The sequence below is a fragment of the Jaculus jaculus genome, chromosome 1, assembly GCF_020740685.1.
Source record: "Jaculus jaculus isolate mJacJac1 chromosome 1, mJacJac1.mat.Y.cur, whole genome shotgun sequence".
NCBI lineage: Eukaryota > Metazoa > Chordata > Mammalia > Rodentia > Dipodidae > Jaculus > Jaculus jaculus.
In genome coordinates this window covers 102,267,435-102,397,188 of record NC_059102.1, presented here as the reverse complement: position 1 = coordinate 102,397,188, position 129,754 = coordinate 102,267,435, and the positions used below count along the sequence as shown (strand labels likewise).

At 43.8% G+C, this 129,754-nt stretch overlaps 3 protein-coding genes and 3 pseudogenes across 3 annotated transcripts; 2 read left to right on the top strand and 4 right to left on the bottom strand.

Moving 5' to 3' along the window:
- Positions 1-19,324: 19,324 nt before the first annotated feature.
- On the bottom strand, positions 19,325-90,060 carry Nfx1 (nuclear transcription factor, X-box binding 1). Its single transcript, XM_004658378.3, has 24 exons — positions 89,979-90,060; positions 84,211-85,182; positions 80,484-80,642; positions 79,355-79,432; positions 76,685-76,790; positions 69,797-69,868; positions 61,703-61,842; positions 60,839-60,938; positions 60,542-60,759; positions 48,268-48,365; positions 45,244-45,274; positions 43,725-43,804; positions 42,166-42,274; positions 40,803-40,922; positions 37,786-37,865; positions 35,865-36,095; positions 34,592-34,665; positions 27,827-27,928; positions 26,931-26,972; positions 25,614-25,712; positions 25,037-25,103; positions 23,190-23,335; positions 21,204-21,308; positions 19,325-19,716 (listed from the first exon to the last, which is right to left on the bottom strand). Exons 1-24 carry the CDS (start codon positions 90,001-90,003, stop codon positions 19,644-19,646), a joined length of 3,327 nt encoding a protein of 1,108 aa, XP_004658435.1. The 5' UTR covers positions 90,004-90,060; the 3' UTR covers positions 19,325-19,643.
- Positions 33,365-34,536, top strand: LOC105944001 (annotated as a pseudogene).
- On the bottom strand, positions 61,953-62,070 carry LOC123458073 (annotated as a pseudogene).
- Positions 65,985-67,733, bottom strand: LOC123464086 (annotated as a pseudogene).
- Positions 90,061-97,625: 7,565 nt separating the features above from the next.
- Positions 97,626-112,011, bottom strand: Chmp5 (charged multivesicular body protein 5). Its single transcript, XM_045160047.1, has 9 exons — positions 111,869-112,011; positions 110,865-110,963; positions 109,870-109,974; positions 108,666-108,712; positions 105,158-105,251; positions 104,860-104,931; positions 103,791-103,899; positions 103,057-103,169; positions 97,626-98,294 (listed from the first exon to the last, which is right to left on the bottom strand). Exons 2-9 carry the CDS (start codon positions 110,931-110,933, stop codon positions 98,244-98,246), a joined length of 660 nt encoding a protein of 219 aa, XP_045015982.1. The 5' UTR covers positions 110,934-110,963; positions 111,869-112,011; the 3' UTR covers positions 97,626-98,243.
- Bag1 (BAG cochaperone 1) lies at positions 110,932-126,155 on the top strand. The gene is made up of 9 exons (XM_004658491.2): positions 110,932-111,026; positions 111,098-111,191; positions 111,284-111,869; positions 114,486-114,614; positions 116,965-117,047; positions 119,326-119,439; positions 123,148-123,255; positions 124,444-124,506; positions 125,200-126,155. Exons 1-9 carry the CDS (start codon positions 110,932-110,934, stop codon positions 125,287-125,289), a joined length of 1,362 nt encoding a protein of 453 aa, XP_004658548.2. The 3' UTR covers positions 125,290-126,155.
- The last annotated feature ends 3,599 nt before the right edge of the window (positions 126,156-129,754 follow it).

Here is a 129,754-nt window from a genome sequence, read left to right as displayed (position 1 = left end):
TATTTATTTTTTTTTATTTGAGAGAGACAGACAGAGAGAGAAAGGCAGAGAGAGAGAGAGACAGAACCAAGCCTCCAACCGGGGTCCTTAGGCTTCACAGGCAAGTGCTTAACCGCTAAGCCATCTCTCCAGCCCTGTTTTGATTTTTTGAGGTAGGGTCTCACTCTAGCCCAGGCTGACCTGGTATACACTGTGTAGTCTCAGGTTGGGCTCGAACTCACGGCGATCCTTCAGCCTCAGCTGAGTGCTGGGTGGCATTAGAGGTGTGCGCCATCATACATAGCTAAAATTTATTTTGTGTGTGTACATGCACACAATCGCCATGGCATGCGTGTGGAGGTCAGAGGGAAATTTCCAAGTGTGTGCGCTCCACCTACTGAAAGAGGTTCTCTTGCCACTACCGTTACAAGCTTTGGATTGCGTCTGGCTTTATATGAGTGCTTGGGAATTAAAATCTGGGTATCAAACTTTGCAATCAAGTGCTTTTAACCTCTGAGCCATCTCCCTGGCATTTATTTATTTATTTGCTTGCTTGTTTTTGAGGTAGAGTGTTACTTTAGCCAAGGCTGACCTGGTACTCTGTTGGCCTCAAATTCACAGTGATCCTCCTACTTCAGCCTCCTCAGTGTTGGCATTAATGGAGTATGCCACTATGCCTGGCAGGTTATGTAAACTTTTAGTGATTTCCTAGTTTGAGGAGTAAGTTTATGAGTGTGTTATATAATTACGTTTGGTTAAATATATGATATTCACCCATATGTATTTGCAAACATAAAGAAGACTGAGAGTTGAGAATGGTGGATGTGCATGTGTACTTTGCAGGCCTAGGCAGGAGAGCAAAAGTCCAAGGCCAGGGCTGGAGGGATGGCTTAGTGGTTAAGGTGTTTGCCTGCAAAGCTAAAGGACCCTGGTTCAATTCTCCAGGACCCATGTTAGCCAGATGCACAAGGTGGCACATGCATCTGGAGTTCATTTGCAGTGGCTGGAGGCCCTGGCATGCCCCTTCTTTTTCTTTCCCCCCTTTCTCTGTCAAAGAAATAACTAAATATAAAATATTTTAAAAGTCCAAGGCCAGCTTGAGCAACTTAGTGAGATCCTCTGTCTTAAAATGTGTTAGGCCAGGCATGGTGGCACACACCTTTAATCCTAGCACTGGGAGGCAGAAGTAGGAGGATCACCCTCAGTTTGAGGCCAGTCTGGAACTATGGTGAGTTCCAGGTCAGCCTGGATTAGAGTGAGACTCCATCTAGAAAACACCAAAATAAATAAATAAATAAATAAACCAACTCAAAATATGTAAAAGCTTGCAATGGCTCAGTGGGTAAAGCACTTGCTGCCAAGGGTAAGTACCTTTGTTTGCTCCCCAGTCCCCTCATAAAGCCAGACAGGGCAGCAGGCATCTATAGTCTCCATATGTCTGAGATGGGAACTGGAGACAGGACAATCTCCAGAAGCTTACAGGCCAGCTGGCCTGGTGCATGCAGTGGTGAACCACAGACCTGCCTAAGGGGAAGGTGATGAGCAACACCCAAGGTGTCTGTTCTCACATGAGCACGCACGCATACACGCATGTGCATGCTTATCACACCCCCTCCATAAACACACAGCAATTAAAAGAAGTAAGGGCTGGAGAGATGGCTTTGTGGTTAAGGTACTTGCTTATGAAGCCTAAGAACCCAGGTTTGAATCCCCAGTACCCACATAAACCAGATACACAAGGTGGCACATGCATCTGGAGTTTGTTTGCAGTGGCTGGAGATCCTGGTATGCTCATTCTTTCATCTCTCCCTGTCTTTCAAATAAATAAATTAATAAAATAAAATAAATAAATAAATAAGAGCCAGGCGTGCTGGCGCACACCTTTAACCCCAGCACTCGGGAGGCAGAGGTAGGAGGATTTTTGTGAGTTCAAGGCCACCCTGAGACTACATAGTGAATTCCAGGTCAGCCTGAGCTAGAGTGAGACCCTACCTTAAAAAACCAAAAAAAAAAAAAAAAAAAAAAATAAGAAATAGAGGGTTGGGAATGTGATTAAGAGGTAGAGTATTTGCCTGGCATATGTAAGACCTTACACTTAATCCCTAGTACCTTAAAAACAAGCAAACAGGGCTGGAGAGATGGCTCAGATGTTAAAGGCATTTGCTTGCAAAACCTGCCAACCTGGATTTGATTTCCCAGTACCCATGTAAAGCCAGATATACAAAGTGGTGCATGTATCTGGAGTTTGTTTGCAGTAGGAAAAGGCCTTGGTGTGTCCATTCATTCATTCTCTCCTTGCAAATAAATAAAACTATCTTTCTGCTTGCAAATAAATAAAAACCACAAAAACCAAGCAAGAAGACAGAAAACCATAAAGAATAAGGGTAGTAATCCGGGTGTGGTGGTGCATGCCTTTAATCCCAGCACTTGGGAGGCAGAGGTAGGATCGCTGTGAGTTCGAGGCCACCATGAGACTACATAGTGAATTCCAGGTCTGCCTGGGCTAGAGTGAGATCCTACCTTGAAAACAAAAACAACAAAAAAGAACAAGGGTAGTGTGAGAATGGTGCAGAGGCCGACTAATAGGAATCCTGCTGAGGTCCCAGGGAAGCCAGATGGGAGCAGGGTTGGGAGTGACCAGGGAAGGGCTGACAGCCATACAGGCTCCTCCTTTTTGACCTTGGGCAAGACCTTTCTACTCTTTCATCTCCCTTGGGCCTCTGAGCCAGAGGAGGTGACCTCTTTCATTCCTAGTACTCCAGAGCAACATGACCCTAATCTCTCACAGCTAAGAGGCATATGCAGGCCCCAGGGTTGTGGATCTATCTAGAGCCCCTACCTGCTGTTCCCAGTACCAACTAGCTCTTGGCCCCATTCCTCTGTGTGTGTGTGTGTGTGTGTGTGTTGAAATGGGTGTCTTTGTGTAGCCCAAGCTGACCTCAAACGAATGCTCTTCCTGCCTTGAGCTTGGATTATAAGTCTGTGCCACCATGCCAGGCTCCTGGTAACAAGTTGCAATTTCTGGTCCCCAAGTCAGGTTCACAAGAGCCTTGACCCCAGTCAAAGACAGGCTTTCAACTCTCTTGGATGACCTTGGTTGAGAATGTACAGTGTGATGGACACCATTCTAGGTTAGAGGCTATAGGCACAAAAAGAGAAAAGTCTTGGTGAGATACATAATGTGTTAGTGATGCTAGGAAGGGAAAACAGGAAGCGAGGTTCGGGAGTGGGGAAGTGGGAAAACAGAAGGCCTTGGTGAGAAGGAGACAAAAGAAAGATCTGGAGGGGTTAGGAATTGAGCCACATGGACGCTTGTGGAAGAACATGCCAGGCTGAAGGAAGACCCAGTGCCCGGCCCATGAAGCGGGAGGCTTAAGGGGCCATGGTGCCGGAGTGCAAAGGCGGAGAAGGGTGGGGACAAGATGAGACCAGCAGATGAAGGGTGGGCGGCGAAGGCCAGGACTAGGGAAGAGGTGAGGACAAGGGCAGGAGGAGCGGGAGAGGTCTCTGAATGAGAAAGGCAGCTCCCCATGCAGGAAGGAAGCAGCCAGGATGGGTGGGGTAAGCATTAGAGCTTTGTCTTGGCTTTGCTTGCATACACACACACACACACACACACACACACACACACACACACACACACACTCATTTTTCCCATCCCAGCAGAGAGTATGTGTTCTTCCCCACCTTGAGGCTTGTTTTCCCATCTGTTTGGGAGACTTGGATCTGTTGCTGTCTGGGGGCCTCCCAGTTTACTTCCTCCAGCATCTTGAAGCCTTGTGCTATGAGCATGCTCCACCCTGCCCCTCTCCAGCTGAAGCTTCCCTTGAGATGGGGGTAGGAACCAGACAGGAATAATTCCTGGTCGCAGACCAGACCTCACCAGGGCTTTGCAGACAAAAGTTGGGTCCTTGGCCTGGTGATCCTAGCTTTGGGATGAAACCTTCACTCCTATTCACTGCAGAGCTTCCAAGGGATACTAGCTGCACACATGTCTGGCAGATCTTACTGTCCCCTCCCCTTCAGATGGGGTCTTGTAGCCTAGGAAGAGGTGGGAGCGGCCACCCCAGGCTAGCCTTCATTCTGATGCCCTCCATGTAGAAAGGCTGTGCATACCTACCTCTGCCTTCACTTTAGAGTGGGAATGGTTGGTTATAGAAGGCATGATGGTTAATCTCGATAGTCAACTCGATGGGATTCATATCACTACAAAAACAAATCTCCAGGTCTTAAATTTTATTTATTTATTTATTTATTTGTTTATGAGAGAGAGAGGGAGGATGAGCACACCAGGACCTCTAGCCACTGCAGATGAACTCTGGACGCGTTGGCCACTATGTGCATCGGGCTTACGTGGATTCTGGGGAATTGAACCTGGTTCTTTAGGCTTTGCAGGCAAGTTCCTTAACTGCTAAGCCATCTCTCCAGCTGTCTGGGCTTTTCCAGGAGGGACTTTCTCAATTAGTTTAGTTGAGGTGAGAAGACCTACCCTAACTGTGGGAGTACCATTGCATAGCCTTGAGTCCTGGATTATATAAAAAGGAGAAAGTTTAGCCAGATGTGGTGGTGCACACCTTTAATGCCAGCACTCTAGGCAGAAGAAAGGCTACAGTAGAACTATGCAGTGGAGGTCGAGGTAGGAGGACTGCTGGGAGTTCGAGATCACCAAGACTAGATAGTGAATTCCAGGTTAGACGGCTAGAGCAAGAACCTACCTCAAAAACAAACAAACAAACCAACAACAAAAAAAAGAAAGCTGGGGTTGGAGAGATGACTTAGTGGTTAAAGCACTTGCCTGCAAAGCCAAAGGACCCAGGTTTGATTCGCCAGTACTCACATAAAGCCAGATGCACAAGGTGGTGCATGCATCTGGAGTTCCTTTGCAATGGCTAGTGGACCTAGTCTCTGTATGTGCCTCTTTCTCTCTGTTTCTCAAATAAATTATATATATGGATAAAGCGAGCTGGAGAGACAGCTCAGCCATTAAAGGCATTTGCTTGCAAAGCCTGATGGCCTGAGTGAAATTCCCCAGTACCAACATAAAGCCAGACTTATAAAGTGGTACATGCATCTGGAGTTCCTTGGCAGGGGCAGAGAACCTGGTATCCTTACTCTCTCCTCTCCTCTGTCCTTGCAAATAAATAATAAGCTTTGCAGGGCTGGGGAAATGTCTTAGCAGTTAAGGCATTTGCCTGCAAAGCCTAAGGACCCCAGTTCTATTCCCCAGGACCCAGGTAAACCAGATGCACAAGGGGGTGCATGCATCTGGAGTTCGTTTGCAGTGGCTAGAGGCCCTGGCACACCCATTCTCTTTCTCTCCCTGAATCTTCCTCTCTCTCTCTCACTCAAATAATAAGTAAAATATTAAAAAATAACAATAATAAACTTTGCAAACCAACTCCAGATGCATGCACCACTTTGTGCATCTGGCTTTATGTGGATACTGGGGAATCAAACACAGGTCATTAGGCTTTGCAGGCAAGTGCCTTAACCACTGAGCCATCTCTCCAGCCCAAATTAAAAAAAAAAACCAGAAGAAAGAGAAAGAGCCAGGTGTGGTGGCGCACGCCTTTAATCCCAGCACTTGGGAGGCAGTAGTAGGAGGATCTTCATGAGTGTGAGGCCACCCTGAGATGACATAGTGAATTCCAGATCAGCATGGGCCAGAGTGAGACCCTACCTCGAAAAACCAAAAAAAGAAAAGAAAAGAAAAATAAAAAGAAAGAGAGAGAAGGGGAGCTGAGCTGCAGCAGTCATTGCTCCCTGTGTCCTTGCGTCCTGACTGCAGATGTGCTGTGACCAGTTGCTTCATGCACCTGCCATCGTGCCCTCCCTGCCATCGTGCCCTCCCTGCCATCGTGCCCTCCCTGCCATCGTGCCCTCCCTGCCATCGTGCCCTCCCTGCCATCGTGCCCTCCCTGCCATCGTGCCCTCCCTGCCATAATGGACTGTACCATCAAACCCCCACCAAACCAAACCAAAACAACTCCTTCATTCCTTCCTTAAGTTGCTTTTGTCAGGATTTGTCACAGCAAAGAGACGAACAGTGATTCCAGCCACCCTGAATGCAGCAAACAGGGTCTCACACAGACATACTCAAAACACAAGGAAGCCAGCTGGCCTGGATCCAAATGCCTGCTTGGCTATCCACTAGCTGTGTGAGCTGAGGGGAGATAGAAGAAGAGCTCCCACCCCACAGAACTGCCGTGAGGACAGGGTTATTGCCTGGTATGTGGGCATTTATGTATTTGTTTTTATCCCTATATGCCCTCCCACGTGAACGGAAACAGGTCTATGTGCCTCTGAAGCCTGAGCATTAACGCAGTACCCAAGAGTGTGATCTTGCTAACTTTTGATTTGAAGTGTGAAGTCCATTCTGTAACAAGAGTGGCTGGGCGTGGTGGCGCACGCTCTTAGCCCCAGCACTCGGGAGGCAGAGGTAGGAAGATTGCCATGAGTTTGTGGCCACCTTGAAACTTACATAGGGAAACTTAGGTTAGCCTGGGCTAGAGTGAGACCCTACATTGAAAACAAACCAAAAAGAAAACAAGAGTGAATGTAACATACAGGTATAGTTAAAATAACAACATGAGCTGGAAAGATGGCTTAGCGATCAAGGCACTTGCCTGTGAAGCCTAAGGACTTCGGTTTAATTCCCCAGGACCCACTTAAGCCAGATGCACAAGGTGGTACATGCATCTGGAGTTTGTTTGCAATGGCTGGAGGCTTTGGTGCGCCCATTCTCTCTGTCTGTCTGTCTGTCTCTCTCTCTCAAATAAATAAATAAAAGAATAACACTCTTAAAAATAATAATAAGGGGGCTGGAGAAGTGGCTTAGTGGTTAAGCGCTTGCCTGTGAAGCCTAAGGACTCCAGTTCAAGGCTCAATTCCCCAGGACCCACATAAGCCAGATGTACAGGGTATCACATGCATCTGGAGTTTGTTTGCAGTGACTGGAGGCCCTGGCATACCCATTCTCTATTTACCTGCTTCTTTCTCTCCTGTTGTTCTTAAATAAATAAATAAATAAAACAAAACAAAAATACGAAACAATAAAACAAATGCTTAAAAAAAACATAGCTGGGTGTGGTGGAACATGCCTTTAGTCCCAGTATTCAAGGTAGGAGGATTGCCATGAGTTCCAGGCCACCCTGAGACTACATAGTGAAATCCAGGTCAGCCTGGGTTAGAGCCAGGCCCTACCTATAGTTCCAGCTATTTAGGAGGTTAAGGCAGGAAGATTGCTTGAGCTTAGAGGTTTGAAGCTGGCCAGGGCAACATAGGTATACTCAGTTTGAACACAAAATACCTCCCTTCATTCACAATGTCCATACTCAATAATCCACTAATGAACTTGGGGCAGGCTGCTTGGCCTCTCTGGGCTTCAGTCTGCTGTAAAACAAGGACAAGGCTCCAAGGAAGAGGTGTGTCAGGTTTCCCTTTGCCATCAGCCTCTCCATGTGCTGGAGCAAGGCTGAGTTGTGTGGGCAAGAGTTCATGGTCCCAAGATCCTCGCTCATGACCAGGAGTCATGGTGGGGGTGCTGGAGGGTGTGTGCAAGGGGATCCTGGAGAGACGGCTCTGGGCCAGTGGAAGGCCTGGGTGAGTGGAGGTTGGTAGCTTAGAGGGTGAGTCAGGGACTGAGAGAGAAGACACGCAGCTCAGGCCAGCTGTCCCCCACCCCCCCACCCCCACCATACATGGAATCACAAATCTTGGACAGAGTCTTTGAGACCTCCAGGGATCCAACTAAACCCTCATTGGTTGGTAAGGAGGATTTCTCAGATGGTGTTACGTCGAACAACTAGAGCAGCAGCCCTACTGTGGCCAAGAAAAGTGTTCCTGGAACTGGGGATGTATGTAGCTCAGTGGTAGAGCACTTGCCTAGAAGGCCCTGGGATAGAAATCCCTAGAACTGCAAATAATAATAATAATAATAATAATGATATAAAAATAAATAAAATAAAGGGCTGGAGAGATGGCTTAGCAGTTAAACCATTTGCCTGCAAAGCCAAAGGCTCCTGGTTTGACTTCCCAGGACCCATGTAAGCCAGATACACAAGGGGGTGCATGCATCTGGAGTTCATCTGCAGTTGCTGGAGGCCCTGGCATGCCCATTCTCTCTCTCTCTCTCTCTCTCTCTCTCTCTCTCTCTCTCTCCCTCTTTCTCAAATAAATAAATAAAATATATTTTAAAAAATAAATAAAATAAAAATAAAAAGGGAGTATAGTCATATGTCTGTCCCAACCTGACCTCCCTTCCTACCTGGCCTGAGCTCTGGCTAGGAGAATATTACAGTGTGGAGAGGTGGTGCACACCTGAGCTGATAAGAGGCCTAGTTTGTAGGAGAGGGAGGTGGAGGCATGTTGAAGGTGTCCTCCTGGGCCTGCTCAACCCGTGAGCCCTGCAGCAGTGTTTGCCTTGGAAGGAGACAGCTGATCTGGAGACCCTCCCCCCAGAGCCCCAGTAGAATGCCTTCCTCCACCTGCCCCAGCTCTCAGGGGGCCTCACACAGGCACAGGCCAGTGCCCTCTTCATCAGGGACAGGGGGTGCTGCGGCTAGATGGAACAGTAGCAGCAAAGGCTCAGGGCCGTGAAGGAGGAGGCACGGTAGAGAGGGGCTGGGGGCCCATTATCCGGCTTCCGCCCTCACCTTGTTGTTCCCGAGATGATGGAGTGCTCAGAACCTCTTCTCTTTCACCACCCTCCCAGCACGATCGCGCCAGCCTTTAAATACCATTATGTACCACAGCTCCCTAAATTAGATCCGTATATCCCAGTCCTGTCTCCAGACTTCAGATTCCCATGTACAGCCACCTACTGGGCAGATTTTCTTCCCCCAAACCTGCTCTTCCCACACTCTTTCCTATCTGAGTAAATGGCAAATCCAATCTTTCAGTTGCTCTGGCCAAAAAACTTTGAAGTCATCTTGACTCCTCTCTCTCTTCTTCACATCCCACATCCCAGCTGTCGGTAAATCCTGTAGGTACTGGCTGCAGAATGGATCCGGAACACAAGCACTTCTCACCACCCTACCACTGCGGCTGTGGTCCAAGTCACTGCTGCGCCTCTCTTGGAGGACAGCGGTTGCCCAGGTGACTTGGATGACTGGCTTCCCAGACTCTTGCTTGCCTCTGCTTACCCCTACTGTCTAGTCTTAATATGGGAGCTGGATCCTTTCTCAAAGTGAGCTAATCTTACTCCTTTGCCCAACGTTTACCAATAGCCAACGAGGCATAACACCATCAAATTCCCTGTGTTAGGATTATCCCTGCTACGCCCCCGTTCCTTACTCCCTACAGCCTGATGGGATTGCTGCTCTCTCACTGCGCATGGCACAGTTCCACTGTAGCCTTTCCTCTGCCTAGAGCGGTCTTCCTTAAGTGATTTGTATGCCATTCCCTATGCTCCCCAGTGCCTATACCATATTTAACAACAGCTAGAGAGAAAACAGTACCTAAAAACATATGAAGGGCTAGAGAGACGGCTTAGTGGTTAAGGACTTGCATGCAAAGCTTCTAAGAAGTTTAAAATAGACAGGGTATGGTGGCACATGCCTTTAGTCCCAGCACTTGGAGGCAGAGGTAGGAGGATCACTGAGTTCAAGGCCAGCCTGAGACTACACAGTGAATTCCAGGTCAGCCTGGGATAGAGTGAGACCTTACCTAGGAAAAGAAAAAAAGTTTTAAAATATTTGTTTATTTATTTATTAGAGAAAGAGGGAGAGAGAGAGAGATAGACAGAGAGAGAATGGGTGTGCCAGGGCAAACAAACTCCAGATGCATGAGACCCCCTTGTGCATCTGGCTTACTTACGTCCTGGGGAATCAGACTTGGGCCCTTTGGCTTTGCAGGTAAGCACCTAAACCACTAAGAAATCTCTCCAGCTCCAGCCCATCCCCCAGTTTAAAATAGGGCTGGAGAAATGGCTCAGCTGTTAAAGGAGCTTGATTGCAAAGCTCGTTGATCTGGGTTTAATTCCCAGTACTCATGTAAAGCCAGAGGCACAAAGTGGAACGTGCCTGTGGAGTTAATTTGCAATGGCAACAGAACCTGACATGCCAGATTTCCCCCCCCTCTCTCTGTGCCTCAAATAAATAAATATAAAATATTAAAAAGCATATATATATTTTTTAAAAAAGTGTTTGCCTGAAACAAAGTAAGCATTCTGTACCCTTTCTGGTTTGAGGATATATACTGCACCCTAGTGGCCAGCATAGAAAAATACTATTTCTGAGAGATTCTGCTTGGGGACTTGATGTAACCTTCATTCCTGCTTGACTTGCTGTGCCACTCTGCCCACAGGGAGGTCACGTGAGCTGCCCTGGTTCTATCTGTGGAGAAAATACAGCATCTAGTAAGTCAGGATTTGGGGCTTCAGGAGAGGTCTCCCAAACTTACAAATCCCAATTTTGGGTCCTTATCCTATTTAGCAAAGAATTGATAAAAAACAGATTCAAAAATGATAGATTATGAATTTTTGAGTTTATTTCGGGAGAAATAACAAGTCATGGGGTTTATTCAAGGGAAATTGGGGCCTAGGAAAAGTCTGGAGCAAGTCACAGCACGTGGAAGATAGGAAACACACACTCCCATGGAAGGCAGAGCATCATTTAAGAGAAATGGAGGTCTGGGGTTCGGCAAGATGGCTTAGCAGTTAATGTGCTTGCTGGCAAAGCCAAAAAACCCAGGTCCAATTCCCCAGTACCCATGTAAATCCAGATGCACAAGGAGGGCACATGCATCTGAAGTTCATTTGCAGTGGCTGGATGCTCTGGCATGCACATTCTTTCTCTATTTGCCTCTTTCTCTATCTCTCTCTAAATAAATACAATATTTTTTAAAAAGACTCTTAAAAAGATGAATGGAAGCCAGGCATGATTGTGCACACCTTTAATCCCAGCACTAGGGAGGCAGAGGTAGGAGGATCTCTGAGTTTGAGGTCAGCCTGGGACTACAGAGTAAGTGTTGGGTCAGCCTAGGCTGCAGTGAGACCCTATCCTGGACAAAGAGAGAGAGAGAGAAATGGAGGTCTGGGAAGAGGGTGGAGCAGAGCCGTAAACACGTGGAAGACAGTACCTGGGAACTTATGTAGGGAGATTTGGAAAAAACATGCATTTATGTGGGAAGCACAGCATCTGCCCTGAGCCTCCCCATGGAAGAAAGTTAAGAGTAAGTGGTGATTGTTTGAGAATAGGAGAGAGAGTACCAGGCAGTGAGAAATGGGTAGTAAAGAAAGCTGTATCTATGGTTGCCCTGAGTTTAGAGAAATTACCCAGGTAGCAGGCCCAGCGTTTAGAGGAAATACCCACGTGGTAGATCTAGAGCGTAAAGGAAATGCACACGTGGTAGACTCAGAGATCAGAGGAAAATCATACCTGTAAGTAAAGTGGAAGTTACCTCAAAGCATAAGGTGGAGGCAAGCAGAAAGTTATTCAAGCCAGGGCTGGAGAGATGGCTTAGCCATTAAAGTGCATGCCTGTGAAGCCTAAAAACTCATGTTCAAATCTCCAGGTCCCATGTAGCCAGATGCAGTCATGCAAGCACACAGCATCACACATGTGCCACAGGGGGGGGTGTTGCAGTCCGGTTCGCATTGCTGGTAGAAATCACCCAAACAAGAGCAGCTTCTGGGAAAAAGAGTTTTATTTTGGCTTACAGGCTCGAGGGGAAGCTCCACGATGGCAGGGGAAAACGATGGCATGAGCAGAGGGTGGACATCACCCCCTGGCCAACATAAGGTGGACCACAGCAACAGGACAGTGTGCCAAACACTGACATGGGGAAACTGGCTATAAAGCCCATAAGCCTGCCCCCAACAATACACTCCCTCCAGGAGGCATTAATTCCCCAAATCTCCATCAGCTGGGGAGCTAGCATTCAGAACACCTAAGTTTATGGGGGACACCTGAATCAAACCACCACATTCCAACCCTGGCCCCCATAAACTGATACCCATACATAATGTAAAATACAATGCATTCAGTCTGACTTTAAAAGTCCCCATAGTTTTTATCAATTCCAATGATGTTCATACATCCCCATAGTCTAAGATCTTTTAACTGAGCCATAATACCAAAAAAAAAAAAAAAAACCCTCAAAAAACCCATAATGGCACAGAATAAATATTCACACTGCAAAAGATGGCATTGGGCATAGCAAAGAAACATTCAACCAATACAAGATTTTAAACAACCAGGGCAAACATCAAACTGTAGCTTCAAGTCCAGCAACTCTAGCCAGTGACAAATCTCCAAGTCCGATAATTCTAACCAGCAACAAGTCTCTGGTATCCCAATTCCGCCCCTCCAGCTAGGCTACTCACAGTCCTGGAAATCTTCATCAGGGCCAGCAGCACTTCTTGGCAGCCATCTCATGGTCCCAGCATCTCCACTGGGTCTCCACTGCAAGCCACGGTTCATCCTCATGGCCCCATGGGTTCTATGCAGGCAACCAGCAAACCTGCTTCACACAGCTCATGGCCATTTCCAAAATACAAGACCGTGTTGCAAACTCAATGACCCTCTTTCCAGCATTTCTTATACTCCACGATACCAGGTAGGGTGCCAATTTGTTAATCCAGGGGGGAATAAAGCAGACTTTGAAGAACAGACACTCCTTGAGCACTCAGGCCCTTTCAAAAGAGTCTACAGGGCTGGAGAGATGGCTTAGCGGTTAAGCGCTTGCCTGTGAAGCCTAAGGACCCCGGTTCGAGGCTCGGTTCCCCAGGTCCCACGTTAGCCAGATGCACAAGGGGGCGCACGCGTCTGGAGTTTGTTTGCAGAGGCTGGAAGCCCTGGCACGCCCATTCTCTCTCTCCCTCTATCTGTCTTTCTCTCTGTGTCTGTCACTCTCAAATAAATAAATAAATAAATTATATATATAAAAAAAAAGAGGCTACATTCTTGTTGCCCCAGTGCAGGTCAGCTAGCCCAGTCTCAAAGGTTGTAATCTTTCAGTTGCAGCTGAACAGGCAATAGTTCACCCAAAGGTTTTTCTTTCTGTGCCATATCCCTCTGCTCATACCAGTTCATTCCTACACAAAGCAACCCTGCACAAGTTCTCAGGACATGGGCACAAGAGCAAGCTTCTCACACCAACTGCTAGCCCAGTCCAAGCAAAGCTCTTTCTCACCCTCATAAGCCAAACCTCACAGTCCATAGTTCTTATTGCATTCAGGTCTTGCAGCTCAGACCAGAATAGTCCATCAAGCTGTACTTACAGCACTGCAAGGCATCTCTTAGGCCAAGGTTTCAAATCCTCCCACAGTCCTCTTGAAAATCAGCTCCAAAAGGCCAAAGCCACACAGTCAGGTATCTAGCAGCAATCCCACTCCTTGGTACCACTTTATTGTTGCAGTCAGGTTCGCATTGCTGGTAGAAATCACCCAACCAAGAGCAGCTTCTGGGAAAAAGAGTTTTATTTTGGCTTACAGGCTCGAGGGGAAGCTCCACGATGGCAGGGGAAAATGATGACATGAGCAGAGGGTGGACATCACCCCCTGGCCAACATAAGGTGGACCATAGCAACAGGAGAGTGTGGCAAACATTGGCATGGGGAAACTGGCTATAAAGCCCATAAGCCCACCCCCAACAATACACTCCCTCCAGGAGGCATTAATTCCCAAATCTCCATCAGCTGGGGAGCTAGCATTCAGAACACCTAAGTTTATGGGGGACACCTGAATCAAACCACCACAGGGGGGTCATAAGCATCTGGAGTTCATTGGCAGCTGCTGAAGGTCCTGGTTTGCCCATTCTTTGCTCTTTTTCTCTGCCCCTCTCTCTTTCTCAAAATAAAAATAAAGAAAAAAGTTAGGGTGGAGAAATGACTTAGCACTTAAGTGCTTGCCTGTGAAGCCTAAGGAGCCTGGTTCGAGGCTCCATTCCCCAGGACCCACGTAAGCCAGATGCACAAGATGACACATGCATCTGAAGTTCGTTTGTAGTGGCTGGAGACTCTGGCACGACCATTCTCTCTCTGCCTCTTTCTCTGTTGCTCTCAAATAAATAAACAAAAATAAACAACAACAAAAATGTTACCCAGGCCTGTCTCCCCCTGCCATCCAGAGTTACATGGATCCAGGCAGAGGTCATAGGACAGAGAGAGATGGAAACAGCATGGACAAACCTTTATAGTCGATTGATAATATATTATTTTGTCAGACTCAGGTATGTAGGGGAAAGATCCGATTAGTTTGTAGATTCTAAGGGTTGACCCAAAGGCCAGACCACGTAGGTAGTATACGAGACCTGGAGGCAGCAGGGGTCCCCTTAGCTGTAGTGGATCCCATTCCTGCCAAGACTGGTGGCCTCTTCTGGCTCTCTTTGGGCTCCTGTCCCTAACGGAAACTGCCTGAAAGAAGCTAGCTTTCGGGCTGGAGAGATGGCTTAGCGGTTAACCGCTTGCCTGTGAAGCCTAAGGACCCCGGTTCGAGGCTCGGTTCCCCAGGTCCCACGTTAGGCAGATGCACAAGGGGGCGCACGCGTCTGGAGTTTGTTTGCAGAGGCTGGAAGCCCTGGCGTGCCCATTCTCTCTCTCTCCCTCTATCTGTCTTTCTCTCAAATAAATAAATCAATAAATAATTTTTTAAAAAAGAAGCTAGCTTTCTCCTGAGCCTCCTTCACTAGTAGAAGTTTCCGACTCCCTGGGTGCTCATGAGCCAGTGATCTAACTTCTGAAATCGTGCTTCCCACTGGTAAAGGGGTGGTGGTGGTCAAGGTACATATTTTCTGGGGCTTTAGGTTGTGTATGCTTGGTGCACACTAGGTGGCTAGCTCAGTAACTGCTATCTAATATTAGAAAACTCCTGGCAAAGTGTGGATAGATGGACTTCCAATCCCTTGTTCGTGTGTTGGACGCAGCAGGTGACGCGAGGTTACTGAACACCCCTGCTCTTTCCAGAGCAGCTCAACCACTAATCCATGAGCTGTTCTGGTCTGGGATCCAGAGTTGACCACGCTGATGCCCTGTGGCACCAGGAGACTCTTGTCCCTCACTATTACCCTCGTGATGGCTCAGGGCAGCATACATTCAGGTGAGCTGTTTATGGAGGCTGAAGGACACAGCTCATTTTTCCCTGAGGATCCAGCTTCCTCCTGGAAAGGGGCCCTTCTAAAACTGGGAAGCACAAGGTCTAGATGCCGTTCCTGATAGGGCCCATGCTGTGAGAACCACCCCAGAGAGCCAGCTACTTCTGGGTTAGGCCTTTGCAGGCTGAGGTGATGGCTCTAGAAGACCGTGGCATGGGGCCAGTGGGGCGAGGTTGTATGGGTTTGGGAGAAGTTTCTGTAGCTGTGGGCAACTAGTAACTCAGCAGATCTGTGATCATGGAGGTGCTGGCCTGGCCGGGTGGCGCATGCCTTTAATCCCAGCACTTGGGAGGCAGAGGTAGGAGGATCGCCGAGAGTTTGAGGCCACCCTGAGACTCCACAGTGAATTCCAGGTCAGCTTGGGGTAGAGTGAAACCCTACCTGGAAAAAAAAAAAAAAAAAAAAAAAAAAAAAGAGGAAACAGAGCCGAGCATGGCGGAGCATGCCTTTAATCTCTCAGCACTCAGGAGGCAGAGGTAGGAGAGCCACCCTGAGACTACATAGTGAATTGCAGGTCAGCCTGGGCTAAAGTGAGACCCTACTTCAAACAAACGTGCGGTTAGGTCTTCTTAGGAAGCAAGATTTCTAGGAATGACCTTAGAACTTTAGAAGGCCAGCAGCATGGGAAGGATCCTTGAATCTTAGATCTATAGGACCCACTGACCTGCCCCTCCCGACACTCCTTCCTCTGCTTGGCCAGGACAGTGTCCACAGACCTGCAACTGGGAGGGTCTGTGTTCACCGGCCCTGTACACGCCACCCTGCTGCACAGTAGGATGGCCACCTCTGAAAGGAACTGCAAGCTAGAGGGGCTTGTTTTTCAAGGTAGGGTTTAGCTCTAGCACAGACTGAGCTGGAAATTCATTATATAGCCTCAGGTTAGCCTCGAACTCATGGCCACCCTCCTATCTCTGCCTTTCGAGTGCTGGGATTAAAGGTGTGCAGTGCCACCATGCCCAGTGGAACTCCCCCCCTGCCCCAAGATAGGGTCTTATTCTAGCCCAGGCTGACCTGGAACTCACTCTGTAGACCCAGGCTGGCCTCAAACTCACAGTGATCCTCCTTCCTCTGTCTCCTTAGTGTTGGCCTGCACCACCACACCAGGCAGAGAATTCTAGATAAGCTCTGGCCCATGCAGGCACTCTTGCTAGGTCTAGAATGGAGACAGTGAGGAGTGATAGTGTGGACACTGGTACCCACAGGACCCCTTCATGTATGAGGCAGAGGTGGTGTGTGTCTTTCCCTCTAGCATGTAACATTGTGTTCAACACTACAGCTCAGTAAAGAACTCATCAGACCCATGAGAAGTAGCTTGCCCCAATGAGGTAGACTGGGGTCCCCTTGGGGATCAAAGCGGGACAACTCCAATACAACCCCTGGTGTCTGAGTGCCTTCCCTCAGGGCTGGGGAGTTGGCTCAGTGGTTAAAGACGCTTGCTGGAATTCCTTTCCTCTTTGCAAGGCCAACTCCCACCACCCTTTCACCTGGGTTACCCTCTCCCGACCCTCTCACACACTTCTGCTTGAGGACTGCTCTAGAACAGGGATGGCAAACTAAGTGCATTGTCAAATCATGCGTGTCTCTCTGGTCTCTCCTGAGCTCAGATGTAAAAAGAAATATTTTCCTTATTTGCAAGCAGAGAAAAGAGAGACAGAAAATGGGCGCACAATGGAGAAAGGGCCTTCAGCTACTGCAAACTCTAGATGCATATGGCACTTTGTACATCCAGCTTTGTGGGTACTGGGGAATCAAACCCAGGTCATTAGGTTTTGCAGCCTAAGTCATCTCTCCAGCCCCTCAGATTTTTTAAAAAGTATTTTTTATTTATTTGCAAGCAGAGAGAGAATGGGTGTGTTAGGGCCTCCAGTCACTGCAAACTCCAGATGCATGGGCCATTTTGTGCATCTGGCATTACATAGGTACGGGGAAATTGAACCTGGGTTGTTATGCTTTGCAGGTAAGCATCTTAACAGCTGAGCCATATCTCCAGGCCCCATTTTTTAAAATTTAAAAAATTTTATCTTTTTGAGAGACAAAGAAAGAATGGGCATGCCAGGGCCTTAGCCACTGTGAATGAACTCCAGATGTGCGTGCCCCCTTGTGTGCATTGCGACATTGCGTGCTTGCATCATGGTGAGTGTGGCTATGAGACATGGAGATTTGAACACGAATTCTTAGGCTTTGCAGGCAAAGCGCCTTAACTGCTAAGCCATCCCTCCAGCCCCCCATTTTTTCAACACTTGCATGTCGCTGGAAATAAAGTCAAAGAATATTTTGTCATGTAAGAATCATGAGATTTGGATTCTAGTGGCCATAGTTAGGTGTGATTATGCACTGTCTATAGCCAAATTCACATAATGGCAGAATTGGCTAGTTGTAACAGAACTTTAGGTCTCACAGAGTCTAAAACATTTAGTGACCTCTTACAAGAAACACTTGCTTACTCCTGCTCTAGATCATAAATCCAGCCACACTGCTTTTAGGGTTTGATGTAGTTCCTGTGATTCTTATGAGCTTAGCCAGGCCCACCTCACTAGCCTTATCACTGGTCCCTCTCTACCAACTCTGAGCATGCTGGCATAAGGCAGGCACGTAGACGTCCACCAGGAGAGGCCTGATTGGCATTACATCCTTTCCTTCGCCAGTGTCGTGGCGTAAGGATGCTTACATATTTCCAAACAACAAGTATTATTTTTATGGACTCTAAGCACTCTGAGGGATCAGGCACCTCTGTGAATGCTATTCCTTTAATCCTCATAACCTGGTGAAGCAGGCACAACATCCACTCTGCCAAGTGGCCGAGTAGAATCTGAAGTCAGACTTTTTGCCTCTGTTGTGAGAGCCCAAACACTCACCCACTGAGACCAGCGTGAATGAGGGGACACATGTGCACAGGCTTCCTGTTGGCTGTGAGGCCATATGACCTGCACCAAATGCACCCAGAGGGAGGTTCTATTGTTTGTTATCTCTTCTTTCTAGTCACTTGTTCCTGCTGCTGTACCTCAGGCCTTCCAAAGCAGGCTGAGTGAGACTGGAGGACTGCCCTGCTTTTCCTACAAAAACTCCATGTCTCAGAGCTGGGCCTGGAGGTGTAGGCCTGTAATCACAGCACTTGGGAGGCTAAGGTAGGAGGGTTACAAGTTCATGGACCATTTGGATTCCCTAAGATTTTTTTTGAGGCAAGGTCTCTCTCCAGCACAGGCTGACCTAGAACTCACTCTGTAGTCCCAGGTTGGTCTCAAAGTCATAGTGATTCTCCTACCTCTGCCTCTTCAGTGCTGGGATTAAAGGTGTGCACCACCACACCCAGACCTTTTTGTTTTTAAGTGCTGTGGGGTTTTTTGTTTGTTTGTTTGTTTGGTTGGTTGGTTGGTTTTTCGAGGTAGGGTTTCACTCTAGCTCTGTATTCTCAGGGTGGCCTTGACCTCATGGTGATCCTCCTACCTCTGCCTCCCGAGTGTTGGGATTAAAGGCGTGCGCCACCATGCCTGACGTTAAGTGCTGTGTTTTGTGATTCCTAGTCTTAAGTACCCTGTTGCTCTGGAGCTCAGGGTTTGTTTTGAAGCAAAGAGAAATTGCTTGAAGTACATATCTATGATAAAGAGGTGTCAATATAGAGAGCTAAACTAATGCAACCATTGATGTACCTGCCTTAAAGGAGCTGGAAGAATGCCTAGGATGGGTTGCTAGGTGCCCACATGCGTCTTTGAACATTCAAACAGAGGTGAGACACTCAGATACAGGGAGAGCTGGTACGGCTGCTGAAGGCCTGGGAAAAAGCAACAGGAAAGCTGTCTATGTGAGGGACTTTTATCAACCAGAAAGGAGTTTGGGCTACACTGGTCAGTTCACAGAGGCCACAGTGTGAACATGGCAGCATAAAGAGCTTTTTCTATGTTCCCTGCTAAACTGTCACTGGACAGGCCTACTGATGTGGTGAGAGAAGTGTCAGGGACTTGAGAAAATGAAATTCTGTGAGGTCACCTGACTCCTTCCTAGGTCTCTCAAACTGACAGTATTGGAAAATGCTGCAAATGTGGCTAGGCAGAACCAAGAGAGCTTTTAGCAAAAGACAAGTAAATCATGTGGGTTTGAGACAGCATGTGTCATCCCAGATGCAGGGTACCAATTCAACGGTGAGCACTTCACACTGACAGGTCTGTTTCCATCTCTGCACATAGAACATAGGCTCATCTGTTGGTCAGGCATTTTCAAGAGTATGAACAATATGAGTGTGTGCTACAACGCCAGTATGGGGTAAAAATTTTGGTTTATCCAAATAAAACCCAATATTCTCACAACCCTCAGAGCAATCACAGTGATAGTGTAAGGAACCTCTTCAAATAATGACTAAAAATCTAGAGCCTACAATCAGAGATCTGACCATAGTGAAATACTTTAGACAGGAAGAGACAAGGGAGTTTCTGACACTCATGCTTTGGATGTATCAGTACAAGGTGGCATGTGAGGCTGTGACTCTGCCAGGCAGTGAGGAACGAGCATGACAGATCTGCTGGCGAATGAGCTTCCACTACACTAGTCATTCCTTTTTCTCAGTACATCTGGATCTTCTCAGTCCTGGACGTCAAAGTAGTCAATCACGGGTTCCTTAGCTATCTTCTGTAAATTACTGCTCCCAGGATTCCTAAAAAAAACAAGCAAAGAAAGATCAATCTTTTATTTTCTTTCTTTCTTTTCACAATTTTTATTAGCATTTTCCATGATTATAAAAAATATCCCATGGTAATACCCCCCCCCCTTTATTTCTGAAATAGATGCAGGTCTTCAGAAAGTTACGAGTCAGTTGATTAAGCACTTGTGTGGCTTTGAGAAGAAATTTGGTAAAAGGCCTAGAGGCACCCATTATATTACTTTTTCTATCTAAAAAAATTTCACAGCTGGATGTAGTGGCATACACCTTTAATTCCAGCACTTGGGAGGCAAAGGTAGGAGAATCATTGTGAGCTCGAGGCCAGTGTGAGACTTCACAGTGAATTCCAGGTCACCATAGGCTAGAGTGAGACCCTACCTCAAGAAAAAAAAAAATTCCATATAAAATTTCATACAAAAATCAAGCAAGCATGCCGTGAGTGATGGTGTGTGCCTTTAATCCCAGCACTCAGGAGGCAGAGGTAGGAAGATCACCATGAGTTCCAGGCCATCCTGAGACTACATACTGAATTCCAAGTCAGCTTGAACCAGAGTGAGACTCTACCTCAAAAAACCAAAAGCAAACAAACAAATTACAAAACAAAACAAAAAAAGAAAGAGGTTGGGGGAGATGACTCAGTGGTTAAAAGTGTTTGCATATGTCTGGAGCTTGTTTACAGCAGCAAGAGCCCCTGGCATACCTGTATGCTCTTACAAAATTAATTAATTAATTTTTAAAAATTTTTTGAGGTAGGGCCTTGCTGTAGTCCAGGGTGATCTAAAACTCACTCTGTACTCCCAGGCTGGCCTCAAACTCACAGTGATCTTTCCTACCTCTGACTTCCAAGTGCTGGGATTAAAGGCGTGTGCCACCACTGCCTGGCCAAAAAAAAAAAAAAAAAAATATATATATATATATATATATTTTGTTGTTGTTGTTTATTTATTTGATAGTGACAGAGAGAGAAAGAGGCAAATATGGAGAGAAGAGAGAGAATGGGCACGCCAGGGCCTCCAGCCACTGCAAACAAACTCCAGATGCCGGTGCCCCCTTGTGCATCTGGCTAACGTGGGTCCTGGGGAACTGAGCCTCGAACCAGTGTCCTTAGGCTTCACAGGCAAGCACTTAACTGCTAAGCCATCTCTCCAGCCCCCAAAATATTTTATTTTTATTTATTTTTTTGTTTTGTTTTTCAAGGCAGGGTTTCACTCTAGCCCAGGTTGACCTAGAATTCACTATGCAGTCTCATGGTGGCCTCAAACTCACAGCGATCCTTCTACCTCTGTCTCCTAAGTGAGGACACCCTGAAACTACATACCACATTGGTGAATTCCAGGTTGGCCTGGGCTACAGAGAGACCCTACTTCAAAACCAAAATAAAACAAACACAAAACGTTTCATATTTGTATATGGGCTTGGGTGGACCCCTGCTGGCTTCTTTGACCATACGGTTCTTTGGAAAGTGGCCGGAGAATCCTTACTTGTCTGTCTGCTGTCTGTGATGAGGAATTGGTGGCGGAGGCCGTGTCTGCGTTTCCCTTTCAAGCACACTTGTCAGCGTGGAAGGAGGACAGATGGACTTCCCTCTGATAAGGAATCAAGACACAGAGTACAGAAAGGTGAGGCTCTTGTGTAGAAAGAGCAAAGATAGAGACCCAGCTTGCAACTGGCAATACACTGCTGCTCAGTGCTCCCTTAGTGTCTGTCTCCTCTCTGGTGTGGCCTCTTGCACTCAGCCACTGCCCCTTCCACAGCTCCCATGGGACCCACTGTCTGCTTCCTCCCATGCACACTTCACATCTTTTAAAAACAGAGGCAAATGTTGTAACCGCTAAGCCATTTCCCTAGCACTTCACATTTCTTTACAGTGAAGTTCTTTCACCAAGCTCAGGTTCAGATGGGGGCCCTAAGCTCACACGATTGCCTGTTTCCTCTCACAACTAAACATTGTTCATTGGGGATGGCTTGAGTCAAAGCCTGGCATTCCTTCTATTTCCATCATGGCAGAATTGCAAAGCTAGGGGAGGCAAGGAGGAAGAGGATGGGTGTGATGAGCAGGCATCCTGCTCGAGGCCCCTCTACCTGCAGGAGTGCCACCTCCAGTGTCTATGTAAGGGGGAACTAGTCAGGTAGCTTTTTCAGGTTGCCTGTTAGAGGGTCCAAAGAGGGAGGGAAGGGAACAGTATGCCTGCCCGCCTGCCTACATCAGCAGAACAGTTCAGCAATTGATGCAGCACATCCAATCAGCTCTCTCAGACTCACCTGAGCCTGAGTAGCCTGAGTGAGACCCTACCTTTAAAAAAAAAAAAAAAAAAGATTATAAATAGATCCTTACCAGGTAGGCCAGGCCTCTTTTTTGGCTATTCCTTTCTCCTGAACCTCTAGCTTCCTGCCCTGGCTGAGATGGGTGGGGGAACTTCTACCCCCACGTAGAAGAGGTTCTCTATCCCCTCTGCAGTCCACACAGAGCGCTCTGTACTTCTTTTTCCTCTTTTCTTCTTTTAGTCTAATAGTCTCTATAAGCATCACCCTCTGGCCTATGAATTTTTTTTTGTTGTTGTTGTTTTTTCAAGGTAGGGTCTCACTCTGGTCAAGGCTGACCTGGAATTCACTATGTAGTCTCAGTGTGGTCTTGAACTCACAGTAATCCTCCTACCTCTGCCTCCCAAGTGCTGGGATTAAAGGTGTGTGCCACCACACCTGGTTTGGTCTATGGACTTTAGTTCTTTAAATTCATAAGACAAGAATCCGGGGTACCCTAAGCTTATTGGTGCATTGTGTACTAGCAAGGAACCCCAAGATTCCCGTTAGATGTGGTAGATCAGGGCAGCTCTGAGACTTGAGTGCTTTGGGTATATCTGCCCCATGGAATAAGGCATGGCCTCTGCTGTCTGGCTCAAACCTTTAGAAAGTCACAATGTGACTGTCCCAGAAGTAGATTCCCTTCTATCCCTCTAAGAGGAAGAGGAAGGGTCTGGAGAGATGGCTTAGTGGTTAAGTGCTTGCCTGTGAAGCGTAAGGATCCCAGTTCAAGGCTCAATTCCTCAGTACCCATGTATCTCTGGCTGCCTCCAGGAAAAGAGGTCCATTCTCCTTAAGGAGCCTGTCTTTACCTCCAGTTATAACAGTCTATCTTTCCTCAAGGGTTTCTGCCCTGCCACTGGGGTAACAAAAAGAGTGTGGGGACTGGGAGATTGGCTCAGTGGGTAAAGTGTTTCCTACAACAGCCTAAGGACCTGCATTCAGGTCCCCAGGCACAAGGTGGCGTGTGTGTCTGGAGTTCGTTTGCAGGGGCTGGAGGCCCTGATGCGCCCATTCTCTCTCCCTCCCTCCCCTCTCTCTTTGTTGCTTTCAAACAAACAAAAAAACCAAGAAGAAGTAAGAAAAGCAAACAGTGACAGGCCCTGCTTTCTGGGGTGAATGTGTTCTGCTGAGGAGCTCCTCCTGGGACAGCAAGATCAACCCACCTGATGGCAGTGACCACGACATTGCGCTTTGGTTCACTGTCATAGCTCACACTCTCCAAGCCATAAACTTGGGCCAGGTCATGGATGATCCGGCGGTGGTCTCGGTTCATGGGAGGGAAGGAGTAGCTTTTCTTAGTGTTCTTTCCCTGTATGGAGGGAAGAGAGGGCTGGTTGGTATCAAGACCTTAAAAACAGAAAATGTTTACAACTTACCCTTACCACAAAAACAGCTTAGCCAATAGGGGTGACTGAATATTAGAGGGTTATAATGCATAGCATTTCATTACTTGTTGCACAAGCCCAGAGGAGTTGGAGAGGAAGGGGGCTGACACACTCCTGTGACTACACTGTGATGGGCAGATGGACAGGGTTAGAAACAGAGTAAGAAAACTGATTATACATACACTGGTGGAGATCTTAAGGGATCTTCCTGAAGGGCCCATAATTAGGGAGTGATAGTCTAAGGAATGTCCAAATAAACTGAAGATTTAAAAAACAAGATCTCACTTCCTATAAAAGTATGTTCTAGCCAGGCATGGTGGTGCACACCTTTAATTCCAGCGCTCAGGAGGCACACTGTTGTGAGTCTGAGGTCATCCTGGTCTAGAGCAAAATATTACTTCAGAAAAAAAAAAAAAAAAAACCACTAAAAGTATATTCTACACAGAGTCTTAAGTTTGTGACATCGACACTCAAGCTGAGAGTTACAACTCTTTAGGTATCCTCACCAGGAGAATGGCTGCATCCATGCTCTCCTTCAGGTTCGTAGTAAGGGAATGGGAAGAGGGTGAGGGGAGCAGTGAGAAGGAAAACCACCATTAAGATATGGAGCTAAAAAGCCATCCTGTCCTCACTCCCAGTCCCCACTGATGGAAGACGGAGGGAGTCAACACAGTGCTGGCTGCTCCTTACCTCTTTAATATCTCTGGCTGCCTCCAAGGAAAGAGGTCCATTCTCCTTAAGGAGCCTGTCTTTACCTCCAGTTATAACCGTCTATCTTTCCCCAAGGGTTTCTGCCCTGCCACTGGGGTAACAAAAAGAGTGTGGGGACTGGGAGATTGGCTCAGTGGGTAAAGTGTTTCCTATGAATTCATGTGTGTGCCTGTACTGAGACAGACAGACATACACACAAAGAAAGAATGTGCTCCTGTCACACACAGCCTTTCTGAGATCTTGTAGGACTTTCAACTCACAGTCATTCAACTACCACAACTCAATCCTCCTTAGCAAGTTTCTTCACTCTTCTCAATCTCTAAGCTAAAATTACTTTTTGTTTGTTTGTTTGTTTTTTGAAGTAGGGTCTCATTCTAGCTCAGGCTGACCTGGAGTTCACTATGTAGTCTCGGGGTGGCCTTGAAGTCATGTGATCCTCCTCCCTCTGCCTCCCCAGTGCTGGGATTAAAGGCAGGCACCACCACGCCTGGTGAATTATTACCATTTTTTAATTACATTTAATTTGGCTACAGCTATGTTTTCTTCTGCAATGACTGCAGCAGTCAGGCTTCCATGGATATTACAATGACTGTATTTTGGGAAAGACTGGGACCCTCAAAGCAGCTGTGACAGTTTCCTACTCCTCTAGGCTGACAGGGTTTCTGTGACTTTTTTTTTCTTTTTTTTAAGATTTATTTATTTGTACGTACAGAGATAGGACAGACTCCATTGCAAATGGAGTTCAGATGCATTAGCCACTTTGTGCATCTAGCTTTGTATGGGAATTGGGGACTCAAACTCTGGTTCTTAGGCTCTATAGGCAAGCACCTTAACTGCTGAGCCATCTCTCCAGCCCTTGTTTTTATATCATGCTGGCCCTAGAGAAATGTCAAGTTGGATATTTTGACTTTAACCTTATTCACAGCCTCCACGAGAATTTCCATTTCCTTTTCAATGTCACTGACAAACTTTAAGTCCTTCCTGAAATGAGAAACCATCAGTTAATGTCATTTGTTCCTGCCTTTCTGGAAATCTCATATACCCAGCCTCTGCCTATAAAGTGCACACAATGGACAATGTTGGCAGAAAATATTGCAGTGGTCAGGAGCTACAGATAACAAAGTAATGGAACAAAAGAAGAGAAAGCAAATATAAGAAGAAAAGAAGGAGAAGCATTCATCAGAAGGCAGGAGAGGGAAGAGAAAGAACTGCTACTGCTCCAAGCAAGGCCCATGGGACTTGGATCTGGGTAGAAAGAGATGAGGGTGGCTCAGAGATCCTTCAGTTCTGTCTGTCTACCTTTGATAGAACCAAATTTCCACCCTTAAAGTCATCCCCTCAACACCAAGTTCAGTTCTTCAAGGAAGCAGCTAAACAAGAGGCAATTTCTTACACTAGATAAATTAACTTTACATGGCTTAATCAGACGGAACATATTTGTTACATCTTAAAATTTTAAACCCTCTTAGAAATAGAAAACATGTTACATACCTGGCATCATCTTTCAAACTGTCACTGAATTTTGACCCAGAAGAGCGCACATTGAAAGGATCAGAATCGTCACTGATATCAAATGCCTCTGCTAACCTCCTGAAACGAGGGATATGCAAACACAAGGAGAGGAGACAGGAGAAACTGACTTACTCAGCAGTTCTTCCTATTTACAGGGGACTAAAATTATTAGTAGTACAATATCCAAAACATATGGGTCCCTCTCTCCCTTCCTTTCTTGTTTTTTCCTTTTCTTTTTCTTTTGAAGCAGGGTCTCACCCTAGACCAGAATGACCTGGAACTCACTCTGTAGCCTAGGCTGGCCACAAACTTGTGGCTATCCTCCTACCTTAGCCTCTCTAGTACTGGGATTAAAGGTGTGTACCACCAATAATGGTGGTTTTTTTTTTTTTTTTTTTTTTTTTTTTTCCTGAGGCAGGGTCTCACTCTGGTCCAGGCTGACCTGGAATTAACTATGTAGTCTCAGGGTGGCCTTGAACTCATTGTGATCCTCCTACCTCTGCCTCCCGAGTGGTGGGTTTAAAGGCGCCACCACGCCCGGCTGCTTTTTTTCTTTAACATATGCATATGACTATGATAAAGTTTTACTTATAAATTAGGCACAGTAATAGCTTGTCACAGACCCTAGCAACTGTTACATAAGTCAAGAATTGTCAACTTTCTCCCATAGAAAGCACTTTATTTATAGAGAGCGACAGAGAGACAGGAAGTGAGAATGGATGATCCGGGCCTCTAGCCATTGCAAACAAACTCCAGATGCATGCGCCATCTTGTGTGTGTGACTTTTTTTCTTTTTCTTTTTCTTTTTTCAATGTAGGGTCTCATACTCATACAGCTCAGGATGACCTGGAATTCACTATATAGTCTCAGGCTGGCCTCAAATTCACAGTGATCCTCCTACCTCTGCCTCCCTCATGCTAGGATTAAAGGTGTGCGCCACCACACCCATCTGTTTATTTTTTAAAAAAATGAAAGCATTTTTTATGCATGTGTGTTATGGGCATGCTAGGGCCTTCAGCCACTGTAAACTAACTCCAGATGCATGCGTCCCCTTGTGCCTCTGGCTTACATGAGTACTGGGGAATCAAATAGGAGTCCTTTGGTTTTGTAGGCAAATGCCTTAACCACCAAGCCATCCCTACAGCCCCAATTTTAACTCTTGATCTCTTTCCTTCTACTGATAGCAGCAAAGGAATCAGACAGAAGCTGAGTGAATGAAGGGTTACCTTCCTTCACTATTACAGAAGGAAGACGATGACACAGAGAAACAAATAACAAGCTGTTGAAATCACTTACTTTTTTCTTTCCAAGGCAGAACACTCCTCATCACACTCCAACCTAAAAAACACATGAATAAATAAATGAATAAATAAATAAAACCAGGGCACAGGCAATGCAGCTTCTATGGTGAGAAAATCTTAGAATACCTGAGAACAGAGCAGACTCTTGCCACAGACTTTTCCTTTAGGCCAGGAAGCAGCTATGAGGAGGTAGGGTCTCACTCTAGCCCAGACTGACCTGGAACTCACTCTGTAGTCCCAAGGTGGCCTTGGATTCACAGCAATCCTCTTATCTCTCCCTCCAGAGTGGTGGGATTAAAATTATGTGCCACCACTTCTAGCACAACACCAAATCTATTAAATTACACCTGTGTATGAGGCTCTACTGTGGGAGATTAAGATTAAATGTATTTTTGTAAAAGTTAAGTTGAGCTGGAGAAAGAAGACATATACATAAATGGCTGGAGAGATGGTTCAGTGGTTAAGGCATTTGACTGCAAAGCCTAACAACTTGAGTTCAACTCCCCAGTGTCCATATAAAGCCAGATGCACAAAGTGGTGAATGCATTTGGAGTTTCTTTGCAGTGACTGGAGGCCCTGGCACAACCATTTTCTCTCTCCCTCCCTCCCTCCATACAAATAAATAAATATTTTTTAAAAAGACACATTCATTTATTTATTCAAAATTATCTTGCTGGGCTGGAGAGATGGCTTAGCAGTTAAGGCATTTGTTTGCCTGTAAAGCCAAAGGATCCTGGTTCAATTCTCCAGGACCCACATAAACCAGATGCACAAGGTGGCACATGTATCTGGAGTTCGTTTGCAGTGGCTAGAAGTCCTGATGTGTCCACTCTATCTTGCTCTCAAATAATAATAATAATCACAATAATCATAATCATAACGAAAAATTACCTTGCTTGTTGAACTTCCTTCTTGGTAATTAACTTGCTGATTTCCACTGTATCTCCAAGCTGCATGTCTGTTATTTTAGAGGCCATAGAAATAGCAGCTACTCTGAAATATAAAAAGAAAGAGCATTGCAGTTTTACAAGAACCTCCTGTGCTGGGGATATAGAAGACCTCTTTCAAAGCCAGCCAACCAGTCAACAAAACCAGTGAACAAGACAGTTTGTCTATGGCATACGTCCTCAGAGTGTAAGCACCTCTACAGGAAATTAAATAAAGAGGGATCACAACTCCCCAGTCCACCCCAAAACAACCAGGTTAATGGCCAGTACTTTATTTAAATAACCAGTATGATGCCTGTATACTCTTCACACCACATCTAGTCACTGTTAAACATAACCCTAACACCTCTACCTCTGTATTCAGATCTCTGAGTTTCAAGACTTTAGGAGGCTATAAAGATACATTCCAGAACAATCAGAAACTTCTAAGCTAAGGAAGGGACACAAGACTTGGCCTTGGGTGGATAGGTCACCAACAAGAGGTAGAATATTAAAGAAATTAATTTATTTTTAGTTAAGTCAAGTTAAGGTCTTACTCTAGCTCAGGCTGGCCTCAAACTAACAGCAATCCTACCTCAGCTTTTAGTGCTAGGGCTAAGGGCATGTGCCACCACACCTGGCTATTAAAGTTATTAATATAACTTCAGGCCATCTGTCTTTCATAATTCATGGTATAGTAAGATGAAAAAGGAAAGGAGTGAGAGAGAAAGGAAGCAGCAGCAAAAGTTTCTCTTGAAAATTATAATGAAATGAAGAGAACAGTAGCATTGTTTTTTGCATGTGTAGGTGTGACATGCCTATGGGCTCATGTGTATGCAAGCACATGTGTGTGGGGCACAGGTTAGGGGCACCAGGTAATAGACCTCTCCCCCTCCAAGCCCAGGACACCTGGACATCCTGATAAGACTTAGGCTTTCCTCATGGTCCTGTGACCTCTGGCCAGCTGCTTAGGAAACTCCTTATATGGTATCAGCCAGCGGCCTTCACACAGCCCATCCCCCTGCGGCCCTCTTCCCGCCACTACGTAGATCACCTAACTCTCTCCCTACATGCTCGAATGAACATTCCTAGTCATTGGCAAGCAACCTTTGAACCCACCAATCCCCTTAGGACCCTCTTCCCACTCTCGCTTATAAAAATCTCAGTCCCAGCCAGGCATGGTGGCGCATGCCTTTAATCCCAGCACTTGGGAGGCAGAGGTAGGAGGATTGCTGAGAGTTTGAGGCCACCCTGAGACTTCATAGTGAATTCCAGGTCAGCCTGGGATAGTGTGAGAAAACCAAAAAAAAAACAAAAACAAAAACAAAAACAAAAAACTCAGTTCCCTTAAATAGGATGGTATTGTATACATGTAAGTAGAACAGATTAATGGGGGTGAAAAGGCCTAAGTGAGGTCAGGGGAAGAGATTGAGTAAGGAAAGGTGGATGGAGGGCTAATCAAAATCTAAGAGGATATAAATGAATCATATGGAAACCTACTTTTTGGACAATGTAACACTCAGGAGCCACAGATTGTTACTAGAAAATTTTCAGTGCCAGGGATGGGATACCTCCCAGTGAATTGCTGGCCAGGGAGTTCCCTGATGCCCCCGAAACGTTACAGGCCATTGCCAAGGCCCTTAGTTTCCCACCAGGAATAGATGGTAAGACCCTATTGCTGAAGACTCCACATACTTGGGCTTCAAAGCCACTGAAAAATTCTGCTGGAACTGAGCTGATAACCTCCTCCATGTAGACCAGCTAACAGAAAACTGGAAGAAGCCATTCTTCATGTAATTCAGTGGGAGAGAGAGAATCACCAGTGAAAATACTCAACAGTGGACACTGCAAGCCTTGTATTTGGCCACCCAGGCCAAATGAGCCAACAGGTGCAATAGTGGCATGTCTGTCATGGTGGAAACCAACTGCCCTCTAATTGGACTGGAGACCTGCTCCATGGGAGGGAATACATCCTTGATACTAAAAACCTACAACAGGGGTAGGCATGAGCCCTAGGGGTATAATGTTTGCTGATGTCTGGCTAAATGTATATACTATGCTCATCAAACTGCCCAGTAAGCACTTCTCTTAATGTTTATATTAATATATTAATGTTACTCTCACTTTTGGTAGAGAACCTTCTCTTTTCAGATGGCAGTGACCTTGGGATGACTCAGAAAGCATCATGGTGCTGGGAAGAAGTCACAGAGGAGTGCTCACTATTGAACCCTCCAAGGCTCAGGGTCCATTGTGGAAGAGGTGGCAGAAAAGAAAGAAAGAGCCAAAGGAAGGGTAGGACTCCTTACAACATGTTCCTCCAGACAAAAAATGGCCTGGATATTTATGACCTCATGGTGTCTGACACTACCTACACAAGACCATCATAACAGTAAGAAAAGATTATGACATCAAAATAAAAGAGAGACTAATTGAGAGGGGGAGGGGATACGGAGAATGGAGTTTCAAAGGGGAAAGGGGGGGGAGAGGGAGGGCATTACCATGGGATATTGTTTAATTATGGAAGTTGTTAAGAAAAGGTAAATAAATTAAAAAACAAAACACTCCTGTCCCTGACAAATAAACAAAGCTACTTTCTGAAGTCATCTCCCGGGTGTATTTCCCATTGCACTCACGGCCACTGAAGACCCTGCTCTCCACAGTTGCATGGATGCCTTGGGGAGCCACAACCCAGAGGACCCAAGGACCCACATGTGTGTGCATTCATGTGGAGCCCAGAGTTTTAAGAAGGGTGTCTTCCTCAATTGTTCACCTTATTCAGTTTTTGTTTTTCGAGGTAGGGTATCACTTTAGCCCAGGTTGATCTGGGATTCACTATGTAGTCTAGGGTGGTCCTGAAGTTAAGGCAATCCTCCTATCTCTACCTCCTCTGGAGTTAAAGATGTGTGCCACCACATCTGGCTACCTTATTCTTTGAGACAGGATTTCTTGCTGAACCTAGAGCTCACCAACTGAGCTAGTAGAGGCAGCCAGAAAGATATAAGGGTTCTCCCATCTCCAACTCCCCAGCACTGAGATTCAAAGTATGTGTCATTATGCTTCATATTATTTTACCTAGGTGTGGGGATGGGAAGTTAGGTCTTAAAAAAATTATTTATTTATTTGTGAGCAGAAAGAAAGAGGGAATAGGTGTACCAGGGCCTCTTGACATGGCAAATGAATTCCAGATTCATGCAACACACATTTGTGCACCTGAGTTCACATGGGTATTAGGGAATGGAACCCAGGCCTTCAGGCTTTGCAAACAAGAGCCTTTAAATGCTGAGCCAGCCCCGGAACTCAGGTCTTCACACTTATATAGCAAGGACTTTACTACTGAACCATCTCCCCAGCCCAAGCAGCAGTTTTTTTCTTTGAGTCAGATAAATCATATCATTTTTTTTTATTTGCAAGGAGAGAGAGAGAAATAGAGAGAGAAAGTAAGTATGGGTATACTAGGGCCTCCTACCACTGCAAATGAACTTCAGATGTATGCACCACATTGTACATCAGGATTTGCATGGGTACGGGAGAATCAAACATCGGCTGACAAATTTTGCAAGCATATACTTTCAGCCACCAAGCTATCTCCCCAGTCCTAAATTATGTTTTCTTTTCTTTCTTTCTTTCTTTCTTTCTTTTTTTTTTTGGTTTTTCAAGGCAGGGTCTCACTCTAGCCCAGGCTGACCTGGATTTCACTATGGAGTCTCAGGGTGGCCTCGAACTCACAGCAATCTTCCTACCTCAGCCTCCCAATGCTGGGATTAAAGGCATGCGACACCATGCCCGGCATATATTTTCTTTTAAATCAATTAATTTGTGTGTATGTACAGACACACCAGGCTTTCTTGCCACTGCAAAGGAATGCCCATCTCAGTTTACATGGGGTTGCTGGGTTGAATCTGGGCAGGCAAGCTTTGCAAACTAGTGTCTTTAACTGCTAAACTACCTCCCAGCCCCCTGAAATAAATAAACTTATTTATTTATTCTTTGCAAGGAAAGAGAGAGAAGAGAGGAAAATAGAGAATGGGCGCGCCAGGGCCTCCAGCCACTACAAATGAACTCCAGATTCATGTGTCTCTTGGGCATCTGGCTTATGTGGGTCCTGAGGAATCTAACCTGGGTCCTTTGGCTTCACAGGCAAGTGCCTTAACCATTAAGCCATCTCTCCAGCCCCGGTTTTTGGTTTTTCAAGGTAGGGTCTCACTCTAGCTCAGGCTGACCTGGAATTCACTATATAGTCACAGGGTGGCCTTGAACTCACAGTGATCCTCTTACCTCTGCCTCCTAAGTGCTGAGATTATAGATGTGCACCACCACACCTAGCCCCTAAATTTTATATATATATATATATTTTTTTTAAATAAGAATGTTTATTCTTTTTTCAAAACTATTTTATTTATTTATCTGAGAGAGAGAATGGGCACACCAGGGCGTTTAGCCACTGCAAACAAACTCCAGACAGATGCGCCCCCTTGTACATTTGGCCTATGTGGGTTCTGGGGAATCGAACTGGGGTCCTTAGGCTTCACAAGCAAATGCCTTAAGACATCTCTCCAGCCTTAAATTATATTTTTAAACATTAAAAAAAAAAAAAAAAACTGCTGCTGGACATGGTGGTTGTGGTGGTTTGATTCAGGTGTCCCCCATAAACCTAGTTGTTCTGAATGCTAGGTTCCCAGCTGATGGATATTTGGGAATTAATGCCTCCTGGAGGGAGTGTATTGTTGGGGGCGGGCTTATGGGCTTTATAGCCAGTTTCCCCATGCCAGTGTTTGGCACACCCTCCTGTTGCTGTGGTCCATCTTATGTTGGCCAGGGGGTGATGTCCACCTTCTGCTTATGCCATCGTTTTCCCCTGCCATCGTGAAGCTTCCCCTCGAGCCTGTAAGCCAAAATAAAACTCTTTTTCCCAGAAGCTGCTCTTGGTTGGGTGATTCTACCAGCAATGCGAACCGGACTGCAACAGTGGTGCACCCCTTGAATACCAGCACTTGGGAGGCAGTGGTAGCAGTATCGCTGTGAGTTTAAGGCCACCCTGAGACTAAACTGTGAATTCCAGGTCAGCCTGAGCTAAAGTGAGACCCTACCTTGGGGAAAACAAAACAAAACAAAAATTAGTGGACATGATGTGGTGGTGCATGCCTTTAATCCCAGCTCTCAGGAGGCAGAGGTAGGAGGATTGCCGTGACTGCGAGGCCACCCTGAAAATACAGAGTGAATTCTAGATCAGCCTGAGCTAGACTAAGACTCTACCTCAGAAAGAAAGAAACAAACAAAAAACCCCTGCTGTGTGCAGCAGCTGGAGGTCCTGGTGCATCCATTTTTTCTGTCTGTCTTTGTTCCCTCCCTCCCTCCCTCTGTGAATAAACCAACAACAAAAATTTCCAAGACTAGGGATAGAGCTCAGTGGTAGAGCATTTGCCTAGCATGTGCAGAGTCTTGGGTTCAATCCCTAGCATTATGAACAAACAAAAACCAATACACACTTCCTGTTAGTGTGAAAATGGTTCACTACTCTCTCAACCCAGAAAACTCCACAAAATCATGCAAGTCAAGGGGTTCAAATCTTCGTGTTCACTTTAAGAACACCTATGAAACTGCTCAGGCCATCAAGGGTATGCATATCTGAAAAGCCACTAAGTATCTGAAAGATGTCACTTTAAAGAAGCAGTGTGTGCCATTCTGGCCATACAATGGTGCAGTTGGTAGGTGTGCCTAGGCTAAACAGTACAGGTGGACACAGGGTCAGTGGCCCAAAAAGAATGCTGAATTTCTGCTGCACATGCTTAAAAACACAGAGGGTACTGCTGAACTTAAGGGTTTAGATGTGGATTCTCTGGTCACTGAACATATTCAAGTGAACAAAGCACCCAAGATGTGCTGCCGCCATGCTTACAGAGCTCATGGTGGGATTAACTCTTACATGAGCTCTCCCTGCCACATGGAGATGAGCCTCGCTGAAAAGGAACACACTATTTCTTGGGCTGGAGAGATGGCTTAGCGGTTAAGCGCTCGCCTGTGAAGCCTAAGGACCCCGGTTCGAGGCTCGGTTCCCCAGGTCCCACGTTAGCCAGATGCACAAGGGGGCGCACGCGTCTGGAGTTCGTTTGCAGAGGCTGGAAGCCCTGGCGCGCCCATTCTCTCTCTCTCTCTCTATCTGTCCTTCTCTCTGTGTCTGTCGCTCTCAAATAAATAAATAAGCAACAAAAAAAAAAAACCTCATCTAAAAGGAACACACTATTCCTAAACCAGAAGAGGAGGTTGCACAGAAGAAAAAGATATCTCAGAGAAAACAGAAGAAACAAAAACTTATGGCACAGAATTTTCAGCATGAAAATAAATGGAAACAAAAGGAAAAAAAAATACACAATCAACCCCATCCCCACCATCAAAAAAAGCTTGCAATTTTTTTTTCCCCCCCAATGAGAGAGACAGAGAGAGAATGAATTGGCATGTCTGGGTCTCCAGCCACTGTAATCAAACTCCAGATGTGCACACCACCTTGTGCACATATGTGACCTTGTACATGTGTCACCTTGTATGTCTGGCCTACATGGGATCTGGGGAGTTAAACACGGGTCCTTAGGCTTCGCAAGCAAGCACCTTAACTGCAAAGCCATCTCTCCAGGCCAAGCCTGCAATTTTTAGAAAAAAGTCTCAAGGACCTTACAATAAACAGGAATCCCTTTCACCCGGACACGCCCATTGTTACCATGTCTGTAGCACTAACCTTTGATAAGTACTGGCAGCTTCAGAGCAAATCACCATCTCCTTTCTTCGTCCACATTCACACTGTAGTTCTACCTGAAATGAGAATCATATGAGAAATAAGCAGGCTTCATTTTTAAAGCGTCTCCCAAATCAAATCGTGGCTGAGGACAAAGTGAGGGATCAGTGACTCTCCAAGACTGAAGAGGCTCACCACACATGCTAACAGACAACGTGGTACTAACATGCTAGGAAAAATGTCTAGTTCATCATGCCCCCTTTTAGAAACTATTTCTGTTCTTACTCCCAGTTGAAGGGGCAGACTTAGAATGAAGTTTATATCCCTAAATCAGAGATGGACATTTGACCCAGGTCTACCTCAGGCCTAGCCAACACCAGACAATTCCCGTTACCATCTCTTCAAGGTGGGTATGGTGGTTTAAATGTAAATGGCCCCAACAGCTTCAGGTATTTTATTTAGAGTAAGCTTCCTACTTAAGTCTCCAGTAGCCTGATGGTAGAGTGTGTCACTGGGAGCAGATCTTGAGTCCAGCCCTTGAGCTCTGACTGTCCATGCTTGGCTGTTCTCTCTCTGCTGTGGATATATGAAGTGAGCCAGCTTCCTCTGCCACGATGAAGCTTCTCCTGGAATCTGCAAGCCTAAAATAAACCCTTTCCTCCCATAAGCTGCTTCTGGTGGGGTGTTTGTCCAGAAAAGAGAAGGTAACTGCAGTAGTGGGCTTGCATGACCCCTCAGACCAGGCTAAGTCTCTCATTTACTGTTTATGTGGGTGTAACCACTCCTCTAGGGTACTATTGTCATTGTATAAGTGGAGCAGAAAATCAGAATTCCTTGGGAATGTGATTAAGGGAGATAAGAGATTGGTTAGGTGGCAGTGGGGACCTACTGAACTAAAAGGCTATATCAGATGGGTAGACAGAAATTGGTATGTTTGGGTAGGTGTGGTGGTGCACTCCTTTAATCCCAGCACTTGGGAGGCAGAGGTAGGAGGACCACTGTGAGTTCCAGGCAAGCCTGAGACTACATAGTGAATTCCAGGTCAGCCTAGGCTAGAGCAAGACCTTCCCTTAAAAAACAAAACAAAAATAAATACATTAAAAGAAAACAAAAGAAATTGGTATGATTTATAACACCCTCTTTTGTTACCCTGACTTGTAGTTTCTTGCAACTAATTGATTCTAGATGAAGAGGCATGCTCAGGGGCCATAGCAGTCAGTTTTGGATTCACTAGCAGTCCAGAATGAATGCTCCACGTAGAGTCAGGAATACTCACCTTGGATTTACAAGCTGTCACAGGACAGGGTGAATTGGGGTGGCAGGGTGCCATACATGGGTGACCACAGTCAGCTCTGGGTGTAGTGCAGGGCTGCTTGCAGGACTCATCCACAAGACATTCTCCTTTGTGACAGAGTCTCTGACACTTGTGCATCCCACAGGGTAGCATGGCACTGCAGGGTAATCCGCAAGAGATATCAACCAGATGACAGGGGATGTTGCTTCGTAACTAGAAGAGACAGAAGTAGCCAGATTCTCATCTCTGTGTAGGTCCTGGGTGACTTTTCACTTGCTTATAACATTCCTGAATTTGTTGTTATTTTATTTTCTTAGTTTTTCGAGGTAGGGACTTGTTCTAGCCCAGGTTGACTTGAAATTCACTATGTAGTCTCAGAGTGGTCTCAAATTCACAGCAACCCTCCTACCTTTGCCTCCAAAGTGCTGGAATTAAAAGTGTGTACCACCATACCAGGCAGACAATGAAAGGGCCAGGGCCTCTAGCCACTGGAAACGAACTCTAGATGCATGTGCCACTCTGTGCATCTAGCTTTACATGGATACTGGGGACTCGAACTCAGGTCATTAGGCTTTGCAGGCAAGCGCCTTAACTGCTCAGCCATCTTTCTAGCTTTCATGTTTTTTTTAAAAATGAGATTTGCCAGGCGTGGTGGTGCACACCTTTAATCCCAGTACTTGGGAGGCAGAGGTAGAAAGATCACCATGAGTTCAAGGCCATTCTGAGACTACAGAGTGAATTCCAGGTCAGCCTGGACTATAGCGAGACCCTGTCTCCCCCTCTCTCCCTCCCTTTCTCTCTCTCTCTCTCTCACACAAAGAAATTGGATGTTGCTTTTTTTTTTTTTTTTTTTTTTTTGAGACAGGGTCTCATGTATCCCAGCATCACCCTGAACTCACTATGTAGTTGATGGTGACCTTAAACTCCTGACCTTCCTTCCTGAGCTCTGAAATTACATGCATGAGCTAACAAGTCCAGTTTACATGAATTTTTAGGCCAAGAACAGTGGCACATGCCTTTAATTCCAGCACTTGGGAGGTAGAGGTAGGAGGATTGCTGTGAGTTCAAGGCCACTCTGAGACTACATAGTGAATTCCAGGTCAGCCTGAGCTACAATGAGATCCTACCTCAAAAATACAAAATAAGCCAGCCATGGTAGCAGACACCTTTAATCTCACCACTCAGGAGGCAGAGGTGGGAGTATAGCCATGAGTTCAAGGCCACCCTGAGACTACGTAGTGAATTCCAGGTCTGCCTGAGCTAGAGTGAGACCTTACCTCGAAAAAACAACAACAAAAAACCCCAAACAAACAAACAAATAAAATATATAAATAAATAAGGGACATTACAAATCTTATGTTTTGAGCGGGGCATTGTGGCTTACACCTATAGTCATAGCACTTGGGAGGCTGAGATAGGAGGATTGCTGTGAATTTGAGGCCAAACTGGGCTACGGAGTGAGTTCCAGGTCAGACTCCTAGACTAGAGTGAGATCTTGCCTCAAAAAATAAAAATAGGAGCTAGACGTGGTAGTGTACATCTTTAATCCTAGCACTTGGGAGGCAGAGGTAGGAAAAGAGCTATGAGTTTGAGGCCACCCTGAGAATACATAGTGAATTCCAGGTCAGCCTGGGCTAGAGCAAGGCCCTACCTCAAAAATCAAACAAACAAACAAAAAAGGGCCAGGCAGGGCAGTATACATCGTTTATCCCAGCAGTCTAGATGCCAAGGGATGAGTATGGCTGCGAGTTGAGGACAGCCTGAGACTACAGAGTGAGTTCCAGTTCAGCCTGGGCTAGAGCAAGATCCTACCTCACAAAAACCAATAAAATAAAAATTTTAAAGGTTACTACAAGAAGAAGAAAACTTCTGCAACAATGAATACCTAGGAGAGAAAACTTACCTCATGCTTGCCCATGCACCACTTCTGAGTTAGGAAGGTACAAGGGGGACACTTTTCCTCACTATGACAAGAATGATAAACTGCAAAGACAGGAAGGGGCAGAAGTAATTTCTAAGTGAAGCCACATAAACTATAAACATGTTATACATAGCATTGACATAGATCTTTCAAATTTCAGAGCTAGATTGTCTCCTGAAAGTAAAAGTATTAGGTTTTATCTTCAAGACTTGGAAGATGAACACACAAAGGAAAAAGAAAGCCAGTGGAGATGGTAAGAGACATGCTAACCCCCAGAAACAGAGGCAACCATTCTCACCCCCCCACACACAGGTTGACACTGGTCTTCCCATTCTGCTGGGTCCATCTCCTTGCCACCGTCCCCCAGGTAGGATCTCGCTCTATCTCATGGCCTGAGGTGTGTGCCTATCTTTTGCTCTACCTTACACTGCAATTGCTAGTTTATGCCCAGATATCTTTGCCACTTATTCCCTCTAAAATGCTTCTGCTAAAAAGTAAATAAATAAAAATAAAATGCTTCTGCAGATTCCTTTCAATGTCATTACTAACATTAAGCACACGCTATCCTGACCTACCTCACACTTCAAGCCCTCTTAACTTTTCAGTGAGGCTTACTGCTTGACCATCTGGCCCATTTGCACACAAAGGCTGATCGTAGCATGGACATTTAACTTCCATTCTCTGGCTCAATGTAACCTAAGAACCTCAAGATCATGGGTTATGTTTTTCATTCTTTGAGCCTCCAGATGACCGACACTCAAGAAAATGAAAATCAGAGCCGGGCACGGTAGTGCGCGCCTTTAATCCCAGTACTCGGGAAGGAGGGGTAAGAGGATTGTCATGAGTTCGAGGCCACCCTGAGACTACATAGGGAATTCCAGGCCAGCCTGAGCTACAGAGAGAGAGACCCTACAGAAAAAAAAAAAAAGAAAAAGTAAAAGAAAAAAGAAAATGAAAACTGATGTGAAAGCAACAGCAAGTTAAAACATAGTTCACAAGTAGTTCTTACTAAGCTTCTTCTTTTCTTTCTTTCTTTTTTTTTTTTTTTTTTGAGGTAGTGTGTCATTCTAGCCCAGGGGAACCTGGAACTCATTATGTAGCCCAGGCTGGCCTTGAATTCAGAGTGATCCTCCCTACCTCAGTTTTCTAGGTGCTAGAATTAAAGATGTGTGCCAGTACATCTGACCTTACTAAGTATTACCCAAAGGGATAAAGATGCCATATGTAACATCTGTGAGTTAGAAAAAGGGTGTGAGCTTGGATATTTCCTTCAAACTGGTACAGACACCAAGAAGGGAGCTCACAAACTATGCTGGCAGGGGCACCCTAAGTTCCCAGGGAATGAAAAAGGTCCTCACTTCATGAGGAATTTGCATCATTTTGTTTTACCCAAAAACTTTAACTTGGCAGCTGGAGAGATGGCTCAGAGGTTAAAGACACTGAAATTAAAGGCATGTGGATTAAAGGCATGCCAGGCTTCCACCAAGTGGATTTTTTTGGGTTTTTTTCAAAGTGGCCCTGAACTCATGGCAATCCTACTTCTGCCTTCCAAGTGCTGGGATTAAAGGTGTGCACCACCATGCCTGGATCCATCAAGTGATTTTCTGACCTAGCACTCTGGCAGAAAAAAACTGGACACACTCAGGAGGCAGGGGTAAGAGGATGGCTAGCCTAAAATTACAGAATGAATTCCAGGTCAGCCTACGCTAGAGCGAGACCCTACCTCAAAACAACAATAACGACACCAAAAACAAAACAAAACAAAAACGTGGAAACAATTTTTTATTTTATTTTTTAGAAATAGGGTCTCACTCTGTAGTTCCAGGTTGGCCTTGAACTCACACCCATCTTTCTACCTCTGCCCCCTAGTGCTGGGATTAAAGGTGTGCATTACCATGCCCTAGCCTAATCTTTTTTATAAAATATTTTTTATGGGCTACAAGGATGGCTTAGTGGTAAGGCATTTCCCTGCAAAACCAAAGGACCCAGGTTCAATTCCCCAGGACCTATGTAAGCCAGACACATAAGGTGGCACATGTGTCTGGAGTTCATTTGCAGTGGCTAGAGGCCCTGGTGTGCCCATTCTCTCTCTCTCTCAAATAAAAAAATTCACTTTTACTTATTAGACAGAGAACGAAATAGGGCATGCCAGGGCTCCTTCCACTGCAAATGAATTCTAGATGTACATGCTATTTTGCGCAACTGGCTTTACATGGATACTGGGGAATCAAACCCAGGCTGTCAGGTTTTGCAAGCAAGTGCCTTTAAATGCTGAACCACCTTTCCAGCTCTTAATCTTTTGATTTTATCTTCTTTCTTTCTTTAGTTATTTGACAGAGAGAGAGAATGGCCATGCTAGGACCTCTAGCCACTGCAAATGAACTCCAGATGCAGGTACCTCCTCATGTATATGGCTTATGTGGATACTAGGGATTTGAACCTGGGTCCTTAGGCTTCCCAGGCAAATGCCTTAACTGCTAAGCCATCTCTCCAAGCCTGTTATTTATTTATTAATTATTTTTTTTTTTGAGACAGGGTCTCACTCTAGCCCAAGCTGACCTGGACTTCACTTTGTAGTCTCAGGCTGACCTCAAACGCAAAGCAATCCTCCTACCTCTGCCTCCCCAGTGCTGGGATTAAAGGCGTGTGCTACCATACCTGGCTATTCTTTGTTTTTATTCAGTAAACATACATCACTTCTTTAGCAATAATAACCAAGCTACCTTCAATTTTATAAAAGATGCTCATCTTTGAAATATGTACCAAAAGTGGAGGCAACAAAGAAAGAAAGAAGAGTCCCCGACAGACATCAGCTGGGGCTTCTTCTAATCTTTGGGGTCTTTGACATCCACTGAGCATGCTGAGTGTGCATGGGGCCTAGGGCAGACTCACCTTCATAGAAGCAAGAGGAATGGGGCAACTAGCCCAGCGTGACCTCACAGCACTCAAGCAATGCATTGTGAGCAGGCTCTGGAGTGTGGAGGCAAGAAGGCACTCACCTGGATGGTCACATTCATGGATTCTGGCACAGGTTTGGGTACACTCGGGAGGCCTAGTACCACAGGGAACTGGTGGGTAGATCACAGATGCGCCACAGTGGCAGGTTAATTCATCAAAACCTGGTTGAATTGGTAAAACAAGACAATCCTTCATGAGCTTGGGATGCACATGAACATATTAATATGTATAGACATAGCCGGGCGTGGTGGCGCACGCCTTTAATCCCAACACTTGGGAGGCAGAGGTAGGAGGATCTCCGTGAGTTCGAGTCCACCCTGAGACATCATAGTGAATTCCAGGTCAGCCTGGGCTAGAGTGAGACCCTACCTTGAAAAACCAAAAAAAAATAAAAAAATTAAAAAAAATTAATATGTATAGACATGTTTGCAGTGCTGGGGATTGTACTCAGAGCCTTGTGCATGTTAAGCAAGGGCTTAATATTGTTATCATATTTCAGTATGCAGTTATCTACTATCTATATGTATGTATGTATGTATGTATGTATGTATGTATGTATGTATGTATATCAACTATCTAACTATCTGCTTGCTTGTGTTTATATTTTATTTTTTGGTTTCTCAAGATAGGGTCTCACTCTAGTCCAGGCTAACCTGGAATTTACTATGTAGCCTCAGGCTAACCTTGAACTCACAGTGATCCTCCTACCTTAGCTTCCCGAGTGCTGGAATTAAAGGCATGTACCACTATGTCCAGCCCAGTATTCTATTTTCTTTCTTTCTTTCTTTTTTTTTTTTTTTTTGAGGTTGGGTTTTGCTCTAGCTCAGGCTGACCTGGAATTCAGTATGGAGTCTCAGGGTGGTCTTGAACTCATGGCGATCCTCCTGCCTCTGCTTCCCATGTGCTGGGATCTGGGATTAAAGGTGTGTGCCACCAAGCCCAACCCCAGTATTCTATTTTTAACATAATTGCTTGAAAATGTGAATTATTTTAAAAATGTGAATTCTGTTAATATGGCACAGGTATATGAAAGGCAGGTAGTAGAGGAGGAATCTATTAAACTATTTTTTGAAATGGGAGCAGGTTAACTGTTCACATATAAGCTTTGTCCATTCTGAACAAAAATACAGAGGCAAGAATAACATGTGTCTCTTTTCGTGGCTGGGTCTTGCTAAGTAGCCCAGGCTGGCCTGAATTCATAATACTCTTATCTCAACCTCCCCAGTGCCAGGATTATAGGTGAATACCACAATGATCAACTACAAACAACTTTCTTTTCCTTCAATGTATCTGAAATACTGCTTAGTTTACCAGTCCCCATCAATGTAAGCAAAACAATTTCTCAAAATATTGTTTGAGTTTCTAGGGAGTTCTTATTATACAATATACAGTGAAGGCACTCACTGGCTTGCCAGCAGGTCTGGCAGTTCCCTCGATGACAGGGTTCTTCACACCTATGAAGGCCACAGCGGAGTTTCCTCCCACAGATCAAAGGACACTTGTGCTCCTTATCCTGAGAAGAGAGATTTCTGTCTTCATAAAATGGTCTCCATTTTATATTTTCAACTAACAGGACAAATAAAATAAAGCTCTACACATTCATAGGGGAAAAGAAATAGCTTCAAAATAAAATAAGCAGGGTAGGAGGAATAGGTGAAGATGAGAATGAAACAAGATTAGTCATAAACTGATCACTGGATAGTGTACATATAGGACTTGCTACACTAGTCTCCCTGCTTTCTAACATCCCAAAATCTTTAATGAAGCTGGGCGTGGTGGCGCACACCTTTAATCCCAGCAGATGTAGGGGGATCACCGTGAGTGAGCTCCAGGCCACCCTGAGACTACAGAGTGAATTCCAGGTCAGCCTGGGCTAGAGTGAGACCCTACCTCAAAGAAACAAAACAAAACAAAACAAAATTTTATTTTATTTTTTGTTTTTTGAGGTAGGGTCTCACTGTAGCCCAGGCTAACCTGGTCTCAGGAAAGCCTTGAACAACTCATAGCAATCCTCTTATCTCTGCCTCCTAAGTGCTAGGATTAAAGGCATACACCACTATGCCTGGCCAAAATATAATTTTTAAAATTAACAATATTGCATTTATGCACATATATATGAATCTGTATATGTGCTGCCTTGCCATTGGTACTGTGCTAATTTTTGCATACATATGTGCATATGTATACTTGTACATATACTCATGCACATAAATGTTATTTTGTCAGTTGTACAAGTTATCTTGATACACATATACACAGCCTATCTCATTATATACATACATATATGTATGCATATATATACACACATATATATATACAAACACACATTTATACATATATACGTCAGTGTATAAAACATGAGACAGTAGTCAGGCTGTGCTTCTTGTAATTAATTTCACTGAGGTCAATGACACTCCTTTAAAACATGTCATGCTCAGCTGGGCATGGTGGCGCACGCCTTTAATCCCAGCACTCAGGAGGCAGAGGTAGGAGGATCGCTGTGAGTTCCGAGGCCACCCTGAGACCTTGAAAAACAAAACAACAACAACAACAACAACTACAACAACAACAAAACCCCAAAAGAACAAAAAACATGTCATGCTCATCATTTTGCCTATTGACCTGGCCCAAGGAGTCTATGAAACCCAGAGCCCAAGTTGCTAAGTCCAGGCCAGGGTGTGCTGGAACCACATAACCTCCTGTGGAGGATGATGTGCTTCCCTACGGTGGTCTTGAGCCCTGGGCTCTGTGGCTCATGTACTTCTTTCTCTGTATTACCAGTGGACGACACTGGCTGAAGCCTATAAGGGCTTGATCTCTGCTGAGTGGCTGCAGGGACTAGGAGAGCTTTGATTGCTGCTGGGGGTCCTCACAATGGTTTCTAAATTTGGGCCATGTTTCAGATGGCTGAGGTTTCCTTTCAGTGAGTGGAATCTGATTAAGACATTGGTAAGTCCACTTACCACACAGCATATCTCGTTACATTTATGCCGTCCACATAATCGTTTCTTGTTACACCGCTTGTCACACATAAATGTAGCATCTGTTAGAGCCAATTAAAAAGAAAAACAGGCAAACATGCAAATGATGTAAACATTCAGTCAACACACATTTCAGTGACTACAACTTGAAGAAATAAAAATGTAATAATGAATGTCAAAAACTAGAAAAGAACAAAGTTATTGATAAGGGTCATCATATTCAGTAGATGTACACTTTGGTTGCTATTCTTTCTTTTTTTTTTTTTTTTTTTTGACAGAGAGAGAGTGGATGGGCTGGGGCTTTTGGCTGCTGCAAACCAACTATTTTAAGTGGGATCAGGAGATTTGAATTCCAGCACACAGGTCCCCTGAAGTGCTCATGTTTGTTCAGGAAGTGTACTTAACTGCTGAGCCATCTCTCCAGCACTTTACCAACATTTTGTTAAGATAATTTCAACATAAAAAAGTTGAAGAGCCAAGCATGGTGGTACATGCCTTTAATCCCAGCACTGGGAAAGCAGAGGTAGAAGGAATGCCAGAAACTTGAGCCCAGCCTGGGACTACTGAGTATGTTCCTGGTCAGCCTGGGCTAGAGTGAGACCTTACCTCAAAAAAATAAAAAAAATAAATAAAATGTTGAATATACCATGAACCAGGAATGGTGACACACACTTGTAATCTCAGCACTCAGGAGGATCAGAAGTTCAAGGCTATCCTTAGTTTAATGAATTTAAGGCCAGTATGGGCTTCATGAGGCACTGTTTCAAAGAACAAAAGAAGTGTTGAAGTTAGGCATGGTGGTCACATCTATAATACCAGCATTTGGTAGATCCCTGTGAATTCAAGGCCAGGCTGGGCTTAGTGATACTCTTTCTCAAAATGAACAATAGCCAGGGGCTGAAGAAATGGCTTAGCAGTTAAAGGGTTTGCCTGCAAAGCCTAAGGACTCAGGTTTGACTCCAGATTCCATGTAAGATGTATAAGGGGTGCACGCATCTGGAGTTTGTTTGCAGTGGCTGGAAGCCCTGCCACGGCCATTCATCTGCCTCTTTCTCTCAAATAAATAAAATATATTTTTATAAAAATCACATTTCAGGGCTAGAGAGATGGACCAAGTGTCAATAGTGCTTGCTTTCTGTCTGTTGGGCTAGGTTCAATTCACTAGTACCCATGTAAAGCCAGACACATGCATCTGAGTTTGTATGCAGTGGCAAGAGATTCTGACACACATACACACAGGTGAAAAAAATAAATGGAAATAAAAGAAAAAAAGTAAGCTATAGTCATGAGTACACTTAGCCTAATTTTTTTGTTTGCGTAATCTAGTAACTAGAATTCAATTTATAATTTTTCTCTTTTTGAGATACAAAAGTTATACAGTGTAATGTACAAATATTAAATACATAGTCAATGAATTTTGAAAATCACATAAGTCAATCCTTTCCAAAGACATAGAACATTATCTCATTCCAGAAACTTTGTGTCCCCTTCCCAGTCATACCTTCACTTCTGAGGCTGGTACATGGAAGTTCCTATTGAAAAAGAAGAAACAGTAGCTACTTTAGGAATAATTGAAATAATGCTCTAAAGAATGACACCAAACATAAGTTATTCACCAACTTCAGTAGCCTAGAGCTAGCCCAATTATATCAATGTGCTTTACTCACAACAGGACCCCAGATATACTGACATTCACGCGAATACAATTCTAATAATCTCTGTTATCTGGTTTCCAAGCTCACAGTGCTTTGGAATGATCAAGTCTGCATGGAAAGAAGGGCTGCAAACGGCATGCAAAGCAAAGAGAAGTGACCGCCTGAAAGGGTGCAGGGAGAAAATTGAAAACAGAAGGTAGGCATGATGAACATGCCTGTAATCCCAGCATTTGAAGCAGAGGCAGGAGGATGAATTCAAAGCCAGCTAGATCAATATAGTAAGATTCTGCCTCAAAAAGTAAATCAATTAAAAAATGAAACTAGGCACTAATCTACCATCATTAATGCAGGGCAAACAGCTCTGTACATGTAAGAGTACCCGACAACATTGCTGAGCAGTAACAAAGGAGACTATGACAGATCTTTGAACTGTGAAATTTTATTTACCATGGTTTCAAGTGTGTGTGAGCTGCCTGAAAGGTTTATATGTAATTTGCTGAGATATGATCTGCACAACATGTGAGGTAAGGCTGATGTACAGGGAGATGAGTCAGTTACTTGGGGTGGAAAGGGCCTGGTTAGCTGCCCAGCATCTGCATCTGATTTTGTTTTACTTGTTTTTCAAGGTAGGATCTTATTCTAGCACAGGCTGACCTGAAACTCATTCTGTAGTCCCAGGTTGGGAAATGAGATGATTCAGGTTAAAACCAGGTTTTGCCATTTATAAGCTCAGTGAGCTCGGGTAATTTTCTTAACATCTTTAAGCCTTACTCTACTCAGTCAAATGGATATTCTTTTCTTTTTAACTTATTTATTTATTTATTGTGGTTTTTGGAGGTAGGGTCTCGCTCTAGCCCAGGCCGACCTGGAATTTACTATGTAATCTCAGGGTGGCCTAGAGCTCATGGTGACCCCTACCTCTGCCTCTTGAGAGTTGGCTAAATAAATAATCTTTATAAAAAAAAAAAAAAAAAAAAACAGCTGGGTGTGGTGCCGTATACCTTTAATCCCTGCACTCAGAAGGCAAAGGTAGAAGATCACCATCAGTTCTAGGCCACCCTGAGACTACATAGTGAATTCCAGGTCGGCCTGGGCTAGAGCGAGACCCTACCTCCAAAAAACACAAGTCTGGCCTGGTAGCTCACAGCTTTAATCCCAGCACTTGGGAGGCAGAGGTAGGAGGATGGCTTTGAGTTCGAGGCCAACCTGAGACTACATAGTGAATTCCAGGTCAGCCTGGGCTAGAATGAAACCCTACCTCAAAAACAAAAGCAAAAACCAAAAAAAAATAATGAAGCCAAAATGGGGCCTGGTGATATACACCTTTAATCTCAGCACTTGGGAAGCAGAGGTAGGAGGATTGCTGAGTTCAAGGCCAGCCTGGAACCAGAGTTCTAGGTGGGCCTGGGCTAGAGTAAGACTCCACTTCAAAAAAAAAAAAAAAAAAAAAAAAAAAAAAAGAGCTGGGTGTGGAGATGCACACCTTTAATCCCAGCACTTAGGGGGCAGAGGTAGGACTGCAGTGTGTTCAAGGCCATCCTGAGACTGACTACATAGTGAATTCCAGGTCAGCCTGAACTAGAGTGAGATCTTACCTCAAAAATAAATAAACACATAAAAAAAGAAAGAAAGAAAAAGAAAAAGAGCTGAAGAAATGGCTTAGTGGTTAAGGCGCTTGCCTGTGAAGGCTAAGGACCCAGGTTCAATTCTCTAGGTCCATGTAAGCCACATGCACATAACACATGAGTCTGGAGTCCACTTACAGTTGCTAGAGGCCCTGGCATGCCCATTCTCTCTGTCCCTAATAAATAAATAAATAAAAATAAATCTTAAAAAAAAAAAAAAGAAAAAAATCAAAAACAACCAGGCGCGGTGGTACATGTCTTTAATCCCAGCACTCAGGAGGCTGAGGTAGGAGGATTACTATGAGTTCAAGGCCACCCTGAGACTATATAGTGAATTTAAGGTCAGCCTGGGCCAGAGTGAGAACCTACCTAGAAAAAAATATGAAGCTGCTTAGCCAAGCAAGGTGAGGCACATCCATAATCCTAGCACTAGTTGTAATACTCTGTGCATATTGACTGATGCAGAGAATGTCATGGTGTCCTGACTCCACTGGGGAGGGACAGATGACACTCCTTGACTGAAAATTTCTTGGATTCTTCCCTACAAGCTTCTTCTTTTGATTGATTTTGATCTGTGCCCTTTCCTTGTAAAAAGACTGCAACCATGAATGGAACTGTTTTCAGTAAGTTTTGTGAGTCCTTCTACCACAATGTCAAACCTTGAATGGTCTTGGGGACTACTGAACTTATATCTGGCATTAGAATTTGATATCAGAAGTTCTACTTAACAGTTGGGGGTTGAAGAGATGGCTTAGTGGTTAAGGCACTTGCCTGCAAAGCTAAAGGAATCTGGTTCAATTACCCTGTATCCATGTAAAGCCAGATGCACAAGGTAGTACAGGCATCTGGAGTTTGGTTGCAGTGGCTAGAGGCCCTGGTATGCCCAATTCTCTCTATATATCTATTTCTATCTGCCTGTTTCTCTCTCAAATGAGTATTAAAAAGAAAAGAAAAGAAAAGAAAAGAAAAGAAAAGAAAAGAAAAGAAAAGAAAAGAAAAGCATAACCTAACTTAACAGTTGTCTAAAGTCTCTCAGTGGGTGTCAGAAAAGAAGACAGTCTTGTGGATTGTGCCTCCTCTAACTTTTTACTTGGCTAACTCCTTGCTGACATCAGCATTAGTATATTGGCTAAATTCAATGAGTCGTACACAGGACTAAAACTGGGTGACTTTGGCTCCTCCCCTCCCGCAATCCCATTTCAAAAGACAATGGCATCAATGACTCCAGTGCTGTTTAGGATTTACCTTGGTTCTGAAAGAGCATCTGCAGGAAATAACTGATGTGCGGGAGCATGGTCCACAGTCTCCTTCATGGCAGAGCTTTTCACAGGTGTGAATGAAATCTTCAATAAAAATGAAAAGAGCTGGGAATGAGCACTGCAGCTACTCACTTTTACACTGCCAAAATCACTAGCAACACTAGTTTTCAACCTCTATTTCCTATGATTCCAAAATCAGAGCTGAGGGAACAAGGATGTAGCCATGCTTCTCCTTCTTCCTTCTTTTCACCTAGTAGGCTGGGTCTTTTCAGACAGACAAGGCCTAGTATTAGTCACTGGAATATGTTTTGGCATCATGCTGCCCTGCTAAGTCAAAAAAATTAGATCCTCTGACTCTATGTTAGGCTATGGATGATTTCACTGAAATTACTTTTTTGTTTGTTTTTGTTTTTTGTTTTTTGTTTTTCAAGGTAGGGTCTCACTGTAGCCCAGGCTGACCTGGAATTCACTATGTAGTCTCAGGGTGGCCTTGAACTCTTGGTGATCCTCTTATCTCTGCCTCCCGAGTGCTGGGATAAAGGTGTGCACCACCATGCCTGGTTTGAAATGATTTTTTTCTTTAAATGAGAGACAGAGAGAGAGGTGGGGAGGGAGAAGGAGAGACACGGCGTGCCAGGGCCTCCACCCACTGTAATCAAACTCCAGGTATGTGCGCCACCTAGTGTGCTCGTGTCACCTTGTGCGTCTGGCTTATGTGGGACCTGCAGAGTCAAACATGGGTCTTCAGGCTTGCAGTCAAGTGCCTTAACTGCTAAGCCACCTCTCTAGCCCATGAAAATTTTTTTTTTTTTTTTTTCAGAGAGAGAGGGGAATAGGGAGAGGGAGAGAGAAAACAAGAATAGTTGCACAGGGCTTCTAGTCACTGCAATGAATTCCAGATGCATCTGGCTCTATGTGGGTAGTTGAACCCAGGCCTTACATGCAAATGCCTTTAATCGCTGATCCACCTCTCTGGCCCTTGAAATGATTTTGACTCTGAAAGTTACCTGGGTATCACAGATAGTTCTGAAGTCATAATCCATATTGACTCATGATCCTTATCGACTCAAGCTCTGTGAATGCTTGAAACAAAGGGCCTATATTTACTAACTAACTAGGTTTAGTACAAGTACTTTATTTATTTTTTTTATTTTTTTGAGTCAGGGTCTCACTCTAGCCCAGACTGACCTGGAACTCACTCTGTAGCCCCAGTCTGGCTTGGAACTCATGCTGATTGATCCTCCTAAAGACAGGGATTGGCTGGGCATGGTGGAGCACACCTTTAATCCCATCACTCAGGAGGCAGAGGTGGGAGGATCACTCTAAGCTCATTATCAGACTGAGGCTACATAGTGAAATCTAGCTAGAGGGAGACCTTACCTCAAAATTATTTTTTACTTGCCATCAGAGAAAAATCAGAGGTGGGAGAATATGGGCATATCAGGGCCTCTTGCATCTAACTCAAATGAACTCCAGATGCATGCACAACTGAGTGCATCTGGCTTTACATGGGTACTGGGGAATCAAACCCAGGCTGTCAGGCTTTGCAAGCAAATGACTTAACCATTGAGCCATCTCTCCAACCTCCTTATTATCTTTTTTTTTTTTTTTTGAGGTAGGTTCTTGCTCTAGCCCAGGCTGACCTGGAATTCACTATGTAGTCTCAGGGTGGCCTAGAATAAACAGCAATCCTCCTATCTCTGACTGGGACTAAAGGCATACACCACCACACTCGGCTCCCTTATCATCACTTCAAAAAAAAATTATTTATTTACTTATTTATTTGAGAGTGACAGAGAAAGAGAGAAAGAGAGAGAGAGAGAGAGAGAGAGAGAGAAAGAGAGAGAAAGAGAGGATGGGTGTGCCAGGGCCTCTAGGCACTGCAAATGAACTCCATACGCATGTGCCCCTTGTGCATCTGGCTAATGTGGGTCCAGAGGAATTGAACCTGGGTCCTTTGGCTTTGCAGGCAAACACCTTAACCACTAAGCCATCTCTCCAGCCCCCCCTCTCTCTTTTTGTGTGTTTTTTCAAGATAGGGTCTCACTCTGGCTCAGAATGACCTGTAATTCACTATGTAGTCTCACACTGGCCTCAAACTCACAGTGATCATCCTACCTCTGCCTCCTATATGCTGGGACTAAAGGTGTGCACCACCATGCCCAGCTTCATTTCTCTTTCGTTATGATGCTCTCATCTTTATTCTGTGTGTTAGTCAACCTCTGTTAAGTATGGTTTCCTTTAGTTCACAGACGTACTTACAGTGGGTATCTTAAAGTCCCTCCCACATCTGTTATCTGATAACCCTCACCGGCAGTTTGTTGCCTGCTTTCCTGTTTCTTTGCATATCTCATAGTTATTTAGCTATTATAGCAACTCTGCATATTGCTACCTCTCTTCTTTCTGATTTGGTTAGACTCGCTAGTCAGCAAGCTCCAGGGATTCGCTTGTATTTACCTTGCCAGCTGGGATTATAGGTATGCACCATTGCACCTGGCTTTTATGTGAGTGCTAGAGATCTAAAGTTCTCAGCTGGGTATGGTGGCACATACCTTTAATCCCAGAACTCAGGAGGCAGAGGTAGGAGAACCACTGTGAGTTTGAAGCCAGCCTGGGACTACAGAGTGAGATCCAGGTCAGCCTGGGCTAGAGTAAGACCCTTTCTCAGAAAAACTAGAAAGTTCGTGTGTGGCAAGTACACACTGGCCCATTTCCAAACCATACCCTCCTTATTTATTTATTTATTTATTTATTTCCTTCCTTCTTTTTTTTCTCAATTTTTATTAACATCTTCCATGATTATGAAAAATATCCCCAAAGGAGAAAGTATGGGGGGGAGGAAGGGAATTAAGATGGGACATTTTTTTATAATCATGGAAAATGCTAATAAAAATTAAAAAAAATATATCCCATGGTAGTACCCTCCCTCCCCACCCCCCGCTTTCCCCTTTGAAATTCCATTCTCCATCATATCACCTCCCCATCTCAATCTTTCTTTCTTTCTTAAAAAAATTATTTATTTATTTATTTAAGAGAGAGAGAGAGAGAGAGGCGGGGGGTGGGGGGATGAACGTGCCAGGGCCTCCAGCCACTGCAAATGAACTCCTGATGCATGCACCACCTTGTGCATCTGGCTTACATGGGTCCTGTGGAATTGAACCAAGGCCCTGCAGACAAGTGCCTTAACTGCTAAGCCATCTCTCCAGCCCCCTTCTTTTCTTTTGCAATGTTGCAGATCAAACCTGGGGTCTTAAAAAAATTTTTTTTTAATTTATTTATTTGCAAGCAGACACACAGAGAAAGAGAAGGTACGAGGAGGGAAAAAGAAATGGGCATGCTAGGGCCTCTTGCCACTACAAGTAAACAAACTCCAGACGCATGTGCCACTTTGTGTATCTGGCTTTACATGGGTATTAGGGATTCAACCCTGGGCTGCAAGGTTTTGCAAGCAAGTGTTTTTACTCAGAATTTTGTTAAAAAATCATCTGTTTAAGTTAAAAAAAAAAGATAATAAATATGTAACAATTTGCACAGGGGATGGACAGGTAGCCCAGTGGTAGAGAGACTGCCTAGCCTATGTTCTACTGCCAGCACTGGGGAAGAAGAAAAGGCTGTGGAGGTCTAGAAGTTACCTTATCTGATCTTATCCCATTGAAAAGACTAATACTGACAGTTGCTAACATTCTCTTGCTCAAATATCCCTGCATCACCCACTTTACATTCCCTTTTCTCTCATTGCTAACAGAGTAACTGAGTCTCAGGGTAGGGCTTTGGATCATTATATATGAAATTCTCTTCAAACTGAACCATGTCCTTTATGAACAGGAAATATTTTTACCACTGTTCTGGATTTAGAAGTTATTTGATCTATATTTTACAGGATCATTTTCATGTCATAAATAGAACCAAGGGCAAATAGTTTTCCTAATGTAATTGGAATATGTACTAAAATGAAAAGAAGACAGGTGTGGTGGTGTTTTCCCATAATCTTAGCATTTGCGGAGGATGAGGCACGAAGATCAGGAATTCAAGGTCACTCTTGGCTACATAGTGAGTTTGAAGGTGGTCTGGGCTACATGAAACCTTGTCTCAAAAAAAAAAACAAAAACAAACAAACAAAAAAAAAACAGTACAAATGCTTGGTGTGGTGGCACAAGCCTTTAATCTCAGCACTTGAGAGGCAGAGGTAGGATTGCCATGAGTTCAAGGCCACCCTGAGACTACCAAGTGAGTTCCAGGTCAGCCCAGGCTAAAGAGTGAGACCCCATGGGGCTGGAGAGATGGCTTAGCGGTTAAGCATTTGCCTGTGAAGCCTAAGGACCCCGGTTAGAGGCTCGATTCTCCAGGATCCACGTTAGCCAGATGCACAGGGGGGCATACACGTTTGGAGTTCCTTTGCAGTGGCTAAGAAGCCCTGGCACGCCCCTTCTCTCTCTCTCTCTCTCTATCTGCCTCTTTCTGTCTCTGTCACTCTTTAAATAAATAAAAATGAACAAACAAACACACAAAAAGAGTGAGGCCCTACCTCAAATAAAAAAAAAAAAAAGCTGGGCTGGAGAGATGGCTTAGCGGTTAAGCGCTTGCCTGTGAAGCCTAAGGACCCCGGTTCGAGGCTCGGTTCCCCAGGTCCCACATTAGCCAGATGCACAAGGGGGCGCACGCGTCTGGAGTTCGTTTGCAGAGGCTGGAAGCCCTGGTGCGCCCATCCTCTCCCTCTATCTGTCTTTCTCTCTGTGTCTGTCACTCTCAAATAAATTAAAAAAAAAAATTTAAAAAAAAAAGCTAAGAGAACATTTCTCCTCTACGCATACATTTTATATTAAACTGAGAAAAAGACTCTGACTGGTACTTAGAAATGTGAAATCTTGCTTTTTAATCAAATAGAACTAAACCAAACCTAACTACATTTACCTAAGAAGATGAATGGTTAGTTAAGAAGAGTATCTTCCTTCCTCAGTCTCTATTGCCGGCATTTTCCTGCTAAACGTATGTTGGTTTTTAAATTTTTTTTTTTACTTTTCTAGCCGGGCATGGTGGTGCACACCTTTAATCCCAGCACTCGGGAGGCAGAGGTAGGAGGATTGCCAAGAGTTCAAGGCCACCCTGAGACTACATAGTGAATTCCAGGTCAGCCTGAGCCATAGTGAGACCCTACCTTGAAAAACAAAAAACAAAAACAGACAATTTTTTTTTCTTTTTTTACTTTTCTAATGAACTCCAGATGCATGCATCCCTTTGTGCATCTGGTTTTACATAGGTGATGGGAAACTGAACCCAGGTCATTAAGCTTTGCAGGTAAGCACCTTAATTGCTAAGCCATCTCTCCAACCCTCATGGTGTTTTTTTTTTGGGGAGGGGTTCGAGGTAGGGTCTCACTCTAGTCCAGGTTGACCTGGAATTCACTATGTACTCTCAGGGTGGCCTCAAACTCATGGTGACCCTCCTACCTCTGCCTCCCAAGTGTTGAAATTAAATGTATGTGCCACCATGCGTGGCTTCTCATGTTGTTCTTAAACACTCAGAAGAGATGTCATCAAGCCACTACAAAACTACACATGTTTATTCTTTGACACTAGAGTCAGACATTAGAAGCTCAGAGGATTAAGCTGTACAAGGACGTTCATGCCTGTAATGTCAGCACTTGGAAGGCTGAGGCACATCAGTTTAACTTACATAAAGAACTTTAACTTAACTGGAGCTACACTGTAAGACTCTGTCTCAGAAAATTAATAAAATAAAAAAGAACATAACCAAATAAACAAACAAAACCTCAAAGTATTACTTTATATCTAATTCCAATAAACCTATTCTGGTTTCTATATCCAAGTAATCAGAAGGCACAAAATGGGAAATGGTATCATTTGCAGACATAAGGCGGGCATACCAAAAGTGCTGGCAAAAAATAAGGGCTGTAAAAGATTAAGGTCAGTCTTCATCATACCCTCTCCAGTGTCTTGTGGCTCAGGTGTTCCCTCTAAGGGCCTGGTGAAGGTTCAGCCATTTGGTCTGCCTTTCAGGCAGTAGAATTTTATGGTACCATTGCTGTTTGGGTCTAGATTTGTGTTTCCTATCCCCTCCACTGCCCTCCCCTCTCTCCCCACCCATCCTGTACAAGAGGGCCTACACCTATTAAACCCTCTCTAAAAAAAAAGTAAGGGTTATCTCATTTGTCCTGGTGCTAACTTACTCTCCATGGGAGAATCTGCTTCTCTTTTACAGATAGATGTAGATCCTAAGGAGAGAGCTGCCCAGCATACCTCAAAAGGGCCCCGGCTAAAACTAAGAAAAAAATGGCAAAACAAGCAAGGGTGCTGTTTCCCTGGTAAACCGGGTACCAGCACAAGGGGGAAGGAGATCCACACTGAGAAAAATTAACTCCTATCAAATCAGAGAGCCAGAGACCCAGAGGCCCCCAACACCTCATCACTGAAGCAGACCAAAAATGAACCCAACATGGCTCAGGGCAATTTTGCGGAAGAGGGGGCGGAAAGAATGTCAGAGCTACATGTTGGGTCATGATATGCAGAGACATTTATCCTACCCATAACTGTGGGCTAACTCCAAATGCATGACCCATATACCTCAACAAAGAAGGGAAGAGGGGGGGGTTGGTCACGGATGAGCCGAATAATGGTACCAAACTGACTGTATTTGCTGAATACAAAACTAATTAAAAAAATTAAGGGCTGCAGAGATTGCTTAGTGGTTAAGACATTTGCCTATGAAGCCTAAGGACCCAGGTTTGATTCCCCAGTACCCATATAAGCCAGACGCACATAGTGGTGCATGTATCTGAAGTTCGCTTGCAGTGGCTTGAAGCCCTAGCATGCCCATCCTCTCAAATAAGTAAATATAAATAAGAACCAAATAGCTTCAACAAGCACATAAAATAATCTAAGCTACACACTGCTGTGAAGCAAGTGGCCCAAGAAACCTCAGCAGGCCCTAAGTGCATCACTGTAGTTAGTGAAACATGCTCCTGAAAATAAGGATGGTGTCAACAAAGAAAGAGTTTCACTAACCTGTTTAAAAAAGAAAATACGGGCTGGGGAGATGGCTCTGCAGATAAAGGTGTTACTTGCAAAGCCTGACAGCCTTACTTTGATCCCCTAGTACCCATGTAAAAAGACAGATGTGGGCTGGGCATGGTGAACTCAGGAGGCAGAGGTAGGAAAATCACCATGAGTTCAAGGCCACCAGGAGACTACATAGTAAATTCCAGGTCAGTCTGGGCTATAGTGAGACCCTACCTTGAAAAATGAGAAACAGGGGCTGGAGAGATGGCTTAGCGGTTAAGTGCTTGCCTGTGAAGCCTAAGGACCCCAGTTCAAGGCTCGGTTCCCCAGGTCCCACATTAGCCAGATGCACAAGGGGGCACACGCATCTGGAGTTCGTTTGCAGTGGTTGGAAGCCCTGGCGCGCCCATTCTCTCTCTCTCCCTCTATCTGTCTTCCTCTCTGTATCTGTCGCTCTCAAATAAATAAATAAAAATTAAAAAAAAAAAAAGAAAAATGAGAAACAATGCATAAAGTAGCACATGCAGCTGGAATGTTTACAGCAGCAAGAGATCCTGGTGGTCTCACTCTTTCCTCTTTCTGCTTGCAAATAAACAAATTAAAATATCTAAAACTGACTACCTGGGTTGATTCCATAGTACCCACATAAAGCCATGTGGTGCATGTCTGGAGATTTTTAGCACTGGCAGGGGGCTCTGGCATGCTATAGGCTCTCTTTCTCTTTCACTAAAATAAATAAATTAATAAATGAATGCATGCTTAAAAAAGAAAATATGTTAGGTGATTGAGGCCAGGTTGGACTACATAGTACCAGGCCAGCCAGGGCCACATTCTCTCTCCCTCTCTCTCTCTTCTCTCAAAACAAACAAACAAAAAACAAAACAAAACAAAAAAACCAAGGATAGGAGGGAGGGAAGAGAGAAGCAGGAAGAGATGAAGAAAGGAAAGGTAAAGTTTAGAAGAAACATGTTCATCCACAGTGATGCTCAAGAATGTATCCTTGGGCCACAGAGATGGTTTGCCAGTTAAGGTGCTTGCCTGTGAAACCTAAGGACTCATGTTTGACTTTTCAGATCCCATGTAAGTCAGATGCACAAGGTGGCACATGTGTCTGGAGTTTGTTTGCAGTAGCCAGAGACCCTGGCATGCCCAGCCTCTCTCTTTCTCTCTCAAATAAACTATGGAAACAAACAAACAAACAAAATTTATCCTCAGCTACATAAGAACCTTAGCTATTGTGGTAGTTTGAATAGATGGCCCCCAATATATTCAGTGTTTTATTAATTTGTAGTTTGCATCTGCAACTACCTGGCTGGAGATGTGTCACTAAGCAGATCTTAAGGTGTGGTGGTGGATTTTAGATTTCAATCTAAAGATATGCAAAGTGTGCCTAGCTAGAGTTCCTGAAGTGTGCTGTGCTGTGTGGCTTGTGGCCGTTAGGCTTGTGCTTCTCTGTGTTTGGTCTGTGAAGGCAGGGCAGCTTCTTTTGCCATTATGGAACTCCCCGTGGATCTGTAAGCTTCAATAAATTCCTATAACTGTGATTGGTCTGGAAGTTCATCTCAGTGAACCTGAAGCTGTCTGCTACAGAAGTTGGTACAGAGGAGTGGGCTGAGATGACCCTGACCATGTGGATGTTGGTCTTTTAGAACTTTTGTTTTGGAGGAATGGGTATGGACTTGGTGCTTGCAACTGAAGATGCCTTCTGGAGTGGTAAGCCAAATTTTATGAACTATTCTGATGAGAGTTTGAGAATGATAAGAGCAGACAGTATTGAATTTCGAGGCTTGGCTTATGAACTTTCCAAGGGAAGGAAAGACTGCAGAGAACTTTTCTGGAACTGGGCTACTGGCGTAAGGGCTGGCTGTGCCTGCTGCCCAGGCCCAGAGAGTTTAATCAAGGTAAAATTTATAATGGAATGATGTGCTTGGCTAAAGATAATGGACTGAGAGATTTAAGATTTTAAGTTGAAAAACCTCAAGCAAGTTAAAATTACTGGCATTGAGACCGGTCTTAAAGTTACTGAAGCTGCTACTGTCAACACATTAACAATCTTAAGGAGATGGCTCAACTGCTTTACATTAAAACAATGGAAAGGATGTCTGAGGAAAAACTATCATAGAAATGCCAACTCTTTGGAAAGAGTTGACTGGAGAGAGAACCTGCTTTTCAAGGCTATGATTTATTTCATCCCTGAATTAAGAATATAGCTGTGTCTTACACACCTGGTATTAGTTTTGGAAGCATGAAAAATGAGAACAGTGGTTGTGAATTACACATGGTTCCAGGAGCCGCTGCTGAGATGTAGCATGAGGCAGGGCCTGATGCCCTAATAGGCTGAAAGACCCTTTGAAAGATGGACCGTGGTTTGCATGAAGACCTGAAGATGTTTTGGATATACCAGGACTACATAAGGGCTACCATAGAGCACACACTGTTGTCCTAGGATGGAAGTCTTCCCTGGCTACTTTGCCCAGCTGGAGGGGCAGAATTGGAAAATCTGGAGACTATCAGTCTCTGGTTATATTGAACCTGAACTGCGGAAGTTTGATGATTGCTTGAGGGTGGTTGAGTTTGCATTGTTTTAGTCTCCCCTTGCTATGCATTATACCAGTTGAAAATGTTTACTCTGTGCCTTTATATGTTGGAAGTATTTAATTTGTTTGATTTTATAGGACTTACTACCTTAAATTAGTCAAGACTGTGGGGACCTTTAAAAGTGAACTGAGTACAATTTACAATGTGTGATGGTTATAAATCTACTGGGGGCCAGGATGAAATGCAGTAGTTTGAATAGATGGCCCCCAATAAATTCAGTGTTTTATTAGTTTGTAGTTTGCATCTGCAGTCACCTGGCTGGAGGTTTTGTCATTGTGCAGATCTTAAGGTATGGTGGTGGGTTTTAGATTTCAATCTAAAGATATGCAAAGTGTGCCTATCTAGAGTTCCTGAAATGTGCTGTGCTGAGTGGCTTTTGGCTTTTAGGCTTGTGCTTCTCTCTATGTGTTTGGTCCTGTGAAAGCAGGCAGCTTCTTCTGCCATTATGGAACTCCCCCTGGATCTGTAAGCTTCAATAAATATCTCTTCCTGCACAACTGTGCCTGGTTTGGAAGTTAATCTCAGCGAACCTGAGGCAGTCTGGTACAGCTATAGAGGACATCCTTTGAATGGTTTAACAGGCTGAGACTTTATATTTAGAATTTTAGTTCCTAAACATCCCCAGTTATTTTAGCATGTTCCTATTGCAAAAGTAGGTGTCTCAACACTTTTTGAAATCTGGATAAGTAAGAGTATATATGGTATTGTACTAGAGGGTTGCTAAGAAAAATGACAACCCCCTACACTCCCATGGAACAGTTAGAAATGCAATACCTAAACTAGAGATATTACTCAGGAAATTTCTATTTTCACAAGTATATTTTCAGTAAGGAAGAAAAAGTGCTTGTATAAATTAGAAGAGCTTCTCATATAACTGGTATTTAATACTTCTTGGTCAAAATATCATTGCTGCTAAGCACTTTTTTTTGTTGTTGTTGTTTTGTTTTTCAAGGCAGGGTCTCACTGTAGCCCAGGCTGACCTGGAATTTACTCTGTAGTCCCAGGCTGGCCTTGAATTCACAGCAATCCTCCTACCTCTGTCTCCCAAGTGCTGGGATTAAAGGAAGGCATGTGCCGCCACGCCTGGCCCTTAAATGAATTTTTTTTTACATGATCATAATATTTAATAAATTATCTTTCTGACCAACAGGTACCATTTAAGTGAACAACTTCTCTTAGGTTTGCTTCTGTAACGCCCAAATACAAATTAGCACATCTCTTGATGGTGTTCCCTAGGTCTTAGTTATCTCCTGGCCAGGAGGCAGAGCCTAGCACAATAACAAAGTATATGCTTTGTAACTGGCCTCTTAATATAATGAAGCAGAGTAGATAATCAGCATACATAATTCATTGTTTCTCACTTAAAGGTCCAGAGACCCATTCAGATGCCACAATTCAAATCTAGGAAGAAGCAGTGAACCACAATTATGGTTAGCCAAGTGCTGCAGCTGGCTGTGTCCCAATGGGTCTGTTACTGTTTTGTTCCAAATATAAAGTCAAGATGACTAAGTTATTCATATTCAATGGTAAGTAGAAAATACAATGCAAAGACACAAATGTGATTTGGGATTAGTGGCAGCAACTGCTTCCCCCCCGCCACTTTAGGAGGTTAAACTAAAAGTAAATTCTCCATGATTCTTAAGACAACTAAAAGATGAATTAAATCTACATTCACTGCTATAAATTTAACAAAACAACCACTGGAAAGAAGCAAATATAGCCTGATAAATTTGCCCAGAGAAAAGACTAGGCAACTTGTTGGAGGCTTATATATAGCTTTTAGTTTGTGCAAAGCTTGCATTTAACCCCAATGGCATAAGGTCTGCCTGCCTTGTGGGCACCCAAATAGTTCAGTGCCAAGCTAGTTACAGTAAAGCAATGCCTGTCTTACCAACAGCCCAGAGTATATTTCAAGAGTGGCTTTGCTGAAAGAAAGTAATTACTGCAAACATCAAGACTTTCTCATCTAGGACTTAAGCTAAACAGAAGTTAACATGTAGTCACAAGGAGAGAGAGCAACTGTATATTGAAATCAAGCTATGAATGACAGAAACACGTTGAAAACATACTTAAAATATTCAGCGTTCAGGCTAAAGCATGCTGAGCAGCTGACTTGAAGGCACCCTATATAATGCTAGGAGTAGAGAGTAGCAGCTTGTCTCTGCTCACCCCTGCATGCCTCAGTGCTAATGTGACCATTTCTGGCTAGAGGAAATTGGTAACTCAAGCTCTAGGCACTGTGATTCTCCCAGGCAATGGGCTTGCTGGCATGACCCTGTAATCCCAGCTTTAGGGAGGCTGTGGCAGGAAGATTGCAAATTTGAGGCCAGCGTGAGCTAAATTGAGATCCTATCTCAAAAAAAAAAAAAAAATATTTCTTAGAAGAATACAACTGTCTCTTCTGCATGATGGGTCTGTCATGGGGAAGTGCATTACTTCATCATTCAAGTTTTAAAACGAGAGACATTGAGTCAATCATTAACTGGCTACTTTGGTATAGCCACACCAAAAAAAGAAAGAAAAAGGAAAAAGAAGAAAACCACCCAACAACAGCACAGCAAATGTCTTGCATATAAATTTTGAAGAGTCCCATGTTGTTGCCATTAAATGAATATTTTTAAAGCAAAAGTTATGTCAACAAATTACCTGAGGAACCACAAGGTAAAGGCTTGCCACACACTTTTCCACATGAAGGAACTGGATCCATGCATGTTTTCCGACCACTACTTCCAAGTTCTAGCAACTGGGTGAGAGGTGTTTGGCCACAAGGGCAACAGCGCACCAGATAGGGGAGCCGTGGACAAGGCTGACAGGGCTGAGGGTGGCACACCTGTGAACATGTATGGCTCCCACATTTCAAGTCCCTATTAAAAACAACCGACAATTACATAATTGTTGCATAAAATGCAGTTTTAATCTAACTTAGAAAATGTAAAACCTTACTTGCCACATATCTTTAAACAGCTGAAGTCCCCAAATCCATCAGATTTTCCAACATCTGTTCCACATAACACGTCTCGGGAGGTACTGCCACAGTAGCATACTTGAGGACACAGTTTTTAAAACAATAGATTAGTAACTTGCAAGAGCTTCTAAAAGTCCCAAAACTCTATATAAGAAAACACAAAATACCCTTCATTAGGGTTAATCAGAAATGGTGTAGAAACTACTGTGTTAATGTGTGTTATAACAGCTCCAAGAACTTTGCACAGGAATTTTTGTTTTTCAAGGTAAGGTCTCAGTCTACTCCAGGCTGACCTGGAACTCACTCTGTAGCCCCAAGCTGGCCTACAATTCATGGCAACCTGGAGTGGACCCTTCTTTTTCATTTTTGAGGTAGGGTCTCACTCTAGCCCAGGCTAACCTGGTACTCACTCTGCAGTCCCAGGCTGGCCTTAAACTCCCTCCTACCTCTGCCTTCTGCCTCCCAAGTGCTTGGATTAAAAGTGTGTCCCATCATACCTGGCTAGTATGGAATTTTTTTTTTTTTTTTTTTTTGCAAGCAGATAAAAGGGGAGGAAGAAAGACAGAGAAAGAGAAAGAAAGAGAAGGAATGGGCATGCCAGCGCTTCCTGCCATTGCATACAAATTCTAGATGCAGTGCCACTTTGTGCATCTGGCTTTACGAGGGTACTGAGAATTGAACCTGGGTCATCAGGCTTTGCAAGCAAGTACCTTTAACCACTAAGCCGCCTCTCCAGCTCTAGGGTGGATTTTTACAGACTGTTTTACTGCAATATTAATTCATATACTATACAATTCCAGAAAAGTCCATAAGCATTGCTAATAGATGTATACACCACTTACCCTGGTTCAGTATGACCCGGCAAGGCTGGCATTGACCTGTGTGGCAAAGCTCAGCACAGTGGTGCTGACCACAGTTCAAAATATTCTCACATGGATTAGAACAGTGCACTGAGACAGCCTGACCACAGCGAACCGTGTGCCTATAAAGACAATATAATAGTAGGCATAAACATATCAGTCTAAAAATTCCCATTGTGTAGGTAATAGTAAAGCCCAAGTTTTCCCCTCAAAACCTATTAAATCCTCCATTTAACCTTGTTACTTCCAAATTTTTGTACATGTCTCTTCCTTAATTTTTTTTTTTCAATTAGCAATAATCGCGCCTCGGATAAACCTCATTGGCTACGATACTGCCACTGCGCAAAGCTCTTCCTTAATTTTTAATTCCACATTTATACTTCCCTTCTCCACTTTCTTCTTTTTCTTATTTTCCATTTTGCTGGTCTCTCTTCCTTGTTTTCTGATTAGTGATGAACTGAAGGCTAGTCATTTTTTTAAACTTTAATTGTTACCTTTTATTATTTTATAGTATTTATTTCAAAAAATGCCATTATAATTGCCTTGACTGCTTTACAAGACATGGAATAAAGGAACACACAAACATCAAGCTGAAATACCTACTTGTACTGACCCATTAATACCAAAGGATTATTTTTTAAGTAAGCAGATATATGATAACATAAAATAGAACTAAAACTTGTTAGAAGTACAAAACAAACTTTGCTATAAAAAGGAGGTGGTTTTGTTTTTGTTTTTCAATACATCTGGTTTTTGCAGCAAATAGTAGTATGCATTTAACGCAGTATGTACCCTGAAAACACGTTTGTGTGTTATCACTTGAACCAGAGACCAGACATATGAAAAAATAATTGTTCCCAATACCTGTAATATTTTTCCCTTCAGAAAGTAAGAACATTAATGAACAGGGCTCAAAACTATTTTCTTTTTTCACCTCACATTTTCCAACTAGTAAAATAGTAGCTCTATATGGTGATAATTTCATTTTCTTTCTATTAGTTTTTAATCATGTTAACATTAAAACAGATTTAGCTGGATTTCCAAAAAGAAAATCTTAGCTGACAAATATTTCAGAACTTTATAAAAGCAGTATATACATGTATTTTGTTCTTACCTACAAAAAAAATATGTGTGTATATATTTATATAGCTTACCATCAATGAAATCCCTTTTATCTGGCTAGATATGAGAAACAAGGTAAGTGAAATGCTGGGTTTCTTTCTTTATAAGCAGTATTTTGGATCTAAAAATAAAATTGAATATGACTGCAGCATTTTAAAAATAACCTCACAAAATAGAGTAAAAAGAACTTCCTACTGGTAGCCTTTGGCCAGGCAATTCATGTTAGTTTAGACTCTACCAAAGCGTCACTATGGCATTATGGGCATTGAATTTCTGTTTTCTTTCTTCAAGTTTGTCAGTTCCTTACTACAATTACCCTTTTTCTAACAGGACACAATTTGTAATCACACAGTAAAGCTGACACACCATTTACATTGCTCACAGTATCATGATGGACCTAACTCTCAAGAGCTGATCAAAACCAAAGTGAATAGTAGTCAGCTAGAACCACATTTGGTCACAAATATTTCCAAAAGCACTCTGCTACTATAATTTCTTTCTTCTTATCTGATTTTGTGTTAACCTTATTAAATTTATATCACGTATGATAGTAAAAAAAATTTCTTTTTTTTGGTTTTTCTAGGTAGGATCTCACTCTAGCCAGGCTCAACTGGAATTCATCTGTATTCCCAGGGTAGCCTCAAACTCAGCGATTCTCTTACCTCTGCCTCCCAAGTGCTGGCATTAAAGGTGTGCACCACCATGCCCGGCCCAAGAATTATATATTTCTTTAAGTTTATTTTATTTATTTGAGAGAGAGAAAATGGGTGCACCAGGGCTGCTAGCCACTGAAAATGAACTCCAGATGCATGCACCACCTTGAGCATCTGGTTTACATGGGTACCAGGAGATAGAAGCTAGGTCCCGAGGCTCCTCAGGCAAGCGCCTTAACTGCTAAGCCAGCTCTCCAGTCCCTTTTTTGGTTTTGTGGGGTAGGGTCTCACTCTAGCTCAGGCTGACCTGGAATTCACTATGTAATCTTAGGCTGGCCTCAAACTCATGGCAATCCTCCTACCTCTGCCTCCAGAGTACTGGGATTAAAGGCATGTACCACCATGCTTGGCTAAGATTTGTACTTTTGTTTTGTTTTGAGGGAGGGTTTCACTCTGGCCCAGGCTGACCAGGAATTCACTGTGTAATCTCAGGGTGGACTTGAACTCATGGCAATCCTACCTTTGCCTTCCAAGTGCTGGGATCAAGGTGTGTGTTGTCACCATGCTTGGCCAAGAATTGTATTTTTTGTTGTTGTTGTTTATTTTTATTTATTTGAGAGCAACAGACAGAGAAAGAGGGAAATAGAGAGAGAATGGGCACACCAAGGCTTCCAGCCACTGAAAACGAACTCCAGACGCGTGCACCCCCTTGTACATCTGGCTAACATGGGTCCTGGGGAATCGAGCCTTGAGCTGGGGTCCTTAGGCTTCACTGCTAAGCCATCTCTCCAGCCCAAGAATTGTATTTTTAAGGGCTACTATATATTTCAGTTTACAAAATGTCATTAGTAATGTCCTTTTTATAAACATGATTGGCAAAATTAAAAAGGTACAAAAGGGTTGGAGAGATGGCTTAGTGGCTAAATGCTTGCCTGTGAAGCCTAAGGACCCCAGTTTGAGGCTAGATTCTCCAGGACCCACGTTAGCCAGATGCACAAGGGGGCGCATGCGTCTGGAGTTCATTTGCAGTGGCTAGAAGCTCTGATGCGCCCATTCTCTCTCTCTATCTGCCTCTTTCTCTCTGTCTGTCGCTCTCAAATAAATAAATAAACAAAAAAAATCATTTAAAAAGGTACAAAAAAAGGCAAACAAGATATGTTTTCAATTTTTGGTGCAGAGTGCCAAAAGCACACAATGTGTACTGTTCATGAAGAAAAGCTGACAAAGCATTCTATAATCTATACACAACTTGAGCTACAAAAAATTTCTCTTCAAGGAAAATACTTAGTAGCAGAGGCCAGTAAGTTAAAACGGAGATATAAGGGGAAGAGAAAGAAAGGGAGGAAGGTACTTAATAGGTTGATATTGTATATATGTAAGTACAATGATTGAGATGGGGAGGTAATATGATGGAGAGTGGAATTTCAAAGGGGAAAGTGGGGGGGTCAAGGGAGGGAATTATCATGGGATTTTTTTTATAATCACGGAAAATGTTAACAAAAATTAAAAAAAAAACCTCCTCTTGAGAAAGATCCTGAGGCATGAGTTTTTCTAATCATATGCTTCATGTAAAATAGAATGAAAAGCTGCACATACATTTGGTTTTAACAGTGGATCCATGTTTTTAAAAATGTCAGGCAAGCCAGGCGTGGGGGCGCATGCCTTTAATCCCAGCACTTGGGAGGCAGAGGTAAGAGGATCACCGAGAGTTTGAAGCCACCCTGAGACTACATAGTTAATTCCAGGTCAACCTGGTCCAATTGAGACCCTACCTCGAAAAACCAAAACAAAACAAAAGTGAAGCAAATAAACAAGGGAAAACAATACCAGTATACCCTCATAAACAAACTCTACCTATAGCTTCTGTTTATCACTCAGTGGGATAAATGTCCAATAAAATGTAAAATGCAGCATACGCAATCATGTAATCTAAAAATTTTTCATGATAACTTATTGCAAATTGCACTTAACAGTTCACCACAACAATGGAAAACTGGCCCCATGTTGGTTGACACAGTCATTGAGCCCCAAACTGAAGTTGAAGTCACTAGTAAAATGATCTGGATAAAAAGTCTGCAGCTGGGCCAGGCGTGGTGGCGCACGCCTTTAATCCCAGCACTCAGGAGGCAGAGGTAGGAGGATTGCCATGAGTTCAAAGCCACCCTGAGATGACAGAGTTAATTCCAGGTCAGCCTGGACCAGAGTGAGACCCTACCTCGAAAACCAAAAAAAAAAAAAAAAAAAAAAAAAAAAAGTCTGCAGCTAGGATGGAGAGATGGCTTAGCAGTTAAGCACTTGCCTGTGAAGCCTAAGGACCCCAATTCAAGGCTCAATTCCCCAGGACCCACGTTAGCCAGATGCACAAGGGGGTGCACATGTCTGGAGTTCATTTGCAGTGACTGGAGGCCCTGGTGCACCCATTTTCTCTCTCTCTATCTGCCTTTCTCTGTGTCTGTTGTTCTCAAATAAATAAATAATGAACAAAAAAACAATTTAAAAAAAAAGTCTGCAGCTGTGTTCAGCCAGCTCACTCCACCCTCTGGGTGTGAGTTTGCTCTGTCCAGTTCCGTTGAGGAACTCCATCCTGGGGCAGGTAATCGGGCTGCTCTGTGCTCTCTTCTACTTCCACAGGAGTACCCTGCAATGGGACCAGCATCCCTTCCCCACTTCCACTTTTCACAACTTGCTGAGTTTTCATGACCTTGGTTCTGCTTTCAAATCTGAATGGTTTCACACCACACATCTCTGAACAGCCATTTGGAAAATAACACTACTAGCACCTTTATTTATTTATTTTTGAGGTAGGGTCTCACTCAAGCCCATGCGGACCTGGAACTCAGTATGTAGTCTCAGGCTGGCTTCAAACTCACAGCAATCCTCCCACCTCTGCTTCCTAAGTGCTGGGATTAAAGGTGTGTACCACCATGCCTGGCTACCTTTAATTAATTAATTAAATTTTATTTTTTTAATTAAAAATTTTTTATTAACATAATTTATTTATTTTTTGAGGTAGGGTCTCACTCTAGCTCAGGCTGACCTGGAATTCACAATGTAGTCTCAGGATGGCCTAAAACTCACGGTGATCCTCCTACCTTTGCCTCCCGAGTGCTGGGAATAAAGGCATGTGCTACCACACCTAGCCTACCTTTAATTTTAAAAAAAAATTATTTTATTTTATTTTATTTATTTGACAGAGAAAGAAAGAATGGGCGTGTTAGGGCCTCCAGCCACTGCAAATGAACTCGACACATGCACCCCCTTGTGTATCTGGCTAATGTGGGTCCTGGGGGATCAAACCTGGGTCCTTTGGCTGTGCAGGCAAACTGCCTTAACCACTAAGCCATCCCTCCAGTCCCTACCTTTAATTTTTTTTTTTTTTGGTTTTTCGAGGTAGGGTCACACTTTAGCTCAGGCTGACCTGGAATTCACTATGGAGTCTCAGGGTGGCCTCGAACTCTTGGCGATCCTCCTACCTCTGCCTCCCGAGTGCTGGGATTAAAGGCGTGCGCCACCACACCCGGCACTACCTTTAATTTTTTTTTTTAATTTTTATTTATTTATTTATTTGAGAGCGACAGACACAGAGAGAAAGACAGATAGAGGGAGAGAGAGAGAGCGAATGGGCGCACCAGGGCTTCCAGCCTCTGCAAACGAACTCCAGACGCGTGCGCCCCCTTGTGCATCTGGCTAACGTGGGACCTGGGGAAGTGAGCCTCGAACCGGGGTCCTTAGGCTTCACAGGCAAGCGCTTAACCGCTAAGCCATCTCTCCAGCCCTACCTTTAATTTTTAACAAAGCCTCTTCATGTAGATTTCTTTGAGATATATCAAGACCATCTATGTGCAGAACCACTGTTTTGGCATGTTTGTTTGTAATTCCAAGAAAAAACTGAGCTTTCCTTCAACATGAATTCATCTCATTAAAACTATTGCCATCTGCCATGTTGGCAAGCTTAGCATCATACTAAGTTCTCCTTTCATCTTGTCTCTGTTTGCATGACATTCTGCCAAGTATCAAGGAGCCTGGTCCTGGCAAATCCAACTATTTGGCTCTTAAATCCTGTAATTGGCAAGCAAAGCTGAGTGCACAACAGGAGGGTTGGGATGGTCCATAAACAAAATCAGGCCAGGCAGACATCCCTGATCCTGGATGATGGCTCTTCTATTTAGCAGATCTGCCGCTAAGTCCCATAGCTTGTCAACTACTGACAGAGCGTCAGGTTCTTCATTCGTGGTGGAGAGAAGAATTCATCTTCTATCCTGTGCTCTTGAATAAAATCTTAAATTCCTCCAGAACTTTAGGTGTCCAGGGCATACCGCAACATCAGGACCACTCCCACAGCTGAGGTGGCGGTCCCTGGCAGCGCCCAGCACCCCCGTGCTCCAGCCGCAGTCTTCGGCATGCACACATGCTGGCCCAGCTCCAGGAGCCACAGAGTCCCCTTAAGACTATTCCTGAAAATGTGTCTGATGTTATTTCATCTGAATTCCATGAAGCAACATGCAGGGCAGAAAGAGCCTTGGAATGAAGGGGAAGGCCTAGGTTCTAGTCTTAGCTCTGCTTGGAGCTCTCATTGTCTCTTATAGTTAGAGGAAGAAGAGCAGCAACAACGTGTTTAGATTTGATATACTTAGACTGAAGGCACCGTGTCATTTTCCAGACACTCAACATGTTGGTATATCATGCAGCCATAATACTTCTAAGACACTAAATATGACTTTGATTCAAGGTGAGAAAATCATTCTAACTTTTTCATGCTGATTTTGCTGCTTTACTGGCTTTTAGATCTTGTCTTCAGGTCTGTGTCTAGAGTCTATTCTCTACAGAAGAGTATTTTCTCCCATCCTACTCTCATCTCAACTACATACTTTGTTTTAAAATGTCACTGTTAGGGCCAGGCATGGTGGTACACACCTTTAATCCCAGCACTCAGTAGGCAGAGGTAGGAGGATCTCTCTGAGTTTGAGGTCAGCCTGAGACTACATAGTGAATTCCAGGTCAGCCTAGGATAGAATGAGACCCTCCTTTGAAATCAAATCAAATCAAAACAAAACAAAACAAAAAGACCCTGGGCTGGAGAGATGCACATGGTGGCGTGCATGGGTGGAGTCCTTTGTAGTGGCTGGAGGCTCTGGCACACCCATTCTCTCTCTCTCTCTCAGATAAACTCTCTCTTCTCTTGCTACTTACAAATAAAAATATTTTTTTTTAAAAAAAAAGATTGTCACCAGGCGTGGTGACACTTGCCTTTAATCCCAGCATTTGGGAGGCAGAGGTAGGTAGATCGCTGTGAGTTTGAGGCCACCCTGAGACTACATAGTGAGTTCCAGGTCAGCCTGTACTAGAGTGAGACCCTACCCCAAAAAACCAAAAATAAATAAATAAATAAATAAATAAATAAATAAAATAAAGGATTGTTAAGACTCTCAGACACTCTTCATAAACATTGGTGGTCCTCCAACTGATGATTTAAAACTTGTATTATAACAGAAAGAGGGTGGATATTGGGTTACTTTTTCATTTATTTAATGAAAACATTCCAGAGGCCAGATATTACACTAGACATGAAAAATAGTATCTGCTTCCTTGACCTTAACAGGTCTGGGTTCAATTCTGTTCTGTCAACCACTACAGGTATATTATTTTGTTTTGTTTTTTTGAGCTAGGGTCTCACTCTAGGCCAGGCTGATCCGGAATTCACATGTAGTTTCAGGCTGACCTTGAACTAACAGTGATCCTCCTACCTTTGCCTCTTTTCCCCCCTTCACTCACCTCCCCCCCCAAATAGGGTCTCATTTTAGTCCAAGCTGACCTGGAATTCACTATGTAGTTTCAGGGTGGCCTGGAACTCACAGTGATCCTCCTATCTCTGCCTCCCAAGTGCTGGGATCATAGGTGTGCACCATTAAGCCTGGCAACAATGTCTTTTTTTTTTTTTTTTTTAAGTCTGATAAACACATACAGGCTTTTTTTTTTTTTTGTCATTATGCCTAAGCAATATGATATCACAATTATTTGTACAGCATTTTAAGTGTATCGGGTAACATAAATAATACAAAGGAAACTTAAAAGTACACCAGAGGACAAACATAGGTTACATGCAAATAGAAGGGATAGAGCATTCAAATATTTTCATCGTCACTGGTCCTGGAACCAATCTCTCAGGGGTCAGGGATACCAAAGGACTACTTTATTTATAGCTACTATTTATTATACATGTTTCCTAAGCTTTGTTTCAGAAAGTTACAAGTATGACATGCATGCACATGGCAAGGTCTCTACAATGCCATTCTAACTTTACCTGGTCCGTCCACATTCACATGTTTTAGTCATAAAAGCAGGGCAGGGTGGGCAGGGTCCAGGGTGGCAAAGACTAGAAGAGAAAGGATTCAATGAATAAATCATATCCATGTACCAAAGGCAAAACAGAGCTGCCCCAGCTTGGTTCTACTGTGAATATGGCAACAAGTAAGACTACTATGAAACCTCTTAATACTTCTCTCAAGCTGATCAAGCTATGTAAATGAAGAATCAAATCATACTTTTAGCCAGGCAGTGGTACATAATTCTAGCACTCAGGTGGCAAAGGCAGGAGGATCACCCCAAATTTGAGGCCATTTGAGGTCTGGTCCATATAACAAGTTTTAAGCCAGCAATGGGTACTATAATAATAAAATAGTAAAATAAAAAATATTTTAGCTGGGCATGGTGGTATATGCCTTTAATCCCAGCACTCAGCCTGGGACTACATAGTGAATTCCAAGTCAGCTTGGGCTAGAGCTTGAAAAACCAAAATAAATAAATAAATAAATAAAAGCATGTACAAAAATTAACATAATTATCTTCATAGAATAACAACCAAAATGGTAAAGCCCAAGTCAAAATACTGGTTTTCTTTATTAGCGTTATACTGATAATATACTGACATTTATGTGTATGTGTGTGTGTATCTATAGATCTATATAGATAGATAGATAAAATATATATATTACACATATAATATTGATACAGATGACATTTTAACATATTACATTATTCCAATTATAACAGCATGCGTGATTATAGTCTGTCACTCTTAATGACTAAGCATTTGCCCGGCTCTTGAGAAACCTTGAGTCTGTCTTCCGCACTTCAAAAAAAAAAAAAAAAGAAACCCAGGATGGCTGACAAATTCCTAGAAAAAAAGACCATAATTTGGGCTGCAGAGATGACTTAAAAGGTTGAGGCACTTGCCTGCAAAGTCTAAGGATCCAGGTTCAACTCCTCAGAATCCATGTAAGCCAGATGCACAAGGTGGCAAATGCATCTGGAGTTCATTTGCAGTGGCTAGAGGCCCTAGCATACCTATTCTCTCCCCCTTCCTCTCTCCTTTCCCCTCTCTGCTCTCTGTAATAAATAAAAATACAAAAAGAAGAAAGAGACAAGATGTCATAGAAAGAACTAAGCTAAGCTGGACACTCATGCCTTTAGTCCCAGCACTTGGGAGGCAGATGTGTGAGGATCACAGGGAGTTCAAGGCCATCCTGAGACTACCTAGTGAATTCCAGTTCAGCCTGGGTTAGAGACCCTACCTTGAAAACCAAACAAAGAACTAAGCTTAGAGATATGTACAGGTCAGAATTAGACATCTGAATAGATTGTTTTATAGGAACAATCACAAAAAAATTACATAATGGAATTTATATATTTAGATAAATACTGTCCTTCTCAAAGCAGACACTCTGGTCAATTAGATACTGGTTCAAAAATACCACTACTTGATCTTCTTTTGCATATGTATGCATATGGATATGTGTACTTGGTTCAAATGTGTATTTCCAAACATATGCCAATGAATTACATGTCTTGGCTGCTGTGAACAGTGTAGTCACGTGTGGTGGCAGACAACTACAATTCTAGCTCTTGAGAGGTGGAGGCAGGAGTATCAGAAGTTCAAGGTTGTTCTAGGCTACATGGCAAGTTCCAGGCCAGGCTGGGTTCTATGAGACCTTGTTTCAAGAAAACAAAAAACAAAACTATGGGTGTATGGGTAGGTATCTGCTGACTCAGATTCCTCTGAATACTCAGTAGTGGGATAGCTGGATCTTATGGCAGTTATAGTCTTTTTTTTTGGGGGGGGGTTGGGGAGTGGTGAGGGGTTGAGACAGGATCTGACTATAGTCCAAGCAAACTTTGAACTCATGTTGATTCTCCTACCTCAGCCTTCTGAGTGCTGGGATTAAAGATGCAACACCATGCCTGACTTTTTTTGTTTGTTTTTCTTTTTTTCGAGGTAGGGTCTCTCTCTAGCCTAGGCTGACCTGGAATTCCCTATGTAGTCTTAGGATGTCCTCAAATTCACAGCAATCCGCTTAACTATGCCTCCTAAATGCTGGGATTAAAGGTGTGTGCCACCACATCCAACATTTTTGTGTTTTTTAATATTTTTTTTATTTGTGGGGGGGGATGGGAGAAAGAGAGAGAAAGACTGAAATTGTATGGGCATGCCAAGACTTCTTTCCACCATAAACAAACTCTAGACACACATGCCATTTTGTGCATCTGGCTTTAGTGGGTACTGGGGATTTGAACCCAGGCTGACAGACTTTGCAAAAAAAAAAAGTCGTTTAATTGCTGAACCATTTACCCAGCCTTTATTTTTGTTTTTTTAAGGCAGGAGCTCACCCTTGCCCAGATTGGCCTTGAATGCATCAGAGAACTTTTACACTTTGGAAAAGCTGTTGCCTACCATGCACAATTCCTGGGTTCAAACTCCAGCAGCAGGGAGGGGAGACATGTCCAAAAGTTCTGATTCAACTGCTCTGAGGCACAGACTGGGCATTGGTGTTTTTAAAAATGTTCTTCCAGAGATGTTTTTTTCAGTGGTATAGCCACTGATAGTTGCTCATTCTCCAGTCAATAACCCTCATGCCAACAACCCCAATTAAACTCAATGGATCACAAAAGATATCAAAGTTGAACTGGAACTAGTTGGGAAGGAAAGGCTGAGGGGAGTAGGACAAACAAGAGCAATGGGGGAGTTGAATATGATCAAAATACATTATATACATTTATATACACTTGTTAAAAAATATTCCTCCAGAACCCTACTACACTGTGGGTGGGAATGCAATCTGGTCCAGCCACTGTGGAAATCAGCGTGGAGGTTCCTGAGACAGCTAATACGACCCAGCTATAGCACTCCTAGGCATATATCCTAAGGACTCATCTCATTACCTTAGAGATATTGCTGAACCATGTTTACTGCCACGCAATTCACAATAGCTAGGAAATGGAACCAGCCTAGATGTCCCTCAACTGATGAGTGGATAATGAAGATATGGCACATTCATACAATGGAGTTCTACTCAGTGGTAAAGAAAAATGAAGTTATGAAGTTTGCAGGAAAATGGATGGGTCTGGAAAGGATTATACTAAGTGAGGTAACCCAAGCCCAGAAAGCCAAACATCGCATGTTCTCTCTCATATGTGGATCCTAGCTGCAGATGATTGGACTTCTGTGTGAGCAGGAAGAAAACTCAGTAGCAAAGGCCAGTAAGCTAGAAAAGAGATATAAAGGGAAGAGAAAGAAAGGGAGATGGGTATTTAATAGGATAGTATTGTATATTTATAAGTAGAAGAATAGATTAATGGGGGTGAAAAGGCCCAAGTGAGGTCAGGGGAAGAGACTGAGTAACGGAAAGGTAGAGGGAGGGCTAATCAAAATCTAAGAGGATATAAATAAATCATATGGAAACCTACTTTTTGGACAATGGAACACTCAGGAGCTGTAGAATGTTGCTAGAACATTTTCAGTGCCAGGGATGGGATACCTTCCAATGATTTGTTGGCCAGGGAGGTCCCTGATGCCCCCAAAACATTATAGGCCATTGCCAAGGCCCTTGGTTTCCCACCAGGAATGGATGTAAGACCCTATTGCTGAAGACTCCACATACTTGGGCTACAAAGCCACTGAGAAATCCTGCTGGAACTCAGCTGATAACCTCCTCCATGTAGACAAGCTGACAGAAAGCTAGAAGAAGCCATTCTGCATGCAGTTCAATGGGAGAGAAAGAAATCACTAGTGAAGATACTCAACAGTGAACACTACAAGCCTTATATTTTGCCAGCCAGGCCAAATGAGCCAATAGTACAATAGTGGCACATCTGTCATGGTGGAAACCAACTGCCCTCTAAGTGGACTGGAGGCCAACTCCATGGGAGGGAATACATCTGATACTGAAAACTTAAAAACAGCGGTAGTCATGAGCCCTAGGGGTGTAATGTCTGCTGCTGTCAGGCTAAATGTATATACTATGCTCACCAAACTGCCCAGTAAGCACTTCTCTTAATGTTCATACCCATATATTAATGCTATTCTCACTTTTGGTACAGAATCTTCTCGTTTTAGATGGCAGTGACCTAGAGATGACTCAGAAGGCATCATGGTCCTGGAAAGAAGTGACAGAAGTGTTCAGCACTGCAATATTTCTATCACACCTTCCAAGGCTCAGGGTCTATTGTGGAAGAGGGGGCGGAAAGAATGTAAGAGCCAATGGAAGGATAGGACTCCTTACAACGTGCTTCCCCTAGACACAAAATGGCCTGGTTATCCAAGACTTCACAGTGCCTGACACTACCTACACAAGACCGTCATAATAGGAGGAAAAGATCATGACAAGAGACTGACTGAGAGGGGGAGAGGATATGATGGAGAATGGAGTTTCAAAGGGGAAACTAGGGAGGAGGGAGGACATTACCATGGGATATTGTTTACAATCATGGAAATTGTTAATAAAAAAATTAAAAGAAAAAAGATTTAAAAAATGTTCCTCCAGCTAGGTGGCACATGCCTTTAATCCCAGCATTTGGGAGACACAGGTAGAAGGATCACCATGAGTTCAAGGCCACCCTGATACTATGTAGTGAATTCCAGGTCAGTCTGGGCTACCCTACCTTGAAAATCAAAAACAAAACCAAAAATTCCCCCAAATGACCCTAATATGCAGCCAGGGTTGAGAACTACTACCCTAGGGATCTATGGGAACAAGTCAAACCAGAGAGAAGAAATCTGGGCATGGTGGTGCACACCTTTAATCCCAGCATTTGGGAGAGGTAGGAGGATCAACATAAATTTGAGGCCATCCTGAGAATACATAGTGAGTTCCAGGTCAGCCTGGGTTAGAGTGAGACCCTACCTCAAAAAAAAAAAAAAAAAAAAAAAAAAAGAGAGAGAGAGAGAGAGAAAGAGAGGAGGGGATCAACTATGGCTTCAGAGTTCTACTAAGTATAACTAAAAGAAATTCAAAGTTCTTTCTGAAACCAGGAGACTGCCGCTGGAAAAGGGTTTCAGTAATCTTTAAAGGTCCAGACATGAGTAAAAGGGAAGTTCTGAAGTCAACTGTGCAGAGCTACAAAGGAGCAGGATTTGGGGCATCTCTCCCTTTAGCTATAGTGCTGACTGCCTGATGTGTATCACTTCTGAAGCTCTCTGCCAGTCAAAACCAGGCCCATTTCTGCAATGATTTTGGAAGATAGTATTCATTACTGAAGTTAATTAAAATACTAGCCAGAGGAAGGAGTTTAAGTAAATGAGTCCCTGAGGAAGGACTCAAGCAAACAGTTGTGGAAATGGGCTGGTTGCTGCCCAGTACATAGCAGGCCATGCTGTTTATCCATGGTATCATTGCCATCTTACCTTGATCACAAGGCAATATTTAGCCCACCAGTAGAAGCACAAAAGCAACTTTTCATATCTGCTTTGTTTAGATTTAGATAATAAAGCAAGGATATATATATATATGTTTTAAATATTTTTATTTATTTATTTGAGAGCGACAGAGACAGAGAGAAAGACAGATAGGGGGAGAGAGAGAGAGAATGGGCGCGCCAGGGCTTCCAGCCTCTGCAAACGAACTCCAGATGTGTGCGCCCCCTGTGCATCTGGCTAACGTGGGACCTGGGGAACCGAGCCTTGAACCGGGGTCCTTAGGCTTCACAGGCAAGCACTTAACCACTAAGCCATCTCTCCAGCCCAAGCAAGGATATATTTTTTGGCATGTATATGTGTGCAGTGTGTATATGGAGGCCAGAGGCTGACATAAGGTGTCTCTATCACTCACTCTCCACATTCATTTACTTTGCGACAAGGTCTCTTGCTGAACCTAGGGCTCACCAATTTGACTAGATGATGTAGCTAGCAAACCCTATGGAGACCTGCCTATCTCTACTTCCCTAGCGTTTGGGATTACAAGCACATGTCATGATGCCCAGCTTTTATGTGGATGCTAGGGATATGAACTCAGGTTCTCGTGTACCTTACCCATTGAACCGTTTCTCTAGCTCCTTTTCAAATTTGTTAGCAATTCTTCTCCTCTGCCCTGTAGGTACTAGAATTACAGACATGTGCCACCACATCCAGCTCATTTTATTATTAATTTTTATTTATCTTTTTTTTTTTGAGTCAGGGTTTCATGTAGCCCAGGCTGGCCTTGAATTCTTTCTTCCTTTGTTTCTTATTTTTTTTGGCAAACAGAGGAGCTAGATAGAGAGACTGGGCACACCAGGGTCTCTAGCCACAACAAATGCACTCCAAATGCATGTGCCATTGTGTGCATCTGGCTTACGGGATACTGAAGAATCAAACCTGGGTCTTGTGGCTTTGCAACAAGCACCGTAACTGCTAAGCCATCTATCTATCTATCTATCTATCTATCTATCTATCTATCTATCTATCTATTTATCATCTATCTGTGTATCTATTTTTTGAGTCAGGGTCTCATATAGCCCAGGTTGGCCTTTAACTCACTATGTAGTCAAGGATGACCATGAACACTTGATCCTCCTACTTCAACCTTCTAAATGCAGGGATTGCAGGCAGGCAATAAGACACAGTTGAAGGATCACTGGTTTCAGAAAGCCCAGTCCCATCATCTCCTGGCACTGTAACACTGGGTAAAATGCCTAGCCTTTCCCAGCCTTATGTGCACATCTGCAAAGTGGGAATGATAAATACCTACACACCACTAGGCTGTGATAAGGATCCAACAACTTACGTAGAGTGCCTGCGACAGAGGAAGTTCAGTAACTAGCAATGATGGAATGACTGTTCTTTACCCCATCTTGTTCCATGCTGACCAGATAAGCATACTAAAAGCCATTAGCAAAATACATTCACCAGGAATCCCAGAAGTCTAGCATTCCAACTTACAGATTACAGGAATGTGGGCAGTCCTGGCCAGGCTGTTTCTTTCTACAAACCTCGCCACAGCTATGAGGAATTTCATTTCTGCTCCATTCAGGATTCTTTACCTTACCTAAAACATATCAGATTAGACAGTCAATGCCACAAATTTCAGCCATATCCCCAACTTTAATGAAATAGCACAGTTTAGCTTGAAAGCACAAAAATTAAGTGTGGTTTTCTTCAATGCAACAAAAACATTATCTCATCCTAAAATAAAAGGTTGGTTGTGATGCAACTCATCAGAAGTTTTGCTAAGCATAACAAATCTTAAATGTAAGGTTGCCTAGGAAAAATAAAACAGTCAATTTTACTTATGAAAATGCAATTTTGACTAATGATACTTACTTGATGAACATTTTGTAAATGGAGCCCTAAACTGATAAACACGTTTATTTAATTGTAGTTAATACTTAAAAGGAAATAGGGAAGTGTGCTGGGGATGTAGCGAGGTGGTAAAGCACTTGCTTAATATGCATCATGCCCTGGGTTCTATCCCCAGCATGGGTGGGAGGGTTGGGAGAATGGTATGAATGAAGAACTGGAAAGAAGTTCTAAGGTGGAAGAGGAAAAGGCTGTAAGATATTTATTTCTGAGGTAGGGTATCACTCTAGCCCAGGCTGACCTGGAATTAACTATGTAGTCTCATGGAGGCCTCAAACTCATAGTGATCCTCCTACCTCTGCCTCCCAAATGCTGGGATTAAAGGTATGCACTACCACGCCCAGCTAATTGATACTAATTTAGTATTTGTGAATGCTCAGATTTTGGCAGACTCCAAACATAAAAGAAGCCAAAATAAGAAAAGCGATAACAAAGGGAGCTTCTTTTGGGAGGAAAAAAAGCATTCGGAGTCAGATCCTGAGTGATAGGTAGATGAGAATTTAACGAACGGGGGATTTGAGAATAGAGTTCAGTGGCCAGGCACTTTCTAGCATGTATGAGGTCTTGGGCTTGACACTCAGCACCTAAATAAATGCAGGAAGGAAAGAAGGACATTGTTGATAGTCAATAAGTCAAAGGACTAAATCTACAAGATAAGGAGTTAATGGTCAATAATTAATTCTTGGTGGAAACTGCTAGTAAAGCAATGGGAAAGAGGAATATGAGCAAACTGGCTAGAAAAATAAGGAGAGTATGCAAAAAGAAATACAAAAAGCTAATCATTTTAAGAAAAAAATGATCAAAGGATCAAGTGTGATCTTAGTGTCAGAAAAGTTAAAAATTTATAACTCAGACTTCCATATGGCCAGGGTCATTGATGACTTCAATGAAGCAACAAAGACAGCATTGCTGTCCGTGGTAGCACATTTTTTTAATCCTAGTACTTGGGAAGCAGAGGTAGGAGGATCACTGTGAGTTCGAGGCTACCCTGAAACTACACAGTGAATTCCAGGTCAGCCTGGGCTACAACAAAATCCTATCTCAAAAAACCAAAAGGAAGAGAAAAAAAGCAAAACTGGCCGGGTGTGGTGTTGCATGCCTTTAATCCCAGCACTTGGGAGGCAAAAGTAGGAGAATCACTGTGAGTTCAAGGCTGCCCTGAGACTCCATAGTGAATTCCAGGTCAGCCTGGGCTAGAGTGAGACCCTACCTTGAATAAACAAAAAAAAAAAAGAAAGAAAGAAAGAAAGAAAGAAAGAAAGAAAGAAAGAAAGAAGGAAGGAAGGATGTAAGCCGGGTGTGTGGTGAGTGGTGATACATGACTTTAATCCCAGCACTCGGGAGAAATAGGAGGACTGCTGTTGAGTTCAAGACCAGCCTAAGTCTACAGTGAATTCCAGGTCAGCCTGAGCTATAGCAATATCCTACCTCCAAAAGCCAAAAACAACAACAACAAAAAAAGGAATGGTTCAGGCTGGATAGATGGCTCAGTGGTTAAAGGCACTTGCTTATAGAGCCTGCCAACCTGGATTTAATTCCCCAGTACCCATGTAAAACCAGATGTACAAGGTGGCACATGTGTCTGGAGTTTGTATGCAGTGGCAGGAGGGATGCCCTAGCACACTCATTCTCTCACTCATAAATACAAAAAAATGTAACAATTCAAGAGGAGAGACAAATAATTAAGCAACAAAATCAACTAGGTGTAAGTTAGTCACTAAAATGAAGACAGACATACAGGAAATAGGCCAGTGGTAGGAATGAGCATCTTGATCAAAGAAAGCCTCTGTCTAATACATAGAGGAAGAAGTAAGCCACGATGACAGGATACAAGGACAGAGTTTATAATGCTGGCTTACAGAAAGATCTCTTTATTATAAGGACAAAGGACATTTCTTGCATCAAATTAAATGTGACTGCTACTCAAGCTACTGATCTGGAATATCAAAGCTGTCATATCCAGGGCTGAGAGGGAGTCCACACCAATACCTGCCTCTGCCAGCTGGTCAGCTCTGGTGTCAAGCTAAGACCAAGAAGTCAGTACCACAGCTCAGTAGTAGTATGAGCCTGACTGGCATGATGAGAAGACCCATCTGTACAATAGTCTACAAAGAGTACAAAGGCCTGTGACTTCAGCTGAGTGATGGACCACATTAGTATGGTCTTATTAATAACTTTCAAAACAAGCACAGCAGACTACTGAGGTACAATGCATGATGTGAAAGATGCTCCAGTGCATGTAAACACACTTACCACAGAAACAAGTATAGATATTAGGAACATGTGCTGAAACATTCTGACAGGCAGGGCACCTCCAACCACTCTGGCCATCTGTCAAAAATAAGGAAAATTAAAGAGAGAGAATGAATATTAAATAAAATTTCTTTCCAAAGTATAAGTGGGGGTTATAGCTGAGTGGTAGTGGGAATATTTCATATGCAAAAGGCCCTAGGCTTAATATTCAGGTCCTTCCAAATATGAAGCACAGTTATTTTTATATTTTAAATCTATAGGAAATCATGCTATTGAAGCAGATAATTAATGTTGAGCTTATCAGACATTTAAGAAACATTCACAACACTAAATGCTTCACTTAAATATTTCACTTGGGCTTATAAGGACTTTCCAATACAGTAAATCAAGTATGCTATACAACTATCTTTTATTTTTCAAGGTAGGGTCTCACTGTAGCCCAGACTGACCTGGAATTTACTATGTAGTCTCAGGGTGGCCTCAAACTCACGGCAATGCCCTTGCCTCTGCCTCCCAAGTGCTGGGATTAAAGGTGTATGCCACCACGCCAGCCTGTACAACTATCTTTAATGCCAACATTATTTTGTTGTGAATTAGAATGAAAACCCAGGATGAACTATTTGAGTATGTTCTAAATTAGGGATCACAGCTCAGGGAACACACTATTAGTGACATTTATATTATCTATAAATACTAGTACATTTTGGGGAAAATCTATAATATACTATGGAGATCTGTGAAAGGTAAAAACAACATAAATATCCTGAGGATAAACAACTGCTTTATATAAAGTTCTAAAGCAAACTACATAATAAATGCTTTTTGTAGTTGCTACTTGGATGAAATCTTCCATTTTCTCTTCTTTCTCTTTTTTTCAGGGTGGTGGAGGGACTCTTACTCTGGAGTCCTAGTCTGGTCTCAAACTCACAGTAATTCTCCTACCTCTGCCTCCTGAGTGTGGAGATTAAAGGCATGTGCCATCACACCTGGAAAAATCTTCCATTTTCAATAAAAAATGACTGGTTTTACCAAACTCTAAATATTTTATACTGCTATGTATGGCTGGTTTATAACCTAAATTTATCAAACTAGTAAAAACAAACTACTCAGAGGAGAGAAATTAAGTGACCTGCTTGAGATGCTGGAGATCTTGCCCATTTCTTTATGCAGTTCAAATGAAACACATGGTAACAGCTCTGACAACTCCACACCGGGGCTGTAACACGAACCAATTCACAGCACACCATGCACTCATATTTTTCTGTAGTTAACTGTTCAACTAGAGAACCTATTAAAAAAAGAGAGAAAGAGAGACAAAAACAAAACAAAAACTCCACTATTTCTCATTTAGTCAAAGATTAGAAAATTATTTGGGAAAATACTTTAAACATGCGAACTTAAAGGAATATCTGATTCTGAGTAAGGTGGCTATTTGGACCTTGAAGCCAAGAAAGGGCAGGAATTGCTTAGGTAGAGGACTGAAAAAGGCATTTAGGTAGAGATTTCTGTCTGTTAGTGATTCCTAAGAATTCACTTAGATGAAGCTGGGTACTATGCTTCATGCCTGTAGTCCCAGGACTGAAACAGGGGTTCACTGAAGCTCAAGATTTCAAGAACATACTGGGCTACATAGTAAGACCTTGTCTCAAAGAGAGAGACAGAAAGAGACCAAGAGCGAGAGTGAGAAAAGTAAGGTAAGTAATGAACAGACTTGAGAATGTTACAATCATCTGTTTTGATCTTTACCCCAAAGATTGATTGTTTTTATTTTTACTTATTATTATTATTATTTTTTGGTATGGTTTTTCAAGGTAGAGTCTCACTCTAGCTCAAGCTGACCTGGAATTTGCTAGGTAGTCTAGTCTCGGGCTGGCCTCAAACTCAAAGCGTTCCTCTACCTCAGCCTCCCAAGTGCTGGGATTAAAAGAATGTGCTATCACATCTGGCCCAAGATTGCTATTTTATTTGTTTACTTGCTCATTTAAAATTTTTTGAGACAATGTCTCATGTAACCCAGGCTGGCCTTAACTCCAGATTCTCCTGCCTCCACTTCCCAACCTTTATACGTACATGGCTACCAACTTAGAAAACCCCACAAATTACTACTAAAGGCTTTTTCCCTCTACATTATTGACAGATAAAAGACTAGGAGGAAACTGCCAGTCTTGATAATACATAAGCATGTAGTCAGCAGGGTGCAGGGTTGCACCCTATGATCTCAGCCCTTGATCCTCTCTGGAGAAACAAGAATTAGTAAGCCAGACTGGGCTACATAGCAAGACTGTCTCAGCAACAACAGTGGAGTGTGGTAGCTCCCACCTGTAATCACAGCACTCATGAGGCTGAGGTAGAGTGACTGCTATGAGTTAGAGGCCAGTCCCAACTATAGTCAGCCTGGGCTAGAGTTGAAGGTCAGCATAGGCTAGAGTGAGACCAACTCAAGAAACAAACCATTGACACCACACTGCTTTGCTTCACATATATGTGGAAGTCCCAAGAAGGACCGCCTGGTAAAGCAAGGACCTACAGGAACTACATAATACAGACAAGTGTAAAAGCTGGCCCTGGGCAGGGCAGGTGGCAGCTTCAAGGGTTAGGCTCTGTCTCCCATTACACCAATAGCAGCCAATACAGTAAAAGTTCACAAGGAAGAACTTAGGTATTGAAGCTTATTTTTTATTATTAACTTATTTGCATGCAGAGAGAAGGGGGGGAGGGAGAGAGAAAAGAGAAAGACACAGAGAATAGATGTTCCAGAGCCTCAAACTGTAGTAAAAAGAAACTCCATCCAGATGCATGTGCTTCTTTGTACATCCAGCATTACATGGGTATTGGGGAATTGAATCTGGGTTGTTAGGCTTTGCATGCAAGTGCCTTAATTGTTGAGCCATCTCTCCAGCCCCTCCGTGGTTTTTTTTTTTTTTTGCTATTTTGGTTTGTTTATTATTTTATTTTATTTATTTATTTGACAGAGAGAAAGAGAGAAAAAGAAAGAGGAGCAGAGAGAGGCAAATAGGGAATGGGCACCATTGCAACCAAACTCCAGACACATGTGCCATTTTGTGCATCTGGCTTCATATGGGCACTGGGGAATTGAAATTGGGTCCTTAGGCATTGCAGGCAAGCATCTTAACTGCTGAGCCATCTCTCCAATGCCTTTGTTTTTTGCTCTTTTATTTGATTTTGTTGTTGTTGTTGTTTTTTGAGAGAGGGTCTCATTCTAACCCAGACTGACCTGGAATTCACTATATAGTCTCAGGTTAACCTCAAACTCACATCACTCCTTCAGCCTCTCAAGTACTAGGATTAAAGGCATGCACCACCACACCTAGTTTTTTGGTTTTTTTTTCCCTCAGGGTAGCCTCAAACTCAGCAATCCTCCTACCTCTGCCTCCCAAGTGCCGGAATTAAAGGTGTGTGCCACCATGCCTGACTCTTGTGTTTTGTTTTGTTTTGTTTAATATTTTAAGACAGAATCTTGCTAGGTAGTGTAGGTTGTCCTCAAACTCATGGTCTACCTGACTCAAGCCTCTCAAGTGCAGAGGTAGGAGGATCGCCGAGAGTTCGAGGCCACCCTGAGACTACATAGTGAATTCCAGGTCAGCCTGAGCCAGAGTGAGACCCTATCTCGAAAAACCAAAAAAAAAAAAAAAAAAATTAAAAAAAAAAGTGGTGTGCCTGATGGCAAGGATTTGTAATCCCAGCTATTCAGGAAGTTGAAGAAACAGTGTTACAAATACAAATCCCACCTGGGGTACAGATCAAGTTCAAAACTTGCAGGTCAAACTGGGCTACAGCAAAACCTTATATCAAAAACAAAAAAAGAAAGGGCTAGAGAGATGACTTAGTGGTTAAAGCGCTTGCCTGCGAAGCCTAAGGACCCAGGTTCAATTCTCTGTCCCATGTAAGCCAGATGCACACAGTGGCACATGTGTCTGGAATTTGCTTGCAGTAGCTGGAGGCCCTGTAGCACCCATTTTTTTCTCTCTCCCTCTTAATCCTCTCTCTTCTCTAATAAATAAATACCTTAAAAAGATAAAATTAAAAAAATAATAGGGGTAGAGATATAGCTCAGTGGTAGATTGCTTGCTTAGTATGCATAAGGCCCTAAATTTAATCTCCAGTACCAAGAAATGAAACAGGACTGGAGAGATGTTGTAGTGTTTGCCTGCAAAGCCAAAGGGCCTCGGTTCAATTTCCCAGGATCCATATACGCAAGATGCAAAAGGTGGCACATGCATGTGGAGTTTGTTTGCAGTGGCTGGAGGCCCTGGAGCACCCATTCTCTCTTTCCGCCTCTTTCTTGCTCTCTCAAATAAATAAGTAAATAAATAAAATTTAAAGACAAACAAACAAGAAAATAAGAGGCACACACCTACAAACCCAGCATGAGGGAGGTGGAAGCAAGAGGACCAGGAGACTGTCTCAAAAAAATCAAAACCAACCACACAAACAGAAACCAAGACGTTTCCCACTGAAGAGGAAAGCAATGGGGAGTGGCAGAGAACAAGCAAATAAATTAAGGTAGAGACTGTGTCTTTTTGTATTTTCTGGTTTCTAAATTATTTGAGTCTTTAGAAGTCGATATTAAAAAATATTATTTCCAGGCTGGAGAGATGGCTTAGCAGTTAAGAGCTTGCCTGTGAAGCCTAAGGGCACCAGTTTGAGGCTCGATTCCCCAGGACCCACGTTAGCCAGATGCACAAGGGGATGCATGTATCTGGAGTTTGCAGTGGCTGGAGGCCCTGGCATGCCCATTCTCTCTCTCTTTGCCTCTTTCTGTCACTCTCAAACAAATAACTAAATGAACTAACTCACTCACATATATTTATTTCCACCCATCTAAGCACATTTACCTGTATGTGTTTCCACATTCTTCAGCACATGGCTCTGCTTGCCTCTGGGGAAAGGAGACCGTATAGTACTTTTGTTTTGATCAACCCTTTTAGAAGATTTGTTGACAACAGCCAAATTCCCACTGTCACAGGCAGACCTTGTCAGTCTTTCTCTGAGATTATCCTTTGGAATAGGAGACATGTTTTTGGGTCCTGCATTTACATGTCGCTGACTCTCCTGTTTTGGTGTATTCCGGCCTGGTCGTGGCCTGGCACCCTCCACTTCCCAGGGAGGCCTTTTCTGTGCGTATCTTCTCTGCTCATTTCGTCTGGGCCCATACCCATCCAGTACACCTTTTCTATAGGAGGCATCTGAAGAGTCAGGGTGGGAAAGCCCCACAGATTTGGTATTTTCGGGTCCACTATCCTCAGATTTGGCAGTCAATCTATTACCCCATTCGCATTTAAGTTTCCCCTTGACTTTTGTTCCTCTACCATAGCTGTATATAAGCTGTGCTGCTTTTTTGGGTTTGGCTCCCCTGGGATCTGCAATAACTACTTCTTTCTCACTCTCCGAAGGACTCTGCTGTGTAGGGTTTGCCCCACTCTCTGATTTGGCCACACTTTCTAAACTAGATGCATCTGAGATCTGGTCAGCAAGTCCTTGTGCTTTCTTCACTTTGTTATGGTTCTTTTCGTTCCTCAGTTTTTGCCAAGGTTGATTCTGAAGGCCATGGTTCTTGAGTGATTTATTGGAAGCATGGAAAAAAGTCTGTTGACTCTTGGGTTTGCTTCCAGAAGGATAGTTGGGCTGATAGACAGCAGAGATGTCATCATAGGGGATCTGCGTGGAAAGGTGACAAGAAGGTGATGAACTATAATTTCTTCTGCCAATCCTAGAGTCTAGTCTTCTTTGAGTCCCACAATTTAGAGCAGAATTTTTTCTCTCCTGGGGAATAAACTCGGCAGCATCTGTATTGAATTTAAAAGTACCTAGAAAATAAAAAATAGACATGCCATAAGATTCTAAACCAATCTAAAGCATATTTTCTGTGGACATTATATAAAAGAGGCTTAGTGAGATTCTGTTTCTTGTGAATGTGATGGTTTCAAGATACTTGTGAAGGACTTTTATTCCATGTCTAGTACATACACTGACAGCCACTGGCGGCTTAGAGCTGTGGAGCAAAAACTCTCATCTAGGACATCAATACCCATTCATTTTATCAAGAAATTTAAAGCCAGGCATGGTGGTACTCACCTTTAATCTCAGCACTCAGAGGCAGAGGTTTAGGAGGATCTCCATGAGTTCAAAGCCAGCCTGGGACTACAGAGTAAATTCAGCCTTGGAAAAAACAAACAAACAAACAACAATTGAAGGCTAGAATGGGCATGGTGATGTGTGACTGTAATATTAGCACTTAGGTAAAGATAGGAGGATCTTTAAAAGTTCAAAGACATCCTGGGCTACACAGCAAGTTCAAGGCCAGTTTGGGTACATAAAGCCCTGTCCCTCACCCCCCAAAATACTTTAAAAAAAATTTTAAAAGGGGCTGGAAAGATGGTTTAGGGGTTAAAGGCACTTATTTGCAAAGCCTACAGGCCGGGTTCAATTCCCAAGCCTCCCACATAAGCTGGATACTAAGTGGCGCAAGCATCGAGCATTTATTTGCAGTGGCAAGAGGCCCTGGCACACCCGCCCAACACATACAAACACATGTGCAAACAAATAAAAATGTTACATGAGATCCTGTCTCAGAAAGGCAAAAACAAAACAAGAACTCCAAAAATTTAAAGACGGACAAGCAATTATGGTATACATCTCTAATCCCAGCTCTGGAAAGGCTGAGGGAGGAGGATCACAAGGTTGAGGGCAACCTGGGTTAGATGGCTAGACCCTATCTCAATAAAGAAAATAAGTCAGCTAGGCATGGTGGTGTATACCTTTAATCTCAGCACTCAGGAAACTGAAGTAGGAGGATTATTGTGAGTTCTAGAATGGCCTGGGTTACAGAATGCATTCTAGGTTAACCTGGACTACCGTGAGACCCTGCTTCAAAAAAACAAAGAAAGTCAGTCAGTCAGTTAGCTGTTTAGGAATGAGATACTGGTCAGCAGGCCCACACGGTCTTTCAAAACTCTAAAGAAATATTATGCAATAACAAGTAAACAAGCTTTGAAAACAACTAAAATGGATTTAAGGTCTGACTCTCCAACTTATGAGCTCAGAGCTATCGCTTGACTGCCTTTAGCCTTAGTTCCCACATCTATAAGAAAAGATAATAATACTGATTTCAAAGGGCTATCATGGCACTTAAGTAAGATTTTATATAGATAATATTAGCCTAATGAACATATTAATTTTCATTTCTTTCCTATAGGAATACATTTTGGGTTTTTCCATACATAACACCTACAATATGCTTTAGAACTCCAAGTCTCAAAAACTGACTATATTTCTCCCTCCAGCCACTCATTCCCTCCCCCATGAAGATTATTCTGAGTATGGTCAACTCAGTTCCTGATAACCAAAGACATGATGTAACAACACAAACTAGTTAGAAACAAAATCAGACCTGCATACCTCACAGAATATACTGTCAATCAACAGGGTCTGAAACACATGGGTGGAAGTTCCTGCCTATCATTTATTGTGCCTTTTTGTTATTGACTGAATGAGACAGGGCCTCACTAACTTAAGCTGACCTCCAACTTATGATCTTTCTGCCTCAACACTGAGTGCTGTAATTACAGGTGTATACTATCAAGTCCTCCCTGACTATGCCTTTACATGAGTTACTTAGCCCCATCTGTAACAATTTGTAACAATTTTCAGAGTTGCTATGAGTTATAAAACAATAACATATATAAAGTCACTTGAAAGGTGACTTTTTGGGTTTTTTTTTTTACTTTTACTGTCAGGGCTACAGACTATCTGAAACACACATGGGCACAGTGCAAAACCTGTGGATTTCAGGGTTAGTAAGACAGCCTTGCTGGGGAGATGGCTAATTGGATAAGGTGTTCACTACTTGAACCTGAGTGCCTGAGTTCAATCCTCTCCCAGATGCAACATAATATGGCCCAACATTAGATATTTTGTATGTGCTACACACTTTTAAGCACTTTACACGTGTTAACTCATTTAAACTTTGTGTGTCTGATGAGAAAACTCTAGCACAAAGTAACTTGTCCAAAGCCACAGAGATACTCCAAGGCAGACTCAAGATTCTGACTCAGGATATGCAGCGATAGTGACCATGCTCTCACGCCACCCCACACTGACAAAGGCAGCACAGCAGATAACACAGAGCACAGGGAAGAGTTAGCAGTTATAAAGGTCTCAGGGATGCCTCTCATTCAAGCCAGGACTTGTCCCAAGCAGTTTCACAGGCAGATTTCTGGGGGAAGAGTCAAAGGCCTCATAAGATAACACAAGTATCAAACAAATTCAGAAGGTGGCAGAGAATTCCAAGATAGGAATGGAAAAAATAAATAAATAAAGATAGGAATGGTTAAGCTACACCAAGAGGTGTTGTGAGGTTCTCTTCTGCCTAAAGAAGCAAAGCTGGACAGAAGGGTAAAAATCAGTAAAGTTGTCCAGAATAGTCTGGTAAATGATGAGAAAAGGGTGTTTCATGTGAAACAGTAGTGAATAGATCCAGACAAGCCTGTACTTACTCATACAGTTTATGTTTCACTAGCCATAAGATAGCAGACAAAGCCCCCAGCAAGACCTTGAAGAGACATAAAGGGAAAGGGACATATGAATCAGTTAACAAGCCCATGTCAAGAATCAGAGACACTCCTTTCACTATCTTAAGTGGCAATATGTCAGTAAAAAGATGTCTCCTCACCAAGGCATGGATATACTACAAATAAGTGGTACCAGAGATCCCACATAATAAAGCAGTATCATGTGTGTCCAACAGGTGAATAGAGCAGAGCAAGAAGCCCAACCGGCAGTCTATAAAGCATAGACAAAGCTAGCATTGGAAAGGTTGCCCAAGAAGAAAAAGATGCCTCTCAGTTTGAAGATCTTAATTGGGGGTTTGGATAATACGAAAGAAGAACACAAACTAGGAACTGAAGGAAAAACAAAGAAACAAGAAAGAAATAGGGCCACTGGGGGGGGGGGGAGGGCAACCTCAGTAACTGCATTTTTATGGATTGGAGGTAGTAACCTAAGGCACAATACCAGAGGCCAAAACTTTGACACACAACTAGTATTCACCCAGACCTGCTTCAAATACTGAAGGTATGGAAGAAATGAGTCAGAAGTGAGGGCTGGGGAAATGGTTCAGCAGTTAATGATGTTTGCTTGCAAAGCCTGCTGGCCTGGGTTCATTTTCCCAGTACCCATGTAAAGCCAGAAACACAAAGTGACACATGCATCTGGAGTTTGTTTGCAGGGGTAAGAGGCCCTGGCAAACTCATATTCTTTCTCTCTCTCTCTGTTCTCTCTAATTGCAAATAACTAATAAAAATAGTTTAAAATGAGTCAGAAAGGAATGTGAGGATGAGAAGATCAATAGAGGCAGTTTAGAGGGGCCGGTGAAAGTTTAGATGGGGAGAGTAACAAAGTACCAACCTGAAGTCTCCACTCCCCACAGGACTTTAATACTTTTCAGGATGGTGTATGTTTCTCCACTCTTTAAATTGAGACACACTATAGTAAGTACATTTTACCTGCCATCCAGTCCACAAATACAGTCTAACAAGGCTAGTGCCTCATCTATTGCTCAGAGACAGAACTATGATTCACATCAATGACTGTTTCTCTGCCAGACAATGCTGGGCTGATTTTCAGAAACAGTGGGCTATGAAATCAAATCAATGTAGTGGGGAGTGACAATTTATTTTTTCAAAGTGGGGTCTCACTCTATCCCAGGCTGACCTGGAATTCACTATGTATTCTCAGGGTGGCCTTGAACTCACCGTGATCGTACTACTTCTGCCTCCTGAATGCGGGGATTCAAGGTGTGCACCCACGCCCGACTGGCTAGTATATTTTTAAAGGTGAAACTTTAAATAGAGTATGTTGCCGGTAGTAAATAAAACCATCTCTTCAAACCTTGGTTTCATTTCTATCTTAAGTTATATTAGTTAGTGTGCACGAAGATCGTGAACGCAAAATATGTGGTCACTGTTCACAGAGTTCGAAAACTACAGATCTACCAGTACACCTTGAAGAAAATGGAAACGATCTTACAGTAACAGTCCGTTTCCACTCGTTGTCACTCCGGGAGAGGAAGTGAGCTAACAATTGCAAAACAGGTACTGCACAGGGCAGAAGCTTCTACAGGACTGAACTCACTCTCCGCTGACAGATGAGCCTGCCAAGACCTGAGCACCCGGGGGCGGTGGCAGGCGGAGATTTCAACCCCCTCAGCTTCACGGGCTGAGGGATGCGCACACCCCAAGCACCGCGCGCAAACTCGACGCGCTCCAGGGCCCGCCGCCGTCACGGGCGGGGACTCGGCCGCACCCGGCAGGCGGCATCAGCGCGGGGCGGCCCGGATGAGGCCCGGGGGAGGGCGGGACGCCCACGTCCACTCACTGGGCGCCGAGGCCAAGCCCGATCTCCTCGGAAACCCAGCCGCCGGGCTTCGCCCACGGGAAGATGGTGGAGGTCGGTCTCCGTACGTGCAACGCGCGTGGCTTGGCCCTTCCGAGCCACGATCCCCGGACTCCAGCTCGCTGAGAGGCCGGAGCCCTTAGGCTCTCATCACTGACTAAACTGCCTCACCCAGGGAGGCGCCCAGCCCCGCGCGAGGCCCACACAGTACCTGAGACAGGAGGCGCCTCCGCCATCCCGTGCCGCAGCACCTGAAGCGAGCCCCGCCTGCAGGAGAACGCTGTCACCCGGTCACGTGCCCCGCACTTCCGGCGCCGGGAGCGCGTTCCCTCCTGCGCGCGCCGCCGAGGTGGCGCGGCGCGGAGCGGCCGCGAGGCGCGTTGTCGACGTCAGAGAGGCGCGCCGGGCACGGGGCGGAAGGCGGCGCCGCGGAGCCCGGCGCGGCTTGTGCGGTTCGCTGGGGCCGAGGGCCTCGCGTTATCGTTGTGCGCCACCACTCCTGGCCAGTTGTATGTGTTTTTGTTTTTGTTTTTGTTTTTTTACCGTCTGTGTGTGTGTGCGCGCGCGCATGTGAGCATACGGGTTCGTATAGTGTTTCTCTTTTTATATATTTTTTTTCTTTCGAGGTAGGGTCTCACTCCAGCACAGGCTGACCTGGAATTCACTTTGTATTCTCAGTGGTGTTGAACTCACGGCGATCCTCCTGCCTCTGCCTCCCGAGGTGTTTGTCTTTTTGAGTTGTGCTGTGTTTAGCTAATACTACACCCTCTGGCCCTTCCACCCTGCCAGCTTCTACTGATCTTCATACTGTAATCTTCCTAAAGGCGACACTTGAGCATTGAAAAGGCAATGTGCGGGTGTGGAGGGGATTTGCAAAACCAGCAATAAAAGGCCTGTAATCCCAGAACTAGGGAGATTGAGGCAAGAGGATCGCAAATTCCAGACCAGTCTGGCCTACACACTTGAGACCCTGTCTCAATAAAACAAAAGAATAATAATAAAGGGCTAATTTCAAACAGCTGTGCAAGAAATGGCAATTGATACTAAAATAGTATGAATAATTAAAAAATTATACATAAATAAAGGACTTGAGTAGGCAAAAGACATACACATGGGGATACGAATTGAGGGAGAAAGATTTGAGTTTTTTTTTTTTTTTTTTTTTTTTAAGTATTTGGCCTGGTGTGGTGGCACACGTCTTTAATTCCCGCCTCAGGAGGCAGAGGTAGGAGGCTCGCTGTGACTTCTAAACCAGCCTGAGACTACAGTGAATTCCAGGTCATTCTGGGCTACAGTGAAACCCTACCTCAGGGGAAAAAAAAAAGAAAGAAAGAAAAAACTAGTCTGATTTTTCGAGGTAGGGTCTCACTCTGTGACTTTCTTCTGTTCTGCAATGACAAAAGTTCATTCACCTCTTCCATGGTAGAATGTCATTTGGGGTAACCTGAATCTGTTCAAAGGCCACGGTTGGTGGTTTGAATTAGTGGCCCCCCCCCATACCCTCATGTGTTCTGAATGCCAGGTCCCCAGCTGGGGCAATTAGGGAATTGGAGTCTCCAGAGGAGGTTATGTTGATGGGGGTGGGCTTATGAGTGTTACAGCCAGCCTCCCCTTGCCAGTATTGGGTGCACTCTCCTGCTGCTATTGTCCATCTGATGTCGCCTCAGAGGTGATGTCCACCCTGTGCTTATGCTACGCTTCCCCCTGCCGTCATGGAGCCTCCCCTCAAGTCTGTAAGCCAAAGTAAACCCTTTCCTCACAACCTGCTGTTTTTGGTTGTGTGTTTGTCCAGCAACGTGGAGCTGACTACAACACCATGGTCACTCATAACTGGCTCAGAATAAACCATCACTATTTCTTTTGGAGCATGAACTGTGATTTGACTTGACAACCTAGAGACTAAAAGAAATCTCTTACTACTTCCCTATTCATTCAAGGCTTTCTTGAAATGACTAACAGTGGAAACATTTGAGGGAGAGTTATAGTTCCTTCCACAGTGTAGACTGTGTGACCTAAACAAAAGACTCACAATATTTGACAGGATAGTTCTAAGACTAATCTTAACAGGTACAAATGGCAAACTGAAAGTTCAGGAAGGATTCCACCAAGTCCAGTCCAGTTCTTTGGTACAAATCTCCATTTATAGCAAATCCTTCCTAGATCAGGCCTATGAATGTCCTTGGCTGTCATTCAGTCTCCCAATCTAAGAAAATGCACATGGTTCAATATACACAATTATGAGGAGCAAAGAGCTTTCAGATATAAGACAATTAAAAGGGTAAGCATAAAGAAAATAATCCAAACATATTGAACCTAGTTCTCCCTAAAATATATCAGGTCATTTGCATTACTAAGTAGGATACATTTCGTTGTGAAGAACTTGCATGTGCCTGGTGTGGCCAAAGGACCAAGGATTGATTCCCCAGGACCTACATAAAGCCAGATGCACAAGGTGGTGCATGTGTCTGAAGTTCATTTGTAGTGGTTGGATGCCCTAGTGTCCCTTTCTCCCTCTCTTTTTCTCTCAAAAAAATAAAAAAACATCTAAAAAAGCAGCCACGTTTTCTTGATCAGACCAGAGGTAAGGCATAGACCTTGTTGGTCAGTAAGTCTTAGACATATTGGGTGACAAAAATGGCCAAACATCCTTCTGTTTTCTTTTTTTTAATTTTTGTTTTTCGAGGTATGGTCTCACTCTAGCCAGGCTGACCTGGAATTCACTATGTAATTTCAGGGTGGCCTCAAGCTCATGGCGATTCTCCTATCTCAGCCTACCGAGATTAAAGGTGTGTGCCACTACACCCAACTACTTTCTCATTTTTGAAGCCATCTCACTCTGTTTGTAGTATGGATGGCTTTGAATTCATGGTGACCCGCCTACCTCAGCCTCCCAAATGCTGGGGTTATAGGCATATAATGGAGCTGCGCATGCGTTTAGTGTGCTGCTGAAGGCCATTCCTGAAGTAGTAGTGTCTCGTGGAGACATTCCACTACAGACCACCTGCAAGGAGTGCTAGGTCACTACAAGAGCCAGGCATTAAAGAAGCCTCACACTGGGAGTGCTGCCTATACTACAGAAACCTGCCCAGCTGAAGCTGCAGCAAAAGAAGTAAATCCTTTTCCTCTCCAGCATCTCCCCAGTACCCTGTACTGACAGAGCTTAGCACTTGCTAAGTGGCTGTTGTACTCAGCTTCCAGTTGCTAGGATGAACCTCCAAACACACAGTTTATGGGAAAAACAGGATTTAATGTCACCTTACAAATCCAGGGGAAGTTCCATAATGACAGAAACTGATTCTTTTTCACAGACTCAAGCAGAGACACACAGCCAAGCAGCCAGCACCACAAGCAAGCACAAAACTGGTAACAAACACCAGGGAACCAGACAGAGTTCAAAACCTCTCTGCATACCTTTGGCCTGGAATTCAGATCTGCACCCCCCCCCCAACACCTTAAGATCCACAGGGACACCTCCTCCAGCCAGACAGCTGGAGACAAGCTTTAATAAAACACCTAGCTGGGCGTGATGGTGCACACCTTTAATCCCAGTACTTGGGAGGCAGAAGTAGGAGGATCACTGAGTTTGAGGCTACCATGAGACTACATAGTGACTTCCAGGTCGGCCTGGACTACAGTGAAACTCCAAAAAAAGAAAATAAATAAATAAAAATAAAAATAAAACACCTGAGTCTAGGGCTGCAGAGATGGCTTAGTGGTTGAGGTACTTGCCTGTGATCCCTAAGGACCCAGGTTCAATTGCCCAGTACCCACGTAAGCCAGATGTACACGGTGGCACATGCATCTAGAGTTCCTTTGCAGTGGCTGAAGGCCCTGATGCACCCATAATCTCTCTCCTCTCTCACTTAAAAACAACAAAAGGTGGGTGTGGTGGCACATGCCTTTAATCCTAGAGTTTAGGAGGCAGAGATAGGAGGATCTCTATGAGTTCAAGATTAGACTGAGACTACATGGTGAATTCCAGGTCAGCCTGGAGTAGAATAAGACTCTACTTCAAAAACAAAACAAAACAAAAACCCACCTGAGTCTTACGTGGGGACATACATTCAAACTACCACAGTGATAAAGGATAAATTTTCTCTTTTCACATTTCCTTGTTTTTTTCTCTCCTTTCTTTTTTCTTTGGGGGGGGGATGGGTGTTGAGGTAGTGTTTCACTCATTCCCAGATGTGTGTGCCACCTAATGTGCATGTGTGACCTTGCATGCTTGTGTCACCTTCTGCGTCTGGCTTACATGAGACCTGGAGAATCAAACATGGGTCCTTAGGCTTTGCAGGCAAGCACCTTAACCACTAAGCCATTTTCCAGCACATAAACACTTATTTTTAACAAAGAAGTCTGAGCTGGGCGTAGTGGCACATGCCTTTAATCCCAGCACTTGGGAGGCAGAGGTAGGAGGATTGCCATGAGGTCAAGGCCAGCCTGAGACTACATAGTGAATTCCAGGACAGCCAGGGATAGTGAAACCTTACCTCAAAAAAAAATAATAATAATAACAAAAATAAAAGTCTGGGGCCATGCATGGTAGTGCACACCTTTAATCCCAGCACTTGGGAGGCAGAGGAGGTAGGAGGATCACTGTGAGTTCAAGGCCAGCTTGGACAGCCTCATAGTTCCAGGTCAGCCTAGGCTAGAGTGAGAACCTTGGGGAAGAAAAAAGGTGGCAGGAGAGATGGCTTAGCAGTTAAGGCACTTGCCCATGAAGCCTAAGAATTTCTGTTCTTATCTCCAGGTCCCACATAGATGTACAAGTGACACAAGGGAGTAATGTTGCACATGTGCACAATGGGGCGCATGCATCTGGAGTTCATTCACAGCAGTTGAAAGGCCCTGGCACGCCCATTCTCTATTCTTGCTCTTTCAAAAAAAGGGGAAAGAGTCTCAGTGGTTAAAGGTGCTTGTTTGCAAAGCCTGACAGCCTGCGCTCTATTACTCAGTACCCACATAAAATACAAAGTGGCACATTTATCTAGAGTTTGTTTACAGTAGCAGGAGGCCCTGAACACCCATACTATTTTTTCCCTCTGAAATAAACAAATATTTAAATAAAACCAGATGCACAAGGTGGCACATGCATCTGGAGCTTGTTTACAGTGGCTAGGGGCCCTGGTGTGCCCATTCTCTCTCTATCTGCCTTTTCTCTCACTCTCTTTCAAATAAATAAATATTTTTAAAAAAAAGTCCAATGGGCTAGAGAGGCTTTAGCAGTTAAGGTGCTTGCCTTAAAAAGACACAAAAGACCCAGGTTTGATTCCCAGGACCCACAAGAGCCAGATGCACAAGGGGCATACACATCTGGAGTTTGTTTGCAGCAACTGGAGGCCCTGGTATGCCTATTCTCTCTTTCTCTATCTGCCTCTTTCTCTCTCTCTAGAAAAAAAAAAAAAAAAGTCCAAGATTGGCATAGTGGAACATGTCTGTAACCTCAGCACTCTAGAGGTTGAGGCAGGAGTATCATGAGTTATATAGGGTAGCCTTGGCAACATGGCAAGCCCTTATCTCACAATAATAAATAAACTTCAAGCCAGTGGTGGTGGCTCACCTCTGCACAATGCCAGTACTTAAGGGGCTAAGGCAGGAATATGGTTATGAATTTGAGGGTAGCCTTGGCAGAATGCTGGGGCAAGATTATTGTGAGTTTAGGGCTTCCTGGGCTATGGAGGGAGACCCTGTCAAAGCACAAAACAATAACAAACTCCGGATAGGATAATAGTAAAAAAAAAAAAAAAAAAAAAGCAAGGAGGCTGGGGAGATTGCTTAGTGGTTAAGGCACTTGCCTACAAAGCCAAAGGACCTAGGTTTGATTTTCCAGTACCTACATAAGCCAGATGCACAAGATATAACATACATCTGTAGTTCGTTTGCAGTGGCTAGAAGCCCTGGCATGCCATTTCTCTCTCCCAAATGAATAAATGAAAATATTTTTAAGAAAGCAAATGAACCATCTAGCCACAAAAAGATATGGAAGAAAATTAAATGCATATCATTCAGTGAAAGAAGACAATCATACACACCATATGTATGCATGAAGCATACATCCTGTGAGTGTAATCTTAAAATGTTCTGGAAAGGCAGAGGCAGAGACCACAAAAGGTTAGTGGTTAATAGGACTTAGTAGAGAATAGGCATGAACAGATAAGAGCACAGAGGATTTTTAGTTTTTTGTTTTGTTTTGTTTTTAAGGGGGGGTTTCCCTCTAGTCCAAGCTGACCTGAGATTCACTATATAGTCCCAGGCTGGCCTCAAATTCATAGTGATCTGCCTACCTGGTACTGGGATTAAAAGGGTGTGCTGCTACATCTGGCCTATTTTTTTTTAATGTTTTATTTATTTAAGAGAGAGAAAGAGAGGATGTGCCAGGTCCTCTAGTGCCAGGTTCTCTAGCCACTGCAAATGAGCTCCAGAAGCATGTGCTCCCTTGTCCTGGAGAATCAAACCACTTTTTTTTGTTTTATCTTTTTAAATTTATTTGACAGTGAGAATGGGCACACCAGGCCCCTAGCCACTGCAAACAAACTCCAGATGCATGTGTCACCATGCATGTGCATCTGGCTTATGTGAAACCTGGAGAGTTGAACTTGGGTTTTTGGCTTCACAGGCATGCACCTTAACTGCTAAGCCATCTTTCCAGCCCATTGAACCAGGGTTCTTAGGCTTTGCAGGCAAGTGCCTTAACCACTAATACATTTCCCCAGCCCTAGTCTAATGTTTTTTTATTATTATTTTGTTTGTTTGTTTGTTTTTTTGAGGCAGGGTCTTGCTCTACCCCAGGCTGACCTGGAATTCACTATGTCTGCTCAGGGTGGCCTCGAATTTATAGGAATCTTTCTACCTCTGCCTCCAAAGTGCTGGGATTAAAGGGGTGCATCACCACACCCGGCTAGTGAACTTCTTTTTGTTACTGTTTTTTTTTTTTTTGAGGCAGGGTCTCACTGTAGTCCAGACTGATCTGGGACTTCCTCTGTACCCCAGGCTGACCTCAAACGCCTGGCAATCCTCTTAACTCAGCTTCCAGAGGGCTGAGATTATAGGGGTGGATCACCACACCTGGCTAAACAGTGATGATAGGTGCTGTGATTGCTTTTCGTATTACCTGGGCTATAAGAGTTCTAAAGAACTAGTGGTCAATGTATGTTTATTGCTTTGATCTTCAGACATGTAAAAAGCTTGGACACACGGCAGCATGAGTTACAAGGTTAGGCTGAAGGGGAAATAAACTGATGACAGGTTGGGTGAGAAGATCATTGAAGGCTTTGAAATCAAGCAGAAATTACGATTTGCATAAGTTTTTGATTTTGTATTCCACCAAGTACTGGGATTACATCGGTAAAGCACCATATACAGTTTTTATAGTACTGGGGATTGAACCTAGGGCTTTGTGCATGCTGGGGCAGACTCTTCACCAACTGAATTCCATTCCCAGTCTTGTGATTTTTGTTTTGTAATTGCTAATCGCTCATTTGAAAATAACACATTGCACATAGTACTGTTTCCCCAGTGACTCCTCATGAAGGCCTTGTGAAACACAATTTACCAGTTAGGAGTAGTTAGTAGATGGTAGATTGAAAGCCTTAGCCTAGGCTGTTCTTTGTCCTTTCCTCTGTATCACAATGCTACTGGCAAAATTTGGTTTCTGTAGTGCAGATTTTTTTTTTTTTTTTTTTTTTTTTTAGGTAGGGTCCGCTCCAGCCTTGGCTGACCTGGAATTTACTATGTATTCTCAGGTGGCCTCAAACTCTTGGTGATTCTCTCAAGTGCTGGGATTAAAGGCATGTATGCCTTTAATCACCATGCCTGGCTTATAGTGGAGGTTTTAAGATGAAAAGATACTAAAGTTATATCCTTTTGAAAAATATTTATTGAGTATAAATAAATGTCCTATACATTAAATATCAAGAAATATTCATTATTCATTACAAGTCAGGCTATAATACTGAGGGAACCATAGAACCAAAATATCAACTCATGATACAGTAGTGACAATTCATTCCAGTATTAGACACAGTAATGACCTGCTCACAAGACACAACAAAACCTATCAACAAAGGCCCACCACTTTAACCACCTACACCACCACAATAGACACTGGCTTTGAACCACAGATGAACAGTCTCCATAACCTCATCAATTTGTCACATCTCAATGAGATGACTATGTTACATTATCATGGAATTCAAAGATGCTCATCTCCTTGGCTTTATTTCAAATTATTGTTCATCATGAAAACATGTCATACAAAGTCAAGTTAGTCTTTCCTAAGAGAAAAATAATCAAATTTTAGTACAAAGAAAGCTTCTCCCAAGCAATGAGTTTCGTAACGGAAAAATGAAAGAGAAGTGTCAGTGACTTTTCCTTCAAAGAAAGGAAAGAACACTAAATCTGTTATGGCAAATTTGGAAATACTTCCTAGTTCTAGAATATGTATTTATTTTACATGGTATACTGGAGTGATGCAAGTCTATGAAGCAGGGATCTGTGGCAATCCAAATTCGTCCACCAGAACACCATCCTGTGAAAAGGAATCACAGTTTAGTACCACTCTTTCACTCAATTAAAAAGTGATTACAGCCGAGCATGGTAGTGCACACCTTTAATCCCAGCACTCGGGAGGCAGAGGTAGGAGGATCACCATGAGTGCAAGGCCACACCGAGACTATATAGTGAATTCCAGGACAGCCTTCTGGTCTAGAGCTAGACTCTACCTCAAAAACACCAAAACTAAAACCAAAACCAAAAAAAGTGATTACAGGGCTGGAGAGATGGCTTAGTGGTTAAGGTTCTTACCTGTGAAGCCAAAGGACACAGATTCAATTCCCTAATACCCACACATAAGCCAGATACACAAGGTGGTACATGCATCTGGAGTTCATTTGCAGTGGCTAGATGCCCTGGTGTGCCCATTCTGTCTGTCTGTCTCTCTCTTTTTCTCTCAAATAAGCAAATAAATAAATAAAAACATTTTTTTAAAGTGATTACATTTATTAGCTAAAATTCATTTCCTGAGTCTGGAGATGGCTCAGCAGTTAAAAGTGCTTGCTCGCAAAGCCTGCCAGCTCAGGTTCAATTCCTTAGCCACCCACAGAAAGCCAGATAGGTCTTTGAGTGCGGTGGCAGAAGACCCTGGAGTGCAGCATACACCCACCTGCTCCACCCACACATACATAAATTATTTTTAAATTTTTTAAATTTTTTGTTGTTGTTTATTTTTATTTATTTATTTGAGAGTGACAGACAGAGAGAGAAAGAGGCAGAGAGAGAGGAGAGTGGGTGCGCCAGGGCTGCTTAGCCACTGCAAACAAACTCCAGATGCGTGCGCCCCCTTGTGCATCTGGCTAACATGGGTCCTGGGGAATCGAGCCTCGAACCGGGGTCCTTAGGCTTCACAGGCAAGTGCTTAACCACTAAGCCATCTCTCCAGCACCCATAAATTAATTTTAAAAACCCTGCATCTCCAAATATTTAATTATAAGCAAACCCCTCTCAGAAGTTGAAAATGAGTTTTCTCCTGAAAGGTGAAAGAGGACATGATGAAGCAGGAAAAGAACTACAAGATGACGAGGAGTGGTCCTTTGCAGAGTAACAAAGAGAGGAAGAAAGAGAAGCGTAAGAGTTCAGTCCAGCAAGGGCTGAAGGTAGCTATGTCAAGGAGGGAAGTTGAAGGAGTTAGCTCTGCCTCTAAATTCACATGTTCACTCTGATCTCCAGAGTGGACCAGTACATGTGTGTATGTATGTGTGATATCCCATGTGCATGTGAGTGGAGGCCAGAAGACAGCAGTGTCCTCCTCTATTGATCTGCTACCTTATTTTCCCAAGACAGTGTCTCTCCCTAAATCTGGAGTTCTTCATTTCTCCGGTATGCTGGCTGACCAGGGAGCCCCAGTGATCGTCCTGACCCTACCCCTCTGTGCTGAGGCTACAAACATGTGTGGTCAAGCCCAGCAGTTTTGTACTTGAGTACTTGAGGATCAAATGCAGGCTTGAAAAGCACTCTTAGCAGCTAAGCCATCTCCCTAGCCCTAGAGTGTTCTTCATAAACTTGAAAATCCTCAAAGGGAGTTGTCTTAAGTGGGCATTCACTTCTACATCATGCTTTACTACTACAACATACACAGTGGTACCACTATTAAGAAACCCCATCTTGAGAGTGGAGTTTCAAAGAGGTAAGTGGGGGAAGGGAGGGTATCACCATGGGGTAGTTTTTATAATCATGGAAGTTGTTAATAAAAAAATTAAAAAAAAAAATAAGAAACCCCATCTCTACAGCAGATTCAATTCAGCTATCTGTGTCCATCTGAAAGTGAAAACAGTTGGGTATCTGCCCAGTGATAGTATGTTTGAGGCAGTGTGTGGAAATAACACAGATATGTCCGGGACTTTTATTAGAATATTGAAAAGGTAAACTGCAGCAGTAGTCACAAAAAGCTTTTCAGAGATGGGCGTGGTGGCGCACACCTTTAATCCCAGCACTCAGGAAGCAGAGGTATGAGGATCCCCGTGAGTTCAAGGCCACCCTGAGACTACATAGTGAATTCCAGGTCAGCCTGGGCCAGAGTGAGACACTACCTCGAAAAAAAAACCCCAACAAATAAGTAAAAAATAAAAAGCTTTTCAGAATGGGCATGATGGCATAGGCCTTTAATCCCAGCACTCAGGAGGCAGAGGCAGGAGGAGCACCATGAGTTCAAGGCCATCTTGAGACTATACAGTGAGTAGTGAGTCAGCCTGGGCTAGAGTGAGACCCTACCTCGAAAAACTAAAAACAAAACAAAATAAAAACCAAATAATTTTAAAGCAATGTACAACTGAAAATTTTGAGTGGGGTGGTAGAATAGAGTGGGTAGAAGAGAAAGTTGAGACTATCTACTCCAAGTTCAAGGAGGAGGAGATGTGCATTCACAGAAACCATCAACGAAGGACCTAGGAAACTACTTGTACCCCACGCTTCACTGCCCCCATTTTATAGGAGGAAAATCAACACCATTCAGAGAGAAGGCAGACATTACTAACATGCTGAAAACCAGACAGGGAATCAAGGCAGGGCTAGACTGGCTCCCACTGCAACATGAGGTGCATATGGGAAGCTCAGACAAAACTAGGGTTAAATATGTCCAACAGCAATAGAAAAAAATAATAGTATTATACTGGGAACCAAAAGGAAGTACATGAGTTTTAAAAATCAGCAAAATACTCTACAGTAATGAAACTCTATAATATTGAACAGGGTTCTAAGTTTGCAAAGTCTTTTATATATAGGTTGCTATATATAATTACGAGTTCCTAACAGTTATCTGTCACAGTGCCAGAAATCCTATCTATCTATTTTTTAAACATTTTATTTATTTATTTGCAAAGCAGAGAAAAAGAGAGAGAGAATATGAGCATTCTACGGCCTCTAACATCTTCAAACAAACTCCAGATGCATGTGCCCCTTGTGCATCTGGCTTTACGTGGTTACTCAGGAATTGAACTGGGGTCCTATGGCTTTGCAGGCAAATGCCTTAACTGCTAAGCCACCTCTCCAGCCCATACATTGAGTTTTTTTAAAAAACATTATATTTATTTATTTGAGAGAGAAAGAGAAAGAGGCAGATATAGAGAAAGAATGGGTGCACCAGGGCCTCTAGTCACTGCAAATGAATTCCAGAAGCATACGCCACCTTGTACATAGGCTCATGTGGGTACTGGAAATCAAACCTGAGTTTTTAGGCTTTGCGGGTAAGCACCTTAACGGCTAAGCCATCTCTCCAGCCCAACATTAAGTTTATTATTATTATTATTATTACAATTTTTTTTTTTTGGTTTTTCGAGGTAGGCTCTCACTCTAGCCTAGGCTGACCTGGAATTCACTATGGAGTCTCAGGGTGGCCTTGAACTCATGGGAATCCTCGTACCTCTGCCTCCCGAGTGCTGGAATTAAAGGTGTGCGCTACCACGCCCGGCTAGTTTATTTTATTTTTGAGATAGAGTCTCACATATCCCACGGTGACCTGGAAATCACTATGTAGGTAAGGATGATTTTGAACTTCTGATCTTCCTACCTCCAATAGGATTACAAATGTGTAGGAGCACATCTGATTTTATGTGGTGCTAAGGACAGAATCCAGGGCTTTAGTATGCCAAGCAAGCATTCTGCCAAGTGAGCTATCCCCTCAGCCCTACATTAAGTTTTATGCTTAAATTGACAGTCCCTAGTTCTTAAGCCCAAAAGTTTAAGGATACCTGGGACCCTGTCTCAAAAAGAACAGCAAAACAAGCCAGGCACAGTGGTGCACGCCTTTAATCCCAGCACCGGAGAGGCAGAGTTAGGAGGATGGCTGTTGAGTTCAAGGCCACCCTGAGACTCCATGGTGAATTTCAGGTCAGCTTGGGCTACAGCAAGACCCTACCTCAAAAAACCAACCCCCCCCCAACAAAAAAAGTAAAGCAAAAGCAAAAAAAACAACACTGTCACAAAGCAAGAGTTATGCATGTGTTGCCACTGCTTTTCTAGGAATACTAAAACCTGTAAGTGGCACTCAGTATTAGCTTGCAAGAAGTGATTATATACATTATACAGATTGTCATTGTAAAGCTGGATTGTAAAGCATGTCTTTAATCCCAGTACTCAAGACGTAGAAATAAGAGGATTGCCATGAGTTCCAGGCCAGCCTGGGCTACAGTAAGACACTACCTCTAAAGAAACAATAATAACAAAAATGTCTTTGTATAAAGATACTCCTGGCTGGCCTGGTGGCACAACCTTGATATTTTAGCTACCTAGCAGGTTAAGGGAAAAGGATAAAAAGTTCAAGGCTACACAGTGAATTCAAGGGCGCCCATTCTCTCTCTCTCCCTCTGTCTGTCTTTCTCTCTGTGTCTGTTGCTCTCAAATAAATAAATAAAAAGTGAACAAAAAAAAAAAAAATGTTGGGACTAAAGGTGTGTGCCACCACCATACTGGCTTTTTTTACTTTTTATTTTTATTTTTATTTTTTGAGACAGAGTCTCATATATCCCAGGCTGGCCTCAAACTTGTTAGGTGGCCACAGATGACCTGGAATTTCTTATCCTTCTGCCTCTACCTCCACCTCCCAAATGCTGGCATTACAGGTATGTACTACTGTGCTCACTTTGTGAGGTGCTGGGATGGAACCCAGGCTTTGTACATGCTAGGCAAGCACTCTACCAACTGAGCTACATTGCCAGTCCAAACACCTTTTAGATTTCAAGGCTGGTAGACACAAAACCTTTACCATGTTACATGGAAATATGAGCAGACAATGTGTTCACCTTGTTTTTTGTGTCAGTAGGAACACCTTCTGGGATTGCGGGGGCGGATGCTGCTTCATCCAAGTAAGAACTGTCTTCATCAGCCAGAAGCTCGTCACCCAGGGCATCCAGCTCTGAAATTAAATAGGCCTCATTAAAAAAAAAAAAAGTAAGATGTGGCTAGGCATAATGGCGCATACCTTGAATCCCAACATTCAGTAGACAGAGGTAGGAGGATCGTTGTGAGTTTGAGACTAACATAGTGAATTCCAGGTCAGCCTGGGCTAGAGTGAGACCCTCCCTCGAAAAATCAAAACAAACAAAAATGTAAGATGTCAACTTAGCCTTCCCATTCTATTTCCCTTTTGCTTTTTATTTTATATTTTTATGATCCTGGGAGTTGAGCCATATAGGATATTCAGCATTAAAGAAAAACATGATTCCTGCATTTATGAAGCTTCTGTAGGCGGGAGAGATATAAACTGCCTGTTTAGAATCTACTTAATATTTTATTTATTTATTTGAGAAAGAGACGCGGGGAGAGGGGTGGGGAATGGCACACCAGGGCCTCTAGCCACTGCAAACAAATTCCAGATGCAAGTGTCACCTATGCAGCTGTCTTAAATGAGTCCTGGGGAATCGAACCTGGGTCCTTAGGAATTTTTAGCAGCACTTGGGAAAAGGTCCCAGACAGCGCCTCTCAGATTCTAAAACCTAAAAGTACACTGCATTTTTTTTTTTTTTTTACAACTTACCTGCTTCTAGGTCATCCTCATCTAATTCTGGGGTGCCATAACTGCGACTCAGTGCTTCTTGGATTTCACTTGCATCTTCCATCATATCTTCTAGCTGGTCTTGCAAATCCTGTAGAAATATATATGACAAGGGTTCCTCTACTTACCCTGTACCTCTGTATTTTCCTTTGATGCTTAGAAATAAGAAAAAAAAAATATTTATTTTATTCTTTTTTTTTCTTTTTTGGATTTTAGAGGTAGGGTCTCATTCTAGTCCAGGCTGACCTGGAATTCACTATGTAGTCTCAGTTTGGTCTCAAACTCACATTGATTCTCCTACCTCTGCCTCCCAAGTGCTGGGATTAAAGGCATGTGCCACTATGCCTGGCTAAAATTAATTTTTTAAAAAAATTACATATTTATTTGAGAGAGAGAGAAAGCATGGATGTGCCAGAACTTTCTGCTATGCAAATGAACTGCAGACTCATGTGCCACTTACTGCATCTGGCTTTATGTACCTTACAAGCAAGCACCTTTGACCACTGAGCCATCTCCCCAGCCCATGTTTGAGGACTAACTGCCAAAAATTATGTCAAATATTTGATATTTAACATTTGTGACAAGTCAGTCAAGCACATCTATAATCACAACATTTAAAAGGCTGAAGCAGGAGGATCATAAGTTCAAGGCCAGCTTGGGCTATATATCGAGAAGCCATCAAGACCCTACTCCTCCTCCCCCACCACAAAAAAAAAGTGACAATAGTGGGTGATAGGGAGCAACGTCACTACTTTACAACTGAGGAAACAGACTAAACCTCATCAAATTACAAGTAACTACTAGGTGCATCTTTTTGATATGTATCATGAATAACAGCTCATTTATTTCTACATAGTTTTTGCACGTAGTATACTAAGATCTTCTGATAAACAATAAGGAAGCCAAGACCTCTGGCACCTTTTCCTTTCTGGGTATTGCTCTAGTTGTAAAGGCAGGCCTGAGGCTCTATCTCTTCGGTGCTCTTCCCATCATGCATTTGCATCTTTCAGAAACAAGTGCACATTCTTCCAGAAACCAGCATGTATCTCACCTCAATCTGGTCAATTTTCAGTTGCTTATATGCCTTCTTCATTTCCTTTACTCCTAGTTTCATAGCATCAACCTAAAGGGGGTAGAAGAAAGCACAATGAATGCCTGTCTCTTTCCTTCTCCTAAAATGCTGAGGATTTGAACTCAGGCCCTCACACATGCATTCTACCATTGTATTATATCCCCAGCCTAGAAAACACAATAGCTCAAAAGTTATGTTTGCTAAGCTGCCTTTTAAAAGCCACATGCAAGTGTATGAGGGTGAGAAATGAAGATGGGAAAAGGTCCTTTGGGAGTACCGTGGTCTTGGTGTCCTTCAGTGACTGGATGGTGTAATTGGCTTGTTCCATGTTAAAAGACTGTTGGGCAAGGTTGTCCCGCTGCTGCTCATACCTTTTAGAGTCAAGGGAGAATTGTAAATGTGAGCCAGGTAGATATCTTCAAGAAGAAAATAGCCCTAACAATAAACTAAGAGCAATAACCACTTGAACAAAATTCTCTGGCATGTACTTGAGCTGCAATCTTATTGTACACTAAAACAACACAACTTTTACTTTGCTTCTTGGTTGCTATATTATCTTTTTTTTTTGGTTGGGGGGGAGATCCTGCTATGTAACCTAGGTTGGCCTCAAACTTGTAATCCTCCTGCTTCAGCTTCCCAAGTTCTGGTATTTCAGGAGTATGCTACCACTCCTGGCCTTGCTACATATCTTAATGCGTTTGTACATATTTCCTAAGATAAATTCTCAGAAATGGAGCTCTTCTAATACAGGGTAAGGCTAACCTAGCCAACTCTACTCACTCTGTAGCCCAGGCTGGGCTTGAATTCATGGTGATCTGTCTCCCTCTGCCTCCTGAGTGCTGGTATTACAGGTGAGAGCCACCATGACTGGCTTAGGATATTTTTTTCTTTTGTTCATTATTTATTTATTTGAGAGCGACAGACACAGAGAGAAAGGGAGGTAGAGAGAAAGAGGACGGGCACACCTCCAGCCATTGCAAACGAACTCCAGACACGTGCGCTCCCTTGTGCATCTGTCTAACGTGGGTCCTGGGGAATCAAGCCTTGAACCAGGGTCCTTAGGCTTCACAGGCAAGTGCCTAACCGCTAAGTCATCTCTCCAGTCCTGGCTTATATATATATATATTTTGTTTTTTTGAGGAAGGATCTCACTCTAGCCCAGGCTGACCTGCAATTCATGATGGAATCTCAAGGTGGCCTCGAATTCATGATAATCCTCTTACCTCTGCCTGTCAAGTGCTGGGATTAAAGGTGTGCGCCACCACACCTGGTCTACTGGCTAAGGATATTTTTAAAGGTTCTTCCTGTACACAGCTAAATGTTTTTCCAGTAGACTGAGTTCCTGAAGAATACTACTTCTTTTTATTTTATTTATTTATTTGAGAGTGACAGACACAGAGAGAAAGACAGATAGAGGGAGAGAGAGAGAATGGGCGCGCCAGGGATTCCAGCCTCTGCAAACGAACTCCGGACGCGTGTGCCCCTTTGTGCATCTGGCTAACGTGGGACCTGGGGAACCGAGCCTCGAACCGGGGTCCTTAGGCTTCACAGGCAAGTGCTTAACCACTACGCCATCTCTCCAGCCCAAGAATACTTCTTTTTTAAAAAACTATTTTATTTGCGAGGGGGAGAGAGAGAGAGAGAGAGAGAGAGAGAGAATGAGCACACCAGGGCCTCCAGCCACTGCAAACCAACTCCAGACACATGCACCCCCTTGTGCATCTGGCTTAGGTGGGTCCTGGCTCCTTCAGCTTTGCAGGCTTAACCACTAAGCAGTCTCTTCGGTCCAAAAAAATCCTTTTTTTTTTTTAATTATGGACATACTTAGTATGGATATGTCATGTTTTTCTTTTCCAGGTAGGGTCTCGCTCTAGCCCAGGAATTCACTATGGAGTCTCAAGGTGGCCTCAAATTTTCAGCATTCCTCCTACCTCTGCTTCCCAAGTGCTGGGATTAAAGACATGCACCACCACACAGGGCTTAGGATATATCATGGGTTGGTACCATCCTTTCCCTCATTCCTGCCCCTATTCCACTGACAGCCCTCCTCAGTGAGGTTGCTGGTATTCCCCATGGGGTTGTTTTACATACTTTTTCCTTTTTTTGTTTTTCTTTTTTTTTTAAATTTTATTTATTTATTTATTTATTTATTTGAGAGCGACAGACACAGAGAGAAAGACAGACAGAGGGAGAAAGAGAATGGGCGTGCCCGGGCTTCCAGCCTCTGCAAACGAACTCCAGACGCGTGCGCCCCCTTGTGCATCTGGCTAACGTGGGACCTGGGGAACCGAGCCTTGAGCCGGGGTCCTTAGGCTTCACAGGCAAGCGCTTACCGCTAAGCCATCTCTCCAGCCCCCTTTTTTTGTTTTTCAAAGTATGGTCTCACTCTAGTCCAGGCTGACCTGGAATTCACTATGGAGTCTCAGGCTGGCCTTGAACTCACAGCAGTACACTTACCTATGCCTCCTAAGTGCTGGGATTAAAGGCATGTGCCACCATGCCTGGCAGGAGGATACTTTATTAGTCTTGTACCCATGATTAAGTCATCTACTGACTTAATATAACACCTGGCATTCAAACTATGCTTTCAGCCAGTTGTGGTGGCATATGCCTTTAATCCCAGCACTTGGGAGGCAGAGGTAGGAGGACTGCCCTGAGTTCGAGGCCACCCTGAGACTCCATAGTGAATTCCAGTCAGAGTCAGGCTGGGCTAGAGTGAGACCCTACCTCGAAAAACCAAAAAAAAAAAAAAAAAAAAAAAAGCTTTCAAGTTTTCTAACCAAGTATAGGGTATTATGTCAAAATCAAAGACTTATGCCACTATGCTTTAAGTAGTGGGAGAAAAATGGTCCCTTCTTAGTAGAGACAAATGGCAGATGCCTCCATTAAGTGAGGTAGGGTAGCACATACCTGTAATGCAAGCCCTGGAGAGGCAGAGGCAGGAGGATTATGCACTGGAGGCCAGCCTAATCCCATAATTAGACCCTATCTCAAAGAAAGAAAAGAAAAAGAAAAAGAAAAAGGGCTGGAGAGATGACTTAGCGGTTAAGGCACTTGCTTGCACAGCCAAAGTACCACAGTTCAATTCCCCAGGACCCACGTAAGCCAGATGCATGAGTCTGGAGTTCATTTGCAGTGGCTAGAGGCCCTGGCACGCACATTCTCCCTCTCTTTCTCTCTTTCTCAAATAAATAAGTAAAAAGAAAAATATAGTTTTAAGTAGAAAAGGGTGACTCATACAGGCATATTGTATTTTCTCATAATTTAGGTAAATTTTCTTTTCTCCTGCTCTTGCTTATATATTTTCCAAGTTTCTGCAACAAATATGCATTACTTTTCTTCTGGTTCCCTACTAGCTGATTCCACCTGGCTTCTACAACCCTGCAGGTGTGCTCATCAGCTGAGAAGCCCACAGGATAAACACCGAAGATACCTGGCATCTGCTCAAACACTGGGCCATGGTCATCTAAAACAAATTAAGGAACTTTCAGTCTATTCTGGTAAGAGGGAGCAAAATACTCAGTACTCTTAACCATACACACAAATCTAAAAATAGCATACTAACTAAATAATGGGAGAGCAAAATAATATGGACCAAGCCAGCCAGAGTAAGTCACTAGTACATCAGGCTACCTAAACTTAAACCATTAACATTAAATATTTAAAACTTTTGGAAACTTGTGATGAAATAGATAATACTTAGAAAATGGTACAAAATGAAGGAAAAGAAAACTATTTTCCTTTTGACTAAAACTGCTAAAAAGTAGACTGTGCACATAACTTACATCCGCTTTTGCTTTAAAACCCGCAAGGCTTTCTGTTTGACCATATTCTGAGAGAGGAAAAACAGATTTAGTGAAAAAGTGGAAAACAAACATATGGCACAAGTTGTTTCCCATGTACGCAAACTCACATACCTACTACTCTCTTCAACAGTCACTCCAGGTTTCTGTTCTTCCCTCCCCAATACAGATAACTCTAATGCCCAATAGTAAAGCCTCAGCTCTTATCTGTCTTTGAATCCCACATCTCAGTGTCCAGAGCTCCTTTCCATTTCCCAAATGTGTGTATCACTTCTACTTCCAGCCCCAGCCATGTCCATTTTATATATGCAGTTGCCTTCAATTCCAGTTGCTATCAATTTAAATACAACACGCCCAAAGTCCTCTTCTTATCTCACATTGGAAACAAGTGCCAAGAACCCATCAACTCTTCACTTCTGGAGGCTGAGAAACTTCATATCAGCCTTATGCTTCCTTCCTCTGTTGGCTCCTTGTGTACATTCATTCTGTTATTGAGCTTTAGAGTTCACTTTCAGACTGACTCCTTTCATGTCACTCTCGTGACCAACACCATGGTGTGGGCTTTTATCTCAAGTTTAGAAAAACGTTCCCGACTCTGTTCTTCAAGCTACACTATTCCATATACCCTTTTATTTTTTCACCTCCAACGAGGAAGGAATAGCACATATTACCTAATGATAACAACTAACACTTATTAAGTAGCATATTCTAGACATACTGCTACATAGGCTACATGAGTTAAACTTCATTTAATCCCCACACTATAAAAGTATGTGGTATCTTCATTTAACAGATGGGAAAGCAGAGGTTCGGTGATGCCTTGGCTTACATCATTAGTAAATTATGGCGTTGGAAAAAAAAGCCACATATCAATATACTTAAATACAACAGTGTCCATATTTAACTGAACCAGGAAATAAGAAGCTATTAAGGTCACAGCTAAGTAGTAACAGTGCTAGAACATTGGTCCCACATGCTAACTTATAGTTTTCTCCATCATGCCACTCTTTGGCCAGTCTGTTATGTTTATCCTAACTTAACCAGCATGGCAAAACTGAGTTCGGTACAACCCAGCTCTCTTCCTCAGTAGAAAGTGCTACTTCCCATGAATGTTTCTGGAAGTAATAGCATCTTCTGTCAGATCGAACCCATTGTCCCTCTCATATCTGGCTGCCACCAACCTTACCTTGGCAGGACCCTCTCTCATCTTCTTAATTTGATCCTTATATTTCACTAGCTCAGCATCCAGTCGGGAAATCTTTTTGTCAATGGACTCTGCCCTGCTATCCACCTTGGGGGGAAAACATGAAATGCAATGGGAGTTATTGTAATATAACCACATGGGGGAGAGGCAGACCAGGAGGTACATAAGAAAAAAATCATTTGTGAAGGGAAAGGAGGGACATATCATGGCTTATTGTCTATAGTTATGGAAGTTATCAGTAAAAACGTTAAAAAAATCTAGTAAAACAGTAAATCATTGGGGGGGGGAAGGTAACCATACGACAGAGGGTGGAAAGATTCACTTGGGTCTGGGGAATCCCAGTTAGAAACACTGGGGGAAGATTTAATAAACTCTATTCCATCCCCCAGATTCTGATATACCAGGCTCCCCTCAAGAAAAATTAACCAGATCATCACCGGGCTGAATGAAATTTCCCTGCAATGGGAGTCTAGACAGGCTGGGAACTCAGTGCCCAAGGGCGAACAGCAGGTCTAATACCATTCCCCATATTAAGGTGGTGGCTTAATCTGAGGGACTAAGGTTGTGAATTCTGTGCTACTGCAACCCAGGACAGATATATTAACTTAGGGCATCATAGGAAGAGTTCTGACAGGGGCGAGGGAAAAGGGGATAGAAAAGGGTGTGAAAGGTCTCGAGTTAGGCGATTTGAGAAGGATGTATGGGCCTAGACAAGTTGGGGTGTGGGCCACAGGGAGGAAACGCGGCAATAGGCTTCAGAACCGGTGAAGTTGACGGAGAGGTAGTGACGAGATTAAAGGGTCCCTAGACTGTAGGGTCAGAAATGACTCGGGAAAACAGGGATGAAGGGGAGGAAAAGGCCGAGGCGCAATGGTCCGGGATCAGGAATGGGATGGGAGTATGAACCGGGGACCGGGGATGGGCGGGGTCGGAAGTAACAGAGGCTTCGGGTCTAGTATGCAAGGTCAAGGGCCCACCGTGCCAATGCAGTCAGTCAGGCTGGGAGGCGGAGCCTTGGGTTTCGCTTTCCCGAAGAATCGGTTCATGTCTCGGCCGGCCGCGGAGAAACCCAAACACTGGAGGAAAACCAGAAACGGAAGAGTAATCGCTTCAGCTTCAATTTCCGGTCCCTCCCAAGCGCAAGCGCAGTGTTCTCGCTGGCGTTTCCCGAGCCTTTTTCCGGCTTTTTAAACTCCATCTTCCGGGGAAGGAGCGCGGAGCGTGGGCAGGCGCGGGAGGCCTGCCGGAGGCGGGGCCTCAGTGACAGCGGGGAGTCCGGCGAAGGAGGCGTGGCCTTGGTTTCCGTGGGTGGGGCCGGATAGGTCAGTTCCGTGGGCGGGGCCTGCGCCCGGGGGCGGGGCCAGCCGGGAAGCAGGCCGGCGGGCGGGGTTGAAAGACGCCGCGGCGCTCGGCTACCACCGCTGGGCGCTCAACCAACGCGGGCCTGGCGGAGCGCGGCGGCGGTGGCGGCGCGCGGGGAACGCGAGGCGACCGGGAGCCTCTGGGTCCCCGGCGGCGCGTCGCTCGGCTGGGCCGGGAGCCGCGCCAGTCGGAGCCCGGGGGCCAGCGCGGCCCGCCTCCGTCCCTGCGTTCATCTGGCCGCAACGCAGCCGGCGGCCATGAGCGAGCCGCCAGGGGCGCCGCCGCCGCCGGCGCCTGCAGGCCGCGGTTAAAGAAGAAAGTCCGTCCTAGCTCAACCCCGAACGAGAAGGCCACCCGGAGCAAGGAGGAGACCCGCAGCAAGAAAGTGATCCGGAGCAAAGAGGAGATCCGCAGCAAGAAAGTGACCCGGAGCAAGGAGGTGCCCCTGGACAAAGTGGTGACCCTGGCGGAGGAGGTGACCCAGACCGAGAAAGTGACCCAGGTCGACGAGGTGACCCAGACAGACCCAGTGACCCAGGCCGACTCAGTAACCCAGGCCGACCCAGTGACCCAGACCGAGGAGATGGCAGAAACGGGGCTCAGCGTGACCGTCACTCACAGTAAGCTACGGGCGGCACAATGGGCCGGTGGGCCGGGTGGGCTTGGCCACTAGACCTCTAGAGCGTGTGCCTTGGGTTTGCCCCTGCCGAAGCATTCTTGGCTGTGTCGGCGGGACTTTGGTCAGCACATCCTTCCGTGGGGTCCGAGTGTTTGCCTCCGGCCATCTGTTGATCCTCCCACATGGAGGAGGAGTTTTGTGTGTATTCTCGTGCTGTTACCGTGGTCTTTGTATCAGCCTTGTCTTTGGCCATGGTGTGTGTGTGTGTGCGCGTGTGCGCACAACGGCCATGTGTCAAGACACAAGCATGCGATGAGTCTGAACTTCGGCCTGTTCGTTCTTGAGAGGTACCTTTTATGGATGTCACATACACACTGTTTCAGTGGGACTTGCTCTGAGCATTGTACTCTGAACTGGTGGAGTTAACCCAGAACTAACCACTGGACAAAGTACTCTGCAAAGCTGAATCCACGGGGTGTCCTCACAACAGACTTTGAGACACCCACGTACCTCACCATCTGGAAAGGGGTTCTAGGCCCCGTACTGTCAGTAACTTTGAGATCTGTGGTTTTCTGTTTGTTGTTTTCTCTCGAGGTAGGGTCTTGCTCTAGCCCAGGCTGACCTGGAATTCAGTATGTAGTCTCAGGGTGGCCTTGAACTCACCACTATACTCCTACCTCTGCGTCCTAAGTGCTGGGATTAAAGGCACGTGCCACCACACACCCAGCAGGTGTCTCTGTTCTAGTTGACTGATTTCTGGTCTGTGTAGAATAGTTGAGAGCCTTTTCCCAAGTCTGTGCTCCTTTTGACCTCATGGACCTGTTGGGAGAGCTCAAGGCTTAATGTAATATGCTGCTAGAAACATACTACTTCCTGATTGTCCACCTATCTGGAACAGAATTAGCATCTGTGCTTTAAACAAATTCTCTCAGGCTGAAGACATGGTTGAAGGCACTTGCTTGCAAAGCCTGACAGCCTGAATTCCAATTCCGCAGTATCATGTTAAGCCAGATAGATGTACAAAGTGGCAAGTGCATCTGCAGTTTGTTTGCAGAGGCACGAGACCCTGTCATGTCCATTCTCTCTTTCTCCCCCTCACCTCTCTCTCTCTCAAGTACATAAATAAAAAAATAGAAAGGACTGGAGTGATGGCTAGGTGGTTAAAGTGTTTGTCTACAAAGCCTAAAGATCCAGGTTCAGTTCCCCAGGACCCATGTAAGCCATATGCAGAAGGTAGCATAGGGCTGGAGAAATTGCTTAGTGGTTAAGGCACTTGCCAGAAGGTAGCACATGTATATGGAGTACTTTTACAATGCAGGAGGCATCTCTATCTGCCTCTCCCTTTTTCTCTTTCAAATAAATAAAGTATTTTTTTTAAGTTTAATAGGAGGCAGAGATAGGAGGATTGCCATGAGTTTGAGGCCATCCTGAGATTACATAGTGAATTCTAGGTCAGCCTGAGCTAGAACGAGACCCTTCCTCAAAAAAAAAAAAAGTTTAAAAAGCCAAGAATGTGGGGTGTGGTGGCTCATGCTTTTAATCCCAGCACTTGAGAGGCAGAAGTAAGAGGATATCTGTGAGTTCAAGGCCAGCCTGACACTACAGAGTGAGTTCCAGGTTAGCCTGGGCTAGAGTGAGACCTTACCTGGAAAAAAAAAATCTCTGCTGTTTGTTTGTATTCATTTGTTTTTAGTAGTCAACAACAGTGTGCTTAGTGAGAAAGACTTGGAGGAAAATAGTTCCATGCCCACAACAGCAAGGAAAACAAAAGGTAGACAACTTGTGATGAAAAGCATGGGAATCAGTAGGATCTAAGGTCAATTTTTTAAAAAATTTTTATTAGCATTTTCCATGATTATAAAAAATATCCCATGGTAATTCCCTCCCTCCCCCCCCACACTTTCCCCTTTGAAATTCCATTCTCCATCACATTACCTCCCCATCTCAATCATTGTACTTACATGTATATAATATCAACCTATTAAGTACCCTCCTCCCTTCCTTTCTCTTCCCTTTATGTCTCCTTTTTAACTTACTGGCCTCTGCTACTAAAGTATTTTCATTCTCACGCAGAAGCCCAATCATCTGTAGCTAGGATCCACATATGAGAGAGAACATGTGGCACTTGGTTTTCTGGGCCTGGGTTAAAAGGTCAAATTTTTACTCCACTACTTGAGCTCCTTAGGCAAATCTTTTCAATTAGACTGAACTATAGTTGGGATAGCTGTGAAACAGGAAATGTTAGGTAGTACCTGCTTCTGAAGTTCTGGGGATTAAATAGGATAACACATGTAATTAGTCTTGGTTTAGCTTGTTATGCATATGTGCTTAAAATGTTAGCTATCATTACAATAGTCTTTTGTAATAGAGGAACCAAAAACTTTTTGAGCAGGTCACCAGAGAAAGGTTTTGGAATAGGGAGCATATGACTTGGGCCTTGAAGGCTAGGTAGAAGTTGTAAAGCTTCAGACTAGACAGGGACATCACTTAGTGCTAGAACATGTGCCCAGAAAGCCGAAGGCCCTGAGTTCTATGCCTAATTCTGTAAGGACACACCAGAATATATTTAGATTTATGTGGAAGTCATCCTCATCAAATGTTTTTTCTTTCTCTCCAGGCAATGAGAAGTATGACCTTCATGTTACCCCACAGCAGGGCAGCAGTGAACCAATTGTCCAAGACCTGGCCCAGGTTGTTGAAGAGGCCACAGGGGTTCCAGTACCTTTTCAGAAGCTCATATTTAAGGGTAGGCATTGTTTGGTTTTGGGTACTTAAGGCTCAAGGACAAATTTAAAGCTGCTTAGACCTACTTAATAGTAAACTAGAGGGCTGGAGAGATGGCTTAACGGTTAAGCGCTTGCCTGTGAAGCCTAAGGACCCTGGTTCGAGGCTCGATTCCCCAGGACCCACGTTAGCCAGATGCACAAGGGGTTGCACACGTCTGGAGTTCGTTTGCCGTGGCTGGAGGCCCTGGTGTGCCCATTCTCTCACTCTCTGCCTCTTTCTGTCTGTCACTTTCAAATAAATAAATAAACATAGGACAAAAAAATTTAGAAAAAAATAGTAAACTAGAACCATTTTTGTTTCTTCATTCAATCCTTTAATAAATATTTATTAAGGAACTGCTATGTACTACACTTTACAAACACCTGGACAGGCGTCTTATTTGAAGTGGTATGATGATGACAGAAACCACAATGAACTTGACAATCTTCTCTGCCTAGGCTAGATCCTCCCCAGTGTATGTTCCTATGACACTCCCTAGTACTGCACAATTTATTAAAAGTACTAGGTTGAGTGCTGGGCATGGTGGCGCACACCTTTCATCCCAGCACTTGGGAGGCAGAGGTAGGAGGATTGCTGTGAGTTCGAGGCCATCCTGAAACTACATAGTGAATTCCAGGTCAGCCTGGGCTAGAGTGAGACCCTACCTTGGGGGGAGCGGGGGAGGTACTGTTAAGTAAATGCTAATATCTGGTTTCTGTTAAGATAACAAACTCCATGAGAGCAGAGGCACCGCTATTTCCAAAGCTTAGCATTGTGCTGACTTGGGTTTTGAACAAATTTTGCAGGAGTCTGGATGGGAAAGGTGCACTGGGTGGTGCGGATGAAGCTGACTGGAGGAACCACCTCCTCCCCACCCCATCCTCTACATTCACTCTTTCAAGACTGGTGTCTTGTAGGGGCAGGTTTATCTCATTAGTTGCTAGTCATTTTAGAAAAAATTAAGTAACAGGAAATACTTTTGTTTATATTTCATAGTAGAAGTTTCTTGGCTTTTTTTTGTGTGGTTTTTTTTTTTTTTTTTTTGGTGAGGGGCAAAGGACAGGGTCTGTTACAGTCCACTCCATCAGTGAAGTAGGTTTGTAGCTAAGGATGACCTTGAGCTCCTGGTCATCTTGCCTCCACCTCCCAAGTACTGGAATTAACATGCCCCAGTGTCTATCTTCTTTCTTTCTTTTCTTTTTCTTTTTTTTTTAAGCTTTTATTTCTGAGTTATAAAGACAACAGAAATTTATGTTGCAAGGTTGGGTGGTGCATGCCTGAATCCAGTACTTTGAAGGAGAGGCAAGCTCCACCCGATTTTGGCAATATAGCCAAAAGAAGGAAGGGAGAGAAAAGGAAGGGAAGGAAGAAAGAAAAAAGAAAAGAAAGTTTCCAAATAGAAAGCAGAAAGAGGAAAGTTTTCCTCCTGAATAATTTCCTCTTCCTCTTCCCTCTCCCCCTCCCAAAAGGTGGACAAGTATGATACCACCAAACCACATCTCAAACCCTTAAATACTACATTTTTTTTCTTATAGTATTGTGTTATTAACATTCACTGTAGCGTCAGAGTATCCTGGGAGGGCTGGAGAGATGACTTAGCAGTTAAGGCAATTCCCTGCAAAGCCAAAGAACCTAGATTTGATTCCCTGGACCCACGTAAGCAAGTTGCACAAGGAGTGCATATGTCTGGAGTTTGTTTACAGTGGCTGATGGTCCTGGCATGCCCGTTTTCTCCCCCCTCCCCCCGCCTCTCTCTATCTCAAATAAAATAAAATAAAAACAACAGAGAAGAGAGACAAAGTATTCTGAGAAAAATGGGCTTTGTTGACTACAAGATTTTTTTGTTATACAGAAATCTATTTTATGAGTAGTAGTGATCTCCTATTCCTGAATGTTATTTTGTGATAGTTACTGTGTAGGTATATTTCTACCTTTTTGTTTAGGATAAATATCTAAAAGTGGTATTACAGGGGTCTGAGGAGATGGCTCAGCAGTTAAGACACTTGCCTGCAAAGCCTAAGGACTCAGGTTCTATTCCCCAGTACCCACATAAAGCCAGGTGCACAAAGTGTCGCATGCATCTGGAGTTCATTTGTAGTGCCTGGAGGCCCTGACATACCCATTCTTTCCCCCTCCCCAACTCTTTCTCAAATAAATAAATATATAAATATTTTTAAAATAAAAGTGGTATTAAAGGATTAATACTTTCTAAAAAGGTTATATCAACTTACTTTCTTCTCATTAGTGAGCACACTTTTTCTTAGACGTTAGTCTATTTTCAGTGTTGTATAGTTGTTACAACCTGGCATGCCTTTCTTGTCTTTTCTCAGGAAAGTCCCTGAAGGAAATGGAGACACCATTGTCAGCACTTGGAATGCAAGATGGCTGCCGGGTCATGTTAATTGGGGAAAAGGTAAATTGCTTTATCTACCAGAGCCCTGAGTCTTCTGCATGTGATTCTGCTTAGATGGCCAAATTGGGGACCCAGATTCTGCACTGGTGACATACCTGTTTAAGCAAAATCTCTGAAATCACTAGTTTTGTTCTATATTTGTACCTTTCTGTTTCTGTTTATTAGGACCTTTGTTTTAGGAGCTAGGAACCATGTACTATCTCAATGACATGGGTTTTGTTTCTGTGGTGGACCCTCAGTCTCGTTAAAATGGAACCTAGAACAGGTCTTACCTGAATGGAATTTGCAAGAGAGTATTTTGTTAAAGCTGTAGATATTAAAGATGAATACCACATGCTAGTTTTAGGAGCCTGTCTCCTTTTAACCACCCTTCTTACTGAAATCTCTCATAGGATGAAGATCCTCTTTGAATGGAAATGTTTAGACTAAAGAACAGAGAATAAAATAGTCAGTTGAGGCTGCACATGTGGCTCAGTTGGTAGAGTACTTGCTCAGCATACAGGAGGCCCTATGTCTAATCCCCAGCACACCCAAATGCCTGTAAACTCAGCACTTGTGAGGTAGAGGTAGGAGGATGAGTTCAAGATTATCCTTGCCTACAATGAGTTCAAGGCCAGCCTGGAGTATGTGAGACCTTGTGTCCCCCACTGTCCAAAAAACAACAAGCCAAAAAACAGGGTCAGTTGGTGATGGGTGAGGGCAGTGGTCCTTGGGTGATGAGAGCTGTGCCCAGCCCTGCATTATGACACAGTAGAATTATTGAACATAGAATGTTTCCTTATTTGGAGTGAGGTGGCTGAGTAGAGAGAGAGAGAGTGCAGAGGTGAGTAAAGAAAGTCTCATCTAGAACTGGAGAGATGGCTCAGCAGTTAAGACTCTTGTCTGCAACGCCTAAGGAGCCAGGTTCGATTCTCCAGTACCAATGCATCTAGAGTTCATTTAAAAACAACAGTCTCATCTAGAATTGAAACTGCTGAGAGATGGGGGCTTGGGATTTGGCCATAAAGAGGAATGAACAGTTGAAGATGATATAATGAAACAGGAAGCTGTTGGCACTGGCTGTCAGTTGCATGGATGAGGGAAAGAATATTCTAGATTTTTTTTTTTTTTAAGATATAGTTAGACATTGGGGCGGGGGAGAGAAAGAAAGACAGTGGGCATGCCAGGGCCCAGACACATGTGCCACTGTTTGCATCTGGTTTATGTGGGATCTGGAGAATTGAGCCTAAATCCTTATGCTTCACATGCAAGTACTTTAACCAATAAGCCATCTCTCCAACCCTATTCTAGATTTCTTGCTGAAGGGTGAGGGAGAATGGTGATGAGCAGCAGGTGGGACTCCCCTCCCCCAATGGGTTGAGTTTCAGAAGCTGTAGAACAAGTGGTGGCATGCATACACACTTCTAATCCCAGCACTCGGGAGGCAGAGGTAGGCAGATCGCAGTGACTTTGAGGCCACCCTGAGACTACATGGTGAATTCCAGGTTAGCCTGGGCTAAAGTGAGACCCTACCTCATTTGAAAAACCCAAAAGGAAAAACAAAAAAAAAGCAGCAGCAGCAGCTATAGAGAAGCCTCAGAACATGTGGCCCTGGCTGAATTTTAGTCTGTAAGGTGTCTCGTTAGCACAGCAGGTCAGTCTCATGGATTCTAGTTTGTGCCACCTCATTTGGGCTATGTGACCTCAGGTTACTTGGCTACATTCAGCCTCAGCTTTTCATCTGTAAAACAATACCTGCCTCTTTGGGATGTGGTAAGGCCTAAAAAAACAGCATAAGTAACATACTAAGCATAGTACATGACATGTAGGGAGCACAATAGAAAACTGAAAGACTAATCGTGCTGGATGTAGTTGGGCAAGTGGACGTAGGGCTAGCCTGAGCTATGTGGTAAGACCCCTTTCCCAAAACAAAACAAAGGACTAAGTGAATTTCACTTGTATTGGTAGTTTGGACTCCTCAGTCATATTCACTCTAGTCTGCAGTGTGGCTGTTGATCAGCCCAGGTTGAGACTGAATTCACCATTTAAATTGGATTCATTTTCCATAGCTAAGTCTTCAGGACCCTCATTAGAAGGTCTAACACCTTCCTTATCTCTGGTCTAGTCTTTATAGATAGAAAACCTTAATGTAGAACCCTCTCATTTGCTTGCCAAGAAACAGTTGGGTTTAGTCCATTCCTTCTAGGTGAGTGAATTAGCCCAATTGTGATCAGAATTTTTTCTTTATACAGGTTACCGCTCTTAGTGATTAGAAATTTTGTTTTATTCTTTATGTTAGAGCAATCCGGAAGAAGAGGTTGAGCTAAAGAAGTTGAAGGACTTAGAGGCATCTGTAGCGAAGGTAGCTAACCACCTGGAAGAGTTGAATAAAGAACTTGCTGGAATCCAGCAGGTAACTTCCTTTAAGAACCTTGTAGGGCTGGGGAGATAGCTCAGTGGTGAAAGGTACTTGCTGCCGGCCCAGGTTCATTCCCCAGCACCTGCATAAAGCCAGACACAAAGTGTTTCATGCGTGTGGCCTAACAGACAGACAGACAGACACACACACCCTCTACATTGTGTGTGTATGAACATGCATAAAAATTTCTTTAAACGGGGCTGGAGAGATATCTTCGCTGTTAAGGTGCATGCTTGCGATGTCTAAGGACCCCTGTTTGATTCTCCAGGTCCCACATAAGCCAGATGCACATGGTGGTACATGCATCTGGAGTTAATTTTCAGTGGCTAGATGCCCTCTCATGTACATTCTCTCTGTCTGTCCCTGTCTCTAATAAATAAATAAAAATAAAAAAAGGAGGCTGGTGTGAGTAGAAAATTCCTTCACCTGGCTTTAATTTTTTTTTTTAAAAGGAACTTTGTGGGCTGGAGAGATGGCTCAGTGGTTAAGGAATTTTCCTACAGATTCTGACAACCCAGGTTCAGTGCTCCAGTATCCATGTAAAGCCAGATGCATAGGGTAGCACATACATCTGGAGTTCATTTGCAGTGTCTAAAGATCCTGGTGTGCCCATTCCTCCCCACGCTTTCTCTGTCTTTGTCTCTGTCTCTCTTCTCCCTGTCTCTGCTTGTAAATAAATAATTTTTATTTTTAAATAGGAACTTAAAATTTTTTATTTTTATTTATTTATTTGAGAGCGACAGACAGAGAAAGAGGCAGAGAGAGAGAATGGGAGTGCCAGGGCTTCCAGCCACTGCAAACGAACTCCAGACGTGTGAACCCCTTGTGCATCTGGCTAACATGGGTCCTGGGGAATGGAGCCTCGAACCGGGGTCCTTAGGCTTCACAGGCAAGCACTTAACTGCTAAGCCATCTCTGCAGCCCTTAAATAGGAACTTTTAAAAAGGAACTTTATGACTATAATGCGCGGTTGTGGCAGGGCAGGGGCAAACTCTGTAATCATACCAGTTCAAATTCTGGCTCAACCCTTTCTTCCCTCATATTTATTTGTTTATTTTTTATATATATTTTTGTTCATTTTTATTTATTTGAGAGCAACAGAGAGAGAGAGAGAGAAAGAGGCAGGTAGAGAGAGAGAGAGAATGGGCGCGCCAGGGCTTCCACTGCAAACCAACTCCAGATGCGTGCGCCCCCTTGTGCATCTGGCTAACGTGGGTCCTGGGGAACCAAGCCTCGAACCGGGATCCTTAGGCTTCACAGGCAAGCGCTTAACCGCTAAGCCATCTCTCCAGCCTGATATTTATTTGTTTCTTGATTTTTGTCTTGTGGTGTTGGGGGCCAACCCAGGACCTTGTGCATGTGCTTTCTCTAGACTCAGAATTTTGCTCAAAGGAGAGCACTACCACATTAGGATTTGCATTGTCTAAGTTAGAACAGAAGACTTCTCACAGTTCAAGTTGTATTGTGTTAGCAAGGCAAAAACCATTTTAATTTATAGATGGTCCAAGTTGAGCTCCATCCTAGTGGGACAGAGGAGGGGTCACCATTCTATTCAGTTCTTCATACTTGAGATAGAGTACTGAAACCCAGTTAAGGACTAGGAATAGCCCAAGACTGCCTGTTTCTTTTTCCACTTTATTTTATAACATTAATTGGATATGTATTTCTTTGAATTATAAAAGTAATAATGTGATCATTGTACAGAAGGTTGGGGGTATTTTTTGTTGGTTTTTTGAAGTAGGGTCTCACTCTAGCCCAGGCTGACCTGGAATTTACTATGTTGTCTCAGGGTGGCCTCGAACTCACTGCGATCCTCCTAACTCTGCCTCCCAAGTGCTGGGATTAAAGGCATGCGCCACCATACCTGGCTGTACAGAAGTTTTAAATACACATAGGTAGTAATACGGAAAATATAAGTTAGCTGTAAGCCACAAGTCAATAAATGACAATCAAGATCCAGGGTCAGAGTCTGGCCTGGTAGCATAGGTCTATAATTCCAGCTACTCAGGAGGCGAAGCAGGAGGATCAAAGCCAGCCTTGATGGTCAATTTAGGGAGGGTCTATCCTATAATTTATAAAAGTACAAAGAATCCAGGTGTGGTAGGGCACACCTTTAATCCCAGCACTCGGGAGGCAGAGGTAGGAGGATCGCAGTGAGTTCGAGGCCACCCTGAGACTACATAGTGAATCCAGCCTGGGCTAGAGTGAGACTGTACTTCCAAAAACCAAAAAACACCCAAACAAACAAAAAAAACCCTAGGACCAGTCATTGTGGCACAAGCCTTTAATCCCAGCACTCAGGAGGCTGAGGTAGGGGAATTACTTTGAGTTTGAGATCCTGAGACTACATAATTACTTCCAGGTCAGGTTGGGCTAGGGGGAAAAAAAGAAGTAGGAAGATAGCTTAATGGTTGAACACTTGTCTAGCTTGTATAGGTTTAATCCTTAGTCTCATACCACACTTGAAAGATTCAAGTCCAGGCCTGTCATACCTTAAAGTCAGTGCTTGTCTGCTTCAGATATACACTTGTGACTCAGATGTCATTTTTCTGAAATATACTTTTTACCTTACATCTTAAAATTCAGTATATACCAGGCATGGTGGTGCATGCCTTTAATACCAACACTTGTGAGGCAAGAGGTAGGAGCCACCCTGAGACTGTATAATGAATTCTACGTCAGCCTGGGCTACAAGGAGACTCTACCTTGAAAAACAAAAACAACAACAAAAAATTTAATATGGTATGAGGCTGGGAATACAGCTTGGTAGAATGCTTGCATGAAGTCCTGGGTTCTATCTCTGCAGCATGGCATAAGCTGAGCTTGGTAGTACACATGTATACTTCTAGCATTTGGAGATGGAGATAGTAGGATTAGGAATTCAAGACCAATAGCCTACATACCAACTTCTGAGGTATGAATACATGAGACCCCATGTCAGAAAAAAGGAGGGAGCCGGGAAGGGCTAGAGAGATGGCTCAGTGGTTAAAAGCATGTCAGCCCAAGTTTGATTCTACAGCAGCCATGTAAAAGGTGGGTGCAAAGTGTTGCATGCATCTGCTATTCCAATGTGCTGGGCCAGCTAGACTGACACAACGAGGCTGGCAAAACAAGGGAGACCCTGTCTCAAGAAAAGTAGAAGACACACCCCCCAAGGTTGTCCCCAGACCTCCACAGGGGGACCATGGCATGCACGTGTACACGCACAATAATTAACAAAAGTAAAATTTAATATAGTGCAATATATTCTTTGTACTTTTGTTTTTCAAGGTAGGGTCTCACTCTAGCCCAGGCTGACCTGGAATTCACTATGAAGTCTCAGGGTGGCCTTGAACTCTCAGCAATCCTCCTACCTCTGCCTCCTGAGTGCTGGGATTAAAGGGTATGTGCCACTGTGCCCAGCTAAGCCTGTGTTCTTAATATCTGCCTCATGTGTATAAGTATATACTTGTGACTGAGGGCTTTACTGAGACCAAGCCTCAGGAAGCCTTTGAAGCCTCAGTGGACCATGTGAGAGAGAGCAGCCTACACCCAGGTGTAATTTTTAGATTGGGCCACGGCCAGCCATTCTGTTTTTTTGCCAAAAGCTAAAGATATGGTCTGGCCTGTTATGGCAATGGTAGACTCAGGGTTACTTCACCAGTACTGTGGCATTGTTTTACATGAGTCCCGAGTAACCCTAATGAGTACCTTATTCCCCAGGGTTTTCTGGCTAAGGATTTGCAAGCAGAAGCTCTCAGCAAGCTTGATAGGAGAGTGAAGGCAACAATGGAGCAGTTCATGAAGATCTTGGAGGAGATTGACACAATGGTAAGCAAATATTCAGCTCAGGAACTAGTTTGTGGTAACAGCATTTCTGTCAGTTTCAAACTCCTATTGCGTGCCAGACACCATGCTGTATCCTTGGGTGAACACACAGAGCTTCTGGTTTCTAGGCACCCATAGTCTGCCAACATAGGTCTTTTGTCACATATTAGCATCTGCCATCATTAAAGGTACTTTTTTAAATTTTAATTTGAGAGGGGGGGGGCAAATAGAGAGAGAGAGAGAGAGACTGGCTACACCAGGGCCTCTAGCCACTGCAAACAATCTCTAGATGCATGTACCACCATATGCTTCTGAGTACTGGGGAACCATGCTTGGGTCTTTGGTTTTGCAGGCAAACACCTTAAATCACATTTTTCTTTCTTTCTTTTTTTGTTTGTTTGGTTTTTCGAGGTAGGGTTTTGCTCTAGTCCAGGCTGACCTGGAACTCACTATGTAGTCTCAAGGTGGCCTTGAGCTCAAGGCAATCCTCCGACCTCTGCCTCCCAAGTGCTGGGATTAAAGGCATGCACCACCATGCCCGGCTCACATGTATAATGTATTTTGATCATATTTTCCTACTATTACCTTCTTTTCCCTCTCAAACTCCTGCTGAACCTACTCCTTTCCAACTAGTACTCTTATTTTCACATCTTTGTGTGCCCCCCCAAATTTAATTGGGATTGTCTTCATGATCATGAGGGTGATGGCATTTACTTGAGCCTGCACAACTTGTCAGTAGCTTCACCACTGACGAAAATGTGTCCCTCTCTCCCAGTAATCAATCATTAATTGCCAAGAGCTCAGAGAAGGGTGGGACCTCATGAACCCTGCCCCCATCCATATTGACAGGCCCCCTGATGCCTGGGCTTGGGATTCTGTGGGGACAGAAGAGTAAAAAAGAAACAGAAGATACTTTTCCTGCACATTGAACTAGTCATCTGTCTAGAACATAATATCCACACCCAGGAAATAGAGAACAAAGTCTATGCTCCAGGTCAGGTTTATGGTACAGACAATGCAAACAAAGGCGCTTTTCTATGGGTGAGTTCCATGGACAGGGCCATATAGCATATATACCTGAGGAATGACTACTGAAAATGCACATTTAATTTACATTGATGACCTTGGCATAGTATGTGAATTTCCAGTGTGTATCATGTCATTGTCACTGAAGATTGTTTTCTTCCATAGGTCCTACCAGAAAATTTCAAAGATAGTAGGCTAAAAAGGAAGAGTTTGGTGCAGAAGGTTCAGGTGGGTTGTGTGGTAGTATATGACCAATTATAATGTGTTGGTGTGTTTATCTTTTCAAAATTGGGTAGTACAGTATAGAATTAGCATGGGCTGACTTTGGTTATTGTTTATTAGCATGAACTTAGAACATCAGAGAAGAATCTTCTTGTTCTTGTAATTGTATATGAATTAATTCAGCTTAGGGAAAAAGTTCTCTAGAGAACAGACACCATTCATGTGTGCAGCGCCCTCTTCAGTTGTATAGTTGTACAGCTGTCCATAGCACTTTTCTTTAAAAAAAATATTTTTATTTATTTATTTGAAAGAGTGAGGAGAGAGAGAGGGAAGGAGGGAGAGAAAATGGCTACGCCAGGGCCTCCAGTCATTGCAAACAACCTCCAGATGCATGTGCACCTTGTGCATCTGGCTTACTTGGTTTCTGGGGAGTCGAACCTAGGTCTTTTGGCTTTGTAGGCAAGGGCCTTAACCACTAAGCCATCTACTCAGCCCCTGTACCACCTTTGGGGTAACTGTTGGTGTGTAACATGATCAGAAACCACAGCTGTATGCTTTGAGTCCACGTTCAGTGCCCCTCTCGGTCCATGCACACAGCCTGTTATGTTATCTGTGCACTAAATGGATGAGCAAAGGTCCTTGTTGGGCTGTGGTTGTCTAGCCCCGGGAGTGCTCTCACGATCTGTGTGTGTCTTTTAGGCATTCCTAGCTGAGTGTGACATGGCGGAGCAGAACATCTGCCAGGAGACTGAGCGGCTGCAGTCTACAAATCTGGCCCTTTCTGAGTGAAATGTGGTAGAGGCCGTGCTGGCCTGAAGCAGTGTCAACAGTGCAACCCTCTCTGGAACAGAAGTTGCCTGTGTCTCCAGGGCTGCCAGAAGCAGCTGGCCATTTGCCAATTTTCTGACTCCTACACCAGTTTTCAGTGAAAAAGTACTGTCTTTGCCACCCGCAAGTAGAGCTCCGGTTTCCTCATTCTGGCTCCACGTGGCTGCATTGCCCAGCAGCTGCCTCTTTAGGAGAGGGCCTCCCTGCCCATATTTTACCAACTCTTCTGACATTCAGGTGCTTTTGGGGGACTGGTGAGAGCTCTCATTTATCCAGAGCTAGTTCCAGGTTTATAGGGCACCCTGGTCTTAAGTCACACAAAGTTGTTCTTAATCTTTTGATCCCAGTGTTCCATAGAAGTAAAAAACAGAATCAGGAGGAGAAGGTTGCGTGTAGTTGAGAACGTTGGACTGGCTGCGCACACGGGCCATCACACTGTGCCTTGTTGTGAACATCCGGCTGGATCGCTGTTTAAGGACCTTGTCCTCGTCTTCCAGTGACCTTGCCAGCGACAGGATTTCAAGAAACCTTTCCTCATGGGGCCTGTGGTTGATGTCTGAATTTTCTTGACCCCAAGCAACTCTTAAGTATGTTAGAGCCCAGTTTCTGCTTAAAACCAGTCTAGAACCCTGGCTTAGGAAGGCGAAGGCGGCAGAGTGGGGGTAGGGGGCGTCAGAGTAAGGGAAAGGCCCATGGAAACTTCTCAGGAGTGACGGGTTTCTGTTAATCATACTCTTCTGAGTTTTGCATGTCCTTCGATGCTTTTTTTTACCCATTTTGTGGACTTATACTGCCATTGCTATTAAAACTACTTTATATGCCCACCACATCAAGCAGAAGAGTGTTTTAGCTGGCTAGTGCTCACTTATAGGCTCTCCTCTCCTTCCCTCTCTTCCCCTCCCCTTTCCTCCCCTCTCTCCTCTCCTCTCACTTCCTCCCTCCTCTTTTCTTTCCTTTTTTGAGGGGGAGGGAGGGTTTCTAGGTAATACTTAACTCTAGCCCAGGCTGACCTGGAACTCACTCTGTTGTCTCAGGATGCCTTCAAACTCAGATCTCCCTACCTTTACCACCCAAGTGCTGGGATTAAAGGTGTATGCCACCATGCCTAGAGGGAGGGAGAGAATGGGTACACCAGAACCTCTATCCAGTGCAACGAACTCCAGACACATGCATCACCATGTGCTTCTGGCTTACGTGGGTTCTGGGAAATTGAACCTGGGCCCTTAGGCTTTGCAGGCAAGCACCTTAACTACTAAGCCATCTCTCCAGCCCTTCATTTCTTTTTTTGTTGTTGTTGTTATTTGTTTGTCTGGTTTTTTTGTTTGTTTTTGGTTTTTGGTTTTTTTTTTTTTTTTGAGGTAGCATTTCACTCTAATCCAGGCTAACCTGGAACTCACTATGTAGTCTCCAGGTGACCTTGAACTCACAGCAGCCCTCCTATCTCTGCCTCCCAAGTGCTGGGATTAAAGGTGTGTACCACCAAACCCTACTTCATTTCTTTTGTAATATTATATTTTATTTATTTGACACACAGAGAGAGAGAATGAGCATGCCAGGGCCTTCAGCCACTGCAAACGGACTCCAGACACATGTCCCCTTGTGCGTCTGGCTTACGTGGGTCCTGGGGAATCAAACCTGGATCCTTTGGCTTTGCAGGCAAATGCCTTAACCACTAAGCCATTCCTCCAGCCCTCATTTCTTTTTTATACAGAGTCTCGCTATGCAACCCAGGCTGGCCTTAGCCTCCTGGATGCTGGGTTACAGTTGTGCACACTATATAGTGTTTTACTGTTGTTTGTTTGTGGGTTTGTTTGTTTTTTTAATTGACAAGGTATGAGGAAGAAAAACCTTGTAGCTCTGGCCAAAATTATTCATGTTTAATGAAGCTGAGTGTGACCTTGTGTGCTAGAATTCTGTTAAGCCGGTCATTTGTGGTCACTTCATTCTTTAGTATGGTTCTCAGGAGATGGGCTCTCAACAGGCTACTCTGAGGCCCACCTCATTTAGCCAGAAAGTTCACTGGTATCTAGAGATTTAGGGCTGGATTTAGGACAGACCAGGTGGTGGTAGAGATAGAGGTATTAAGAATGGGGAGCTGCCTAGCCTTCCCCCAGCGTCAGAGCAGGTCAGTGTCTATTTTCACATGGTAGTTGTGTGGCCCTGGGCCTCAACGTGTAATAAGAAATTACTGTGCACTAGACATGGGCTCAGCCCTTGTATTATTTACTCTTTTGCTTCCCACCTGGGGTTATACACACTCATTCTTTTAATCTCTTTGCTTATCTACCATGTTGGTCTCTGGCCCTCTTCAGCTCGTTTTCTGCAGAGCAGCCTAAATTATAGTAAGATATGTAAGGTTTAGAAACCTCCAGTGGTGTCTGTTTCTGTAAAGATAAAGACGCTAGAGTTCTTGCCAGGTATAACGGCTCATATCTAACCTCAGCATGCTGGAGGCTGAAACAAGATGATTGCCACAAATCCAAGGCCAGTATGGGCTATTTAGTAAGTTCCAGACCACTCTGTGCTACAGCATGAGACCCTTTCCTGTCTCACCCCAGCCCCCCTCATTTACTCTCTGCTGTCAGTCACCGCAGTCTTTCAAGTCCCCGATTGACTGTTTTCTACTGCTTTGCACATGCTGCTGTCTACGTGAATAGCTCCTCACCATCTTTCCTCCACCCCATACTTCCTTCCTCTGCTTGATAAGTCCTGTTCATCCTTCAGAGCATTACTGAGATGTCTCTCCCATGGAGAACCTGGTCTATTGTCTGAGAGCTCATGGCATCTCATAGGTTTTCCATCATAACACTTGCTGTAATGATTTAAAAGATGAGTAAAGAAGCTCTAAGTCTTAGACTGCTGGGCAGATGTATAGTGCAGAGACTAGACACAAGCCCCCCTACCCTCCCAGACCTGCTCATCCCCACGGAAGGTCTTCACAGGAACAAGGAAAAAACACCGCTTTCAGTTGCCCACCCCCAGAACATAAGTCTTATTATAGGGAGAACAAATTGGGGTGTGGAATTCCACAGACTGATCAATTAGCTCACGGAGCTGGGTTAATTGTCCTATGTATCATTCATTTAGTCAGTGATTTTTAGTAAACTTTTTTTTTTTTTTTTTTTTGGTTTTTGGAGGTAGGGTCTCACTGTAACTCAGGCCGACCTGGAACTCACTATGTAGTCTCAGGCTGGCCTTGAACTCAGTGACCCTCCTACCTCTGCCTCCTGAGTGCTGGGATTAAAGGCGTGCACCACTACGCCCAGCTGAGTTTTAGCAACTTTTCAAGGCCTTACTTCAGTGTTACCCCCTTTAAAAAGAATGTGTATGTATGTATGTATGTGTGTGTGTGTGTGTGTATACACATACACACACACACACATACACATACATACACATATATATATACACACACATACATATATATCCCCTTTAAAAAGAATATATATATATATATATGTATACATATATATATATACATACACACACATACACATATATATATTTTTTTATTATTATTGTTTTTTTAATTTGGAGGAGAGAGAGAAAAAAATGGGCTTACCAGGGCCTTCAGCCACTGCAAATGACATCCAGATGCATGCACCCTCTTGTGCATCTGGCTTATGTGGGTTCTGGAGAATTGAACTGGGATCCTTTGGCTTTGCAGGCAAAATGCCTCAAATGCTAAGCCATCTCTCCAGACCCTTACTCCCCTCCATCTTTTCTTTTGGTTTTGTGAGACAGGGTCTCACTCTGGTCCAGGCTGACCTGGAATTAACTGTGTAGTCTCAGAGTGGCCTGAGTGCTAGGATCTTGCTGTGTGGCCCAACTTGGCCTCCCAACTTGTCCTCCTGTTTCAGCTTCCAAAAGTATACCATCACACCTACCTAAAGTTGCTTGTAGAAGCTTTATTTCTGGACTCGACTTGAAAGTACCAGGAACCTGTCAGCCTGGGCTAGACTGAGACCCTACCTCAGGGGAAAAAAAAAAAAAAAAAAAAAGTTGGCCAGGCCAGATGGTGCACAACTTTAATCCCAGCACTCAGGAGGCAGAGGTAGGAGGATCAGAGAGTTCAAGGCCACACGGAGACTACATAGTGAATTCCGGGTCAGCCTGGATTAGAGTGAGACCTTACCTCGAATAACAAACAAAAAGAAAAATTGGGCTGGAGAGATGACTCAGTGGTTAAGGTACTTGCATGCAAAACCTAACAACCCTGGTCCAGTTCCCAGTACCCATGTAAAGACAAATGGACAGCGGCACATGCATCTGGAGTTCATTTGCAGCACCTAGAGACCCTGGCATGCTTTTTCTCTCTCTCCTCTCTATCTCTCTGCTAATAAATTATTGGGCAAAGACATCTGAAGGGAGTGGGTGCCCCTGAGCCACACACCCAGTAGTAGCAGAGGACACTCATCTTTCCTAG

Coding starts and splice junctions, on each gene's coding strand:
- Nfx1 (XM_004658378.3), bottom strand. CDS start 90,003: ATGGCGGAGGCGCCTCCTGTCTCAG. Junction 21,309..23,189: donor GTCGTGGTCACTGCCATCAG/GTGGGTTGATCT, acceptor ATTCCTTATCAG/AGGGAAGTCCATCTGTCCTC. Junction 19,717..21,203: donor CACAGACAGCAGACAGACAA/GTAAGGATTCTC, acceptor TGTTTTTTTTAG/GAATCCTGGGAGCAGTAATT.
- Bag1 (XM_004658491.2), top strand. CDS start 110,932: ATGTCTCGGCCGGCCGCGGAGAAACCCAAACACTGGAGGAAAACCAGA. Junction 119,440..123,147: donor AACTTGCTGGAATCCAGCAG/GTAACTTCCTTT, acceptor CTTATTCCCCAG/GGTTTTCTGGCTAAGGATTT. Junction 123,256..124,443: donor TGGAGGAGATTGACACAATG/GTAAGCAAATAT, acceptor TTTCTTCCATAG/GTCCTACCAGAAAATTTCAA.
- Chmp5 (XM_045160047.1), bottom strand. CDS start 110,933: ATGAACCGATTCTTCGGGAAAGCGAAACCCAAGGCTCCGCCTCCCAGC. Junction 108,713..109,869: donor TGAGAGAGGGTCCTGCCAAG/GTAAGGTTGGTG, acceptor TTCCTCTCTCAG/AATATGGTCAAACAGAAAGC. Junction 103,900..104,859: donor TGAAAATTGACCAGATTGAG/GTGAGATACATG, acceptor ATATTTCTACAG/GATTTGCAAGACCAGCTAGA.